Genomic DNA, 140,534 nt, shown 5'->3' with positions numbered 1-140,534 from the left:
CCCCCCCCCCCCCCCGTTGATTTCCTCTTGAATCAACCTAAATTATACTGTTTTTGCTTGGTACTCAGTCTTCCCACTAGCTCCCACCTTTACCTAACATGGAACTCAAAGCACAACCTTCTTTTTTTTTTTTAATTAAATTTATATATAATTATGCAGAATTTTCATTTTTCAAACAAGATTATTGGCATTTTGAGAGCAGAAGCCTTGTCTTTTTTTCTCTCTGTAATGCTGGGAAGCGTTTTTTTTGTTGTTGTTGTTTTTTTAAGATTTTTTATCTATCAGTGAGAGAATGAGGGAGGGAGGGAGAGAGAACGGGAGCACGAGCAGGGGGGGAAGAGGGAGAGGGAGAAGCAGACTCCCTGCTGAGAACCCTGGGATTATGACCTTTGCTGAAGGTAGATGCCTAACCAACTGAGCCACCCAGGTGCTCTTTTTTTTTTTTTTCTTTTTAGATTTTATCTATTATTTGAGAGAGAGGTGCTCTTTTTTTTTTTCTTTTTAGATTTTATCTATTTATTTGAGAGAGAAAAGCTTAGTAAGTACTTATGGAGAGTATTGATACATAATACCAGTGGGCCTATTCTTGCTGCCTCCTACCTAGCTCCCAGAGTCAGCTAAAGCTTTTGCCAGTTAAAAGTAAATAATTCAGATCTAAGTCTCTTTTTCTCTTACCCCAGAAGCCGCCTTAACCTTTCAGTGGTCTGAATCACAGATAGATAATGTGGTTTGCATGTGGCCACTTGCCCATCACTTTGTCCATGGCAAACTACTGTAATTACTGGTTGTTTTTAGACATGACCTCCTCAGTGTAGCACTTCAGGTAGCTATTATCTATTGAGCATAATTGGTAAATGATATGAAACCTTTCTGCTCTCCTTGTCCTAAACCAATAGTTCCTGAATTAAGCTGTGTATCAGAATCACCTGAGATACTTTTATTTAACAGATTCCCTAGGTTTCACCCTAGACTCTTGAGTCAGGGTTTTCAGGAATGGGTTATTAGAATTGGTTTTTATAAAGTTGGCAGTGGTTTGTAGACTGGCTTTGGGGACCAGACAGGTAATTTTTAATTTTGTTAAACAGCTCTAGCAGTGGGAGACTGTAGCTTCCCATCTTTTCAGTTGCAATACAGCATGACATTCCTCTGGTAATCAGTACATTCTGATATGTTCAGTTTACTTTTCAGGGATATGGTAGGATCTCTTGCTTTGAATTACACCAGGCAAAGCACATGAATCAAATGCCCAAGATAAAGATACAGGATCCAGAGAGGTGGCATCTTGGCTTTCTAAATATAACTCAGTTTAAATTTAAAGCCTCAAAACCCTCCAGCCCTCTGAAAGCTTATTCTCTCTGTTTAGTGAATACCTTTAAAAGTTTAAAATAGAAGAGTTCAACATTTTTGGAGTGAACAGTCTTTTGAATTTTTCGTATTTCATGTACATGCAATAGAAGTGACTTAAACATATAATATGATTTAATTTAATATATTTTTGTCAGATTTTCCATAAAAACAAATCTATAAATTGGGAAAAAGTTCTTTATTAGACCGCATAATATGATCTTGAGACCGGAAATTGTGGTTAAGTTATTGAGCAAAGTAGAGAGACTGAAGCTTCAGGATTATCCATGGGTTAATGACAGACCCAGAAATAGAATCCTGTGTTATTTGCTTGGGTTATGATTTGGTTTGAAGAGGGTGGCCTGTGATCTGTTTACATAAATTGCAGGAAGTAAGGTTTGGGGTTTGGAAGAAGCTATAGCTCTGTGATGTTTGGCCAAGAAGCTCCACTCCCCCCACATTTACCACCTGTTTGATTGACACTGGACCTAAACTATGGAGGGGAAAGAGGCAGTTAGTTCAGACTCTTTAGTCTTAAAACAGTCTTAACAAGCTAAAGCCGATTGTTGCTTGGCAGGCATTTTTCATATTCTGTTTTAGAGAATAACAAGACCTGGTCTTGGTTTTGTTTTAGGAGGAGAGAGGTATAACCTAAATAGTTGATTTGTAGGTACTAGTAGAATGTTTTTCTGTAGAATTTTGTATAAATTTTTTTTTTATGAACCATAAGTGTATCTTCATTAAACATGTTTAATTAATAGATGGTATGGTTTGGAAATAGTGGAACTCACCAGCAAACTTTCCTGAACCACTAATGGTTCAGGGGGTTATAGATTTGAGAATACTGCTGTAGTAGCGTTGCTTTCTGGTGAAGTCATTACTTTTACTCTCCCTTTCCTGTTCCAGTTTGGGGGTGGGGGTGGCTCCTGTGGCACTAGTGAGGGAAGAAGCAGGAACTTAACAAGAACATTTGTGTGATGGAGTTCTAAACTTACTCTTTTTTTTTTTTTTTAAAGATTTTATTTATTTATTCATGAGAGACAGAGAGAGAGAGAGGCAGAGGCAGAGAGAGAAGCAGGCTCCCCGCAGAGCAGGGAGCCTGATGCGGGACTCGATCCCAGGACCCTGGGATCATGACCTGAGCTGAAGGCAGACGCTTAACCGACTGAGCCACCCAGGCGCCCCTTTTTTTAAAGCTTTATTGAGATAGAATTCATATACTGTACAGTTCACCTATTTAAAGGGTGAAATTCAATGTTTTTTAATGTATTCACAGGGTTGTGTAACCATCAGTGCAGTCTAATTTTAGAACATTTTCCTCTGTGAAAGAAATCCCATACCCAGTCAGTCCCCTTTACTCCCCCACTTTTCAGACCCTAAGAAACTTATCTAATTTAATGTAACTGTTGACCCACAGTGTAACTACTAATAGAAATTTGCCTGTTTTGGACATTTGATGTAAATGGAATCATGTAGTCTTGTGACTGGCTTCTTTCACTTAGCATGTTTTCAAGGATCATGTTGTAGCATGTATCATTCCTTTTTTATTGCCAACTACTATTCCAGTGTACGGATATAGCACATCTTATTTATCCATTCATCAGCTAGTGGGCATTTGGATTGTTTTCACTTTTTTGCTATTATGATTTAATGCTGCTGTGAACATTTGTGTATAGATTATTCTGTGAATGAATGTTTTCATTTCTTTGGTATATACCCTAGGAGTGGAACGGCTGTGTCATATGGTAACTTTCTGTTTAACTTTTTAGTAAACTGCTCAACTGTTTTCTGAAGTGGCTGCACTGGTATCTCATTGTGGTTTTGATTTGCATTTCCCTGATGACTAATCTTTTCATGTGCTTATTGGACATTCGTAGATCTTAGTAACTTTTATCTTTGCCCATTTTTTTGCAGTCGAATGCTCTGCCTATGAGCTGTATCCCCACATCTTTTTTTTTTTTTTAAGATTTTGTTTATTTATTTGACAGCGAGAGACACACTGAGAGAGGGAACACAAGCAGGGGAGTGGGAGAGGGAGAAGCAGGCTTCCCGCGGAGCAGGGAGCCTGATGCGGGGCTTGATCCTGAGCTGAAGGCAGACGCTTAACGACTGAGCCACCCAGACGCCCTTAAATTGGGTTATCTTTTTATTATTGAGTTTTAAGAGTTCTTCATATATTCTGGACACTTAACTTTCTCTTCTAACTATGGATTGGTTCTAAATTATTTGCCTTGAGGTAGGGAGAAGTATTTGATGGAAGACTTTATTTAAAAGGTCTGGTGAGTTTTCAGTCAGATCTTGTTCTTATTTGAAGTGTACTCTCTTTTTCCAGCTCTTGAGGAACCTGGTTTATTCATATATTGAACAAACGTGACAGCTAACTGTATATACCAGGTTTTGGGGACGTAACAGAATGAAACAAACTTTTATGTGCATTCCAGTGGGGAAGAAACAGTAAAACAGAAGTTGTTATCAGTTGGTGACAAGATCTGTGAAGAAGAAAACAGGGTAATGGGGGATACAGTGTGATGAACGTTCTAACATATTCTTCACCTTCTATGATTTCTTAATCTGTTCCTCTCTGCTTGACCTTATTGCACTTCACATTTATCTTCATTTTACATAATTTGTAGCTAAACCTCTATTTCCCCTCCCCTAATTCTTAACCTTTTGCAGTCTGTTTTTGCTTTCACTAGGACACAAAACCCACCCTCTGTACTATTAATGATCTTTTAATGAAAGCCAATATTCTCTTTTCAGTGTGTCCATCTTAATCGACATGTTGCCTTTCTGTGCATTAAATCACTTGCAGCCATTTCCAGTACAATTTTCTCAACTTATTTTTATTTTAAACTAGTTCCTCTTCTCTTAATTATCTTTTAGTTCTCCAAAGTTAAGTTTGGCCTCTCGTCTTCCTTTAATTCTCCCGCGGTGAATTGATCATTCTGACATGATTTTAATTGCTTTCTGAGAGCATAGGACTCTGAGATCTCACTTTTTAGCTCAAGCTGTGCCACTGCCTTTAGGTGTAGCTAGTGGAGGTGAGATGAGCAGCTGATTGCTACTCACTCAGCAGGATTCTTTCCCCCTTACTCCTTCCTCTGGCAGATTTCTTCTGTTCAAGCTGACTAAGACAGGTTATTTCTTTGACTGCTTTAATAATTACCTGTTACTAATGTTATAACAAGTCACAATGCTCAGTTAAGTAACATGAGTCAAAAGGGGTTGTTTCTTCATGGATGCTAGTGAATTTTATACTTTCAAGTCTTTTGAAAGACAGGTCTAAGTTCAGAAGTTAAAACAAAAAAAAGAAGGAATAGTTTCTTACCTCTAGTGCTGTAGCATTTACTTTCAACAAACTTGTAGTTCTTTTTTCTAATATTATGTTGATGCTTTCATTCAAGCTATGGTCACTGTAATTGAGGCATGGATCTTCTCTTTTGTGGAGAGGAGGAAATTAAGCCTTAGAGAAGTTAACAGTATACCTAAGGTCATAATTGGGATTCCAGTCTAGGTCTTGACTCAAGGTCATGAATGTTGTAAGTTCTTTGTAAACTATAAAGCATTATATTCCTGTGTCGGTGGGAGAGAGGAGAATAAGAATTAAGATAAGAATTTCTTGGGAGCGGGGCGCCCAGGTGGCTCAGTTGGTTAAGCGACTGCCTTCGGCTCAGGTCATGATCCTGGAGTCCTGGGATCGAGTCCCGCATTGGGCTCCCTGCTCAGCAGGGAGTCTGCTTCTCCCTCTGACCCTCTTCCCTCTCATGCTCTCTATCTCTCATTCTCTCTCTCTCAAATAAATAAATAAAATCTTTAAAAAAAAAAAAATTTCTTGGGAGCTTTTTCAAAATTCTTCATCACCTCCAGCTCCCAAATAATGCGTTATTATACTACTGTTTTGTTAAACATCTGCTTTCTAAATGGAAATAAGTTTATAATTAAGTTTATTTTATTAAAAATTTTTTAAGTCATTTCTGTGCCCACTGTGGGGCTCGAACTCACAACCCTGAGATCAAGAGTCTCATGCTCTACTGACTGAGCCAGCCAGGTACCCCTGTAACTCAATATAATATACACTTGAAGACTGCTTATATTATTAAAAGGAATTCCATACTCTTGTGTTGGTGATGGTATGTAGTACAGTTGCTTTTACTGGAGCATACTCATCAGTGAATGGCTGTTTTTTACTACCCATATTCTGGTTGTGCCACTTTACACAAACTTTCTTATATGTTGATTTTTTAAAGGATTTGGAGAAAATTCTACAAGGTGCTTTTGGCACCAACTCAAACTGTAAATTATGGATATAATTGAACGAGTTAATATAATTATTCAACTATAATTGGCTTCAGAAATGTGAGTTTGTAATTCAGAGGACACTGAGACTTTCCTGACTGAACTGTGAACTTTAGCTTTCTTTTGTGAGATTTTCATGTTGCTGGTCATTTGCTGGGTAGGGAGAAGATTGGCAGATGTTTGTTCTTTCAGTTAACCAGCCTGGGCTTCACCATTTAGGAGCAGTAATCTAGATTAAAAATGGAGAAAACTGAAACTAAGGCATTGAGGCTAAAGCAGATTAGAAAGATATCTGGGAGCTAGAGTTGGTAGTAAATGGTAACTAATTGGGGATCCTAAGGGTTTTGATGTTTTGGGGGACTCAAAATATAAGATCCTTTTCCCTTGCGGAAGTTCTGAACTGAGGAATTTAACAAGAAGCAACAGATGAAAAAATATTACTGCTTTTAAAATTAGTTTTTTTTTTTTTTTTTAAATTTATTGATTTGACAGAAGGGAGACACAGTGAGAGAGGGAACACAAGCAGGGGGAGTGGGAGACGGAGAACCAGGCTTCCTGCTGAGCAGGGAGCCTGATGCGGGGCTTGATCCCAGGACCCTGGGATCATGACCTGAGCTGAAGGCAGATGCTTAACAACTGAGCCACCCAGGTGCCTCTAAAATTAATCTGAGATACAAATTCACATACTGTAAAGTTTACCATTTTAAGGCATAGAATTTGTTTTTATGCTGAAGGTTTTGTTTTTTTGTTTTTTAAGATTTTTATTAGGGACTTTTGGTCACTACTAATCTACTTTCCAAATATGTGGTCTTTTGTGTCTGACTTCTTTCACTTAGCATAAGGCTCTCAAGGTTCATCCATGTTGTAGCATGTAACAGGACTTCATTCCTTTTTACGGCTGAATAATAATATTGTATATTATGGATATTGTGTAGATATGCCACATTTTGTTTATCCATTCATAAGTTGAACATTTGGTTTATTTCCACTTTTTGGCCATTATAAATAATACTGCTATATGAACATTTATGTGCAACATATGTTTTAAATTCTCTTGGGCATGCACACACATGTACCTGTGTGTATCTATCCATCCCCAAGAGGATTTTATACACACACACACACACACACACACACGTGTGTAGCATTGAGTTGCTGGGTCATATGGTAACTTTTGGAGGAGTTACCTTTGTTTTTGCTAAAATGGATATTGTAGAATGTTATAGAATGTGATTTAGTTTTAAAAGTCAAATGGGCTAGCTCACTCTCCGCATTCTCTTAATCCCACCTATCCAATCTAGACCATGGGACGGCCCACCTGATATGTAGATTGTTATTGTCAACAGAGCAGGTGCATCCAGATCACTGCCTGTAGAGTCCTGATGTAGTCCTGAGTTAGCTCTACCCAGTAACCAAGTTATTTACCTTTTTGGTGAGGAGTGGCATAAGAGCCTAGGAGTGTTTAGGGAAGTCATTCTTCATAGAAATCAAGAATTGGAAAGAAGTGTTCTGTTTTAAAAAAGGCAAAGAAAGGAGTTAGGCTAGAAGGCCATTCTTAGATAAAAGGACTGTGTCATTTTATGATAGGAAATATGTTAGAGATGATGAATTTTGTTTTGGAATGACAGATTTGGGTTTTCCAGGATGGAATGTGATATTTATGGTTGTAGATTAGGAGATTGATCCCTGTTAGAGATACAGATATGAGATTCATACAGGTAATTGAAACAGGAGTAGTTAAATCATCCATGAAGTAAAACAGTAAAGTGTCTAGTAATTACCGTATCTGGAAATCTTTGAGGTTTTGATTCTGCAAACTGATGTTTCAGCTATATCTTTCTCTGAGTGGCTTGTTTCCTTCTGGGTTTTGTGATACCCCCCCTTCTGGGTTTTGTGATTTTTTTTAAATTGTGAATTAATTAGTTAATTTTTAAAAGATTTTATTTGAGAGAGAGAGAGTGCTCTCGAGAGAGCACAAGCAGGGAGCCCATTGTGGGGCTCAGTCCCAGGACCCAGGGATCTTGACCTGAGCTGAAGGCAGACAATTAACTGACTGAACCACCCAGGCGCCCCATGAATTTATTTATTTTGGTACCTTATCTGTGAGAGTTCTAGGCCTAGATCAAAGGCACATTCCCCAGAGAGGGTTTATATTTGATTTTCTCAAGGATGGGTGGGGAATATTACCATTCTAGGACTACCCTAAACAAAATTCTAAGTATGAAGCTTTTTATTTTTATTTTTTTTAAGATTTTATTTATTTATTTGACAGAGAGGGACACAGTGAGAGAGGAAACATAAGCAGGGAGAGTGGGAGAGGGAGAAGCAGACTTCCCGCGGAGCAGGGAGCCCGATGCAGGGCTCGATCCCAGAACCCTGGGATCATGACCTGAGCCGAAGGCAGACGCTTAACGACTGAGCCACCCAGGCGCCCCTGAAGCTTTTTAAACTATAATCTAGGTGAGAGTCAGCTTATGGTTATAAATATCAGGGGAGATACTGTTTTACTGCAATCATAGTCCCCCATCCCCTCGTTGGCATTCAGTGCCAAGGTTAAGAAACAGTTTTCCTTGCTATCTCTTGGGTAACACTTGGACTTTGCTTCTTGAACCTTGGGCCGCATTTGCCTTCTGAGTGCAAGCTGAAATTCATAGGGTTTAGCAAAATGCTTTGAAGGTGAATGAAAGCTTTTTTTCAGTACCCTGCATACTTCTTTGGTTTCTCTATTTAGTTTTTGGCCTTGATTGGATGTTATTTTCCTTCGGGATTATTGATTAATTTATAAAGATTTTAAAAGGTTTTATCCGATGTTCGTAATTTTCAGTGACATGTTGATTAAACTATCTATTCTGTCATTCTAGCAGAAATAGAAATGCCTTGTCTCGGGGTGCCCGGGTAGCTCAGTCGGTTAAGCGTCTGCCCTCGGCTCAGGTCATGATCCCAGGGGTCCGCTTGCTTCTCCCTCTCCCTCTGCCGCTCCCCCTGCCTGTGCTGTCCTCTTTGTCAAATAAATAAATAAAACTATATAAAAAAAAAAAAGAATAAGTGCCTTGTCTCTCTCCAGTGCATGCAGGAACAATTAGATGTTGGGAATTTGTTCAGCCTCTAGATTTTTTTTTTTAGATTTTATTTTTATTTTTCGGTAGAGAGAACGCCAGCAGGGGGAGTGGGAGAAGCAGGCTTCCCGCCGAGCAGGGAGCCTGATGTGGGACTCGATCCCAGGACCCTGGGGTCATGACCTGAGCCGAAGGCAGACACTTAACGACTGAGCCACCCAATTCAGCCTCTAGATTAAAGGTTATAGACAGAACCTAATGTTTTGTTTGGTCCACATAGTATTTAGAAAAGAAAAATCAGGAGATTTCAAATAAAATTTTGGATATCTTGCTTCTCTTGAAAAATCAGTTCTTAGAATATTGGACTTGCAATCCTGCTTAGCAGCAATTGGCTGAAACTGGGACTAGCAGCCGATCCATCCCCTTCACTGTGAACATGTTTTCTTTAGTTGCACATAATCTTCACCATTTGTGCAGTGTATGCATATATATATGCTTATGCTGTTCCAACTTGTCTCATTCATGTTACTTGTAGACATTGTTACCTAAATGCTACTTGTAGAGTACTACCTTGTGCCAGGTAGTAGCGCTAATAGACCATTTTGCATTTGTTCATTGAGTTATTTAATTCTAATAACAAACCTGCAATTTGTCCCTGATGAGTAAATAAAATTACATAGGCAGTATTTATCCCTAAGTTATAGATGAAGAATTTGAAGTTCAGTGAGTTTACATAAATTCTTCAAGGTCTCATAGTGTCATAGTTGAATTTGAACCTAGAGCTTCTTATTCAAAACTCCTTCCATTTGAATGCTATTTTTAACTTTCTTTCTTTAAAGCAATGGAACTGTTCTTCACATGAAGTCTTAGTGAATTTTGGTATATAAAACCAATAAAGATAACACTGCTTTGATTGAAGAGTAGATGGGATGGGGGACAATTATGTGGGGATGGGAACCTGCATACTCAGCTCTTCGGTTTCCTTTAGGCACTTCTCTGGAATCAGTAGGATTCCACTAAATAGCTCGGATACACTCTCTATAACAAGCATAACAATTTGTTAAATTTTATGAGTTTTCACCTCCTTTGGATATTAACAGTTATAATGTGTCTATTTCTTTTATGCTTCCTGGTATGTCTGTCTTCTTCAGTATAATTCCTCTTATTGTTTAATAGTATTTTTGACTCCTACAGGTATTTGTTCAGATAGTGGTGAATCTTTTAGCCTTCTATTTGTTTTCAGATTGTTTTAATTAGAAATGAATCTTATTTATAGTTTAATTTACTTTGGAGCTTCTGCTAACTAACTCTTTTTTACTTTTCAGATTCTCTTTGTGGCCAGATGGGTTTGTATGGACAGGCTTGTCCATCTGTAACTTCATTAAGGTGAGTGCTCTTTTTTTCCTTACTGAACATGTAACGTTTAAAAGTTACGCCATGAATTTCAAGGTGAGGTTCGTAATAAAATATTGTTTGTTTTGTCAGACAGTGCTGTTTGATGGGTTGGGAGATACTTTTGCCTACAAAGATATTTGTGGTAATGGTATTTGGATTTTAATTTTCACTTAGTGAATTTACATATGTTCTTGTATATGGAATAACAAAATTTTTATACTTCATTTCTTTTTAAAAATATTCTGCTTTCTACATGTTTTAATTAGAAAATACACAGTAAATTTGATTGCTTTTGTAGCAGATTAAATAAGACTTGGTGCTAGTTTTTATCTCTTTCTAAATGATGATATGAACATGATACCTAGATTATCCTCATTTACAGTAAGGTTTAAAAAGTAGGAACTAAATTGTATACAACCCAGTAGTCTTAGATTTTTTTGAAGTTGCTAAATCTTTTCTGCAAATTAAATCTTACGTGAAATCCTGTGAATAAAACAGATACACACAGGACTTTTCTGCTTGCTTATTAGGCTTTAATATTCTACCCTCACAATTGCCCCTGAGGGATTGTTGCAGTTCCCAGAGCACAGTTTGAAAAAATAACCTAAATCTAATCTGTTAATTGAAATCTTTCAGATTAGAACATGAAGTGTTGATGGCAGTATCTACTGGTCACATGTAACTGCTGCAGCTAGGTGTTTTATTTATTCATTCAGCATATTGAGCATCTAATATGTTGTCAGGCACTATTCTAAATGCTAGGATTGTAGCAGTGAACATAACAGATAAAAATCCTATAATCATGGAGCTACATTCTGGTGAAGGGACAGTTAATAAACAAGAAATATCTGTTAGTATATATGGTGCTAAAGTGAGCACAAGAAGTATGTTAGTGACAGTGATGAGGGCTAAGGTGAAAAATAAAATAGAGAAGGGGAATGGGAAATATAGGGGTGTGTGTTGTTTTAGCCAAGGAAAGCTTTACTGACATGGTGACATTTGAAAATCTGAGAGAGTGATGGACTTTTCGATTTTGGGTATGTGGAGTATGAGCATTCCTGGCAGAGGGAATCCAGGAACTGATAAGGCAGGAGACTTACCTTATGTGTTAGAGGAACAATATTCTGAACCAAATTTTTTGTGCCTGTAGCTATACATTTAGTATTTAATTAGTATTCTGGTGTCTGAGTTGGGTTATTTAGTATCCTTATATACATCTTTCATTTCTGTAATATTCTGTATGGTCCATCTATAAAGCAGAAAGTTGCTATTCTTAAATGTGTGGATAGAAAACCATTGTTTGTCATTGATTTTTTTTTTTTTTTTTTAAGATTTTTTATTGATTTATTTGACAGAGACACAGCGAGAGAGGGAACATAAGCAGGGGGAGTGGGAGAGGGAGAAGCAGGCTCTCCGCTGAGCAGGGAGCCCGATGCGGGGCTCGATCCCGAGACCCCGGGATCATGACCTGAGGTGAAGGCAGTCGCTTAACCGACTGAGCCACCCAGGTGCCCCTCTGGCTTATCTTGTAAAGCCTTACTGTCTGATATAGTAGCCACTAGCCTCATGTGGCTATTTAAATTAATTAAAAATAAAAATAAGGGGCGCCACACGTGGCTAATGGCTAGCATACTGGATAGCACACATATATTTCCTTTGTTGCAGAAAGTTCTGTTGGACAGTGCTGGCTTAGAGCATCCTAAATGTAATTTAATCTTTTTCTAAGATGACCGAATGCCCTAGGGCTTCCATTTCTGAGTATTAGATATTGAAGAGTATCGTTGACTAGTCATTGACTTAAGAACATATTATTAAAAGTTACTTTTGTGACTAAATACTGACTTTGATATATCTAGGCTTTTATGGTGTTCTCACTACTAGACCAGGCATTATTTAAGCATTTTAAAGTATATTAATTAAATCCCTCTAACAGCTCTATAAGTTTGGTACCTCATTTCATAAATGAGGAAATAGAGATACAAAAGTTAAGCTCAGCTGAAGGACATGCAGTGAATAAAGGGACAGAGCTGAAATTCATATGTAGGCCTTGCTCCAGTGCCCATGCTCTTAATCACGAAGTTCTGCCTCTTGGCTGTCAGTATTCATCATCATTTGAGGTGTTTTTTTAAAATGAGGGATGTCAAAAATATTCCACTTAATTGAGGATACCATAAAAATAATTAGAAAAGGAAAATATCAATGCAGGAAACAGGAAAAAAAGTGATAGAAAACTAGTGATAAAATTGAAAAAAAATCTTATGAAAGTTTTTTTTTTTTATGGGGAAATGGTGGAGAAATTTGAGTTGTCATGGATTCATATATGTGGGGGAAATAATATCAGAGGTAATAGGGAATAAAAAGCATCACTGGGTATATTGGTAAAGTAAAAGAGGAGTTAAATATAAAATCTGTACCTGTCAACAGTGTTTAAGGTATAAAATAATACTGAAAAATAAAGTGTTATGATTTGACTTATTAGTAAACTTATTTTAGTCAAGCTTTGCTTGGCTGCAAGTAAAGGAAACCAGCACTGGATATATCAAACAAAACAAAGGGATTTTATTTGTGGAGAATACTGGGGTATTTCACAGAACTGAGGGATAGCTGGATCTCTTGAGGGGATAGAACCCAGGTTCTTAGGAACCTAGGCAGTATACTTTCTTCTTTGTTGCTTTTCTCTGATTGTAATTTATTTCTTCATTTCTACAAACCAGCTTTCTTTACCTTTCTGGCATATGGGCATCCTGTACCTCTCAAGTTCATAGTTTCTTTATTCAGGAGACCAAACCAAACCATTTCAGTCCTAATTCTGAATTCCTAAGGAAGAAAATTCACGTGAACAACTTAGGTCAAGTGTCAGCCCTGGTTCTCATCCTTTAATTTGTTGTAGTACTCGTATAGCTATGGTATAGGTAAGACTTTCAGGGCCCTGGGGATGGAGACAACTCAGTGATAGGGCACAGTGAGCTAGGCAAAATACTACAGGAAGTGTCTGATACAAAGCAGCATGTATCCAGTGTTGGGTGAAAAGAGTTAGGATTTCAAGAGAGGATGTTTTTTAGGATTCAGACCCTTTCCTTATAGTCATATGGGTAGTGAATGGGAGATTTGATTCTCACCTTCCTTTTGGAGTTGTAGATTTGGAATTGGACTAAGAGTTCCAGTTTTGTTTAGTTTGACAGATACGTATTGAATACGTACTCATTATGTGCTTACTAGCATTCAAGATTCTCCTAGAAACAACAAAAGAAAAGGACAACAGAAAAATTATTTTGCCCCATAATGATGCTTACTTGAGAGCCTGAAGGATAGGTGCTTACGGACAGGTCCCTGTTGAAGGTTATGGTGCTGAATGGAGATTTTTTTTTTTTTTTTAAAGATTTTATTTATTCATTTGAGACACAGATAGAGAGAGAGCGTGAGCGGTGGGAGAGGCGGAGGGAGAGGAAGAAGCTGAGTCAGGAGCCCGATGTGGGGCTCGATCCCAGGACCCTGGGATCATGACCTGAGCCGAAGGCAGACGCTTAACCATCTGAACCACCCAGGCGCCCCCGAATGGAGATTTTAAGCATAGGAACCGCTTTCTTCAAAGTTAACACTCTTTCTACAGTCCCCCTATGTATATTTGGAACTTGGAAAGTGATGTATTAGCTATGTAAAAAAGCACAATTGGAAGTTACAGAAAGATGAGACTATTTGAATAGGTAGAGTCTGAGAAAAAGATAGTGCTTCTTTATTACAGGTAGGCCTATAGATAATTAAAAAAATAAAACCCCAAGAAGCCCATGCAATGTAATCAGAGGATCACTGGATTGGAAGCCGTATAAAATGGGGATAATCATCCATGCTTTACCTTACAGCACAAATGTAGTTATTTTTGTTATTGATATCAAGATAAAACCTATGGAGTTTAAATTCATAAAGGAAGATACTACTGGTTTTCAAATTGATTTAAACATTTTAATGGGTATATAGTGGTATCTCATTGTGATTTTAATTTGTCTTTTCCTGTTGACTAATGGTGTACATCTTTTCATGTGCTTATTGACTACTTGTATGTCTTTATTCAAATCTTGCACATTTTAAAACTGGGTAGTGTCATCTTATTGCATTGTTAGAGTTCTTTAAATATTCTGGATGCAAGTTTTTTGTTAGAGCAAAAAAGTTTTAAATTTTTTCCTTCCAATTTCTTTTTTCTTTTTGTGTCTTAGCTGAGAAATCCTAACTACTCCAGATTGCACACACAGACACACACACATATTTATTTATTTATTTATTTTTTTTTTTAAATGAAATATTTTTCTTTTTTTTTTTAAGATTTTATTTATTTATTTGAGAGAGAGAGAGAATGAGAGACAGAGAGCATGAGAATGAGAGGGAGGAGGGTCAGAGGGAGAAGCAGGCTCCTCGCCGAGCAGGGAGCCCGACGCGGGGCTCGATCCAGGGACTCCAGGATCACGACCTGAGCCGAAGGCAGTCGCTTAACCAACTGAGCCACCCAGGTGCCCCCCACACACACATATTTAAAACAGTTTTAAAAAACACCTTTATTGAGATGTAATTGATATAGTATGATTTGATAAGCCCCCCCCCATAAAATTACAATCACAATATATCCGTCATTCTCAAAAGTTTCCTGGTGTTGCTGTGTGCCCTCTTGTCACTTTCTGCAAGATAGCAGCTGATCTGCTTTTCTGTCCCTAAATGTATGTTTGCATTTTCTCAAGTTGTATAGAACTGGAACTGTATAGTATTATCCTTTTATTTGTCTGGCTTCTTTCATTTAGCATAATTACCTTGAGATTCACCGGTGTCACTACATGCATCAATAGTTCATACCTTTTTGGTTCATTGGTTATATGTGCAACAACATTTACCTGTTGGTGCATATTTGGATTGTTCTCCAGTTTTAGCTATTACAAGTAAAAATGCTATTTTAAATATAGCATAGGAAATATAGTCAGTAATATTGTATTAATGTTATTACCGGTGACTGTACTTACTGTGGTGAACATTTATATGTATGTCTTTGTGTGGACATACGATATATTTTGGGTGAATACTTGGGAGTGAAATAATTGGATCATATGGTAGGTTAAGGTTTAACTTCTTAAACTGTCAAACTGTTTTTGAAAGTGATGTACCATTTTACATTCCCATTAGCAGTGTGTGAGAGTTCTAGTTGCTCCATATTTTTGGCAACACTGGGTACAGTTCTAATAGGTATGTAGTGATACCCCAGTATTATTTTAATTTGTGATTTTTTAATGACTAATGATCTTGAGCATCTTTTCATGTGCTTCTTTACCATTATATATCTTCTTGTTGAGGTATCTGTTCAGATCTTTTGCCCATTTAAAAAAATTGGGTGTTTTTTATTATTAAGTTTTGAGAATACAAAGGACTTGAGATACAAATCCTTCTTAAGATACATGCTTTGCATTTTCTTCTGGTCTGTGGCTTGTCTTTTCATTTTTCTAGTGGTGTCTTTTGAAGAACAGAAGCTTTTAATTTTGATAAAGTCCAACTTAACCAATTGTTTTCTTCTATGAATTGTGATTTTTTTTTCATGTCCTATCTGGGAAATATTTGCTTAATTAAATGTTAAAAAGATTTTCTCTCATGATTTTTTCTAGATGTCTTGTGGTTTTAACTTTTACTTTCTGTAACTCACTTTGCAGGTTTTTGTGTATGATGTGACATAAGGGACATTGTTTATGTTTTTCTCATACAGATAACCAGTTGTTTCAGCATTATTTTTTGAAAAGTCTTTCGTAACTTGTCTTGGCACCTTTATCAAAAATCAGTTGACCAGTAAAATAAGTGAAAGGGATTAAGAGGTATAGAATTCCAGTTATAAAATAAATTAAGTCATGGAGATGAAAAGTATAGCATAGGAAATATAGTCAGTAATATTGTAGTAACGTTATTACTGGTGACTGTACTTACTGTATTGAGCACTGAGTAACATAGAATTGTGGAATCAATATGTTGTACACCTGAAACTAATATAACATTGTATGTCAACTATACTTCAATAATAATAATAATAATAGATCAATTGGCCATATATGGGTGGGTCCATTTTTGGACCCTGTTCTGTTGATTTATATGTCTGTCCTTTTACTAAAACCACTTGTCTTGGTTATTGTAGTTTTACCGTAAGTCTTGAAATCTGGTAGTCATAAGTACTCTGTTCTCTTCAAGTTGAGAAAAGAACCTGATAATCAAGTATCTGCTTAGTGGTGGGTTGAAAGTTGAGGTAAAGAAGAATTCGTATTTACAAATTGCCAAGTAAATTTTTAGACGATGGTAAAGAACTTGAGCACATGGGAGGAAATAGGTTGTTCCATTAAGAAAAGATTGTGAAGATTTATGGAAGGAGTTGCTATGCTTGATGAGAAGAAAAAGGATAAAGTCTGTGTTAAAGACAACAAAGCTGAGAAACTTTGAAGTGATGATGACAAGAAACAAACAAACAAAAAAACACAAAAATGTGGGGTCTTTAGGAACCGATAGAACAAGCAGGATAAGTCTCTAGGCAGAGAGACTCCCTTAGGGTCTACTAAGTTTAAGCTGCACAGCTTTTTATAGATGACTAGTAAACATTCTACCCTAAATAGCACTGGGATTTCTATGGAAGTTAGTCCTTTTCAGACCCTTTCACATCATGGAATGATAATCAGTATTGATGTATTATGTAAGCTGATAATGATTGATGTGCTCTTAGAACAGAAGGTCTGTTCATTTAGATTTTTTTTTTTTTAAGATTTTATTCATTTATTTGACAGAGAGACACAGCGAGAGAGGGAACACAAGCAGGGGGAGTGCGAGAGGGAGAAGCACGCTCCACTCTGAGCAAGGACCCTGATGCAGGACTCGATCCCAGGACCCTGAGATCATGACCTGAGCTGAAGGCAGATACTTAACCAACTGAGCCACCCAGGCGTCCCAACTTCTGCAGATTTTTTTAAAACATTTAATAGAGACAGCTGGATTCTCATCTCTGCCTCTGCATTCTGTCTGATGTGATAACACCCATCACATAGCATGTGAAAAGTTCCACTGTACATTTATCAGAGGATGAGAGTGGAAAAGGCAGATAACATCTTATTGTGAAAATTGTTTTGACCCTTCACATTCCCTGAAAGGGTGTCTGGACCACACTTTGAGGACAACTGAATCCTAGACATCACATGTAGAAGTTTAAGCTGTTTAGCATTTTCTGTGCATCATAGTTAACCCTAAAAGGTAAGACAGGATTACCTTCCGCGATGTTAGCCTCTGCCAGCACTGATGCCATACTACTGGTATAATGTATAGTGAACTAAAGCAGTATGGTTGTAGAGAGGTTAGGATAAACACTTTAATGAGATAGGATGAACCAGTGGATATGTGTTACTCAGAGGACTTTTATTATATGGACATTATATATATACATATTTTAAACTAAGTATAAGGAGTGTTAATAGCAGGTTCTGTCTGGGTTTTTAACTTTTTTTTTTTTTAAGGATTTTATTTATTTATTTGAGAGAGAGCAAGCCAGAGAGAAAGCACAATCAGGGGAGAGGCAAGGGGAGAGGGAGAAGCAGATTCCCCGCAGAGCAGGGAGCCTGACATGGCGCTTGATCCCAGAACCCTGGGATCATGACCTGAGCCGAAGGTAGACAGTTAACCCACCAAGCTACATGGGCGCCCCAGGGTTTTTAACTTTTTTTTTTTCTTTTTTTTCAAGAGAGAGCGAGTGCACGCACAGGGCACACCTGAGCAGGGGAGGGGCAGAGGGAGAATCCTAAGCAGGCTCAGTAGCACAGAGCCCAATACGGGGATCGATCCTAGGACTCTGAGCCAGAATCAAGAGTCAAATGCTTAACTGTCTGAGCCACCCAGCTGCCCCTGTGTGGTTTTTTTTAAATAACAGCTACAAAGATGGCTTTGAGTGTTCTTGTGTTAAAGGGACTAGTGTTCATCAGCCTTTCCAACTACTCAGATTCCAGTAAGTGAGATTTAAATGCAAAATACAGTATTTACTTGATGACAGAATATAGTTGAGTGGTTAATGTCCAAAAATGTTTATATTTCCTTCCTACATTGTGGAGCAAAAGACACCTAAGATGAGAATCACACATATAGTGTGAAAATATCTTTTGGCTACATGATCCCTAAGTTTGTACCCTGAATGGAGTTCTAACTATGAGTATGACTTGTCTGAATTTAGAATACAGTTTTATGAATTTAAGATTATATGTGGAATAATTTGGAGAGAATCTAGAGAAGAGCAGTAAATATATTAGGGTTCCAAATTCAGATCCTGTTGGAGAAGTTCTGGACTTTAAAACTTAGAGAAAAGGGAACACAAAAAGTTGTGTTAATATTGTAAAATAGGTGGGCGCCTGGGTGGCTCAGTTGGTTAAGCGACTGCCTTCGGCTCAGGTCATGATCCTGGAGTCCCGGGATCGAGTCCCACATCGGGCTCCCTGCTCAGCAGGGAGTCTGCTTCTCCCTCTGACCCTCCTCCCTCTCGTGCTCTCTCTCATTCTCTCTCTCGCAAAAAAAAAAAAAAAAATTGTAAAATATGTGAAGAATCATTATGAATAGAACTCTGACCAGTTCTCATTTTCCAAGAGCGAATTTAAAGAAATTTTCTTCTCCGTAGCAAGGGAGATACAGATTAGCCAGTTAAAACTTTTAATTTTTTAAAAAAATGATTTATTTTTAAAGTAATCTCTATGCCCAGCATGGGGCTCAAACTCATGACCCCAAGATCAAGAGTTGCGTGCTCTACCAACTGAGCCAGCTAGGCGCCCCTAGCCAGTTAAACCTTTAAAAAAACCAACCAAACAAACAAAACGCATACCTTAGAGTAACATACCTTAGAACAGATTAAGTTGTGAACTTTTCTTCCCTTGGAGATCTTTTTTTTTTTTTTAAAGATTTTATTTATTTATTTATAGGACAGAGAGAGACACAGTGAGAGAGGGAACACAAGCAAGGGGAAGTGGGAGAGGGAGAAGCAGGCTTCCCGCCGAACAGGGAGCCCGATGTGGGGCTCGATCCCGGGACTCTGGGATCATGACCTGAGCCGAAGGCAGATGCTTAACGACTGAGCCACCCAGGCGCCCCTCCCTTGGAGATCTTAAAGAATATTGTTAGTCTCGGGGCGCCTGGGTGGCTCAGTTGGTTAAGTGGCTGCCTTCAGCTCAGGTCATGATCCTGGAGTCCCAGGATTGAGTCCCACGTCAGGCTCCCTGCTCAGCAGGGAGTCTGCTTCTCCCTCTGACCCTCCCCCCTCTCATGTGCTCTCTCTCTCTCTCTCTCATTCTCTCTCTTTCAAATAAATAAATAAAATCTTAAAAAAAAAAAAAAAAGAATATTGTTAGTCTCCAAAATAGGTAATACCAGGACTTTAAGAAATGACCGAATGAGGGCGCCTGGGTGGCTCAGATGGTTAAGCGTCTGCCTTCGGCTCAGGTCATGATCCCAGGGTCCTGGGATCGAGTCCCACATCGGGCTCCCGGCTCAGCGGGGAGCCTGCTTCTCCCTCTGACCCTCTCCCCTCTCATGCTGTTTCCCTCTCGCTCGCTCTCTAAAAAATAAAATCTTTAAAAAAAAAAAAAAAAAGAAATGACCGAATGAGGTTCTTTTTCATCTCTGATTTTATGATAAATAGCTCTGAAATCACAACAGTTTTACAAATGACAGTTGTCTCACTAAATCACCCGGATTTTTTTTTTTTTTTAAGATTTTATTTATTTATTTGAGAGAGAGAATGAGATAGAGACAGAGCATGAGAGGGGGGAGGGTCAGAGGGAGAAGCAGACTCCCTGCTGAGCAGGGAGCCCGATGCGGGAGATGCGGGACTCAATCCTGGGACTCCAGGATCATGACCTGAGCTGAAGGCAGTCACTTAACCAACTGAGCCACTCAGGCGCCCAAATCTCCTGGATTTTTGCATTAGCTGTGTTGTGAATATTCTTGGAATTTTAAGGGGGAAGAGAAGTTGTGGAAGTTAAGAGGTTTGAAGAGTGACCTACTAAAATTATGATTCTTCCACCTGTATTTTCACTTCAAACCAGTGAGGATTTTTCCGCTTATTTTTTAAAAAGGTCATTGCTTATAGGAAGTATCTTCGTGGAGATTAGTTTGATGCTGTCCATTTTTCTCCTAAATGGAGCAGAGATCAACTGTTTTGAAAAGCTGGGAGTTTTTACTGGAAGAGAAGAGCAAGTAATTTTGGAGTTTATAATACCAACATTGGGGGCCAATATTAGAGGCTTAGGGCATGGTGAGATGGGAGAACCAAAGTATAGAAAGTAGTTAGAAGTATGCCAGATATAAACCATATTGAAATTTTGTCAGGATTAAGCTGGTCTTGCACCAGGAAAATGGAAAAGCTGATTTCTTTTTTTTCCTTGTTACTCCTTTGTCTCTCTGCTGCAAGATATCTGACTGGGGCTTTTATACTCAAGAACTGTTGACTTGGAATTCCTTTATGGAATAATAGGATTTTGTGGGCTGCTTCAGGAATCATCATATCATCTTATTTCTATGGGAAAAGTATGTTCTCAATTCTCATATATAGTCTACAAACAAAATTTTAAAACCTAATACTTTCTGGGTCACTTTAGAGTAAATATGAGGGGCTCATTTCCATTGAGGCTGCTAAATGATTATTGTATCATTTAGGACATGTAAGTCTAAAACCACTGAGTAAGAGTCACAACCATTTAAAATTTGGAAAATTCTGGGGTGCCTGGCTGGCTCATTTGGTAGAGTGTGCAACTCTTGATCTTGGTTGAGTTTGAGCCACACATTGGGTGTAGAGATTACTTAAAATCTTTTTAAAAAATGAAATAAAATTTAGAAAGTTCTGAAGAGTATGCATTTGGTAATAAAATTATTGACTGTGTGTTAGAAACTATTCTTAGTGCTTTGTATGCATTAACTCATTTAATCCTCACAGCAATCCTTTGGGTTGGGTACTATCTTTATCTTCATCTTACAAATGAGGGAACTGAGACATAAAAGGTTAATTTACTTGTGTAAGGTCACATAGCTTAAAGTGGAAGAGTTTAGATTCTAATCCAGGCAGACTTGCTCAGCAGCCTGGTGTTCTTAATTACTAAGTCATACCTTTTCCAATGTAGGACGCTGTTAATTTTGCTGAAATTGAACTAAGAGTAGAAACTTTGATTTTGCTGGTATATGAAAACTAAAGTAACACCAGCTGCTTTTGCTTGGAAATAGCTTAAATTATTACCTCATTTATAAGTTAAAATTTTATGTCCTATGCTTATAAAATATAGAGTCAATCTATATTTTATATTAATAGAGTAGATTATTTTCTTTTTTAGGTTTCCACCACGATTTGCCCCTATGGGTACACAAATATTCACATGTGCTCTTTCTTCTATGTATTGACCTTACTTGCTCTTTTCTCAAGAGAGACAACCCAGAGTTTCATCCAGTTACTATAATTAGCTGAAAATCTAAGCTCTTCAGGTACAGTCTCTTTCATCAGATCCTGGTGTGGCTTCTTGTGGATCAAAGATCTATAAACCAGATGAGTTATTTACATTCTACCTAATATGTAGTGGTGGAGAATGATTAGGATAACAGCAATAAAAGGTATTATTCAGAAAAGGGGATAATGGGAAACAGTAGTCATTAGTGCATCATAAAATCTTACTGGGTAGAAGTGACAGTGACTCCTTGACAGTGTAGTAAGTTCCTTGATTTTGCTCTTTGGTAGGGCCTCCATTGTCTCCTATGCCTTCTGAAAGATCCTACCTTGTCCGTTATCTTCCATGACCACATCTGAGATGGATATTAGTGAAGATTCCCTTTCTGGGAAATGTACAGCTTTTATAGCTCACTTCTTGTTGATGAGCTTGGGTATTATTTTGGAAACTTAAGAGGCTTTTGCAGTCTGGTCTTTTTGTCTCCCCCGACCTCCCATACAATTAGCTTAAAATACTTAGTTTCTAGACTTTTTGCTGCTTTGATCCATAACGCCTGCCCAGACAGAATTTTTCAATGTGAAGACTGTGCCCTTTGTGCTCCGTTTACCGCAGGAATTTCCAGTCTTGTTTTGGTGCCATGGAACCCCTTCAACAGTCTAGTGAAACCTGTGGATCCATCTCAGAATGTCTCAAAATTCACAAAATAAAGTACTTGGGGTTACAGAGGAAACCGATTATATTGAAATATGGTTAGCAAAATGCTAACTTTGAAACATAGTAATGTGTGCTTTTAACATATTAAATGAGAGATCTAGTGGCAAGTCTAATATACTAGCATAATTTTTAAGTAGTTTATTTTTTTTTAATTTTTATTTTTTTTAAAGATTTTATTTATTTGACAGAGAGAGACACAGCGAGAGAGGGAACACAAGCAGGGGCAGAGGCAGAGGGAGAGGGAGAACAGGCTTCCCTCTAAGCAGGGAGCCCGATGCGGGGCTCGATCCCAGGACCCTGGGATCATGACCTGAGCTGAAGGCAGACGCTTAATGACTGAGCCACCCAGGCGCCCCTAAGTAGTTAAGTTTAAATTAAAAGTTGAGATTCTGCAACATTTGCACGTGAGAATGCATTTGTGATTTTTATTGGTGGCAAGGTCACAAGTACTGTTAATGCTACTATGATTTGTTGTCTAATTTCATAATTAAAGGAAATGCTAAATTTCAGTTACAAGTTAGTGGAAATGAAGAGTCTTTCTTTCCCCATCCAAGTTCATTGACGTCTTCTGGCTTCTGAGGGAAAGATGGTTCTGATGAGGCCATTTGAAACAGTGGTGGAAATCATGGGTGGAAAGACAACACCCTTATGACATTGCTTTTGTGTGGCAAGATATCAGTCTTCTCTACTGCCAAGGCTGCAGTTTTGCAGCTACCATTCAATTATTTCAGTTTGCTGCTTCAGAAGCAGTTGGTGTTTTTTCAGCTATGCAAGGCTTTAAATTATAGGACTGTTAGCTTAAATTGCAGGCCATAGGCAGGGAGTTAACCTCCCTTAGCAAATCTGCATTTTTTTTCCCTCTCTGCTTGCAACTCTAATCGAAGTTTATTTGTCTCTCAGGATTTTGTTTTAAGTGACAAGAAGAAGCCAACGCATGCCAACATTCTAAATTTTTTCTATATTTCTCTCCTTGCCGTAGCCTTAGTTGGCATATGGTTTGTTCTCTAACTTCTGTAGATGGCCAAATTTGACCAAATCCTTTGTTACTCTTTAAGAAGGTCACCAGTTTTCCAACCTGCAATATCAGAGTTAATGTTTGCCTCATCAACTCCTCCTTTAAGAGTGTCTTATTTTAGGTTCTCTTACTTGTATCCCCCACTTCCTTATCCCAAATTTCATGTTTGTTAAGAATTGCATTCATTCACTGGTGGTATCTTTTTACGGTAAACATAAGTCTGGAAGGTAGGCAGTTCAGGGCTCAGATGGCAGCTTCACAGTTTGACAAAGAACTCAGGGACCCAGATTCCTTCTCTTTGCTCCTATATCCTCAGTGTATGGCACTTTCAAAGATCACCTTATGATCAAAGATGACACTGGAGCAGTAGCTATTGTGTCTTTAGAGAGCAGGAATGGCAGGAGGCACAGTGCCATCCAGAATGAAATTGAGATTGTATTCCTCAGGAAGAAGATAAAAACAGATGTTAGGTGACACTGAATGGTTTCTGCCATAGACCTTACTTCTGGTTGCCTTGGGTGGTAAGATTCTGTAACAGGAGTTATATATTTAAAAAAGTATATATATAGGGGCGCTTGGGTGGCTCAGTTGGTTAAGCGTCCAGCTCTTTGTTTTGGCTCAGGTCATGTGAGATGGAGCCCCGCATTGGTCTCGCACTGGGCAGTCTCGCACTGGGCATGGAGCCTGCCTAAGATTCTTCTCTCTCCCTGCTCTTCCCCCCTCCCTCTCAAAAAACAAGTGTGTGTGTGTGTGTGTGTGTATTCCTTGAGATGCATATGATCAGAATTACTGCTGTGGTAATTATAAGGATTTCTTTTTGAGTTTTTAGTTGCTCAGTTTTTCTTATGAGTCTTATGATGACTCTTTCTTGTGATTTTTCTTAAGTCTTTTAAGATGAAATGCCAAGTGCCAGGAATAGAGTGAGAGGATTCAGGAATATCTAGGTCACGACATCATTATCCTCATTATTCTTATTTTCCTTGATGTCTTCTTCTTACCTTTATTTAGGAAGCCAGCAGTATCTCTACCCATTTCCCCCCTTTTTGATAACACTGTTGAAAACTTGAAGACTTTCTGAGTAATCCTTAGTTACTTGTTGGGAATTAGGGAGGTTGCAGAGGGAGGCCAAGCAATATGTTAAAGTACCTAGAAAGCTTATTTGGGATCCTATTAGTGGCATAAAGTGGGATTAGAACCCCCACCCCTCTCCCCATCTCATGGCTTAATGTTGAGTTTTTATATCTTGACACTGTTTACATTTTCATGTTATATAGAGAAGATTCGTCATGAAACTTTTTTTTAGCAATAAATATCATCGTAGATTTAAGACATGAGTTTTCCATGCCCTGCTTTCTCCCATAAGTAACATTATCTTTTTATCTTTGCTTCTATCTTCCCATTTTTCTCTGCTATTCCGGAACTGTCTCTGTTCCTGTTTAGTGCTCCTTGTCAGTCTGAGTCATACTTTTTTCCAATTCATAAATGACTTCAATCCTGTGATTATCCTTATCTCATGCTATTGAGTCCTTTTTTCTTTTGCCTCTTCCTTTTAGCTTGTCAGTGTGTATGGTTTCACTTGTTTGGGAAGGATCACACCCACACCTTCATTGGCTAGTAACTGTTTCAATCATTTAACCATTATTTCTTGACCCTTCACTTATTATATTCTTAGGGATTGGAGAGAGAGAAAAGAATAAGAAAGTTTCTTCTTCCAAAGAGCTCATGGTCTCTGGGGAGATAGATATAGTTATAATCTTGTATAAGTCCTGGGATAGAGAGGTGTTGACATATTACTATGGGAGTAGGATCTAGTTCACTTTAGGAGATGGAAGATTAAGAGTGGATTGACAAGGCTTTCTGGAGGGGGAAGTGTTTGGTTTGAGTCTTGAAAAAAAGTAGAAGCCAGCTAGGCAGTGTTAGATGGGAAAGACATTTCAGAAAGGAATGTTTTTAATCCAAATACTATGTTATTTTTCAGATAACATGTACCTGGTGTGGTGTTAGGTAGCATCTGAAGTATTAGTTGTATGGTCACTGTTCTCACTGGGGAGGTGGGGGAAGAGGGTAGTAAGCTTAGGCATATGATGCAATTATACATATGAAACAGCATGGTAAATGCCAAATTGAGGTTATAATTGCTCCAGGAATTTAGAGAAGGATTAATAAAAGATTAATAAAAACTACAGTAGTTGAAAATGAGTTTAGATTTAGTATAATAGGAAAAAGGGAACCATTGAAAGTTTTCGGGCACAATGACATGAAAACAGTGCTGATAGATTTCTCTTGGGAGTGTATGCATGGACTCTGGAGGTGATTAGCAGAGAGGAGTGGTAAGAAATCAGACTCTAGGAGGCCAGCTAGGAAGCTTTTGGAATGAGGTGAGGTAATGAGGGCCTGACATTTCTTAACCAGATTTCCATAACTAGATTCCTCAGAGCCTCCCATGCTGTTCTTAAATTTACCACCATCTGTTCTCTTATACAAGCGGACTTCTGTCATCACCATTCCATTAAGAGGTTTCTTTCTAAAGTTACTGATGATCTGGTCATACCTAATGGTCATTTTTTGTGTTCTTCGTGCTTAATGGAGAACTGCTGTGGCAACCAGGTGACACACCAACAGTGGAAGCACTTTTTACCTTACTACCAAGAATATATAAAGTTTAATAAATTGCAGACAGAAGCCCCACTTTTTCAGAGTTTAAATTTAAGATAGATATTTTATAGTTCAAATTTGATCTAGCAGAACTGATGAAGATAAGCACAGCAGTGGAGTGATTCTTACTCCTGGTGTCTTTGATAACTAGGGACCATTTTCTTTCTAGCCTGTTGAGATCTTTACTTTCTTCAAATCTTAGCTGAAGTTCTTCCTTCTCTGCCTCTGAGGGCTGTAGTCCATGTTGTCCTCTCTGTTTTTGTACTGTTAGCAGCACCCAGAGCTCAGCCTTCCTTTCTTCAGTTCTTCTTTATGTTTGACCTTCTTAATTGGACTACGGTTTTCTGGAGGACAGGAATTTTATCATACTTCGTGTGTGTGTGTGTACAAACTTTTACTCAATAGCCCTGTACATGTGTAATTATAAATTCTTAACTGTTATAACATGTATTAAGTACTTACTATATGTTTACATTATATTTCTGAGGCTCTTATAGTCTCAATTAGTGGCACTGGTGGAAGGAAACAAGTTAAAGATGGTTCTCAGTAGGGGGCATCTGCAGTATCAATTATATTCCAGTTTGGAACGTGCATTTATATTAACTTTGAAAATATATGCGACTGACTCCTTTGGGAATTTGAACAAAATAAAGCTACCTAGTGGAGCCTTAATTGAGGCAAATAGAATGACAGTATGGTATAATAATTGCCAATGTTTATAGAATGAAATATGAATAATAATAGCAGCAACTACTATTAGCATAACTACCACCAGTAGCTAACATTTTTTGAATGCTTACTATTTGCCAGTCACTGTTCTCAGTACTTTTTATCAGTGAGGTAGGTACTATTATGCTCATTTTACAGATGAGGTATGGTAGAAAAACTACTGGATTGAGCATTGGGAGACCTGGGCTCTGGTTTTACTTCTACTGTTAACTACCTTTGTGAATTTGGGCAAGTCTTTAACTTCAGTAGACCTTAGTTTTTCATCTTTAAATTGAAGTGATTGGTTTCTGATCTCTAGCGTACTTTGCCCACTCATTTGACAACCTGTGATGTCTAAATTACATTGTTTTCTTTAATTTTTTAAAAAAAATATTTATTTGAGAGAGAGAAAACATGAGTGGGGGGAAGGGCAGAGGTGGGGCGGGGGAGAGGGAGAGAAGCAGGTTCCCTGCCGAGCATGGAGCCCACGCAGGCTCAATCCCAGGACCTTGGGATCATAACCTGAGTCGAAGGCAGCTGCTTAACCGATTGAGCCACCCAGGCGCCCCTACATTGTTTTCTTTATTCCATAAGTTCCTGTAACTTATTTCATGCTAGCAACGAGCATTTCATACAGTGCTGAGATTATAGAGCATAATGGTAAGGGTTTTATTGTTTTGTTTTTTGTCTTTGGTTTTTTGATCTCTGAAGGTACTGTATAGAGAACTTAAAGTTCAGATTTCAGAGGAATATATGCAGTAGAGATGGAGGGAATTTGAGAAAGTGAAAAAGGTAAAGCTGTGGATGAAAATATCTAAGAGCAAGATAATAGGACTCTACTGGCAGTGCAGATAAAATCCTCATGGCTGTCTCTTGATTTATAATTGCTGTTGCTTAATCTGGTTTACTTTATACTGCATTAGTACCCTCGCCAGATAATCCTATAGTAATATTATTAACTAATACTTAACGGATGTTTTTTCTATGTATATGCTACCACATTTAATTCTCAAAGTAATATTTTAATTTTTAAAAAATTTATCTGAGAGCGTGCCAGAGCGAGCATGCTGGGGCTGGCGGGGGTGGGGGGAGGGCGGTGGCGCGGAGGGAGAAGCAGATTCCCTGCTGAGCAGAGAGCCTGATGCAGGGAGGGCTTCATCCCAAGACCCTGACTGAGATCATGACCTGAGCTGAAGTCAGATGCTTAGCTGACTGAGCCACCCAAGTGCCCAATCAAAGTAATATTTTAACTGTAGGAACTATTAGTTTCATTTTACAGATGAGAAAGCTGGAGCTTGTTTGTTTGTTTAAAAGATTTTATTTATTTGTCAGAGAGCGCACGTGCGCGAGTGAGCAAAAGCAGTGGGGAGCAGCAGGCAGAGGGAGAGGGAGAAGCAGGCTCCCTGTTGAGCAAGGAGCCTGATGCAGGGCTTAATCCCAGGACCCTGAGCCGAACTCAGATCCTTAACAGACTGAGCCACCCAGGCATCCCTAGAGAAAGCTGGAGTTTAGATATATTTATTAACATTTTAATTTCCTGCAGCTGTAACTAGTAGAATTAGTACTTGAACTCTGATCTGCCTGACTTGAGAGCCTATGTTCTTTATCAGTTCTGTATTGCCTCCCAGAAGTTCCTCTCCTAAGCACGTATTCCAGGCTGCTCTTTGCTTGCAGCCATTTGGAATGAGGGCCTATATTGGATTTTATTTGCCACAAATTTTTTCTTTCACTGAGGTACTTCAGGTTTCTTGTTTTCTTTTTTCTCGTTATTTTGATATCACTTAGAAGTCTTTCATTCTTCTATACCCTATTATTCCTGTTTCTTTGATCCTGTGGTAGAAAGGTTTGTATCCTCAGCTGAAAGTTAGCAATTCCAGTGTGAAGTGTCAGGCTTTGTTTCTATATTTTTATCTGCAGTTCTTCAAGCAGCTTTTCCCTTCTCCAGAAAATGTGTTAATCTGGCAGATTTTATTTATTTTTTCTTTCTCTGGGTTGTATTGGTCTGAATTTTTGAGCCTTGGAGAGAAATATGTTACGGAATCCAGATCACTAGATGTTTGCATTAGCCTGCCCTGAGTTTTTAATGCTTCTTGCTGTCCATTTATATGATTTAATTTCATCTGTCTTACACTCCCAGATCTTTAGTTTTCTTAAGCTTGTTCCTTGACTTTTGTGGATTTTTTATTTTTATTTATTTATTTTTTTAAAGATTTTATTTATTTGACAGAGAGAGACACAGCGAGAGAGGGAACACAAACAGGGGGAGTGGGAGAGGGAGAAGCAGGCTTCCCGCGGAGCAGGGAGCCTAATGGTGGGGCTCGATCCCAGGACCCTGGGATCATGACCTGAGCCGAAGGCAGACGCTTAATGACTGACCCACCCAGGCGCCCCTATTTTTTATTTTTTAACTGCCTGGGTGCTGCCTATCCTCCTCTTGTTCATCAATGTCCTTGAGTTTGCATTCCTCTTTTCGGTCAGCTCCCCCAGCTAGCTTGTCTACTTACTATTCTTGTCTACCCTGCTTGCTTTTCCTACCTCCCACCTGCTCAGCTCTACCTTCTTTCCTCCTTGCAAATTCCTGTGCCTGTTTCTCAGTCACTTCTCCGACTTCTTTACTTTAGGTATTCTTTTGTTTGTATGACTCCCCTAAAATTTGTGTAAAAGAAATGCCAATCTTAAGGTTTTAAAGGGCCTGTGGTGTTGGTGAGTAAAGAGCTGGACTGCGGACTTATTTTTCATACTATGATCCTGTTGCCCTATTTAAAGTGACAGTCTTTTTTAGAAACATTGGCATTGGGATCACTTTGTGTGTATGTATTGTTCTGTATCTAAACATTTTAAAACCAAATTTGTTGTGTTTTGGAGAGGAAAAAATTTAAAAAGATTGGAAATGTTGAGCCCTTAAATATTTGTTTTGGTCATTAACATACTCAATCTTTTTCCTCCAGATTTAACTCAGGCTTTCCCTCACTTTGGAACTCCTAGATTTGTGAATATTGGATATTTTGAGAAGCAGGGGTTCTTTCCTTGATACTGACTAAGGAGTCTATTTACCTTCAGGATGACATCTGAACTGGAGAGCAGCCTAACATCTATGGACTGGTTACCACAGCTCACCATGAGAGCAGCCATCCAAAAATCTGATGCTACACAAAATGCACATGGAACAGGAATTTCCAAGAAGAATGCGCTCCTTGACCCAAATACAACACTGGACCAGGAAGAAGTCCAACAGCACAAAGATGGGAAACCTCCATACAGTTATGCCAGCCTCATTACATTTGCAATTAATAGCTCACCCAAAAAGAAAATGACTCTAAGTGAGATTTACCAGTGGATTTGTGATAACTTCCCATATTATAGAGAGGCTGGCAGTGGTTGGAAGGTAAGGATTTTATTTAAATTATTATTTTTATGCTATAAACAATAATAACACTAGCTTCTATTACAGATAAAGCTTTGTGGGGGCTTCTATGATTAAAAAGTGAAATTCTGTTAGTCATTTTTAAGATGTCAGAAAAGGTAATTAAATGTTTTTTATTAAGTGATTATTTTTGGTAGAATACCAATTTATTAAAGCTTTATTATGTTACATGACTGATAGAGCATAAAGTAAGAACAGAGATAATGTAGCATTCACTGGAAAATAATACCTACAGTTCAGGTAAGTTGATAGTCTTTGGTTAAAAAAAAAGTATTACAATTAGTATTGTTTTCATCATCTAAGATTTTTTTTTTAACTTTTATTTTGAAAGAATTTTAGATTTATAGAAGGGTTAAATGAATAGTCCAAAGGGTTCCCATATGTTCTTCATTCACTTCCTCTATGTTAGCATCGTATATAAGCATAGCACAGTGATAAAAACTGAGAAATTAATGTTAGTACAGTACTTTTGAGTAAGTAGTACTGTTAACTACTAAGTAAATTACAGACTTCATTCAGATTAGTTTCTCTCCTAGTGTCAGGATCTAGTCCAGGATCCCGCATTACATTTAGTTGTCGTGTCTCCTTGGTCTCCTCTCATCTGTAGTACCTCAGTCTTTTCTTGTCTTTTATGACCTTGACACTTTTGAAGAGTACTTGTCAGGTATTTTGTAGAATATTTTGTAGAATGGTATTGTATAGTATGTTTTATAGTTTGGGTATGTCTGATTTTTTTCATGGTTAGACTGAGGTAATGCATTTTGGGGAAGGATAATGCAGAGATAATGTGCCTCTCTCTGTATGTCGTATCAAGAAGTACTTGATGTTAGTATGTCTTATAACTGGTAATGTTAACCTGGTTCTTTGGTTAAGGTGATGTCTTCCAGGTTTCTCCATTATAAAATTAATATTTATTGCTTTGTAAATTATAAAGTGTTTTGGGAGCTACTTTGAGGGTATGCAAGTACCCTGTTCTTAAACTTTTGCTCATTAATTTAGAATTTGTATAGCAGGTTTTTATTGTTTTCTAGTGGTGATTTTTTCTTTTCTCCATTACTTCTCTATTAATTGGGATTCTTCTGTGTGGAAGACTTGGTCTTTTCCTTTTATTTACTTACTCAGTCATTTATTTGTGTTGTATGCATTCATGGATATTTATTCTTTGTGTTGTCATTATTTGTTAATCAGATTGTTGCAGCTTTGGCCATTGTGCCCTTTTGACATGGCCCTGTTATTTTGTTTCTTTAGTACTTTTTAACTTTCTGGCACAACAAGATGTTCCAGGTTCATCTTGTATCATTCCTGTCCAGCCCTAGATCTTTAAGAAGTCCTAGTTCCTCATCTAAGCTTTTTGATGAACCGTCAGATTGCTTTCCTACCTAATTTATGTTCTACAACAAATAATTCAACTTAACTTTCTTTTGTGTCTGCACATGTTATGTTTATATTCCTATTAGGAATTACCCAGTTGTATGCTATGTAGGGTGTGTGTTTGTGCATGTGGAAGAAGGGAGTTTAGAGAACTTTAGATGGTAGTTACTCTTGTTTCTCTTAAGCCTTCCTATCTCAACAGCTTTGTCTTTTTTATTTGTCTAGATTTACTAAAAGATATTTACTTTTTTTTTTTTTAAGATTTTATTTATTTATTTGACAGAGACACAGCGAGAGAGGGAACACAGGGGGAGAGGGAGAGGGAGAAGCAGACTTCCCGCGGAGCAGGGAGCCCAACGCGGGGCTCGATCCCAGGACCCTGGGATCACGACCTGAGCTGGAGGCAGACGCTTAATGACTGAGCCACCCAGGCACCCCTATTTACTGACTTACTATGCATTGGTGATGTGCTACACACCATGCCAGATAGTCAAGTGTCAAGGGAAGGGATTTTTTTTTTTTAAGATTTTATTTATTTGTCAGAGAGAGAGAGAGTGAGCACAAGCAGGGGGAGAGGCAGGCAGAGGGAGAAGCATGCTCCCTACTGAGCAAGGAGCCCGATGTGGGACTCAGTCCCAGGACCCTGGGATCATGACCTGAGCCGAAGGCGGATGGTTAACCGACTGAGCCACCCACGCGTCCCAAGGGATTTTTTTTTTTTTTTAAGATTTTATTTATTTGAGAGAGAAAGAGAGTGAGCGAGCATGCGCGCGCAGAGAGAGAGAATGCACGAGCCAGGGGAGGGGCAGAGAAGCAGGCTCCCCGCTGAATAGGGAGCCTGATGTGGGACTTGATCCCAGGACTCTGGGATCATGACCTGAGCTGAAGGCAGACGTTTAACTGACTGAACCACCCAGGCGCCTGGGAAGGATTTTTTATATATCCACCTCTTTTCCATGTCCTAGCACAGTGCTTCCATTTAGTAAGCCTAGTAAATGTGGATTGAATGAAACCCTGAATCCTGGTCGCAGCCTTCTTTCCTAGCGTTTTTTTCTCATGGTACCCCCCCCCCCCCCCTCCAGCCTATTAGCTGTCCCTGGATATAAAAATGTGATTCTTTTTTTCCCTTGCTTTTGTTTGTCTCTTACTTGTCCTTGGACTTTCTCTCTTCTGACCTTTTTTCTAGTTGGCCTTACCCTATTTTTCTTTCAGCTCGTATGTTCCCTCTCTCCTCCCTGTAGAACTAATCTCTTTTGGGTTTCCATATGCTTGATTAATAACAGTATCATAGACTTCTAGATTTTTGTTCAGATACCTTGTTTCATTAGTTTTTTATTTCTATACTCAAATACTTAAATGATAGTTGCTTTTATTGTTTTCTGTGTGTCAGGTGCTATATGCCAGATTGCCTTCTTATGTCTTTGTCTTTTTAAGTCACACAACATTCTTAGGAAATAAGTACTGTTACTGTCCAAATTTGAAAAGTAAGAAAACTGAGGCTTAGAGAAGTAACTTTGCAGTTTCTCAGAGAATGGAAGAGCTAAGATTTGGTATCAGACTTGGCAGATTTGGAGATTTCAAATCTTATGCCTTAACCATTACACAGGGCCTATAATTTTGCAAACACTGTATAAATATTTATTGAATTTAATTTGCCAAGATGAACTGGCCGACTCAGTATGAGAAGCAATTGTTAACAGTATAATCTGAATAAGAATCTACTGTAACAGTATTTCAGTGGAGGAGGTACGTAATAAAATTTGATGCATGAATCAAAAAAAGCATCATTCTTTTTTTTTTTTTTAAGATTTTATTTATTTATTTGACAGAGAGATAGTGAGAGCAGGAACACAAGCAGGGGGAGTCGGAGAGGGAGAAGCGGGCCTCCTGCCGAGCAGGGAGCCCGATGTGGGACTCGATCCCAGGACCCTGGGATCACGACCTGAGCCGAAGGCAGACGCTCAACGACTGAGCCACCCAGGCGCCCCAAGCATCATTCTAACCAAGTAGTAGTGATCCATCTAACTTGTGTGTTCTGGCTTTACCACTAGGTACTACTCTACTATTCAGTAGAGTACTTTTGTCAAGATTTAGGATGAGAGAAGGCTAGCAGATTTGATAAACCTGTTTAGCATTGGAAAAACACGGTGGCTAGGGACTAGAAATGCCCCAAATTTGAATAAGTGGCTTAGAAAGCCCATCAGGGGTTATGGGTCTGTATCACTGATTGTAAATTTACATATTTGCATGGACCAGACAGGTGACATAAATGAGTAAAGCAAAAAAGATGACTGATTGAAGATCGCATCTAGTGTAGAACTGCTGTGCTCTTAGGCAGGCACTTGCAGCATTTTAGGGCATATCTTACAATTCCCCCCCCCCCCCCCGAAAATTCAGAAATCTGGATTTTGTGTGCCGTTTCCCAATTTTTAAATGTTAATTCCAGTTTTCTTAAATACAGTGCAGGCCAAACAGAAGTCTCTTGGCTGAGTTCATTCTATGGACTACAAATTTCCAATCTCTGGTTGAGATTATATCCTCTTGTTTTCAGCTAATTTTAATTTGAAAAGGATTTATTTACGGTATATTCTTGTGAGCAGTATGTTTGGCTTTGGCAGTACTAAGAAACTTAGCACAGGGCCCCTAAGGAAGCTTATAATCTTTATTGGATAAGGGGGGATCTATATAAACAAGCAATTATGATGTTATGTAAACAGCTCTGTAATAGAGAACTACAGAGTGCTGTGTTATGATGGATTGGCTAATTGGGCACACCTAGTGTGTGTAAGCCATAATAATATCTAGTATATATGTGACTTAGTAAAGAGTGTTAAATGAAGGGTGAAGTTAATAAGTGCTGTGAGAATTTAGAAAAGCTTATAGGAGGTGTGATGAGGTTCTAAAGTGAGTGGCAAAAAGACTGAGTGCTGGGAAAGTACAGGAAGGGTGAATCAATAGAAAACTATTGAGGAAGTGTAATTGAGCTCTATTTTGAAGACGAGTAAGATTTAGGGGGGTGTTTTTTTTTTTAAATAACAAACACTCTTAGGAAATAGTTGCTTATACGGGTTCTTGGTGTAGAGAGCAGTAGAAGTTGGGATGGAGCCAGAATGCAGAGATTCCATGAATATATGAATACCAAGCTCAAGAAGAGCTTGGTCCAAATTTGGTAGTGAATAGTACGGAACGTCAATTATATACCTCATTTACTATCCAATCTCAGCTCAGATGTAAGTCCACCTGAGAGTGCCAAATCCATTCTGCTGAATTTCGTGCTGCTGGCCAGCCCAGCTCATGGCCTGAAACTGGTTTGGAAGTAACTGATAACAGTTTCAACTGGAAGACATAATGGTTTAGATATAATGAGGAAAGAAGGGGAAAGGGGAGAAATGGGACTAGGTGGAGGATTATATTGCACTTCGAACCCAGGAGATTGTCTGGTCCAGTCTCTTGCTTTAGGCAGATCCTTAATATTTCCAGGGACGGCTATCTCATGTTTATTCTTTTAAAAAAGTCTCTTCCACCCAATTTTAGGTGCTTAGAACTTGTCAGGATTGTTTATAATTTTATTTTTGTAAACAGAGAAATAGTTTAAACATTGCAAATGGAGACAAATGGAAACTGGTTTATCTCCTCCTTTGCTCAGGTGCTAACTCTTTTTTCATGTTTTACAATCTGCTGTTCTTAGATTTGTCTTGCACACTCCTACAATCTGCTGCTCACTATTTCTTCTGTCATCCAGAGGAGAAAATGTTGCCATGGTCATTTGAAAGGATTCAAATAGAACTTTTATTTTTAGGTAAAACTCCCTTTCATTTTGTGCTAGGGCATTGAGGGGAGATTACATACTAAAAATAACTCTTTGAATATTCCAGAAGAGTTTAAAAAACACTCTTTAAATTTCTATGATGGGATGATTTTGTAATCTGAACTAGAGGAAAAGGAATTTAAATTTTTGTGCTATTTACTTTACTAAGAAAATTAACCTTTACTAGAGTTTAGGGTAGTATAAAGAAAAATACAAAAGAATGCTATGTGTATGTGGGGTTGTATTATGCTACTTTTTTTATGTGGGCAGAAAAAGAAAAATATATATTTATTGTTGTAAAAAGAAACTAGGAATAATAAACTAGAAATGTAGTGAACATAGTTACCTATAGGGGATGGATAGAACCGAGGTGGAAGGGGTGTAGAAGAGAATAAGATTTCGAGTATACTTTTTATTTAGTTTTAAACCATGTAAATGTTCTACACATTCAAAAAAATATACACAAAATAAAAAAGGATGGAAAAAGGAAACCTTAGAACTGAATATAAGAAGAAACAAATAAGCTGTACGTCGTATCAAATGGATAACATAATCACACAGAAAAAAAATTCCAAGGAACTTTTGAAAAGCGCATTCTCTTGTTTTCATGGGATACATACTAACATTGAAAAGAATTGCAAAGAAATTATGACCTTTACTTAATAGATTTGTCTAGTGGTTTTTCACTAGAGGCAGCCTCTACCTCCAGTAACCCGGAGAAGAGAAGTTGGGATGTTGGGAGTATTCTGAAACTGTTGGTAGGATAGAACACATGAGTACATATATTGATGTGGGGGAACCAGGGCTCTCACAATGGGGAAAAAAGAGAGGCAGGTAGGAATGTGTTGGTTAATTTGAATTGGAGGTGCCAGTTTAAACTCAGGTTTAAAATAAAAATCACTTAGGGCGCCTGGGTGGCTCACTCAGTTGGTTAAGCAACTGCCTTCAGCTCAGGTCATGATCCCAGGGTCCTGGGATCGAGTCCCGCATCGGGCTCCCTGCTCTGCGGGGAGCCTGCTTCTCCCTCTCCCACTCCCCCTGCTTGTGTTCCCTCTCTCGCTGTGTCTCTCTCTGTCAAATAAATAAATAAAATCTTTAAAAAAAAAAAATAAATAAATAAAATAAAAAAAAAATCACTTAGAATGTTTTTAAAATTTAGATTCCTAGGTCACAACTCCAGAGATTTTGAATTAGTCATCTTGAATGGAGCCTAGAAATTGGCATTAAAATTCATTTTAATTGGTTCTAGTCGAGGTAGATTGTACTTTTGAGAAACCAGTTTTGGGGCTGGGGTTTTTAAGACCAAGCAATATGCCTTGATCAGTTATTTAACCTGGGCCATTTTTCTCCAGGTTAACCTAGACCATTTAAATTATGTCTACCTCTCTATTCTCCTAACTTCTTTTCTTGGAGTTATTAGAAGTAGGGTCTGGCCAAAATGTGAGGTGTGAAGTAATCTCTTTTCTTAATTTTGTGTGTGTGTATTCATGTTTTGACCTACGTATCTCTCTAGGTATTTAAAAGACTTTTTTTTTTTTTTTTTTAAGATTTATTTATTTGAGAGAGAGATCTCGCACACATGCACTCATGCAGGGGGAGGGGGAGAGGGAGACTTTTAAGCAAACTCTACACAGAGCCCAATACAGGGCTCCACTTGAGATGATGACCTGAGCTGAAACCAAGAGTCGGATGCTTAACCTACTGTGCCACTCAGGTTCCCCTTTCTCTGGGTATTTTAATTTTCTAAATATGCTTTTGGTATTTTTTTCAACAGATTTTTGATTACCATAGAAAAGCATTATATTCTACGTTCTGAGTTGATAGACAAGGTCCCCACCTCATGGAGCCTACATACATTTTGGTATTAGGATGCAGTATATGAGAAGAACACCATTAAACAAATAATTACAAGTGTGATGAGAAATCCAGGGTGATAAAGAAGTTTATTACAATGAGACCTAACCTATCGAGAAAAGTCAGAAAGGACTTCCCTAAAGGACTGATGTTTAAGCCAAGAATAAATTGAAAGTTGAGTAGACTCAGTTAGGTGAAAGGGATGGAGTAACGTGGGGGGTGGGGGGGCAGTCACCTTTGCAGAGGGAGCAACACATGCAAAGCCTAGAGGTGAGAAAGAACATTGGGGGGATGAGTATAGACAGCAAGGTAGGGAGGTAGGGTCAGATCATGAAGGGTCTTTGGAGGCTCTGTTAAGGATTTAGATTTTATCCTAAATGCAATAGGACGTAATTGGAAAGTTTTAAGTGAAGGGGTAATACTGAATTTTTACCTTGTGAGGAGATCACTGCCTGCAGGGTAGAGCATGGTGGAGTAGGGACAAAGAGAGGAAGGTGGAGGGCGACACCAGTTATGAAGCTATTGTACTATTTTTGGTGAGAATGATGTCCTGGACTGAGATAGTGACAGAAGAGATGGAATAAAGTAGGTAGGTCAAAGGTAGACTTAAGATCTGCTAACAGATTTATTTTAGATGGTGAAGAAGAGAGAAGAATTAAGGATGTCTTAAAGCTTTCTGATTGGAGCTGTTACATGAATAATTGTCTTTAACCTGAGAAGAGAAAACTGGAAGATCACACTGGGGATAAAGATTGAGTTTAATTTTAAACATAATTGAGTTTAAGGTGTTTCTGGAGATGTCTAGTAGATTGTTGAAAATATATATTTAGGAACTCCAGTGTAGTTTGGAGGTCTAGATAGATTGTCACAGATGGTCGTTGAAGCCATGGCTGTAGATGAGATTACATAGGCAGCAAATGTGGAAATGAAAAAAGGACTTAGGGCAGAGCCTTGATGATTTCCAACATTTAAGCTTTTTGTAGAGGAGGAAGCCCCAAGGAGAGATGTGTCCTTCCCCTGAGGCCATTTAGAAAAAACATGTGACCATCTTGATTTTTTTTCTCCCCATCTTGAACTTTTAAGGTGGGTAGATGAACTCCGGTTTGTTTTATTAGTTCTTTTTTTCCTTGTCTTTTTTTAGATTTGAGCTATTTTTTATGATTCCATTTTCTCTCTGCTATTATTTTATTAGTTATACCTCTTCCTAAATTTTACTGACTGCTGTAGGGTTTACCACATGTATGTTTATCACAGTCTGCCTTCAAATATACCATTTTATGTATAGTGTAAGAACTTTATAAACTTTATATTTCTGATTCTTTTGACCCATCCTTTGTGCTATTGTTACACATTTTCCTTCATATGTTATAAACCACATAATTATTATATTTTCTTTAGATAATTATATTTTAAAGGTGTCATAAATAAGAAAAAGTGTTTTTAAAATTTACCTTCATTTTTATAATTTCTTGAACTCTATTTCTTTTTGTAGATCCAAGTTTCTATTTGTTATACTTCTGCCTGAAGAGCTTCTGTATAACATTATCAGCCAACTGGCACTAGAAAAAATAAATTCTTTTAGCTTTTGCTTTTCTGGAGGTCTTTATTTTGCCTTCATTTTTGAGAGATGTTTTCACTGCATATAGAATACTTTTTTTTCTTTTAGTATTTTGGAGATGTCATTCTGTTGTCTTCTAACTTGCGGTTTTTGAGACATCTGCTATAATTTTTATCTTTATTCCTCTGTACATAATTTTTTTCCTTTTGGTGCCTTCACAATATTCTCTTCATTTTGATTTTCCACCATTTTGACCTATAATGAATATAGGTGTGTGAATTTTTAATTTCTTCTGTTTGATGTTCTCTGAAGTTCTTGCATCTGTGATTTAATGTCTTGCATTATTTTCAGAAGATTCTTGGCTGTTCCTTCTTCACATTTTTCTTCTCCATACTTTTTCTCTTCTCCTTCTGGGACTCACATATATTGTTCCATGGTTCTTGAATGATCATGTGTGTGTGTGTGTGTGTGTGTATTTTTAAAGTACTTGTGCACACATGTGTGTCAATTTGGATAATTTCTGTTAATCTGTCCTCAAAATATCTGAGCCTTTTTCTGGTTGTGTCCAGGCTACTGATGAACCCATCTAGGGAGTTCTTTATCTTTGATCATGTTTTTAAATTCTATCATTTACATTTGGCTCTTAGAGTTTCCACATTTCTGTTGAAGTTCACCATCTCTCTGTGCAAGTTACTGCTATTTCTACTTGGTCCTTGAACATATTAGTCATAGTTACTTTAAAGTTCTGGTCTCATAGTTCTAACACCTTTCATTTGGGTGTTTATGATTTTTATCTCTTGACAGTGGGTTTTTTGGGTTTTTTTTTGCATTTCTAATGTGTCTTGCAATTTTTGACTGAGTGCCAGATATATGTGTAGAAGAACGGTAGAGATGAGATAAATGGTATCAAGCAAGTGAGCATGGTTGGGGGTGGGGGTGAGGCAGAGGGAAAAGGGAGAGAGAGGATCTTAGGCAGGTTCCACGACCAGTGTGGATCTCAGGACACTGAGATCATGACCTGAGTCAAAATCAAGAGTCAGTGCTTAACCAGCCGAGCCACCCAGGCACTCGAAGATAAATAGTATTTATACCTGTAGATGGACAAACATCTTTTTTTCCCAGGCCATTTGTTTAGGGAGTTGAATCAGTTTGTCGATAATTGAGTTGAATTTGGGTTTTGTTGTTGGTATCTTTACCTTCAGTATACCACAGACTTTATATTCCTCCAGTGGTAGGCTCTTATTACCTGTGCTTGGAAATGAGGGGCTTGGGTACTGTAGAATTTTCTGTTTTCCTGTTTTCTCTTTAGATTTTAGTTGTCTCTGCCTACCTTATTACAGATGGGGATCTCTCCATGTTCCTGCCCCTCCTCTATCAATAGGCTGTTAATGCTTGTTACTCACTGCTAGGTTTGGGGTAGGGGCTGTTGGTTCTCTCTGTTTTCTTTCTTTCTTCATTTTATTTTTATTTTTATCTTTTTCTTTTTTTATTTTATTTTTCATTTTATCTATGCACAACGTGGGGCTCGAACTATACTACTCTAAGATAAAGAGTCACATGCTCTACCCACTGAGCCAGCCAGGTGTCCCTCTGTTTTCTTGATTCAGCCTCATTCTTACTCCGGCCCTTGTACTTGGGGTCGGGCCTTTTCAGTGTTTCTTTCCTTCAGCCATACTAGCCTGTACCTGTAGTTGCTTTTGATGTAGGGTCCTGGGTCCAAGGTAGTTTCTAACAGTTGTCCCAGAGGTAAAAGAGGTACTCTTTCTCTACCAGCCAGCAGTGGATCTTTGCTTATGTCTTGAGAAGGGTTTTCGTTTCCATTCTTCCCTCAGAATCTATCTTTGCCAGAGTCCTGTGGGTGAGAAGTTTTGCTGCTCCTACCTGACAGTTAAAGTTGGCTTTGTGAGATCTATTGAAGGTGGTACGGCTTTGTTTCCCACTACAGCTGTCTATTACCTCCTTTCTGCTCATGCTACAAAGGAGACTTTGTTTTCCTTTCCCATCCCCATTCTTTTTTGTGAGTATATAGTAAAGGCCCATGGAGAAGAGCTTGGGGAGTGAGTGGGAACTTCCCTTATGTTTGGGGCCCTTGCTATTCTAAACTGACACACCAGCCTATGCTTGACCTTACAAATTTTAGCTAGTTTTTTGGATGCTTGGATGGTGGCCACTTCATTCTCCCATACTCTGCCAAAAAGGTGAGATAGTTTGTCTGCTTTCTCCTTGTATGGGCTTGTCCTTCTTAAGAATTTAATTTGTTGGGCTGCCTTGCAGCTTCAACTCTCTGATGTGGCTCAGAAATAGGTTTGTTTTGTTTTGGTTTACCCATTGTTTTCTCATTGTTTGGGAGGGATCATTACTCATTGTAGCTGTTTATATCCCAAGCAGAGGTGGAACTCCCATTCTTAAATTTGAAATTGATGTTTGATAATAAAATAGGCTTGAATTTATATTCTGTGGTCATTTTTATTTTTTAAAGATTTTATTTATTTGACAGAGAGAGACACAGAGAGGGAACACAAGCAGGGGAGTGGGAGAGGGAGAAGCAGGCTTCCTGCGGAGCAGGGAGCATGACCTGAGCCGAAGGCAGATGCTTAATGACTGAGCCCCCCAGACACCCCTATATTCTGTGATCATTTTTAAAAACTTTGAAATCCCAGTATTCCTCTATGAGAGGGAAGTTTTCATATAGGCATTGTTGTTAGAGTTCTGAATTTTATGTTAAAAATAAGATATGCCCAAAATGCTCTCCTAAAATTCTAAGTGGTGGCTAAATGCTGTTGGAGCCCATTTCCCCCAAATACCTGGCCATTTTGGCATAAAAATTACGGGATGGATTTTGGAGCATTTCATTAAAACGAAATGGCTTTTGGGTATTTTCTGTAAAAATTATGGCACAGTCCTACTTATTCTTGAAAAGATTGCCTGTTTCACAGATTCTTCAGGTCTCCAGGTGCATTTTCTTGCCATTCAAGATGGTTGTTCTTTCTTGCTGTATTGATGAACCTAGATGTTCTTCCTAGTCCTCTGTAGCCAGTGTCTTCTTACAGATTGAAGTAAGAACCTAATTGGCTTCTTTATATTCTTGTAATGGAGCAGTGAAATTTTTTTTGCTTAAACATTTTTTTATCTCATTAGAAAATGATAATACATGTGCCTTGTAGATCATTTAAACATTGCAGGAAAGAGAAAAAAAGAAAAGTTATCATCACCTATAATTCAGTAGAATAACTTAGCATTTTGCATTCTGGCTTATTCTAAGAATGAATGATTGAGAGGCAGGCACCTGGTTGGCTCGGTTGGTAGAGCATCAACTCTTGATCTCAGGGTCATGGTTCAAGCCCCACCTTGGGCGTGGAGCCTACTTAAAAAAAAAGAATGAATAAATAAATACCACAAAGTCATAATGTGTATACCATTTTATATTTGGTATTTAATATTTAACATTAATCATAGACATCTTCCTATGATTAGATCTTCCTAAAAGGTCTTAATAAACATTTAAAATAGGATATATATTTCATTATTTGGAGTTTTGTAAAGTCTACTAGAAGTCAACTATCAATATTTTGTAAAGTTTAGCTACTTTTCTTTGCAGCATTCATAATTTGAAAATCAGAAAGGTTTAAATTTGAAGTTCATTTAATAAAGCTTATTCCACTTGGAATTGTATTCTAGTGCATAGATATTTAGGCTTCTGATTCTGTTTTTAAAGGTGAGTTTTGTTTTTTGTATTCCAATGACCCTGTGGCTTTTCTTCTTTAATTTCAGAATTCCATACGACATAATCTGTCACTGAACAAGTGTTTCCTTAAAGTGCCTCGATCAAAGGATGACCCGGGAAAGGTAGGATTCATTATCTTAAGATAAAATAATTGGATTCTTCATTATATGTGTTGTTTGTATCTGAGTAATATCTGTTATATAGAGAGAAAGAGAATTGGGATGAGAGCACTCCAGAACTTGTCTAGTTCATTGGTCATGAACCTTCCTGATCCTCCTTCACCTCACTCCACCTTATCCCCATTTTAGTTGGTAATCTTCAAGGACCAACCAGGCAGAGAGAGCTTTCTTTTTAAGCATTGGGAAGTTAGCTAGTGTAGAGCTGGTCCTCTGTAATAGTTTGCTGCTTCTAATCTAGTTTTTGTTTGGTTATTTTCTTAAGTACTGTGTATTAAGTTAAATTTGGTTTTTGAACTGCTTGTCAGGAACCACAGTTTATTATTTATTGCATATAAGAGGTAGATTTGGTAGATCTTGACACAAGTGCAAATAATTCTTCTTCTGAAATAAAATTCTCTATTATTTACCTATTTTCTTAGTTACTGTTTTTTCCTTTTCATTCCATTTATCTCCTGCCACCTTACACTTTTAGTATTTTATCTACAGAGACTTCCCTTCTTTTTGGTTTTAATAGCCATATCAACTGCAGTGTGGCCTGTACTTGGTACTAGTTACTTGGTTTCTAAGGCTCAGAGTACTTTCTTGGACCATAATTTGGTTGTCATGATGAATTATTACATTAGGACTTGGAGATAGTGTATCTGTTGGCAAACGTTTTGCTCTTTGGCTGGTTAGATTTTTAAACCAGCCAAAACAGTCTTTTTAAGCTCACCATCCCTGGAAGAATCTTTCTAAAATGTAAACCTGGTTATGTTAACACCCTGCTTAAAAGTACTCCCCAATGTCTTGGAGATGTTGCCTTGTGTTATCAAATACCCTCTATGCTTTTCCTTGATCTACCTTTCTAGCTATGATTCACATTCAAGACTCACTGTGAGGATCTACTTGAAGTTTCCCAAATATGCCTTTCATACGATTTTCTCTTCTGCACAAACTCCCTTTCTCTACTTGTCTGGCCTACTCTTTGGGTCTATTAAGGTTGAGCTACAGCATTACTTCTCTGAAGTTTTTGTTTCCACATACTTCAGCTGAGTTTGTTGTTCCCTCTTGATTTCCTGTTACTTTGTCATCATTGCGATAGTTCCTAATCAGTCTGTCCTTGGGTTGCTACCTCCAAATTATAATAAATTTCATATAGTAGCCAGTGCTGTCTTTCAAAAATGTTAACCTAATTACGCATTCTCCTTGTTTAAAATCTTTATTGATTATCTACTGTCCTTAGGTTAAGGTCTAAACTTATGAGGGTAGGGATCATATATATATCTGTATCTATATATCATATATATATATAGAGAGAGAGAGTTCACTTTTTATCTCTAGTTGCTTGCACAGTGGCTGGTGTCACTGAGGAGACTGTCTTGTTGAATGAATGAATGTATTGTGTCCTCTGCTAGATGGATAACTTCTTGAGGTTAGAGATGAAGAGTTATTCATTTCCATTGTAAAGAAGGCACTCTTAAGTAATGGTTATTTTATAACACCTTCTATGATCTGCCCCATCAAGTTGGTTCTCAGTAAGACTGAATAGATTATTATTATAGTCTTCTTATTTGACCCAGTTTATTGTTTGTGTTCATAATTCTCCAAGGTTGTGTTTCTTTTCTTTAAAGCAGGTTTGTTATAAAAAAAGAAATTATATAACTTTTTATATTTGCTTCATTACAATTTCTGATGGGCATTGAGTATGTATATATATATATATACTGAAAATGTTCTTCAAAGAATTCAGAGATTATCTCTGTGAGTTCTTTGAGAGCATTAATTGAATACTATAAACAGTTGGTTCAGATTTAATTTATACGGGGTGCCTGGGTGGCTCAGTTGTTGAGCATCTGCCTTTGGCTCAGGTCATGATCCCAGGGTCCTGGGATCGAGCCCTGCGTCAGGCTTCCTGCTCGGCGGGAAGCCTGCTCTCCCTGTCCCACTCCCCCTGCTTGTGTTCCCTCTCTCGCTGTGTATTTCTCTGTCAAATAAATAAATAAAATCTTTAAAAAAAAAAATTTTAATTTTTACATGAGGTTTAAATCATTAAAAAAATAAACCAACATACCTGAATGTTTTACTATGTTATGTACTAAGTCTTAACCAATTGGAGATCTATTTAAAAAAAAAACTTGCGCTGTCAGGTTTTCTTTTGTGCAGAACCCAAAACTTTTCTCCACCTTTAATTAAATAGTATCATGGAATAAGGCATATGTAGAAAACATATGTTACTCTTGCAACTATTCTTTTTGAATCAGGATTGTCTTAAATAATGTGCAACCAAAACAAAATACAGAAATAAATAGAATCCTGAGAGGTTAATAACAGATTTCAACTTTTACCATTAGTCTCCAATTTTAAAGTTTTGTTTTAATCAAAGCACATCATTGTTATCATTAATTTTGGTCATAATAGTAAATACCATACATTTAATCTTATAAAGTGCATTATACTAAGAGAGACATTTTTATTTTCAGTCTTCAGGTGAGATTTAAATATCCACTGTTCTTATTTATCTTGGTCAGAAGTAAATGTAAACTGGATCTTAATAAAATACATTTATGTGAATAAAGCCATTTTAATTTTTGATATCAAAATACGATTTTTATTTAAAAATCCCATTACCTAAAAAACACTTGGGAAAACCTCAGATCCATTTGATAGAAAAGGAGACTAAGGCTAATAAATGAGGAATGACTTGTCCAGATTCAGGGTGGAATTAGAACCCAAGTGTATTGGCCAGACTTAGTTGCAGTCACAGAAACCCATTACAGACCAACTTAAGGGAGAAAATATCTACAGAAAGAACTGGAGCCTGGTTCTTAAATTGTGTCACCAGGAATGTCTCTTTAGTCTACTAAAGTCCCTTAGTTCTACTAGCTTCTCTGATGGCTTTTTTTTTCAGCCCAGTTAATGGCAGAGATGACCATCAGCAGCTTCTGGCTTAGGTTCTACTTGTTTACTCACCCTTAGTAGAAAGGGAGTGTTTGATGTCCTCCCCTACCAAGTCACCTGGAATATAGCAAACATCTTAGAATGAATGCTGTACAAGCAGAATACACTTGGTTTCTTGGTTCCTTGGTTCCTAGACTAATGCTTTTTCCGCTATACCAATCTTCCTTGAGAGGGAGGCCAAAATGTTAGTTGAGTTTTGGTACTTATGAATTGTTTTTTCTTTTTGTATTACAGTGTTTCCTGGCATTTGAGGAGCTTTTCCAAAACCACCCTCACCACAGTGGGAGAAAACCATTGAGCCAAGGTGGGGTGGGAGTAGTTTTTGGTCTTGGGTATGGGGTGGACTTTAACCCCTTAGGATTTTACTAGCTGCTGCCATGACTGACATGGGTCCAAGAGATAGAAGTAGAAGTAGCACATCCAGTATCTTCTTCCCTGTATTTTTATTTGAATAGCTTCCTGTTCAGTGTATCACCAGAGAGGTATGAAGGCCAGCCTAAACTTGGAAGAGTGTTGAATTACTGATGTTTTTTGTTTTTTTTTTTTTTTTAAAGATTTTATTTATTTATTTGACAGAGAGAGAGAGAGACAGTGAGAGCAGGAACACAAGCAGGGGGAGTGGGAGAGGGAGAAGCAGGCTTCCCGCCGAGTAGGGAGCCCTGGGGCTCAATCCCAGGACCCTGAGATCATGACCTGAGCTGAAGGCAGATGCTTAACCGACTGAGCCACCCAGGCACCCCAAATTACCGATGTTTTTGTATGGCTATTTATTCCTGACTCAATCCTTCATTTTCTAGAAGTCTTTGTCATAAAATCCCTTAATATTTGAATCTCTCCCATGTACATTAATGGGCTGAAATCAGTCTTATGTTCCCCGAAACTAATTTCAAATAGCCATATTATTGCTTTCCTTAAAAAGAAACACAAAATGAAATTACATTTTGCATCCATAACTCTACTGCCTGTTTTGGGATAGATTTCTATTTTCTTTTCCTTGATTACAACTCTGTTTTTGCATCTTGTAGTCTCTCCATTTTTTTTTATTACTGTCTTTTATCTTTTCTCTTTTTATTAGCTTTATTTTCTGTATTTCTGTTGTTTTGTAATCTAATTGTTGTTGTTAAAGTTTTCTTTTCTTGCCTTTTATTCACGCATGCCTCTTAATTATCTTAAAGAAAGGTATATTTTCACATTATGGGAAAACAAATCCTATCAGCTAAATTCACTTAGAAAAAAAAAAAGAGTTCTCGTTCTTTGCTTTCTCCCTTCATCTTTTCTCAACCCTTTTTCCTCTTCTTAAGCTCAGAAAAATGAATCTGGTTTTAAAGGAAATAAAAGATTATAGGAAGTGGTTTCAACAGTTGTATAATTAGTTAGCAGCATTGGGTTCTAACAGAACTGAGGTGGTAGCTAAGAAGACCCCAGGAGGGCCACCTGCCTGTTCTGGGAGAAAGAACTTCAGTGAATTCATAGTAACAAGAGTTTTTTGGGGCAGAGGGCAGGGGATGCTTTTTCTTGCCTGGGGATGGGAAGGTCGTAAAGGCTTGGTGGCTATGAAAATCGGGGTGTTTTGTGAGGAAACAACAAATTGCACTGCTGGATAATTAACTTTCAGAATTTCTGAGACTGTAATTTTTTTCTATTCTTGTCCTCTGTCCTAGTATGGGGACCATAGCATAATTGACTGATCTCGTTTTTCAGAGTTTTCTTTTTTGGCCATGTTAGTATTGGGTTGTATTTATTTATAAGTTGTTTTTTATTCATTGGTATCCTGTTTTGGTTACTTTATTTGTTCAGAGATGTAGAAAAACTGGAGAGGTTTGAAAGTACGTAAGATCTAACATTAAGTTTAGATTAACAGTGTTGCAGGAATCACAGGTATGTACTCTGAAGAAGGAAGAGTGTAATTTTAATACTAGTCTTAAAGTAGATGCATGATTTTTGTGAAGAATTTGACCTCTTTGTCTTTGTATAAAACCAAATTGGAAATGGGATTTAAAGATAAGAGCAAGAATTTGGTTAGACAAAGTTAAGGACATCTTATTTATTTGATTGAAGAAGCACTGGTAGGGTTCCAAGGGATGTTTTAGAGTTTGCCACTTCTTCTTCTTCTTCTTTTTTTTTTTTTTTTTAAAGATTTTATTTATTTATTTGACAGAGACACAGCAAGAAAGGGAACACAAACAGGGGGAGTGGGAGAGGGAGAAGCAGGCTTCCCGCAGAGCAGGGAGCCTGATGCGGGGCTCGATCCCAGGACCCTGGGATCATGACCTGAGCCGAAGGCAGACGCCTAACGACTAAGCCACCCAGGTGCCCCTAGAGTTTGCCACTTCTGAAGCACTTTAGGAGAAACACAATTAATAACCTTTGTGGTTTTAACTCATGGTAGGTAAGACCCCACTTCAAGGCTGAGAAGAGGACATGATCAAGTTGAGCTGGGGGACCAGTGAGAACAAAGTTGGGATAGAATCAGGAATTAAGGGAATTAATGTAAATACAGTAGTCCTCCCCCTTATCTGCAGGGGATACATTCCAGGACCCCCAGTGGACACCTGAAACTGTGGATGGTACCAAACCCTATGTATGTCTTTTTCCTATACATATGTACCTATGATAAAATTTAATTTATGAGCTAAGCATAGTAAGAGATACTAGTAATAACTAATGGTAAAATAGAACAATTTTAATAACATACTGTAGGAAAAATTATGTGGCTGTCATCCCCCCCCACAACTACCTTATTATACTCTATTCCCCCTCTTGTGATGATATGAGATGATAAAATGCTTTCGTGATGAGATGAAGTGAGGTGAATGATGGAGGATTGTGATGGAGCATTAGGCTACTGTTGACCTTCTGACAACTACGTTGGAGGATCATCATCTGGACCACAGTTGTGACAAACTGCAGAATGTGAAACTGGGGATAAGAGGGGGGACTGCCGTACTCATATGAGATCCAAGAGTGAAGAAAAGGATTGGTACCAGGGAGTACATACTAAGGCAAAGGTGGATTAAGAATGTGAGATGGTTCAGTAGACAGAGCAAGGTTAGAAAGCCCAGAGTAAGCACAGGCATTTGACAAAGAGATTTGAAAGATTGGAGTTAAACAAGAGATGAGGATCATATTCAGAGAGAGAATATTGCAGAAACAGAAAGAAGCGCTGTCATAGAGTTTTTTTGTTTTTTTAAGATTTTATTTATTTGACAGAGCACAAGCAGAGGGAGAGAGAGGGAGAAGCAGACTCCCTGCTGAGCAAGGAGCCCGATGTGGGACTCGATCCCAGGACCCTAGGATCATGACCCGGGCTGAAGGCAGCCGTTTAACTGACCGAGCCACCCAGTTGTCCCTGTCATAGATTCTTAACAATAAACTTAAGCCAAGGCAGTTGAGTTAGAATGGCCTTTTATTTCCACGTGCCATATTCTCTCTTCTTTTTTTAAGGGTGGGAAGTAACATTTTGTTGTTGCTGGCCTATTTTTTCCATCTCTAAACTACTTTAAAAAATAGTATTTTGTCAACAAATTAATTAAAAAAATTATATATGGTAAAACTCACTGGTGTCTAATTTTAGTTGTTTTGACAAATGCAAACAGTTTAACCAACGCTGTGATCAAGATATGGAACATTATTGTCCGTTGGTCGTCAGCCTCTTCTTCCACCCCCAGGCCACTACTGATCTGTTTTCTTTCCCTATAATTTTGCCTTTTTCAGAAGTTCAGATAAGTGGGACTCATGCAATAGGTGGCCTTTTGGGTCTGGCTTCTTTCACTTAGCATAATGCATTTGAGATCCTTCCATGTTGTTATATTAGCAGTTCATTGCTTTGTTTTATATATTCTGTTGTATGGATTTACCCCGTTTAATCACCATTTGAAGAATATGTGGGTTGTTGCCAGTCATAATTTCATTTGACCATCAAATTCTTTTCTTTAGGCTTAGATTCAGTAATTAATACTGAGAAATACTGAAGTTCAAGACAATGTTGAATTAACCTAACCTAATATATAATAGTCATACTCAACTGCTTTGTGGATTATGTTAAATACAGGTGAGCATTCTGTCTCTTGGAAATCAACCGTGATACAGTAAAACCTTATTTTTCTCCGACTTAAAACAAAATTTCCAAAAGGACTAAGCTAAGGCATTGATGATTTAAAAACAGGATATGACCAACTATTAATCACTTAAGAGAATGTACTGTTTTTAAGTATCCTTAACATTTAAGGAACTGTTTACTACAATAAAAATGCTAATTAATGTATTATTTTTAATCCAGTGATTAAGAGTAGATTCCTTAATAGTCTTTCCTGAGTAATACTTAGCTTAATTTGATAATCAATATATTTAAATATAAGTAATAAAAGCCTGCATTTGTTCAGGAAGAATGTTCCAAGGACCTGAGTTGGCATTGGGATAGTTTTTGTCCAAACATTCATTCAGCTAACTAGCCAGCCAAGCTGCCTGCCTTTGAGTATATTTGACTGTTTACTATCTATTTTTGTGGTTTGAGTAACTATTTAACTTTCCTAATTATGCTTAGGCAATAGGTATAAACCAAGACCAAAACTTGAGAAGTATGTTCACTCTATATGCTCTATCATGGAGCTATGGGCAGTTACCAGGCAGTTTACCAGCATCCTGAGATGTTGGAGGGTAAAAAAAAAACCCTTTGAAACTAGATTGACAAATCTAAACTGGAGAGAAATAAAACATTTGAGACATGGTATGAAGCCAAAGAAGTCAGGGACAGAAGGGATTCAGTATTGTTTCTGAGGCTCCTGATGATGTGCATTGAGAGTTAAGGATGAGCAGAGAATGGTCTATGATGATTCACTTTACCAATGAACATGTATATTGGCAATAGGGTTAGTTAAAACCAAAAACATAAAATTCACAGTTTTAGCCATTTGGAGTGGTTGGTTAGTAATTTATGATAGGGACTGCTTTCCCCAGGAATATGAGATAATAACTTGTTGTGTTTATGTTTAATCAGATAATGGCTTTTTTTTTTTTTTTTTTAAGATTTTATTTATCCATTTGAAATAGAGAGCATGAGCGGGGGCGGGGGAGTAGAGGGGGAGGGAGAAGCAGGCTCCCCACTGAGCAGGGAGCCCCATGTGGGGCTTGATCCAGGACCCCAGGATCACTACCTGGGCCACAGGCAGATTCTCAACCAACTGAGCCACCCAGGCACCCCATTGGCTTTTTTTTTTTTTTTTAAGATTTTTTTTTAAGTAGTCTGTATACCCAGCGTGGGGCTCGAACTCACAGCCCCGAGATTGAAAATCTCATGCTCCCCAACTGAGCCAGTAAGGTGCCCCAGATAATGGCATTATTATTAGGCTGTTTTTTTAATTCGAAGGCTGTTAAAGTTCAAATTAGTGTGTGATAGAGCAGGGTACTTACTTGACATAAAATTTCAGTCAGAAATTAATTAGGACAATTGTACTTTATTTTGAGTGATAAATGTTTTGTAATGAAAATAAAGGTATTTAAGTCCATTGCTGGTCTTTGGCACATTTTTATTTCTGATGCATTTTCTATATTTCGATTACCTTAATTTTCCTTAAGTTGATGAATTATCAGTATTATTGTTTGATCACTTCAATTTAAGAATGCTACCTAGTTTTCAGTTGGGTGTCACCCCTTTTTTTTCCACTCTAGAATTAATCTTTGTTTTAGGGTGGTTATATGTACATTTTAAGTTTATTATTTTTTAGTAATCTCTACACCCGACATGGGGCTCGAACTCATGACCCCGAGATCAAAAGAGTTGCATGCTTTTCCAACAGAGCCAGCAAGGGGCCCCATGTTTTAGAATATCTTGAAGTTGGCAGTTGATTTCTTTTTGGAAGATGTGTTCAAAGCTGTACAAGTCTAATTTGTGATGTTTGGGACTGTGCATCCTAGGACAGTGCAGTCTTCTCCCTTGGGAGGACATTAACGTGCTGTACCAGAATTGTTGATATGAATTAATAATGTCTACATTTGTATACTGCTTTACAGATTAGGGAGTTGTTTTACAGGTATTATCTCAATCTTTACAACAAGCTCCAGTTTTAGATTGTGATCTTTAAGTCTGTAGTAGAGTTTTCCATAGTAGATTAGTTTGCATAAAACTCACATAATGGAACTTCACATAAATGGAATCATCCAGTATACAGTTGACCCTTGAAAACAAGGTTTCAACTGCACAGGTCCATTTATACATGGAATTTTTTGATAAATGTAGTACTTTAAGTGTATTTTTTCTTTCTTAAAAAAATTTTTTTTTTAACATTTTTTTCCCCTCTGGCTTACTCTATTGTAATACAGTGTATAATGCATATAACACAAAGTATGTGTTAATGGACTGTTTATGTTATCAGAAAGGCTTCTGGTCAACAGTAGACTATTAGTAGTTAAGGTCTGGGGGAATCAAAGTTTACATGTAGATTTTTGACCGGGGCGGGGGGTGTCAGTGCCCCCAAGCATGTTCTTGGGTCAACTGTACTCTCTCTTTATATCTGACTTCTTTCAGCGTGATGCATCGATGCTATTGCATATATCAGTTGTTTCTTATTATTGCTAAGTAGTATTCCATTTATTCATTGATCTGTTGATGGACATTTGGGTTGTTTTAATTTGGGGACTATTAGGAGCAGGCTACTAAGAAATTCTTGTACAAGTTTTCTATGGACATATGCCTTCATTTTTCTAGAATAACACAGTATTCGCTCTGTCAAAGGGTAAGTGGAAGATTAACTTTATAAGAAACTGCCAAATTTTTTTGCAAAGTAGTTGTGTATTTTAAATTTCCGATAGCAATGCCTGAGAATTCGAGTTGCTCCATATCTTGGCCAACAGATGGTATCACCTATCTTTGATTAAGTCATTTTAGTGGGTATGGAGTGGTATCTCATTATGTTTTTATCTAGAATTTTCCATGTTGAGCATCTTTCCATGTACTTATTGGTCATTTGTCTATCCTGTCTTCTGGAGGTTCTTGTAAAGTCTTTTGCCCTTTTTTTCTTTTTAAAATTTGGTTGTCAAAATTATTACTGAGTTGTAAATTTTTTTTTTTTTTTAATGAACCCAACAGGCTTTTCTTTCTTTCCTTTTTTTTTTTTGATTGAGAGCGCATGAGTGGAGTTGGGGGAGAGGGAGAGAATCTTAAGCAGGCTCCACATTCAGCGTGGAACCTGATGCAGGGCTCAATTTCAATGATGCTGAGATCATGACCTGAGCCAAAAGCAAAAGTTGGATGCTTAATTGACTGAGCCACCCAGATGCCCTGTAGGTTTTTAAAAAATATATTCTGGATATGTTTTTTCTTAGATTTATAGTATATAAATACTTTTTCAGACTGTGGTTTGCCTTTTTTTTTAAATAATAGTATCTTTTTTTCACATTTTTATATCTTCTTTATTGCTGAATGTAATAATTTCTATTAATAGGTACTCAACACATTTTAGTTTCAGAGGTAGAGTTTAGTGATTCATCAGTTGCATATAACACCCAGTGCTCCTTATATCATGTGCCCTCTTTAATGCCCCTCTCCCAATTATCCCTTCACCCCCACCTACCTCCCCTCCAGCAGCCCACTGTTTGTTTTCTAGAGTTCAGCATCTCTTATGGTTTGCCTCTCTGTTTTTATCTTATTTTTCCTTCCCTTCCCCTATGTTCATCTGTTTTGTTTCTTAAATTCCACATATGAGTGAAATCATATGGTATGTGTCTTTCTCTGATTGACTTACTTTGCTTAGCATAATACCCTCTAGTTCTATCTACGTTGTTGTAAATGGCAAGATTTCATTCTTTTTGATGGCTGAGTAATATTCCACTGTGTGTGTGTGTGTGTGCGCGCACACACACACATGTGCACACACACCACATCTTCTTTATCCATTCATCTGTTGATGGGCATCTGGGCTCTTTCCATATTTGGCTGTTGTAGACATTGCTGCTTAAACACTGGGGTGCACGTGCCCCTTCAAAGATATTTACTGACTTATTTTTTAAAAGATTTTATTTATTTATTTGACAGAGACACAGCAAGAGAGGGAACACAAGCAGGGGGAGTGGGAGAGGGAGAAGCAAGCTTCCCGTGGAGCAGGGAGCCCAATGCCAGACTTGATCCCAGGACCCTAGGATCCTGACCTGAACCGAAGGCAGACACTTAACGACTGAGCCACCCAGGCACCCCTAATGATTAGTAACTTTTGTTTCCCGTCCAGGAAATCAGCCAAGGTCATAAAGATTTTCTCCTCTGTTTTCTTCTGTAGATCTTATAGTTTTATATATTTTTATTTTTTATTTAAAAATTTTTAAAGTAATCTCTATGCCCATCATGGGACTTGAACTCAGGACCCCAAGATCAAGAGTTGCACAGTCTACCGACTGAGCCAGCAAGGTGCAACAGATTTTATAGTTTCAGATTTCACATTTAGGTCTGTGTGACCTAAATGTAAAATGTAAAGTAATTTCAAATTAATATTTTTGCACACACAGCCTTCCTTTTGCATTGTTCTTTTATCTTTATGAAATGTTGTTCTTAAAATATTCTTTGTTTTGAAGCTTACTTTTTCTTCTTCTAATATAGCCACTATAGCTTTAAGTAGCTTCATGATATAGATCTAGTATTTTGCTTTTAGTCTTATACATGCTTTTATATTTAAAGTATGTCTCTTATAAACAGCATATAGCCATTGGCTCTTGCTTTTTAAATTCAATCTAACAATCTCTGCCTTCTAATTGGGGTGCTTAGTCCATATTTAATATGATTATTCATATGGTTACAACTTGTTTTTCTTTTGTTCCTTTGTTCATTTCTGCAACCTTTGGGGTTAATCAAATAGTTTAAAGTACTTTTATTTCCTCTATTGACTTCTTAGCTGTGATCCTTTTATTTTTAAGTAGTCATGCTAGAGCTTAATATGTAATATTAACTTATCAAAGTTTCTTTAGAGGTAATATACCACCTTTCACACTTCTACCACTTACTGCTTACCTTTTCCCACCGATTTCACAAATGTAATAATCTTACAACAGTATAATTCTTTTTATCTACCCATCCCTTTCTTTGTGCTGTTGTCATGTATATACTTCTGTTTATATCACAGATCTCACCTTAGGATTGTTTTCCTTTAGATAGTTGTGTTTTAAGGAAATTATGTTGAAGAATATGTTTTCCTAATGATTTACCTTTTCCAATGTTCTTTTCTATAAATCTAAGTTTCAAACTGATAACTTTCCCCTTTAGCCCCTAAAGAATGTTTCCTTTGGCATTTCTTATAGTGCAGGTCTGTAGAAAACAAATTTTGTTGGCTCTTATTTATCTGAAAAGGTTTTTATTTCATCTTTTGAATACTTTTTCTGGATGTGGAATCTTGAGTTTGCAGGGTTTTCCCCCACCTTTCAGAACTTTGAAGATGTTCTTTTGTCCTTGGCCTCCATTATTTCTGGTGAAAAGTCAGGTGTCCTTTATGTTTATTCCCCTGTACTTAGAGTAGAACGGTCTTATCTATGGATTTGCTTTCAACGGTTTCAGTTACCTGTGGTCAACTGTGGTCTCAAAGCAGATGATCTTCTTCTGACATAGTGTCAGAAGGTCAGTAGCCTTACGCTGTGTCACAATGCTTACATCATTCATCTCACTGCATTTCATCACATAGGCATTTTATGATCTCACAAGCATTTTATCTCTCACATCATCACAGGAAGAAGGGTGAGTACAATAAGATATTTTGAGAGAGAGAGAGACCACATTCACATAACTTTTTTTATAGTATGTTATTGTTCTATTTTATGAGTTTGTTGTTAATCTCTTATTATGCCTAATATTTAAATTAAGCTTTATCATAGGTATGTGTATATAGGAAAAAACATACTATGCATAGGGTTTGGTACTATCCACAGTTTCAGGCATCCACTGTGGGGTCTTAGAATGTATGTCCTGTGGATAAGGAGGACTGTTATAATGTGCCGCCTTGCTCCCTCTCTCCCTCTTTTGTGGTTTCCAAGATTTTTCTCTTTATTTTTAGATTGAAGGAGTTTGTGCCTCAGTGTAGTTTTCTTTATTCATTCTGCTTGGGATTTGCTAGTCTTCTAGGATCTACAAGGAGAGGTTTTCATCCAAATTTGGGATATTTTAGTCAATAGTTCTTTTAAAAAAATTAGGGTTCCATTTTCTCTCTTCCTAGCGTCCATTTAAAATACGGACTGACATTGTTTGACAGGTCATTGAGGTTTTAATTTTACTTTTTTTTTCTCTTTATTCCTCATATTAGGTAATTTTTACTGATCTGTCTCCAAGATTTCTCTTTCACTCTATCCTATCTGTTGTTAAGCATGTTTGGTGAACTTTTTATTCCAGTTATTGGATTTTTTTTTTTTTTAAGATTTTATTTCTTTATTTGAGAGAGAGACACAGCGAGAGAGGGAACACAAGCAAGGGGAGTGGGAGAGGGAGAAGCAGGCTTCCTGCTGAGCAGGGAGCCCAATGCGCGGCTCGATCCCAGCACCCTGGGACCATGACCTGAGCCGAAGGCAGACGCTTAACCGACTGAGCCACCCAGGCGCCCCTGGTTATTGGATTTTTTATTTGTAGAATTTCCATTGGTCTTTTTTTGGTGTGTTAAGAGATAATTGGTGAAATGAGTTCAACCAAGTGCTCTGATGCTGGAACATTAGGGACGTTTTTGTTGGTCCCAGCCAGTTCCTGGACATGAGATATGCCCAGGAGCCTCTGCTTCACTGTGGGTTTGTTTTTTTTTTTTTTATAATGAGAAGGTATATAGTACTGTCCTGATCTGTATAGGGTTTAGGAAGCCCAGGAACCTAATTCTCTCTCTCTCTTTTTTTAATATTTTATTTATTTGAAAGAGAATATGAGCACGAGAGAAAAGAGAGCATGAGCGGGGGTGGGGAGGGGCAGAGGGAGAGGGAGAAGCAGGCTCCCCGCTGAGTAGGGACCCCCCCACACACACACACACAATGTGGGACTTGATCCCATGACCCCAGGATCATGACCTGAGCTGCAGGCAAATGCTTAACTGACTGAGCCACCCAGGCACCCCGAACCCAATTCATTCTTTCATCTGATTCCTTATATCATCATTAATGTTTTGAGATCCTGGGTTTTTGTATTTACAAGTTATTAGAAGAAATGAGATTTTTAAGAAATAAATTTATTCATTTTAATTAAGACAAGTTGGATTACTATGTCATCTCTAACTGGTCTCCTTCCTCTAATCTGTTTCCCTTTGCTCTATCTTCTACAGTGCTGCCTTTAGGTATGATACACAAAACCACAAACCTGTCTCTCTTGACACATTTTCATTTCTAGTCCCTAACTTCATGCCCTAAACTATATATTCAAGCTATACTACATTATTTTTCTTGCATTTATGATGCAGTTTTATATCTTTTTATTTTTGTTTTTTTTTTAAGATTTTATTTATTTATCAGAGAGCGAGAGACAGAGGCAGGCAGAGGGAGAAGCAGGCTTCCTGCTCAGCAAGGAGCCCGATGCGGGACTCGATCCCAGGACCCTGGGATCACGACCTGAGCCGAAGGCAGACGCTTAACCGACTGAGCCACCCATGCATCCCAATATCTTCTTATTTTTGAAGATCTTCATTGTATTTACAATAGTTTTATATCTTACTCATCCTTTGGTGGCCAGCTCAAATGTCAGTATTACTCTGAAAGTTGTTAACAGTCCTTTTTCTCCCTCCTTCACCTTTTCTTTTTCCCTATTTTTACCTCTCTTCTTTTTATTACCATAGCTCTTTGAGCGTACCACTGTTACAGTTCTTGAATGATGTAGCCATCTGTGCTTTGATCTGTTCTAATCTCTTGTGAGTTTTTGTTGACCAAGATTGGGTCTTTGAGGGGCACCTGGCTGGCTCAGTTGGAGGAACATGTGACTCTTGATTTTGGGGTCATGAGTTCAAGTCCCACATTGGGTGTGAAGATTGCTTAAGTAAATAAAACTTAAAAAAAAAAAAAAAAAGGGCGTCTGGGTGGCTCATATGGTTAAGTGTCTGCCTTTGGCTCAGGTCATGATCCCAGGGTCCTGGGATCGAGTCCCGCATCGGGCTCCCTGCTAGGCGGGGAGCCTGCTTCTCCCTCTGCCTGTGCCTCTCTCTCTCTCTCTCTCTCTCTGTCTGATTCTCATGAATAAATAAATAAAATAAAACATTAAAAAAAAAAAGACTGGGTCTTTGACATCTTCATACCCCCATAGCACCTAGCATAGTATCTGTACATAGTAGATACCTAAATGTTTATCATAAGAATGATGTTTGTCCTTTCCTAGTTAAGTAGCTGTTTTTTTTTTTTTTTTTAAAGATTTACCTATTTTGAGAGAGAGATTGAGAGTGCCTGCGAGGAGCAGGAGGAGGGGTAGAAGGAAAGAATCTCAAGCAGGTTCCCTGCTGAGCGTGGAGCCTGGAAGCAGGACTCAATCTCCCCACCCTGAGATAATATGTTTTTTATCTGTTCATCAGTTGATGGGCATTTGGGTTGTTTCCATTTTGGCTATTATGAAAACTCTGTTGTGATCATTTTTTAAAATTTTTTTGTTTGTTTGTTTTATTTATTTATTCATGAGAGTCAGAGAGAGAGATAGAGAGAGGCAGCGGCAGAGGGAGAAGCAGGCTCCCCGCCTAGCAGGGAGCCCGATGCGGGACTCGATCCCAGGACCCTGGGATCGTGACCTGAGCCGAAGGCAGACGCTTAACCATCTGAGCCACCCAGGTGCCCCTGTTGTGATCATTTTTGTACAAGCTTTTGTATGAACATAATATTTTCATTTTTGTAGGAGTGGAATTGCTGAGTCATATGTTTAATCTTTTGAGGAACTGCCTACTTTTCCATAGGAGTACCCTATTTTACATTCTTACAGTTATGAGGCTTCCAGTTTTTCTTCACACCCTTGCCAGCCCCTTTTATTGTGTCTTTTTGATTATAGCCATCCCAGTGGGTGTGCAGTAGTGTCTCATTCTGTTACGAGTTTGATTTACATTGCTCTAATGGGAAACGATGATCATTTTTTCATGTATTGGCTATTTGTATATCTCTTTTGGAGAAATGTCTATTCAGATCCTTTGGCCATTTTTTAATCAGGTTGTCTTTTTAATAGTGAGCTTTATATGTTCTTTATATATTTTAGATACAAGTTCTGTATCATGTTTTGTGGATTTCCTTCCCTTCTGCAGGCTGTTTTCTCACTTTCTTGATTGTATCTATTTATAAAACACAGGTTTTAGATTTTGATAGATTTATCAATTTTTCTTTAGTTGCTTGTGCTTTTGGTGTCATATCTAAGAAGTCATTGACTAATTCAAGGTCATGAAGATTTACACTTTTTAAAAGAGTTTTATAGTTTTAGCCTTTACATGTAGGTCTCTGATCCACTTTGGATTATTTTTTATGTATGGTGTTAAGAGGCCCAATTTCATATTTTCGCATGTGCATATCCAGTTTTGCTAGGACCATTTGTTGAAAAGACTATTCAGTGTTTTAGCTCAGTCTGTGAAAAACTATTTGACCATAAAATAGACTTATTGGGGCACCTGGGTGGCTCAGTTGTTAAGCGTCTGCCTACGGCTCAGGTCATGATCCCAGGGTCCTGGGATCGAGCCCAGCATCGGGCTCCCTGCTCCGTGGGAAGCCTGCTTCTCCCTCTCCCACTCCCCCTGCTTGTGTTCCCTCTTTCGCTTTCCCTCTTTCTGTCAAATAAATTAATAAAATCTTTAAAAAATATATATATATACTTACTTTATTTCTAGACTCTTAATTCAAATTACCGTAATTTCATAGTAAATTTTAAAATTAGGAGATGTCAATCTTCAACTTTGTTCTTCTTTTTCAAGATTGTTTGACTATTCTAGGTCAAATACATATTTATTTTAGGATCAGGTTGTCAGTTTTACAAATAAACTGACTGCAATTTTGATAGGGATTGCATTGAATTAGAGATTACTTTGGGGCATATTGCCATCTTAACAATATTAAGTCTTCCAGTCCGTGAGCACAGGATGTCTTTACATCCTTTATTCCTTTTAACCTAAGGAGTAAAATGCTGGGTATGTATAAAAGCAAGTGGAGCTGTAGTATCTTAAGTCCCATGTAGCTCTGGATGTTCTGAATTTTTTATTATTTTAATAATTTAAGTCTGTCTTCAAATAAGACATTTATTGGAGTTAAGTTTGGCAGTCATTTGTTATTTATATAAAAAATATATATATTAAATATATATTATAACTTCATGCTAGTTATAAAGTTTGGCTCTGGAGATATAAGGATGAGTACAAGATCACTACCATTAAAATTTCTGGTCTAGGGAGGAAATCACTTATAAAGAGAATTTCATAAAATATATTAGGTTCAGAGATAAAGATTTTTTTGAAAGTTGTTGACCCCAGTCTTCACTGTGTAAAAGATTTCACTACATAAAAAAGTGATTATAAATTGTGTATTAGCACTTTTTTCAGTGTTGCCTAGTTGTGATAGCTTATGGAGAAGTTAAAAAAATAAAGGCTCTTAAGACTTTGAGTTCTGGATGGGTTAGTATCAATAATATATTTTTAATGAATTTTCAGCATTTATGAATTAATTACAAGAAAACTTAGAATCAGCATGCCACATAAATATTGAAGGAAATAAATAGCATTCAAGTGAAACAAAAGAAAAATTAAAAAAAAAATTCTCTTCAGCTATCTGGACTCATCTCTTACCAAGTCTTTTTTTTTTTTTTAACCTAGTCAAATGAACAGATTCTTTAATTTCTTATTCATTCTCATAGATCTGTGACTTTAGCACCAGAATTCTCTGTGTGGTTTATGCCATGGCTTCATTTGGGAGTTCTTTGGAAGCCTGGAAACTCCCTCTCAGAATATTTTTAAATACTTAAGCTAGAATATACAGGATTAAAAAGATAAGCAGTTATATTAAAATAGTTATAAAATATAACAAATTTATGATACAATAATCTACATGCTTCCTTAGTAACATTAAGTAACAAAATTGAATGTGGTAGCATATTATTATTTTTGAATGTGTAGCATGTTAAATAACAAAAGTAAAAGTGAGTAATGAGTAGTAATGACTGACATTTTGAGACAGAACTATTAATGTGACAGGAATTAATCTGATTTTTAGATATTCCTAATATCGTCGTTTGTTCCTTACATTCATAATGGAAGGAAATGCTCAATTTCATGAAGTCCCTGAATCCTGCATAGACCCTCTAGGAATTCATGAATGCCAGGTTAAAAATGCTAATTGAGCTATTTCCTCTGCCTAAAATTTTCCCCCCCCCCCCTTTTCCTTCTACCACATCTGAGCTTGATTATCCTGAGTTTCAGCTCAGTTGTCTCACTTAGCACTTGCTGATTATTTACTTGCCTTTTATGTGCTATAGTCATTATTCTAGGTATTTGGAATACATAAGGAAACAAAACAGACAAAAATTCATGCCCATAAGGAACATAGAGCCTTATGGGAGAATAACAGTAAACAAATACATAAATCATATGGAATTATATAGAATGTTAGATAATTAAAAATGCTGTAGAAAAATATGGAGTAGTATAAAGTGGATTCAGTGTGGATTGCCATTTTCAAAAGAGTAATAAGGTAAGCCCATTGGGAAAGTGACTTTTGAGCAAGGACATGAAAGTGGTGAGAGTTAACTATACAGGTATCTTTTCTGTCCCCCTTCACATCAGTTGAGGACTGAGACTTCCGTTTTATTTGTATTCCTAGTGTTAGCATTGTGAGTAACATGATCAACCCTTCATTAACTGTCTTTAAGAGAAAGGTTGTTTACCTTTCTGGTATCTGCCCATAGTTTGAGAAATTTAGCCAGTTTGTGTGATTTCAACATGTGTCATTTTCCTAGTGGTGGGTTAGATGAATATTCAGGTTATGTCCAGGTAATAGCTTGTTCTTATATTTACTTTCTGAGATTAAGCTTCACTAAATATATTTTGGCTGTTATTATTAATCTTTTGTCTTTTCTTGTGCAAAGTAGGAATAAAACAAATGTTAAGTGAAAAGATAAGGGGCACCTGGGTGGCTCAGTCTGTTAAGCATTGACTCTTGATTTCAGCTCAGGTCCTGATGAGATCGAGCCCCGTGTCAGGCTCCACACTCAGTGGGAATCTCCTTTCCCTCTCCCTCCCCCTGCTTGTGTGCTCATGCTCTCTCTCTAAAAAAAAGTAAAAAAAAAAAAAAAAGGTTTTTTTTTGAGTTTAACTTTTGTAGACACAACTCTCTTTGGCAATCAAATAAAAGTTGTAATAGAAAAGCCCTTAAAGGGCGCCTGGGTGGCTCAGTTGGTTAAGCGACTTCCTTTGGCTCAGGTCATGATCCTGGAGTCCCGGGATCGAGTCCCGCATTGGGCTCCCTGTTCAGTGGGGAGTCTGCTTCTCCCTCTAACCCTTCCCCCTCTCATGCTCTCTCTCTCTCTCCCCCAAATAAATAAATAAAAAATCTTTAAAAAAAAAAAAAGAAAAGCCCTTTAGATTCAAGATTTGCCAAATATTATTGTGCTTCTCTCTTAAATAGAAATTGTAGGAGCTGAAGAGTATTAGAAAATTAATACAAAACAATATGTGATCAAATACTGGAGGAGGAAATACTTCATATATATTTTATTTAATCCTTGGTATATCATCAGAGTCCATTGGATCCAGTTCCGTTTTCGAGTATCCATTTTGAGCAGTCTAATTTGTAAAGATGATTATTTTATTACTTTTATTCTTTCTTCGAAATCTTCTAAAGAACAAATAAGAAAGTTATATATTTTTTAAAAAGAATAAAACTTATTCTATCTTGCAATTACCATGTGATTCTTTTATAAATCTAACATGCATTATGGGATTTTATTGATCTTGTTTTTCTTAAATCTTGCAATGATTATGTCACCTCATCAGTTTTTCTCCATCATGCCCAAATATTAAAATCACAAGACTACAAAAGAATGATTGAATGATCTAGAAGGATGATGTAGTAATGAAATCATCATGGTTATACTTCAATTTTCTTATTACTATGTTGCCCGCTTTCAAGAATGTATAATAAAAGTCTATAGAAGCCATTTAAAAATTTTTTTTTCTTGGGGCGCCTGGGTGGCTCAGTCGTTAAGCATCTGCCTTCGGCTGAGGTCATGATCCCAGGGTTCTGGGATCTAGCCCCGTATCGGGTGCCCTGCTCGGTGGAAAGCCTGCTTCTCCCTCTCCCACTCCCCCTGCTTGTGTTCCCTGTCTTGCTCTGTCTCTCTCTGTCAAATAAATAAAAAAAATCTTTAAAAAAAAAAAAATTTTTTTTTTCTTTTAACTTTCACTGAATAAAGTTGAGAGTTTAGGGTTTTTTCCTGTCCATAAGGACAAAGATGAAAATTGACAAAGGAAAATGGTTTACTTTTATCTGTAGAATCCCAGAAAATGAATACAAAGACAGCAACACTTTAGACTCAAATTGTCATGTTGATAATCATCATCTAATGATATCTTAGATTAATCTTCCCAAATTCAAGAAATACTGAGTTATTGATATATTTCTAAGGACAAAAAGATAATGAAATATTCTCATCCCTTTAGTCATTCAAGAAGAAGGTCTTCATCATATAGTATTTTGTGACTAGAATCAAAATCATCCTGTTTTTTCTGGAAAGTCTTCTGACAGTATTTTTCATCTTTTATATTTCTGCACCAAAATTCACTTGATATCATAAGAGGACAAATCCTGAAACCTGATGTGTATACAAAAGTGCTTGCGAGGAAATAGCTGATCCAGAAATGAAAAAGTTAATCAGGGGCGCCTGGGTGGCTCAGTTGGTTAAGCGACTGCCTTCGGCTCAGGTCACGATCCTGGAGTCCCAGGATCGAGTCCCGCATCGGGCTCCCTGCTCAGCGGGGAGTCTGCCTCTCCCTCTGACCCTCCCCCTTCTCATGTGCTCTCTCTCTCTCTCTCTCTCAAATAAATAAATAAAATCTTTAAAAAAAAAAAAGTTAATCAGAGTCCTCATTCTGTTTGGGGTTTATAAACCAAATATGAGAATGTGTTTTACAATTTTGGAGCAGAGATGGGCATCCTTCACCAAAATTCTGAGCCATCAAAAATTTCAAAAGTACTGGATTTTGAAAACATAAGTGCAAGAAGAACCAAAAGTAATAATATGCTAAATCTACTAAATATATATTTGAAATCTGGAGTCAGTATTGCGTTTTGGTAGTAAAATATAAGTTAAAGAACCAGAAGTAATAAAAAGTAGAACATTTTAGAGATTGGAAATTTGGAATCAGTATTTCTAAGATAGATGTTTGTTTTAGTTCTATGCATGACAGTTGAACAGTTAGTTGTATTCAGGACATGTTGACCATTTTGGTGTATATAGTTTCAAAACCAGGAAAACTTGAATATAATAAAAATAGTATGTATTGCATATGTTTTAACTTAAATTCCTATTAAAATAGCTCATAAATTTGTGTCCACTGTCCTTTTTATTATTTATCCTGTAAGTTATTTGTAAAATGACTTAACATCTCTGTCCCATGGACACTTCTTGTTTATAGTTAAATAGTAGTAACTAGATTTCCTAGTATATACTTAGTGCTAATTGTCATGATAAGTCTGTGATGTAGATATGAGGAAAGTAGATCAAAGGTTTGCTAACTTTTTCAAGATTGTTGAACCAGATCTGGGGTTTGAATCCAGGTATGTTGATCGATTGATGTTCTCTTTAGGATACCACATGTCCTTCTAAATATTGTTGTACTTATGTTGGAATTCAGCATGGTTCATTACTCAGGGAAAAATTCATGGAGAACTTGCCTAAAAGGGTAGGAAATGAGAGACTGGTGTCAGTATGGCTCAGGAAAGAGTTAGAGTTATCTCAGCTCTTGAATCAGGTGAACAAGTGGCCCAGAGAATGGATTTAGTAGACACAAATTTCAAAACAGCCACTATATAAGTATATTGAAAGAATCAAAATAATGTATATTCAAATAATGAATGAACAGACAGGGAATTTCAGTACAGAGATGGGAACAATGAAAAGAACCAAATGAAAATGTAGAGCTGAAAAGAACTATAACTAAATGGATAATTCACTGAGTGGCCTTAACAGCATATCCTATAGATAGCAGAAGAGAAGACCTATGCCTCAGGAGTATCTAAAAATTATAAATGTGTGTGCCCCCCAAAACAGAGCTGCTTGGGGCGCCTGGCTGCTTCAGTCAGTAGAGCATGGGACTCTTGATCTCGACGTTGTGAGTTCAAGCTGTGCACTGGGTGGAGATTACTTAAAGATAAAATCTTAAAACAAAAAAAAATCCAAACCAACCCCCCGAAAAACTAGAACTTCCAAAAAAAAAAAAAAAAAAATCAAACAAAAACTGTCCGAACTAAAGAAATAGATCCACAATTATAGGAAGAGATTTTAACACATTTCTCTCAGCAAATAATAGAACAGTTAGACAAATAAGTATTTAAGGATCTGAATACTACATTCATCAAAAGCAGAATATACATTCTTTTCAAAGGCACAGTAAATATTCACCAGGATAGACCACATGCGGGGCCAGAAAACAAGTTTTAGTAGATTACTAGAGGGTGAGATTTTATAGAGTATGTTTTCTGACTAGTGGAATTAAATTAGAAATCAGTAACAAAAATGTATTTTAAAAAACCCAAATGTCTAGAAATGAAATGATACATTTCTAAAGTACCTCTGGGTTCAAAGACAAAATCATAAGGATATTAGAAAGTATTTTGAACTGATTGGTAATGAGAGCAGAATATATAAAAATCTGTGACATGCAGCAGATGTAGTGTTTAGGAAGAAGCTTACAGCTTTAAATTAGAAAAATCAGAAGGGTCTGAAATCAGTTACGTAAGCATTTAGGAAAATAAGAGCAAATTCAATCCAAAGTAAGTGGAAGGAAACAATAAAGGTAAGATTAGAAATCAATAAAATAGAAAATGAACAAACAAAAGCAATGAAACCAGAAGCTTTAATATTTAAGGAAAAAGCAATGCCAATCTTCCAGAAAGTTAAAAAAAAAAAAAATAGTGGATGAAGGAGCAGTTTACAGCTCATTTCATGAATTCAGCATCACTGTGATACCAAAGTCAGGCAAAGAAATAATAAGAAAACTTATCCAGTATCCTTTGTGAACATAGACCCAAAGATCTTTAACAAAATATTAGCAAATTAAATTCATTGATATATGAAAAGGAGAATATGTTGTGATCAAGTGGGATTTGTCCCAGGAACGCAGTGCAGGTTAAAATTAGAAAACCAATTGATATGTATAACTCACTAAGTAGTAGAATAAAACAGAAAAATCGTATCTTAAGTGTAGAAAAAAAAATTGAAACTCATCTAGCAAGCTAGGAATAAAAAGGAATTTGCTTAATTTGATTAACAAGGCATCTGTCAAAAACAGTTTACATCATATTTAATGATGAGAAACTGAATGCTTCTGAGATTGAGAAAAAACAAGGATTTTTGCATTCACCATTAGGCAACATTCTAGTAGAGGTCCAAGCCAGTGGAGTAACGCAAGAAGAAGAAAAGACATCCAGGTTGAAAAATACTAAGTGAAACTGTCTTTGTTTGCAAACAACATTATTGCATATGTAGAAAATCCTAAAGAAGCTGTGGAAAAGCTCCTAGAACTAATAAGTGAGTTTAGCAAAGTCACAAGATACAAGGTCAATACAATTTTTTTAAACTACCAAGGAACCAGTGCAGGTTAACAAAAGCAATTCCATTTGCAGTAGCATGCAAAACAATGAAATACTTTAGGGATACATTTTAACAAAGTAAATGCAGACCTCTTCACTGAAAACTAAAACATTACTAAGAGGAATAAAAGAAGACCTAAGTAAATGGAGAGCTATAGCATGTTTATTGGTTTGTGGAATAGAGAACTCGTTGTCGGATGTCAGTCTTCTGCAAATCAATTTATAGGGTTAATGCAATCCCAATAAAAATCCTAGCAAACTTTTTTTTAAGAAACTGACAAGCAGGTTCTCATGTTATGTGGAAATGCAAAGGACCTAGAATTGGCAAAACAATTTTGAAGAAAACTGAAGCTGTAGGACTTGTAGTGCCTGATTTCAAGGCTTTTTATACAGCTAGAATAATCAAGACACAGTGGTATTGGTATAAGGATAGACATGTAGATCAATGGAACAGAATAGAGTTCAGAAATAGACCCATGTATATTTTCAGCTGATTTTTGATAGAGGTGCCAATGTAATTCAGTGGGAAAAGGATATAGTCTTTCCAAGGAGTGGTGCTATATATGTGGGTGGTGGGAAATTTATATTGATCCTTACCTTATACAGACAGTTAACCCTAAGTGAGTCAGAGACCTTAACAAAAAGGTTAAGACTATTTTATGAAACATCTAGAAGAAAACGTGGGTGAAAATAGGGGCGCCTGGGTGGCTTAGTCGGTTGGACATCTGCTTTTGGCTCAGGTAATGATCCCAGAGTCCTGGAATGGAGCCCCACAGAGCCCCACAATGGGCTCCCTGCTCAGTGGGGAGCCTGCTTCTGCCCGTCCCACCTTCTTAATGTGCCCTTACACTCACTCTGTCTCTCTGTCTTAAATAAATAAATAAAATCTTAAGAATTTAAATACATGCTCCAATGAAGTTGATTTTAAAAATAAAACCACACAACAAAAAACTGTCATTTCCTACTTGTTGCACATGAGCCTAGAGTAGTAGGTCTTACTCTGGGAAGAAATTGGATGGAATGTATGTTTGTTGATAGGCTGTATTTGGGCAGTTCAGTTTCTGTGAGAAATATTATTTAATAAGGAAGAGCAAAAGTAACTGCTTTTTAAAGGTAGCTGAAAGGGACCCTTTGTGGTAAGATACAGGACATAAAATTTACCATTTTAACCATTTTTTAAGTGTATAGTACAGTGGCATTAAAGACATTAACATTGTTGTACAACCACCACCGCCATCCATCTCCAAAACTTTTTCATCTTCCCAAACTGAAACTGTATACCCATTAAGTAGTAATTCCTTATCTTCTCATACCCCAGCCCATGGCAGCCACCATTCTACTTTCTGTGTCTATGGTTTTGACTACTCTAGGTACCTTATGTAAGTAGAATTACATAATATTTGTCTTTTCGAGATTGACTTATTTCATTTAGCATGATGTCTTCATGGTTCACTCATGTTATAGCATACATATGTCAGAATTTCTTTCCTTATATTTTTATTTATTTTTTAAAAAGATTATTTTAGAGAGACAGTGAGCAAGCACGTGTATGCATGTGAGCTGGAGGAGGGGCAGACACAACCGACTGAGAGACACCCAGGCACCCCAGAATTTACTTCCTGAATAATATTCCATTGAATATATGTCCCACATTTTATTTATCCATCTCTTGATGGACATTTGGATTGCTTTACGTTTTAGCTATTGTGAATAATATTACTATGAACATAAGTATACAAATATCCATTCAAGTCCTTGCTTTTGATTCTTTTGGGTATATATGTAGAAGTGGAACTGATGGATCATATGGCAAATTCTGTGTTAATTTTTGGATGAACTGCCACTTACTTTCCATCGTGGCTGCACCGTTTTACATTCCAGTAGTGATGTACAGGGGCTCCAGTTTGTCCACATCCTTGCCAACACTTTCTGGTAATAGACCTCCTAATGGGTGTGAAATGGTATCTTGTGGTTTTGATTTGTGAAGGGAAATTTTGAGGTTATTTAATTCAAACCTGTGATTTCACAGATGAAATTCAGACAGGTTAGCAAGTGCTACTTAAGGTGGAAGATTTTACAATTTCTTTTGTGAATCATTTCAGCTGTTTGTATTTGCATTTGGGCATTTAGGGTTTTGTGAGTACATCCTGAATAGTTAGGCTTATGAACAATAATTTTCTTTGTTGTTGATAGATTTGTGACAAGCCACAGCCAATCATATTTTGTGTGGAAGAACATACTTTTTTATAGTTTTATTAAAATGTTTAATAAGTCAGTCTGATGTATGGACAGTGAGCAGTTTCCCCAGATTAATATACAAATATACACCCATGAAAACAACACTAAACACTGGAATTTGTCATTTCTGTGAACAGTGGATTTTAAACTATTGTCTGATGAGTGTTGGTTTTTTCTTCCTGCTTTATTTTTCAACTTGTGCAACAAGTGAGTATAAAACTTTTTTCCTCCTTTGTTTATTTTGAAACTTGCTAGCTGAACCTACTCATAAAATCACTGTTTTTATGTTTAGTGCTTAATTTCTGTACCATGTACATTTTACATGGTTCTTGGCAAGTTTACATCAGGTCTGGTAGACTAATTAGCTGAAACTACAGTGACTACTTTGAAAAGATATCATGGGAGAATCCTCCAGTAATGACTGGGTGATGAAATGAGTGCTAAGTTCAGGTACTTGCATAGACCAGGATCTGGGAAGGCCTGGTATCATACCCTGTACTCTTTAACATTGTTGGCACAGTTTGTTCAAATGCTTCTCTTCCCATTTTAACAAGTGTTTATTGAGTACTTGCTATGTGTCTGACATTGTGCCTGGCACAGTGGATATAGAAATGAGTTTCTGCTGTTAAGGAACTCAGCCCAGAAAGGATATAGACCTACAAATAAGTTTATAAATGTTAAGTGCAGTCAACAGTCTAAATGTATAAAATGTATGGAGATCTTAATGGAGGGATAGAATGATGAATTCTTAAGGACAGTGGGAGGATCAGAGGTAGGATACCTTTAGATAAGATCTGAGCTAAATTTTGAAGGTGGAATGTGAGGTTGTTAGTGGTAGGGTGGATATTATAGGCAGTGAGATCAGCATGTAGGGCAGGCAAAGCTGTGTGAGAAAGGACGTGTATGCTTAAAGAACTCTAAGCAGATAATTCATGTTGGACACAAGTTTGAGGATTGATGGATGAGTGCTGTATTTCCCCTCATTGTCAAATACTGCCTGAAAAGGAGCCTGGGAAGCTGAGATACATATCTCCCTTCCTTCTTTTCTTTTCTTATTCTCTCCTTCATTCCTTGCCCAGAGAGAGAGAGAGAGAGAGAGAGAGAGAGAGAGAGAGAGAATGTGTGTGTGTGTGTGTGTGTAAACAAATTGAGGGAGAAGGGAAGCAAGACCTTGATTCTGGTCCTGGTTCTTATACCCTTGGTTGAACAAACCACTTCTCTTTTTGAGCTTTGGTTTCTTCATCTGTATAACAATGTGTAAACGGTATGATCTGTACTTTCCAAATATTTTTTAAAGGAGTCACAGTTTTTGAGTGCCTGGAACACAGTAGGTACTAAATATGTATTTTCAAATGAGTGGTCTGAGAACTTGTGTCTAAGAGAGGATAAATAGTTAAAAAGTTGTGACAGAATAAGCAATAAAAGATTTATATACAGACCATTGCTTCCCAGGATGCATTTATTATATAAAATGTGTTCAAGCAGTTTGTCTTTATAAATTGTTTCACTTACCATTTAGATTTGTGAGGTCCCAGAGTATAGAAACTATAGTATCTTTATACATAAAACTCTATTAGCCTTGAATGTCCTGTGCTGTTGTAGTTATCATATATGTCCAATTAAAAATCAGTATATATTTTAAAAGTGTGTTCAGTTGGTCACTGCACTTTACTTTGGCTGTGGCAGAAGTTCTTGGACCTCACTACTTCAGATTGTGATTTTTTTTCTTTTTTAATCTAGTTGTAAATGGATTTTTTTTTCTCATATAAACTACTTTTCTCAGTGCAAAGCTTAGTGTATTTTCTCATGCTACTTTTCCACTGTTGTGTCTGCAGAACATGTGCTACTGGAGCAGAGGATTATAAAAATCCATTCTTAATGGTGTAGAGTTGCTGTAATATACTGTTAATATAATTTCTTTTTTTTATCTTTAGGGATCCTACTGGGCAATAGACACCAATCCGAAGGAAGATGCGCTGCCTACTCGGCCAAAGAAGAGAGCACGATCTGTAGAACGGGTAAAAAGCTCTTTATCGCAAATTTCGTATGATATAATTTATGTCAGCAATATAGATTTTTAAAGTTCATTTCTAATATAAGTACAACCTTAATGAAGGTAGTATTTTATTTGTATAGCATTTCTGTTTCTTCAGAGCACTTTCAGACTCATTTTATTTGATCTTAATAACCCCTTGAGTGAGGTAAGTAGTTTAGGAATTAATTAAAAAGTTTGTTTTATAATTAGGGCACAGCTCCTGTCTAACTGAGACTTGAATCCAGATCTCTTAAATTTTAATTTGGTATTCTTTCCTGTGTATCTACAACATTGAGGACAGGTTTTATGTAACAAAGCTATCCCTTTCACTGCAGATAATCAGTCTAATTACATTGAATTTTCCTGATTGTCTTCACAATACTTTTTCCTGCTTCCAACCATGTAGTAATTTTTATACCAAGTCCTATGTGTAAGTGTTGTTTGTAAGATCATTCTTGTGAATTTATGGTTAAAATTAATTTATAAGAATGAAAGAGAAAAGGAGCTCTAGTTGATACCCTAAGTTATTTTTTGGAATAGACTTGGTCAACACTTTGGCGGTCATCAGACATTAATTTTACCTTTCAGCTTTCCCCATTCTGTATTTTCATTATCTCAACTAAAACACATATACACACCATTCTACCCTGCTCTTCTTTAAGACTCATTTCAAACCTTAACTACATTGTGAAACTTTTCCTCACTTCTTTATTTTTGTTCTTGTAGAACTTTTACAAGTTCTTTTATAGAATTTCTCACACTTTGTAGAAATTATTTGTCTCTATATTTGTCTCCTTCGCTGGACTGTGATCCCTTAAGAGCTGAGAAAATATATTTGTATCTCCAGTGTTAGTATTTTTCACAGCTTATAGTAAGTATCAGTAAATGTTTGCAGAATAAATCAGGGCAAGGGGAATAAGATAAAAGAAACTGGGTAATCATTTGGTCAAGTAAATTTGTTTTATGCCTGTTCTTGGTAGTGAGATAAAACTTCCCAATCTCAAAGATAAGGACCTTAAGCTGGGTTTAAGTTGGGGTCAGGTAAGCTCATGAAGTATAGCAACAGTGGGATTTAGTGAGGCAGATTTATGGAGCCAGCAGAAGGAATTCAATATTCCAGTTATCAAGCTATATAGAATTAGAGGTGAACTTTTAGGCCAGAACACCTTTTGGTTTTATACATACAATGTTTAAGAAATTAAAGTTTAGGGGCGCCTGGGTGGCTCACTCGGTTAAGCATCTGCCTTCAGCTCAGGTCATGATCCCAGGGTCCTAGGATCGAGCCCCATGTCAGGCTCCCTGCTCATTGGGGAGCCTGCTTCTCCCTCTCCCTCTGCTGCTCCCCTGCTTGTGTGTTCTCTCTCTGTCAAATAAATAAACAAAATCTTAAAAAAGAAATTAAAGTTTAGTATTGGTGGGATGGTTTTCTGGTAAGTTTTAAGACTGAGATATTGATGAGCTATGTGTGTAATGTATGTATGTAAACCATATGTAATGGTTTGAGAGGGAATGAACCTCAGTTCCTGCCCTCCAACTTCTGCCTTTTAAAGGAGACATAGCACTTGGGCTTTAATTGTGTGAAGATAACGGAGTACAAAACATTTAGCTTCTGTTGCCAGAATTTGAAGGAAGGGGAGAGCTATCCACATTGTTAACCCAGAGCATCAGCAAGGATGTATATCTTGGAAGGCTGAGGAATTGTGGCCTTCTCTCCCATTTGTTCTCTTCTTCTGAAGTTCCTGGAACTTGAATTATTTTTGGAAATTTGAATTGGTAGTTGGGTCGACAACTGTGCATTCCTTTTGGATATCAGCCCTGAATTTTATTGTTACCTTGTTTCATAGTTCTTAGAGTGATCACTCTATTTTTGAGAGTCCTTTTTTTCCTGAAGACCATATTGTCCGTTTTACAGTGGAAGTTTATAGAAATAAAGGATTCAGGGCGCCTGGGTGGCTCAGTTGGTTAAGCAACTGCCTTCGGCTCAGGTCATGATCCTGGAGTCCCTGGATCGAGTCCCACATCGGGCTCCCTGCTCGGCAGGGAGTCTGCTTCTCCCTCTGACCCTCCCCCCTCTCATGTGCTCTCTCTCATTCTCTCTCTCTCAAATAAATAAATAAAATCTAAAAAAAAAAAAAGAAGAAATAAAGGATTCAAATTACAGAAGTATGTTTTACATACAAAGCATGTGTTCTTCAGTGTATATTTTGGACACATTTTCTATATTTTCTACTGTTTATCTTTTTAACTTCATTTTAAGTTAAAAAGCATGTAAAAGCTTCAACAACTTACCTTTGTAGTATAGGTCCATAAAAGAGCCAGTCTTTTGTTTAATACTCTTGATAATTATTTTCACCTGAGCTGTGTATTGGTTGCTCTAAAAGATAGTCTTCATACAAAACATAATTTCTTGCTCTGACAAACTAATTATGTCTATTTTTTCATTTAGCGGTGTTTTTGGGAGTTGAGGGGAGGTAGTATTTTTATTAGAACAGTTTGTATTTTAAATGACCATTGGGTTTTATCTAAGGAAAGGCATAAGATAGTCAAATAGTGATGGTTCTGAATATGATATTTATATGTTAAAGTTTTCTCAAAAACTAAACATGGCCCTTAAATTGAAACTTTTAAAAAGATTTTATTATTTATTTATTTATTTATTTGAGAGCGTGAGAGAGAGCGCGAGTGAACAAGGGGGAGGGACAGAGGGAGAGGCAGAGACAGAATCTTTAGCAGATTCCCTGCCCAGCGCGAGCCTCACAGGGCTCGATCTCACGACTCTGAGATCATGACCTGAATCACCCAGGCACCCCTATTTTTATTTTTTAAACTAATTTTTACACACCCAGCGTGGTGCTCAAACTCACAACCCTGAGATCGAGTCACATGCTCTACTGACTGAGCCAGCCAGGCGCCCCTAAACTTTTAAAAGTTTTTAAAATGTAGATGGTAAATATGTTGACATTCTTGAAAGTTTATTAAATTTCTGAAATTTGTAATTTTTTCCCCATGTGTAAACATGAGAATTCTATGTGAAAAATCAAAATATTTTACACATTTTTGAAGAGAGATGAGCTTTGAGAGGAACGGAATTGGCTTTCTAAACTGCTAAAGAGAATGGATTTTTAAAAATGAGAGTAACCATATCTTTATGTCCTAAATGAAAAATAAAGCGTGATAGTTAATGAAAAATAAAGTGAGATAGTTATCTCCAACCTAATATTTGTAATTTCTCTGGATCACCTCCTTGGCCCTTCCATTTACATGACCATAAGCCCATGTTGTGTCTTGATCATTACAGCATTCCTTTCTTTTCTTAATTCTTGCATATATAAACGTCTCTCATTTCCCTTTTTCTTATTTCTTTCATCTTCTTACCACTTTTTCTTTATCATAAAATGGACCTGCAGACTTTAAAAATATTATTGAATCAAGTTTAGCATGGTGAAAAGAATACGCTCCTTTATTAGGAGTCCTTTGTTTCTCTTCTGGCTTTACAGGTTACTTGTTCTTGTGACTTTGGCAAATTGTTTTTTGTTTTGAGTTTCAGTATCCTTAATTTTAAAGTGAGCGGATAGAAGTCTTAACAGCTGCTTTGAACTGAATGTTTGTGTCCCCCCCCAAAATCCATATGTTTGAAACCCTAATTTCAGTGTGACAGTATTTGGAGGTGGGCCCTTTGGGAGGTAATTAGGTCAAAAGAATGTAGCCCTCATGAATGGGATTAGTGCCCTTAGAAGAATAGGCCACAGAGCTAGCTAACTCTCTTTGCACCATGTGAGAAACCAGTGAGGATACCTTTAACAGGCTTCTCACCAGAACCTGACCATGTTGGCACCATGATCTTGGAGTTCCTGCCTCTAGAACTGTGAGAAATACATTTCAGTTGTTGATAAGCCACCTAGCTTATGGTAATTTTTTATAGTAATCTGTGCTAAGACAAAATTGTAATAATAATAGATAATTATATTGAGTTTATGTGCCAGATGCTTTTTATTTTTATTTTTTTTAAAGATTTTATTTCTTTATTTGAGAGCGAGCACACACATGAGCAGGTAGAGGGAGAGGGACAAGCATACTCCCTGCTGAGCACAGAGCCCAACATGGGGCTTGATCCCAGGTCTTGATCCTAGGACCCTGAGATCATGACCTGAGCCAGAGTGAGACACTTAACTGACTGAGCGACCCAAGCACCCTCAGATGGTTTTTAAAGAATTTATGTATATTAACTCATGTAATTTTTATAGTAATTTCAAATAATGAAACTGATAGGTATGGATGTTAAGTAAGTTGTCAAAGGGTAGTAAGGACAGTAAGTACCAGGTATCATTATGAACCTAGGTAGTCTGCCTTTAGAGTTTATATGGTTTACAACTGTCCTTTCCTACCATTAGTATTTGCTATGTTGAAAATCACAACACTGCATCAGATTTCTTTGTATATATACATATCTTGTCAGCTAATGGTCCATGATTTTAGAAGAGAACCCCCACATTGAACATATGTATATATAAAGTTGATATATGTACACACACAGAGAGACACATACATGATTATAAGTATGATTATAAATGACAGAACAAGTACTAACTGATCAATCTATTAGACCAGGCAAGGATAACTAAAGTGACTCAAAATAGATAATGCTGCCCTCAGAAAGCCTCTGGGAAGAGGAATGAAACTTGGCATGTAAATTTTTTGGATAGAAATGGTAAAGGATGTTGTTCCACTTGGAGAAAACGGTGTGCAGGGTTGACGGGGCAAGAAGTACGGGTGGGCATAATTGAGAACCTTTTTAACTATAGTGAAGAGTTTAGGCTAGGGTGTGGACATTTAGATAAGGAATGGAAAGCCTAAAGCCTTGGGATCAAGGAAGTTAACTTTGATTTGATAGCCTGTAGTGTTGAGAAAGGAATCAAAACAGTTAAGAAAGATACTTCTCTTTATAAAATACTCCTTGCAAGAGGAAGATGCTGTAGGGGAGAAAAATAACTTTCCCTCTACTCTTCTAGGTTGTTGGCTGAGACTCCCCCTCCCCCATAATAAAAAGGCAGATTAATAGGAGAAAACCAAATTTAATTACATATGTACATATGGGAGTCCCAGAAAGATATGAGACTCAGTGACAGCCAGGCATTTGAGGCTTATATACCATCATGAGCTAAGGCAAGGGATGTGGGTCTGGGGCTTTAGAGAAGAAGGCAATTTACAGGAAGGTGGGAGAAGAGCAAATGTTTGGTAAATAAATGTCCTGCCATGCAGATAAGTCAGATATAAAAAGTTATCTCTGGTAATAACTTTCTTCCTGGTACAGGCCCCTTTCTAAATTCTTTTGGGCAGTTGAGGAGGAGGAGGTAAAAAGTTTTTCCTCAGTCTACTGGGTCTTACTTGCCTTCAGCTCAGAATAATCCGCATGCCAAAGTGGCATGTTCTGGGATGGCTTGTTCTGAACCCCCTCAATGCTGAGTAGATGGAGCTGCCATTGTGAAATGACAATGGCCTGGGCTAGGGATATATGCATGAATAAGTAAGTTCTCTAGAAAATTAGCATTAGCATGGTATCTGGTCTCAATATGTACTCATAATTGTGTGAAATGCTGCCATTTTACCAGTTTCATTTGACACATCTTTGTTTTCTAGATACTGTGTGTCAGGCATTGTGCTAAAATTTTATGCAGTATACCAAGAACAATGAGACACGATAAAACAACAGAATTCTAGCACAAGGTCAAAGTATGTATAGAAAGTATTATAAAAAAGATATGACAGATTACTGTATGCAGAGGAAGGAGACATTGTTTTACTGGGACTATCTGGGATGGTTTCATATGGGTTCTGTGCCTTGGCTTTCAGGTAGAGATAGGCAAGGCAAGATAAGGCAGCATTCACTGAGCTTTAGGCACTGCTTTAGGTGCTGGGGAAACATCATTTAACAAAACATTCTCTGCTCTCCTGAAGTTTATTTTCTGATTGGAGGGGTTTCGGATAGGGAGGCATGAGATAAGAGGTCATGATCAAGGATACGATATGGGGTGGAATAGTATCAGAATTTGGGAGAGAACAGAGCGGTTCATTTTATCTGGATGAGTTTTTCCTCTTTTAAATTAATTTGCATTATTCATGCTATTCATTGAGAGAGCGAGCACATACCTTTTACATTTTAAGCATAGAGCGAAGTGTTGGGGGAATAGAGGTAGGCAAGACAGACTCTTTCCTTGTGAAGCTCTTAGTTAAGCAGGAAATCTAAACTGATAATTCATAATATTGCTTGCTGTCTCAGCATAATTAATAGTTCCCTATTCATTCTCAAAATAGCATTTGGATGATAAATTATGTGGTCACTCTAAAGATGAGGGTCTTGAGAACTTTGGGCCCATATGGCAGAGAACTGATGTTTCAGTGAAGCCTGTTAAATGAAATAAGGCAGATGAGGATGATTGGCAATGTGAAAGAGTGAGGGGGAATTACATGTACAAGCCTAGTCATTAAAAAAAAAAGTGCCCAAAGGGGCACCTCGGTGGCTCAGGTGGTTGAGCATCCGACTCTTTTTTTTTTTTTTTTTTAAGATTTTATTTATTTTTTTGAGAGAGAGAGAATGAGAGACAGAGAGCACGAGAGGGAAGAGGGCAGAGGGAGAAGCAGACCCCCTGCTGAGCAGGGAGCCCGATGTGGGACTCGATCCCGGGACTCCAGGATCATGACCTGAGCCGAAGGCAGTCCCTTAACCAACTGAGCCACCCAGGCGCCCTGAGCATCCGACTCTTAATTTCAGCTCAGGTCATGATCTCAGGATCATGAGATTGAGTCCTACCTTGGGCTCAGCATGGAGTCATCTTGTCCCTCTCCCTCTGCACCCCCCGCACCCCCCACTCGCATGCGTGTATGCCCCCCCATTTCATTTTTTCTGTCCTATTTGTTTTTGTACCGATTAATTTCTCTTTAACCTTTTGCATTTATTTTGCTTTTTAATTTGGTTTTGCTTGTTCAGTTCAACCAAAGAATATATTGAAAAGTGCCCTGTCTACTGGAAGCTGCTGAGGGTAGAAAAAAGCAAAATTAGCTGGATATTACCTACAGAGATTTTTTTTTTTTTTTTTTTTTAAGATTTTATTTATTTATTTGAGAGAGAGAGAGAATGAGAGAGAGCACATGAGAGGGGGGAGGGTCAGAGGGAGAAGCAGACTCCCCACTGAGCAGGGAGCCCGATGCGGGACTCGATCCCGGGACTCCAGGATCATGACCTGAGCCGAAGGCAGTCGCTTAACCAACTGAGCCACCCAGGCGCCCTACAGAGATTTTTTTGAAGACTGGAAAACTGAAACTATTCCAAGTGATGGGGTTTTGGACTATACGTGAGGTTCAGTGGGGTGGAGTCCGGAGCCGACGACTAAGAAAGAATTCTTGAGAGGTCTTTGGTGCAAAATGGTTTATTAAAACATGGGGACAGGACCCTGGGCAGAAAGAGCTGCTGCACTGGGGTTGAGGGATGGCTGATTATAAACTGTGGGATTGGGGGAGGTAAGGAAAAGGGATGTTTCTAAAGAACTTTCATATGCTAAAGACTCACAGAATGGGGGGGGGGGCTTGCCATTGTCTAGTTAAGGTTGTTTACCCTTCTAGTAAGGTATTAACATTAAGATAGTTGGGAACTTCCTGGAGGAACATTACACTCTGCCCATTTCAAGTATCTGTAGATGGGCTGCAGGTTACAAAGACATTTAATTGTATTTACATTCCCTTCTGGAAGCTATTGCTAAGGCTTTTATAAGTAAACTGAGGGAGACTCCTGTCTTGTAGGACTGTGATCTCTGTAACTATAAGTTAACTATTTGTTTTTCCTTTAGGGCAGCCAGGGGTGCCTGAGGAATGTCACATATATCCCATGGTGGGGGGAGGTTGTGGGGTGTCAGCTTCTGCTTTGTCCTCAGCTTGCCTTCTGTTCCCTCATCACAGGGGAACTGAATGGAAAGGAATAGAAAAGGGAACTCAGGTTTTAAGCAGTTCTTTGTTAAAAAAAAAAAAAAAAAAAAGTGCTTGAAAGAATGAGTGCTTCACATTAGTACAGTTTATCTCTTTTATCATGTTGATAATCACAGAAACATATTCTTCTCTGTTCATTCTTTGATTGTCCCCCCCCCCCATTAAATCATCTTTGCTTATAGGAATCTGTTATGCTAAAGCAGTGTGAGGCCCATTCAGGGGGTCCATGGGGTGAAAATTGTGTTCATAATACTAAGATGTTCTTTACCTTTTTTACTCGTAATTTTTCAGAGCTTACATGAGCTGTGATTTTGCCATAGATTGAATGCGGAGGTCTTCTATTAAGCAAAGCATTAAAGCAATTTGTTTAAAAATGTAAAATAATGCCATTCTTCTCATTGTTTTTTTTTTTTTTGAGACTATATTTTTCATACAAAACAGTATTTATGTTAACATGCAGTGTGTCACTGTTTTAAATGAATTAATAAATTTTGTCTCAGTTTAAAATTCTAATAGGTAAATAAAAATAGATATGTCACATAAATAAAAGCTCTTTGGGAACCTCAGTAACTTTTAATAGTGCAAAGGAGTTCTGAGATCAAAAAATTTGAGGACTGTTGTGCCGAAGGAAGATTTCCTGTCTCTTCCAGGAGACATTCTTTTTGAGAAAAGAAGATCCCTGTCATGATTTGAGTTCTGTAAGTAGACAAGGAATTGAGTAGAGGTAGTTTGAGGGGTGATACTAGGAAAGTGGGGCAATTATCAAGTCGCTTATCTGTGTGGACTGGCTCAGTCAAATTGGGAAATGCTGGGAGGTGGTTTAGAACTCTGGGCAGCAAGCTATCTATCTATCTGTCAGCTCTTCCCCCTCATTGAATGATGCTGCTGCTGGGGGCATTACCTTTTCTGCACTTCTGGCCTATCCTGCACAAAGCCAAATCATGGTCCTCAACTGAAAACAAAACAAAACAAAACAAAACTCAGGTGGAGAGGTAGACGTGTTTGTAGTAAACAGGGTAGAGAGGAACGCAGAGGGGAATGTGGTTGCTACATGTCTTCTTTTCTGTTGGTGGAGTGTATGTGTGTGTTTTCAGATCTGTGTGCACCCTTTGTTTTTTGTAGCCTCTTGCATTTTCATAGCCTTTGACTTATTTCTTAAATTGGATCCAATCCAGGAAATCCTTTAAAAAATCTTTTGTCTCTTCAAGGTGTGTATGGGCGCACAAGTGTTAAATTAGTAGACCGAAGGTGCATCTTTTTGAGTATATTGTTTCTTGTAATTGAAAGAGACCCTTCCTGGTCACTGGTTAGGGTTTGCCTAAGTGCCTCATTCAGGGTTTTAAAATAAGTGGACAAATTTAGTATTGTTGTAGAAAAAGTTGAAATGGTTGTATGTAACTGTTGCTTATGGATAGTGAGGGCACATGTTTACTGTGTTTCTCTTGTATGCTTGGCAAGGTAAGGTGCTTTGAAAGGATTCTAAGTAGGAAATAATGTTCCTGGGATGCCGCCAGTGGTAGGAAATAGAAACTCTAAAAACAAAACCAAAAAACCCCCTGTAGATTGTGTTATATTTTAGCAGCATTTAATCATCCAGAGTTCTTCTGTTTAAGAACATAGTAAAATTATGAGCAAAATCAAGTCATGTTACAAAGTCATGAGGTGTCACTTTTATTAATTACAAGTTTAGGGGAAATAGAACTTAGGAAGTTAGGAGACCTAGTTTTACAGTTACTGTGTTATAATTTAGATGTTTAATTTTTCTGGCCATAGTTTCTTTATATATAAATGTAAGTGGATTGTTACCTCTGTAGGCCCTGGAAATCCCATAAGTGCGAAGGCTCCAAGGTAGAAACATACCTGGGATCTTGAGAAACAGCAAGGAGGTCACTGTGGCTGTTCTAGTGTGTGGAGGAGGGAATAGTGGTTTGGAATATAGGTGAGGTTCGGTGGGCTGACGACCAAGAAAAAATTCTTGAGACGTCTTTGGTGCAAAATGGTGGTTTATTAAAGCACGGGGACAGGACCCGTGGGCAGAAAGAGCTGCTGCCCGGGGGTTGTGAGAGGAGTGACTGATAATATACTTGGGAGTTAAGGGAGGTAAGGAAAAGGGATATTTCAAAAGGATTTTCCTATGTTAAAGAAAACTCACTGGATCCTAGAGGCCTTGCCATTGTCAAGTTAAGGTGGTTTTTCCTCCTGGCAAGGCATTAACATGATAGTTGGGAACTTCCTGGAGTAACATTACACTCTGCCCACTTCAAGTATCTGTCAATGGGCTGCAGGTTATAAGGACATTTAATGGTATCTACATTTCCTTCTGGAAGCTAGGTTATTGATAGAAATGCTTTGTTCCTGTAAATTGCTAAGACATTTGTAAACTGAGGGAGACTCATGTCTTGCAGGGTTGTGATCTCTAAGTTAACTATTTCTTTTTCCTTTCCTTTGTTTTAGGGCAGCCAGGAGTGCCTGAGGAATGTCACGTATATCCCATGGAGGGGGGATGTGGGGTATCACTTTCTGCTTTGTCCTCAGCTTGCCTTCTGTTCCCTCATCAGTAGGACTGTAGAAGTAAATGGTGGGAGCAGGAAGTAGATTGTGTAGGGCCTTGTATGCCTTTTGTAATAAAGACTTGGGTTTTACCTTGACGTAGGGGTAGAAGGCCATTGGAGGGCAAAGTAGTGACACAGGAACAGTGTAGCTGCTATAGGAGAATGGTAGAAGCAGAGAGATAGGAAATTGCTGTGGATGGTTTTGCTAAAATCTTCTAATGCATTGTTTGGAAGTTATCTGCAGGAGTAAAAGCCAGATAAAATATATAAACTCACTCTCTTAAACATGTTGGCCTCTGCAAAAAAACAAAACAAAACAACCCATATACTCTGCAGTTATCCAGCTTTTATTGGGACAAAAATGGGGGCATATACATTACTTTTTCTTGAAGTTATATGTGACAGTTCAAAGATGATTACAAGTTTAATTAATCAGGAAGATAACTGGAGGATGGATAAATAGAAAAGAGGACATTCTTCTAGGCAGAATATTCTACATTTTCTGCATATCTGGGATTGTTGTCATTTTGTGATTTAGTTTCTGTTATTGTTACACAGCGTGGTTTTGTTGGTTAAATGTTCCCCCATTGTGTGCCTTTTTTCATCTCTAAGCCTGAGTCTGAGTAAGGAGGGATTTAGTTAAAGGTATAAGTGAGCAGAGGAAGGAAAGCAGTCTACATTCCTACTCTTAGAACTCCTAGAACTGAAAAAAACATTTATTTCAATTGGGTGAACACGTACTGGGTGTACATTATGTGGGAGGAACTACATGTTGCCTCCAGGAGGTAGGTGTGAATAGAATTTCCTGGGGGTTATAAAGTCAGAGAAATCCTATCCAGTAAGAGATTGTAAACCAGGAAGTGTTTTCATGAGGGTTCATTCCAGTGAATGGGTAGGATTTAGTTTAGTTTTGTTTTTTGACAATACTATTGAGAGATTGTTTATGTACAATTCATCAAATAAAGTTCACAATTTGAGAAGTCTTCACATGTGAAATTACACCAGTATCAAATGAACATTTTAGTCACCACCAAAAGTTTCCTCTTTCCCCTTTGTCGTTCATGCCTTCTTCCATTCTCATCTCCAGGTACCCCTGATCTGAGGGGTGAAGGTTGGGGCAGGAATTGACATCTTAACAATATTGATTATTCCAAGCCATGAAAATGTTGTATCTCTTCATTCATTAGGTCTCTTAATTTCTATCAGGAATGTTATTTTTGTGTTTTTTTGGTTTTTTAAAGATTTTTCATTTATTTGACAGAGAGACACAGCGAGAGAGGGAACACAAGCAGGGGGAGTGGGAGAGGGAGAAGCAGGCTCCCCGCGGAGCAGGGAGATGCGGGGCTCAATCCCAGGACCCTGGGACCATGACCTGAGCCGAAGGCAGATGCTTAACAACTGAGCCACCCAGGCGCCCCAGGAATGTTTTTTAGTTTTCAGTGTAGGGGACTTGGATATTTCCAGTTAAATTTAATCCTGAATATTTTGTTTTTAAAAGCTATATATTTTTAAATCAGTTTTCCAATTGCTTGTTGCTGGTATATAAAAATTTAATTAATTTTTATATGCTAACCTTGTATCCTATAATCGTGTTAGGTTTAGTAGTCATTTTATAGTGCCTTGGGATTTTCCATAATAAACAGTTATGTGATCTGCAAATAGACAGTTTTCCTCTCCCTCTTACTCTTCTGTCTCTTCCCACCTTATTAAAGTGAACTAGAATCTCCAGTATAGTGTTAAATAGAAGTGATGAAAGTGGTCATCCTTCCCTTATTTCCATTTTGAGGGGGAAAGTGTTCAGGATTTCACCCCTAAGTGTGACATATCTGTAGGGCTCTTGTAGATACCCTTTATTAGATTGAGGAAGTTCTCTAGTCCTAGTTTGCTGAGAGTTTTTAATCATGAATAGATAGGTGTAGGATTTCATCAAATGCTTTTTCTATACCTATTGAAATGATCATATAGCTTTTCTTTATTCCATTAGCATGTTGAATTACACTGGTTGCATTTAGAATGTTAAACCTGCATTCCTTGGATAAACCCTACTGAGTCATGATATATTATCCCTTTCGTATATTGTTGGATTCAGTTTGCTCTGTTTTGTTAAAAGATTTCTGCATCTGTGTTCATGAAGGATGGATTTATAATTTTCTTCTTTTGTAATGTCTGTCACGTTTTGGTATTAGGATTATATTGGCCTCATATTGGTAGTATTCTTTCCTCTATTTTCTGAAAAAGTTTTTGTAGATTGGTATATCTCTCTTGAATGTTTGAGAAAATTCATTAGTGAAACCATCTGGCCCTACAGGTTTTTTTGTGGGTAGGTTTTTGATGTTTAATTTATTTGATATGGGACTTTTCAAATTTTCTCTTTTTTATGCCACTTCTGATAAATTATATTCTTGAAGGAATTTGTCCCTTTCATCTGAGTTGTTGAATTTGTTGGTATAAAGTGGTTCATAATATTCTCTTTTAATATTTATAGAATCTGTAGTAATAACTCTTCTTTCATTCTTGAAATCGAGGATATGTATTTTCTTTTTTTTTTCCAGTATAGCTGTTTCTCAATTTTGTTAGTCTTTTCAAAGAACCAGGTTTTGTCTTTGTTAATTTTTTTTTGTCTCTTTTCTATTTGTTTATTTCTATATTTATCTTTATCATTTACTTCCTTCTACTTATTAATTTGTTCACTTAATGATATTTCTAGCTTTTTCTTTCCAGCGTAGGTAATTAATTGGTTTGAGACCTTTCCTCTTGTAATATAAGAATTTAAAGCCACACGTTTACCTATAAGGCTGTTTTAACTGCATCTCACAGATTTTGGTATGATGCATCTTTTTTATCATTTAGTTCAGAATACTTTAAAAATTCCCTTGTGAGTCCTATCTGACCCATGAATTATTTATATAAATGTGTTAATTTCCAAGTGTTCCAAATGTTGGATTTTCCTAGGTATCTTACTGTTTTATAATACAATTTTTTTCCATTTCACTCTTTACATATTTATTGAGACTTATTTTGTGACTCAACATGTGCCATATCTTAGTGAATATCTGTGTGCACTTGAATAGGTATTCTACAGCTTGGCATAGTGTTCTCTAATATCAGATCAAGGCATTTTCTAACGTATCCCAGTGTTCTTTTTCTTACTGATTTTTAATTGTCAGTTTTTTTTGCTTCAAGTATTTTTAAGCTCTGTTATTAGTCACATTTACATTTATAATTGTTATGTCTTCATTAGTTCTTTATCAAATGTTTTTAAAATGTCTGATATAATCTGTCTTAGCATCTGTTTTATCTGATATTAATGACCTGAGTCATTTTATCCTTATGCTTCCTGTTTGCAGTGTATACATTTTTCCATGTATTACTTTCAACTCATCTGTGTCTATATGTTTGAAGTTGTGACTGTTGTGGGCGGCAGTTTGCTGAGTCTTTTTTAGTATCTCTCACGATCTTTTTATTGGAGGGTTTAGATTATTAACATTAATGTAATTAATGATCTTGTTAGATTTAGGTCTACATTTTGTTTTCTGTTTGACCTCTATGTTTTTAGTTCCTTTCTTTCCCCCTTTCCTGCCTTCTTTTAGATTACTTAGACATACTTTAGGATTCTGTTTTATCTATTGGCTTTTTAGCTATAGATTGGGACTTATATATTGGGATTTCAGTATACATTCCTAACTTCTTGCAGTCTACTCAGAGTTAATACTTTACCATTTCATACAAAATACAGAAGTCTTCCGACACATGGGTCCCTTTTGCCTCTTTCCTCATCATTCCTTCTAGTTGTAATATGTATGATATCTGCATATACTGGAAGTCTTGCAAGACAGTGTTACAATTTTGCCTTAAATAATTATATGTGGTTCTTGAAGCCTAAGAGGAAAGCAGCAGTCTTATATTTACCCAAATATATGCAGGTCTCCTGGCACCAGATTCTCTTAGTTTTTCTTTCTCTGAAAATGTCTTCCTTTGCCTTCATTCCTAAAGAATATTTTCATATGATATACAGTCTAGATTGAAAGGTTTTTTTTCTTTCAGTACTTTGAAGATGTTTACTGTTTAATGACCTCTATTTTTTTTTAAAGATTTATTTGAGAGAGAGAGAACGAGCAAGGGGAGGGGCAGTGGGCGAGAGAGACAGAATCCACAAGCTGACTCCCCATTGAGTGCTGAGCCCAGCTTGGGGCCTGATCCCAAGACTCTGAGATCATGACCTGAGCCGAAATGAAGAGTCAGCTGCTTAACTGACTAAGCCACCTGAGCGCCCCGGCCTCCATAATTTTTATGAGAAACCTGATCATTTCCAGTTAGTGTTCTTCTGTACGTGAAATGCCATTTTTCTTTGGCTGCTTTCTGTCTTTATTTTTCAACAGTTCAATTATGATGTATCCAAGTGGGATTTCTTTTTAACTGATCCTGATGGAGGTTCACTGTGGGATTCTCAAATCTGTACATTTGTCTTTAAATAAATTTCCGACGTTTTCAGTCATCAGTCCTTCCATATTTTTTCTTTTTCTCTTTCCTCTCCTTCTGGAACTCTAAACATGTTAGACCGTTTGAGATTATCCCATAGCTTTCTGATGCTCTGATCTTTCTTTTTTAAAATCAATCTTTCGGGGTGCCTGGGTGGCTCAATCGTTAAGCGTCTGCCTTTGGCTCAGATCATGATCCCAACCCTGGGATTGAGCCCTGCATCGGGCTCCCTGCTCAGCGGGAAGCCTACTTCTCCCTCTCCCACTCCCCCTGCTTGTGTTCCCTCTCTCTCTGTGTCTCTCTCTGTCAAATAAATAAAATCTTAAAAAAAATAAATAAAATCAGTCTTTCTTATTTTTGTTCCTTAGATTGGGTAATTTTTGTTGATCTGCCTTTGAGTTCACTGATTCTTTACTGTTTTATCTCCATTCTAATATTAAGCCTATCCATTGACTTTTCAAATACAGATAATTATGTATATTTCATTTGTAAATTCTGATTTTGTTCCTTTTTATATTTTTAATTTCTCCACTGTGATTTCCTTTATTACACTTTCATTCAGGTGTGCTATGTTTTTGTTTTTTTACTCAATGAGTAAAAAACTCATTGAGCATGATTGTAATGGCTACTTTAAAAATTTGTCTCATAATTCCAGTATCTCAGTCTTCTTATGGTGGTTTCCATAGATGGTCTTTTCTCTTGACAGTGGATTGCATTTTCCTGTTTCTTGTATGTGTCGTAATTTTGGATTGTATCCTAGTGGACATTGTGTTATGTTATATAGACTCTGGGTTCTGTTATATTCTTCCATAGAATATTGATATTTTTGTTTTAGCTGGTAGTTTACCATGTTAGACTCAAACTGTAAGTTCTCTCTTCTGTGGACAGTGATTCCAATTTCAATTTGATTCTTTAATTCTGTGCTTTAGTTTGCGTTTGCATGTCAGGGGTCAGTCTTTTGTGGTGACTTGTGTGGTGTTTCATAAATAGTATTAGGGTATCCCTTTTGACTTTCTACACTGTCAGATTCTGTTCTCTCTTTGATATCTGGCAGTGTTTACCTGAGCTCTTTTCCCTGGAAGTTCCTCCTGACAGAAGGACAACGCCAGCCACTCACGCTCCACATCTGCTACCCAGCCTTGGGGCAGAGCTGCAAGAAAACAGGAAACTGAGGCTAATGTCTCCAAGTTTTGACTTCTCTCCACATCTGCCTAATCTTCAGAATCCTCAGCTCTTTGTCCTCCTGTGGTCCTTGCTTCCCTCCCCCACCCCCCAATTTGTAGTTGTTATCAGCAGAAGGTTGGTCTGTGGGGATTTCACACCACCATACTGGAAGTAGAACTTGGGTGGGTAGGATTTTGGCAGGGAGTAAGAGGAAACCCCAGAAAGGACCTTTCATAAGCTGACTGGTTCCTCCCAGATTGGACTCACTGATACTTTCTTTGCCCAGAATTTTCCTCTTGGCTGTAATAATAACAGTTATCGAGATATGTTTTGGGATACCTAGATCCTCTGGCTTTTTTTTTTTTTTTAAAGATTTTATTTATTTACTTGAGATAGAGAGAATGAGAGAGAGCAAGCACATGAGAGGGGGGAGGGTCAGAGGGAGAAGCAGACTCCCTGCCGAGCAGGGAGCCTGATGCGGGACTCGATCCAGGGACTCCAGGATCATGACCTGAGCCGAAGGCAGTCGCTTAACCAACTGAGCCACCCAGGCGCCCCGATCCTCTGGCTTTTCTAATCAGACTACTTATTGTCTTAATAACATAGAATCAGTGTGCCTATAACTAAAAATATATACTATACTATTGAGTACATCAAAGCATGTAAAGAGAATGTTGTTTATTCTCTTGATTGAACCAGACTGAAGTATCCATAAAGAATATCTAATTAAAAGATTTTTTTTTTCTAATTAAAAGATTTTAAAAATTTACTGTCTAATTTATAATAGCTGAAGCTCTGAATCTGGCTTTGTAGGAAAATAGTGTCTCATATCAAATCTGTGCCTTTTCTCATTAATCACTATTAAATATCCCTTTGTATCAGAGATCCTCAGCATCAGTAGCAGGTATGTTTTACTAGTCATCATAGCAGCTAGCCCTTACTGTGCATTTCAGGTACTATGCTGAGAGCCTTGCATAAATTATTTCATTAATGCTCTTAATAGACCTCTAAAGGAAGTGACATATCCTCATTTTTATAGATGGGTAAAAGAGCATAAAGGTTGAGTAATTTGCATGCCATCACACAACACCGGCTTTCCTCTTCCTACCAGTGGGGAGGAGTGAGAAATAGTGAACCAGTAGTTGGGTCAGAGAAGATTCAGTTGAGTTAGAGGAACATATTTGCAGTGTTCTAAAGTAATCTTATATGTTAATTTAGGCTTAGCTAAGTTGGGCTGGCATCAAAATTGAGGCATAGACAAAGTTGTCTTTGTAGTTCTTCCACTTGTATTTCATATGAAGCTCTTTGCCACTTTGACCCCACTGTCAATGTATACGCAGCACGTAAGTGCTAGATTCTATCTTCTGGGTGAGGGTGAGGGGTGACCCTTGTCTTTTTCTTTTTTTCATTGCAGTCAAACTGTTCTCCACCGTCATAGGTTATCTGATGAAAGAAATTCATGATGGAGTATTAAGTGATAAATAGATGAATCTTAGAAACGTGGTCTCAGTGAAATTGTTCTCTTTTACATGCAGTGTGATCTTTTAAAAACGCATCTCCACTTGGGACCATGTGTGGCACAAATTTTTTTGGGGGGGGTGGGGCACAAGAGGAATATATACGGAACTAGCATCATAGCCACAGATTGTTTATATCTGTCCTTCATTAGCTTTCAGCATTGAAGTTGAACACTCTTGAGTCTTCATCAAAGCCATAAACATCATCTCTTACAAAAGAAAGAGGAGTTATCACAGTTTATATCCCGGATTCTAAATACAAAATTTTGACCCCCCATATTAGCTTTATAAACAGTGTGATGGGGCGCCTGGGTGGCTCAGTTGGTTAAGCGACTGCCTTCGGCTCAGGTCATGATCCTGGAGTCCCGGGATTGAGTCCCACATCGGGCTCCCTGCTCAGCAGGGAGTCTGCTTCTCCCTCTGCCCTCTTCCCTCTCGTGCTCTCTGTCTCTCATTCTCTCTCTCTCAAATAAATAAATAAAATCTTTAAAAAAGAAAACAAAAACAGTGTGATGAGTTGTGTTATTTAGTACTGTTCAGTTGCGGTAATAGACGAAAGAAGAAAAAACAACTGAGAACCTTAAATCAGAGAGTTTTATTTCTCTTTCAAGTAGAGGTTCATGCTGATAGATTAGACGGATAGCCATCTGTGTCCCACCAGTTCATTCACATGTTGATGTTCCTTCTAATCTTGTCTTTTCAGTGTTCCCTAGAGTATTACCCTTGGCATTTTGATTAAGCAAGATGACCACCACCGTGTCTGTGTCTCAGCCTGCAATAAGAGGGAAAGACAGAGTAGAGGAAAGCAGGTTCTTTTCAAAGACATGATCCAGAAGTTGCACATATCACTCTTGCTCATATCTCCTTTACACAAGTTAGTTACATGGCCACATACACCTTAGTCACACGGCCACAACTACTTGCAAATGAAGCTGTAAAGGTAGTATTTAGCTGGGCTGTCATAAGTCAATAACTATGGGTTTTATTACTAAAAGGGAGAACAGGGGAAATGGATATTAGAGGACCGTTAGCAGTCTCTACTACAGAAGTTTAGAATTTTTGCTCAGCTATCCCACAGTCAATTAAAAGAGCTGGTAAGAAGTAGCCAGACCAATGGACTTTGTGATACCAGGTCAGTAACATATTAACATATAGTAGAAGAGATTTCAGTAGGGATTTAAATTCACGTTTTCAGAAACAAAGCACAAAACTGGATGTTGGAGAATTTCATGAAATACCTTCAAATTGTGTTAAAGTTGCTGGATATATGAGCTAATAATTATTTATTTTGTTCTTGTATTTTAGGCCTCAACTCCATATAGCATAGATTCAGATTCTTTGGGAATGGAGTGTATTATTTCGGGAAGTGCCTCTCCAACTCTGGCAATCAACACTGTGACTAACAAAGTAATTGTTTTTTTTAAAACACTTTTGAAATGTCATTGAATAATACATTTAATTTGCCTTTATAATAACAATAGAGTTCTATATGATTGAGTTTAAAGATGACATAATTTGGCTAGCTTATACATGGCAGCTTGAAAGCTTGAATCCACAATGTTTTGAGGTTATACACAAATCAGAAGAAAATATTTCTCTAAAGAAGTTGGAGGATGCTTATTGGGAATCTCTATTTAATTTAAATTCTTGACAGTGCCAGTTCCCAACTGATAGAATTTTTGAGTCAGTATTTTATTAAATCAGTTCGTTTCAAAAACCGTTGATTACCCCTCTAAATATGTTCTTGAAAAAAAAATTGTCAAGATTCCCAAGGGGTCAACAGAATCCAGTAAAATGAATAATTTGGACAAACTCACAGAGTTCTTTGGTGGTCAGCCTATTTCATGATATTCAAGTGTAGGTGCATATCCAGAAATAGCATGTAGTAGTTTGCTGTCTTTTCCTTTCTTTTCCTTCCCTTCCTTCCTTCCCCTTCCTTTTCTCCCCTTCCCCCTACATCCCTTTCCCTTCTCTTTTCTTTTTGAAGCAAGGGCCAAAACTTCAAAATTTCATGCCAAGTCATTAGATACCTAGTGGAATACAAGTGTTTCTTCTTTACAAGGTAATTTCTTAAGCTCATATCTCAAAACCCTAAAAAGGCTCTGGGAGATTCATGAAGTAACTAAGTTCTGTGCATGTATTTCTTCCCTTACTCGACCACGAGCATCTGAAGCCATATATGTCTCATGCTCCTACTCTCTTTTTTTTTTTTTAAGATTTTATTTATTTATTTGACAGAGAGATAGCGAGAGAGGGAACACAAGCAGGGGGAGTAGGAGAGGGAGAAGCAGGCTTCCTGCTGAGCAGGAAGCCCGTTGCGGGGCTCGATCCCAGGACCCTGGGATCATGACCTGAGCCGAAGGCAGACACTTAACGACTGAGCCACCCAGGCGCCCCAACTCCTACTCTCTTTCAATCTCACTTTCAAATCTTGCTTTTACCCTCTCCTCCTCCCTCCCTTGCTTTCACTTGTTTTTGCTTTATTTCTTCCATTTTATCATGCACACACATAAACACACACACATATATATACATAATTGTACTGATATATACATAGGATCTTTTTATTTGTAGAAAGATAATAAACCAATAGAAGCATACTATCATCTTAGTGACTGATCAGATTTACAATTTAGAAAGGAAACTGACAGCTGAGGTATAGAGTATTGATTTTTCCCAAATACCAATCCATGGAATGATTCCATCAGAATCACTTGGAGGAATATGTGGGTGCATGCGTGCGTGTGTTTAGCGGTGCTGGTGGTAATTCCAAGGTATTATTGCAGGCCTGCCAAATCATTTATTTTATACTTATAGATAGGGTTCAGAAATCTGTACTTTAAGAAATCATCCCTGGGCACCTGGGTGGCTCAGTTGGTTAAGTGTCTGCCTTCTGATTGGGTCATGATCCCAGGGTCCTGGGATCGAGCCCCACGTCAGGCTTCCTGCTCAGTGGGGAGCCTGCTTTTCCCTCTCCCTCTGCCATAACCCCCAGTCGTGCTCTCTGGCTCTCTCTCTCTCTGTCAAATAAATAAATAAATAAAATCTTAAAAAAACAAAAGAAACTATCCCTAATGGTGCCCAACTAAACTTGAGAATTTCTAGTGGAGCATATGGGCTAGAATCATAAATATCCGATACTGTTCCTTATAGTAGTCCAAGTAGGAGATAACTGAAGCCTAAACATAGTAGTAACTTTTAGGAAACAATGACGAAATAGTAATGCTAGGACTTCATGATGAAATAATACAGGGGTCAAAGGAGCTGGAGTGTTTGGACTTCTGCTTCTAGATATGATGGAATAGCTAGTATTAGATTAATCCTTCTTTCTATCTATATAAAATACCACCATCCCCCACTATTAATAAAAAAGAGGGGAGAGGCACTGGAGAACAAAAAGCCATGACTTCAGGGCTAAAGATCCCAGGGAAAAGGGAAATACATTGAGATAAGCCATGCATATTTCCCTTGGGACATTTCTCAATTCTCAATGCATGGCATAGAGGCTAAATAGAAAGCAGAAGCTTAGAGCAGTCATGGGGCTAGGAAGACAAAAACTGGAGTTTGAGGCTACCGAACAGCCAGGGCTTGAGGACTAAGATCCTCTTGAATCTCAGAAGTGAGTTCAACTTCTTGCAAGTAATATCCACTTAAGGCACTTGTTAATTCCTAACTCATATGTATTTGGGCTCAGGCATAGATAAATGAAGTGGATTTTTCACTACTCTCACAGAGAAGAAGGGAACAAAAATTATTGTTCCTGATCTTCAAGGAGGAGGGGAGCCATGGTAAACACTCCAGCCTTTCAAGTCGATAGCTCAGAATGGTTATGTTCTGTGAGTAAGAGCAAACCAAAATTGACCAGCTTCAAATTGTTACTTAGGGTGGTTGCTAATATTTTTTCTGCTTGCCAAAAGAAAACTAAATCCTTTCTGGAAGAAATTAACATCATCCTGAGCTTTTACAAGTTTTCATAAGTAAGATCTCACTTTCAGTAAAAAAATTTTAGACATTACAGGAAACAGGACCAATTAAATAACCATGGGATAGGTAAGGAAAAACAGCATAAACATATTTACAAGTGATCTAGATAATGATTTTAAAATAACTGTCACTAATATGTTTAAGAAAATAGTTGAGTTAGAGAAAATTTATCAGAGAATCGGAATCTGTGTGGAAGAATCAAGAGGATACTCTAGAACTGCAAAATATAGTAACTGAAATTAAGAATTTGGTAGATGGGTTTAACAGCAGATTAGGCACACCAGCGGAGAGAGAATAGTGAACTGGAAGAAATGTCAATAGAAAATACGGAGATTGAAGCACAAAGAAAAACAATGGAAAATTCAGAAAAGCTTAAGAGATAAATGGGATATGGGGGAAGAGGTCTAACTTGTTATTAGGGTTTCAGAGGAGAGGAAAAAGGAGTAAAGAAGAAACAATATATTAAAAATTTTAAACTGATGAAAGATAACACAGTATAGATTCAAGAATTTCTTGAGAGCCTCAAGAAGAATTAAACAAAAACCTTACCAAGCAAAAAAAAAAAAATATCGAGCTGCTAAAAACAAAGATAAAACAAATCTTAAAATCAGAGGCAAAAACAGGCAACTTCAGAGGAACAACAGTAAGCCGGGCACTGACCCCTGAATAGAAATGATAAAAACCAGACACGAGAATGAAATCTGTATACTGCTGAAAGGTAATACCTGCTAATCCAGATTTCTACAATTAAAATTTCTGTGAAAAATGAAGGTTAAATGAATAGGTTTCTACAGAAACAGAATCAAAGAGAATATGTTACTAGTATACCAGTATTAAACAGTTAAAGGGAATTAATTTTTCAGATAGAAGGAAATTATCCTGTGCGCTAAAGAATGAAAAACACCAAAAGAGTATGTCTCTTGATAAATCTAAATGTGTATTGAGTGTTTACAACAATAGCAGTTCTGTTACATAACAATGCCTTTGGGTCTAAAATACTGTAGAAGTAAAAAGACATGACAGTACAAGGGTAAGGCAGAAAGAAATATGGTTGACCCTTGAACAATGTGTTTAGGGGTGCCGACCCCGCCACCTCCTGCACAGTTGCAAATCTGCATGTCTACTTTTGACTTCCCCAAAACGTAATGAATAGTCTGCTGTTGACCAGAAGCCTTACTGATAACATAAATAGTTGATTAATATATGTTATGTTACATGCATTATATACTGTTGTTCTTAAAATAAAGCTAGAGAAAAGAAAATGTTAAGAAAATCTTAAGAGAAAAATATTCTTACAGTCTGTACTGTATTTTTATTATTTATTTATTTGTTTTTAAAGATTTTTATTCATTTGATAGAGAGCACATGCCAGTATGAGTGGGGGGAGGGGCAGAGGGAGAGGGACAAGCAGACTCCCAACCTGATGGTGGGGCTCAATCCCAGGATCCCAACCATGATCCACGCTGAAGTCAGACGCTCAACTGACTGAACCACCCAGGCACACCTATTTATCTATATTTTTAAATCAAACTCTTCGCCCAACATGGGGCTTGAACTCACAACCCTGAGATCAAGAGTTGCGGACTCTATCTACCTACTAAGCCAGCCAGGCACCCCAGTAACTGTTCTGTATTTATCTTTTTTCTTTTTTTTTAAGATTTTTTTTTTTTTTTTTTTAAACTGGGACGAGAGGCAGGGGGAGAGGGAGAGAGAATCTTAAGCAGGCTCCGTGGCCAACCCTGAGATCATGACCTGAACTGAAATTAAGAGCCAGATGTTTAACTGACTGAGCCATCCAGGTGCCCCTATGCTGTGTTTATTGAAAAAATTCTGTATATAAGTGGACCCATGTGGTTTAAATCCATGTTGTTAAGGATCACCTGTAGGTACAGTTAAAGTCTTTGCATTGCATTGGAAGTGGTAAAAGTACTAAGTCAAGGGCGCCTGGGTGGCTCAGTTGGTTAAGCGACTGCCTTCGGCTCAGGTCATGATCCTGGAGTCCCGGGATCAAGTCCCGCATCCGGCTCCCTGCTCAGCAGGGGGTCTGCTTCTCCCTCTGACCCTCCCCCGTCTCATGCTATCTCTCTCTCATTCTCTCTCTCAAATAAATAAATAAAATCTTAAAAAAAAAAAAAAAGTACTAAGTCAAGAGCATGTTGTAATATTTAGGGCAGTGGTTCTTTTAATACATCAACATGTCACAATAACTAAGAGGGCTTGTTAAAACCGAAATTGCTGGGCCTCACCTGAGAATTTCTGGTTTAGTACATTTAATTGGGGTCTGAAATTTTGAATTTCTTTGTTTTTTTTTAATTTTAATTTTTTATTTATTTTTATTTTATTTAAAGTAATCTCCATACCCAGTGTAGGGCTTGAACTCAGCCCTGAGATCAAGAGTCACATGCTCCACTGACTGAGCCAGCCAGGTGCCCCAAAGATTTTACTTTTTTAAGTAATCTCTACACCTAACATGAGCTTGAATTCACAACCCTGAGATGAAGAGTCAACACACACTCTACCAACTGAGCCAGCCAGACACCCCTGAAAATTTGAATTTCTGACAATACTCAGATACTGGTTGTTTTATTGTTTACTACAAGAATAGTAAAAGAATATAAAGTAAGTAAGAGAAAATAATATATCCAAAAGTAGACAAGGAGAAAAATGAACAAAGAAGAGATAGGAAAAACAGTAAAACAAATATGTATTTAAATTGAGTTATGTTGGGCGCCTGGGTGGCTCAATTAGTTAAGCATCTGCCTTCAGCTCAGGTCATGATCCCAGGGTCCTGGGGTTGAGCTCCACGTTGGGCTCCCTGCTCAGCGGGGAGTCTGCTTCTTCCTCTCCCTCTCCGTGTCTATCAAATAAATAAAATATTTTTTAAAAAAGATTGAGTTCTGTTAGGAAATAAATGTAAATGTACGAAGTATTCCATTTAAAAAGTCAAAGATTGTCAGACTGGATGAAAAAATAAAATTCAGCTGTGTGCTGCTTACAAGAGATGTATCTTTTTTTTTTTTTTTAAAGATTTTATTTATTTGACAGAGAGAGACACAGTGAGAGAGGGAACACAAGCAGGGGGAGTGGGAGAGGGAGAAGCAGGCTTCCCGTGCAGCAGGGAGCCCAATGCAGGGCTTGATCCCAGGACCCCGGGATCATGACCTGAGCCAAAGGCAGATGCTCAACGACTGAGCTACCCAGGTGCCCCACAAGAGATGTATCTTAAAGAATTATACGCACACACACATTTAAGGATTTTATTTATTTATTTTAGAGAGAAAGAGATTGTGAGTGGGGGGAGGGAGAAGGAGAGGGAGCTGGAAAGAATCTCAAGCAGACTCTGCGCTGAGCATGGAGCCCGACGTGAGGCTCGATCTCACAACCCCTGAGATCATGACCTGAGCCAAGAGTCAGACACTTACCCAAGTGAGCCACCCAGGCACCCCACAAGAGATATATCTTAAAGGACAAGAAACATTACTGAAAACAAAAATATTTTATTATGCAAAAGGGATCATTTCAATAAGAAACAATACTAAATTTATATATGCCTCAAAAGCTGACAAAACTAAAAGGAGAAATGGACAAGTCCTTGACCAAAGAGGAAGATTTTAATGTATGTCTCTTTATAACTCATAGAAGAAGCAGATCAAAATCCAAAACCCAACTAATCAAACAAATCCTGTTAAAGATGTAGAAGATTTGAACCAGGAAATTAGGATATTTGATCCACTTGATATATATATATAGAATATTACACTTAACAATTGCAGCATATACTTTTAAAAAAAAAGATTTATTTATTTTAGAGAGTGAGAGAGTATGGGGGAGAGAGGCAGAGGAGAGTCTCAAGCAGACTCTGTTGAGTGTGGGGCCTGACTCGGCTCGATCTCATGACCTTGAGATCACGACCTGAGCTGAAACCAAGAGTTGGACACTCAACTGACTGCACCACCCAGGCACCCCTAGAATATACATTTTTTATGTGCACATGGAATATTTACCAAAATTGATCATGTAATACTGATTTATGGTAGACCATAAAGGAAGTCTCAGCGAATTTCAGAAGACCAACACCATACAGTGTGTATTTTCCAGCACGGTGGAATTAAGGTAGAAATTATAATAGCAAATAGATGATCAGATAGTCACCCAAAGTTTGCAGATTAAGCAGTATAGTTATAAATAACCCGGTGATCAAGAATGAATCCTTAGAAAATGACGACAAACAGAAATACAAAATATGAAAGCCTGTAGATGGAGTGCAGTTAAAGTATTAGCTTTAAATGTGTGTACTAGAATAGAAGAAATACTGAATATTAATGATTTAAGCATCTAGATAAAGACCAAAAGATATCTGAAGAAGACAAAGGTAATAAAAAATATGTCAACAAACAAGAAGTTGGTTCTTTGTAAAGATTTGTCGGTTCTGGCCAAGGTGGAATAACAGGGCCTAAATATACTCCGCTACCTGAAACAACTGACAAAATAGACAGAATATATGAAACAGTGGTTTTCAAGAGATTGGACCATAGGACAGTGATCCCTGAGAAATTGTTAACAAACAAGGTCAACCCTGTGATTGTCTTAGCTTACTGTCTGGAGAAAGTTTCTAAGGCCCAGAGGTCTTGAGTGGAGCCAGGTGGAGCTGGGAGATCATGAAATCCCTGAGGTGGCTAGAGTTCACAGGGCAGCATATCAGAGAAGAGAAAGCTACACCAAGAAAGAATTCCAGTGATATACTGAGGGTGCCCCCTGAGTCTTCAGTTGGGTACTTACCAGTGCCTGAGTAAGGAAGACTAGGGAAGGAACCACCTGCAGGGGGGTGCCTGGGTGGCTCAGTTGGTTAAGCGGCTGCCTTCGGCCCAGGTCATGATCCCAGAGTTCTGGGTTTGAGCCCCACGTCGGGGGGGGGGGGTGTCCCTGCTCAGCAGGGAGTCTGCTTCTTCCTCTCCCTCTGACTGCTGCTCTGCCTACTGGTGCTCTCTCTCTGTCTCTCTGTCAAATAAATAACATCTTTAAAAAAAAAAAAAAACCACGTACAAGAATTAGTGTGGAAAATTACTGATACTCCTATAGGGCCAGGCATAGTTACTGTTCACACAAAAGTGAAAGTCTTCATAATTCATAGGTCATTAGGTAAAATAGGATTTTGTTTCAGTAGTGGAATAAAATTAGCCCTGGGGCACCTGGGTGGCTCAGTTGTTAATCGTATGCCTTCGGCTCAGGTCATGGTCCCGGGGTCCTGGGATCGAGCCCCGCATCGGGCTCCCTGCTTGGCGGGAAGCCTACTTCTCTCTCCCCCACTCCCCCTGCTTGTGTTCCCTCTCTCCCTGTGTCTCTCTCTGTCAAATAAATAAATAAAATCTTTAAAAAAAAAGCCCTAGACTAAAATTCTGCTCTGGTCCTGTCTACATACCTTCAAAGCAAAACTCAAAAGGATTGATCTGTTTTCAGGTAATTTTACTTTTAAAATTTGATTTAAAGTTTTTTAGATGTAATTCAGAGACCATTATAAAATTTCTCCTTTTAAAGTTTATAATTAGTGGTTTTGGTATATTCACAAGGGTGTGCAACCATTAACCGCCATGTAATTCCAGAACATTCTCATCACCCCAGAAAGAAAAGCCTGTACCCATTACCATTGATTCCGTATTCTATCCATTTCCTGTAACTATTAATTTACTTTCTAACTCCATGAATTTTCCTATTCTGGACATTTCGTATAAATGGGATCATATAATACATAACTTGTTATGTCTGACTTCTTTCACTAAATACATTTTCAAGGCTCAGTTACAGCATGTATCAATACTTCATTCCTGTTGTCAAACAATTTAAGTGTGTTGCAGAATAAAGCTCAAGAATGTTTATAGGAATACAAAAATATCTAGCACTTATCCGTGTAAAATTCACAGTGGTCTGGCATCCAATAAAAAATTACCAGGCTGACAAAGAAGTAATAAAACAAACAAACCAGGGCGCCTCGGTGGCTCAGTCGGTTAAGCGGCTGCCTTCAGCTCAGGTCATGATCCCAGGGTCCTGGGATCGAGCCCTGCATCAGGCTCCATGCTCAGCGGGAAGCCTGCTTCTCCCTCTCCCACTCCCCCTACTCTTTCTCTCTCTCGCTGTCTCTCCCTCTGTCAAATAAAAAATAAATAAATAAATAAAAACAAAACAAAAAACCAACCATGAGTAGAAAAATATCAAAACTGACCCAGAAATAACACAGATGATAGAATTAGTATAAAACAACATAAATAATTATCATAAGCCAAGATACAGAAATAACCTATCAGTGGATGAATGGGTAATGAAGCTGGGGGCGGGGGTTGTACACGCACATACACACACATACAGAATGGAATATTATTTAGCCATGAGAAGAAAATCCTGCCATTTGAGACAACATGAATGGATCTTGAGGGTATTATGCCAAGTGAAATGTCAGGCAGAGAAAAACAGATACTGTATGATATCACTTATATGTGGAATCTTAAAAGGCCTAATTCATAGAAAGTAGAATGGTGGTTACCCGGGGGCTATGGGGCAATAAAAATTGAGAAATGTTAGTCAAAAGGTATAAACTTTTCAGTTACAAGATGATTACGTTTGGGGAATCTTTTATATAGCATGGTGATTATTGTTAACAATACTGTATTCATGTATACATGAAAGTTGCTAGGTGAGTAGATCTTAAATGTTCTCATCATAAAAAGGAAATTGTAATTATGTGACGTGATGGAGGTGTGAATGCTCTGGTGGTATTTATTTTGCAGAATATAAGTGTATCAAATGAACACATTGTACACCTTAAACTTAAATGTTAATTATATCTCAGTAAAGTTGGAAAAAGCCCAGTTTTTATACCTGTATTCCATGGAGAAGTAAAAGGATAGGTTGAACATGTACATGTAGACACATGGAAGGTATTTTTTTTTTAATCCAAATCAAACTTCTTGGAGATAAAAATTATGTCTGATTTGAAAAATAACGCTGGATGGAATTAACAATAGATTAGACATTGTAGAAGGAAAGATTATTGAAGATATAGCAATAAAAGTTAGACAAATGAAACACATGAAAAGACTAAAAAAGTATATACAATATTAGTGCTCTGTGGTAACAACTAGAAATCTGGACCTACAGAAGGAAATTAAGGACCAGAAATGGTAACTATGTAGGTTCAATGAAGCATTTTTTAAAAATTTAAATCTCATTAAAAGACAATAAACTGTTTAAAGCAAAAATAACAAAAATATATTGTGGGTGTATAATATGTAGAAGTAAAATATAGGACAACAATAGTATTCAGGCAGGTAGAGGAGAAATGGAAGTGTTACAAAACAAATGTTAAACATAAACTTTGAGAAAGAAACAAAGCTGTCTTCACAGATGACATGATTGTTTATACGGAAAATTCAAAAGAATCTACAGACAAACTCTTAGAATTAATAAATGAACTTTAACGTTCTTGATACAAGATCAGTGTTTGACTTTAGAAATCAGGGCACCTGGGTGGCTCAGTTGGTTAATCGGCTGCCTTCGGCTCAGGTCATGATCCTGGGGTCCTGGGATCGAGTCCCGCATCAGGCTCCCTGCTCTGCGGGTAGCCTGCTTCTCCCTCTCCCTCTGCCTGCCTCTCTGCCTACTTGTGCTCTCTATCTCTCTGTCAAATAAATAATAAAATCTTAAAAAAAATAAAAAAAGAAATCAGTTGCATTTCTGTGTATAAGTCAGACAATTAGAAAATAAGATTAAAGAGATAAAACTTACGTTAGCATTCAGAAACATTAAATACCTAGGATTAAGTGGAAGATGAACTCTACACAGAAAACTATAAAAAATTACTGAGAAAACGAAGATGTAAATAAGTATATAATTTCCATAGGGAAGATTATTGTAAAGAAGTCAGTTTTTCCTAAATTGATCTACAGATTTAATATCCCAATCAAAGGTCCACAGTGCTTTTTGGGGGAAGGAATGGGAGTAGAAAATGACCAGCTGATCTTAAAATATAAATGGGAATCCAAATGGCAAGTGGTAGTTGAAGATAATGTTGAAAGAAAAGGTATGGTAGAGGATTTATACTTCCAGATACCAAGAGTAAACCTACAATAATTTATAAAGAGTGGTATTCGCAGAAGACAAATAGACTTACGGAACACAACTCAGTGATGTCTTTCAACAAATAGTGCTGAATCAATGGGAAAATCAGATTATCCGTTCACAAAAATAAATTCCAGATGGAGCTGAGCTATAAATGATAAAACTATAAAGGTCTCAATTGGGTGAAAAAAAAGAATTTTAAGGAATGTAAGAAAGGAAGTAATAAAGATGTAAGAGCAGATATTAGTGTAATAGAAAACAAAGCTTTGTGTAATCCTTTAGCTGATTTTACTGTAAAAGGAGAGAAAAGGATATACATTCCATGAGTCCATTTATACTTTGTTCAAAAAAAAACCCAGATAAACCAACTAATAGTGGCAGAAGTTGGTATAGTGGGTGTCTTTGTCAGCGATGGGGATGGATGGTGTATGATTGGGAGAGCAAATGAATGGGCCTTCAGGAGTCCGTGTTATGTTCTATATCAGAGGTTCTGTGGTCTGTGAACACCTAGGTAACTAAGACCCTTTTTAGGGATTCCATGAGGTCAGACTGTTTTTATGATAACACTAAAATATTATTTGCCTTTTCCTTTATTTTTGTATTTTCATTGATGCAGCAAAAGCAGTAGTATGTAAATGTTAGCACAAATCAAAGCAGTAATACCAAAGTGTACTAGCAGTTATTATATACTTCACTGCCCACAGCCCTCAGGTTGAAAAAAAGAATACTAGATTAACTTAATGATATCCTTGGTGAAACAGGAAAAATAGTTTTATTAAGTTGTGACCTTTGAGTACATGTCTTTTTGCTCTTCTCTGTGATGAAATGGGAAGTATGCATAAAACACTTAGACTACATGCTGAAGTACATTGGTTGCTTCAATGAAGAGCAACCTTCCTTGTGTGGTTGTTTGAGTTGGATATGGAGCTGCTGCTTTGTTCATGGATCTTTGTTTTTACCTGAAAGAACAATTGACACTGATTATTCAGATTTGGCAGATTTTTTCTTGATAAGAAACAAAGTGAGTTTGTCACCTCAAGGAAAACAATTGATAGTATCCTTTGCCAATGATAAAATTTGAGATTTTATTTTATTTATTTATTTTTTATTTATTTATTTTTTTAAGATTTTATTTATTTATTTGAGACAGAGAGAATGAGAGAGAGAGAACACATGAGAGGGGATAGGGTCAGAGGACAAAGCAGACTCCCTGCCGAGCAGGGAGCCTGATGCGGGACTCGATCCAGGGACTCCAGGATCATGACCTGAGCCGAAGGCAGTCGCTTAACCAACTGAGCCACCCAGGCGCCCAAAATTTGAGATTTTAAAGCAAAAAACGGAAGTTTGGAAAACTTTTATCCACCACAGTGAGTCAGATAGCAGACTTTAAAGACTTCTTTAAAAAAAATCATTGGTTATGTTAGCACATATGAGTTTTAATGTTGTATAATGAAATGTGTCAGTATTTGGAAGATCTGTATAACTTAGTGAACCAGTATTTTCCAAATGGCTAATGCATAATGTTATAAAATCATGCTTGGATGAATGATCCATTCAAAGTACAAGGTAGAACAGAGGATTTTAGTGTACCAGTATGAAAAATTTATTGGTATGTTTTTAGATCCACATTGCAACTAATCTTGAAAAAATTATCACTTGTCACGTTTTGGTGTAGTATCAAAAAAGACCATCCACTATAATCTGAAAGTCTGTTAAAATATTCTTCCCTTTTCCAAATAGATATATATGTGTTGCTGGGCTTTCTTTGTATTGTTCCACCTAAAAAACTTATTGCAGCAGATGGAATACAGAAGTGGATAAGAGAATCCAGCTGTTTCCTGTTAAGCCAGGCATTGAGATTTACAAAAATGTAAAACAAGGGAACTCTTTCTAATTCTGTTTATTGGGAGAAAATATTTCTTATGTTAACATTTAATTGGGTTTATAATTGTTATTTTTAAATTAATATGTTTTAATATATAATATGCCAATTATTATTTTGGGGGGGGCGTAATATGCCAACTATTAATAAATGTATCAGCACAAACAAGCTCCTTGACTCTTCAATTTTTTAAGACTGCAGAAGTGTTCTAGGATCAAAGTTTGAGGCTGTTCTATACTTGTTCTACATTACTTATTACTACATTACTTATGATTATATAAGTATGCCCATTTTGTAATAAATTAGTAATCTGTATACTTTGTGTATATCTTACATTTTAATAAAAATGTTTATCCTCTTTCCAGATAAAAAATAAGCTATTAAGATTTTGTCCAAGATTTCTGACTTGAGTGGTAGGTAACTGAGCATGGACAGAGAGAGTGTGAATGGGGGACAGTTCAGTTTTGCCCTCAGTAGAGAGAGATACATGCCTAGTTTTCTACATATTTGGCCTCTTTTGGCAGATGTTTGTAGCATTTAGCGTGATCCCATTCTTAGCACAAACAGAAGGATGGTGATAGCTCAATTGGTTTATTTAGTCAGCAAATATTTCTTAATTGTATACTGAGTAGAAAGCACTTATGTTGGTTATGATTCCTTACAGGGGACTCAAGGAGCTACAATCTAGTAGTGGGTAAAAATTAGTTTTACCTTAAAGCTAAATGTATTGTGTCCATGAAAGTAGGAGCATAGAAAGGAAAGTTGGTTGTACCTTATGAATAGAACCTTGAGGGATAATTAGGCTAGTTATCTGTTTTAAAAGTATTTTTTTGTTTCTAATTAAAAATTATGATGCTAATATCAGTGATAAAAGTCTTCAGGAATACCTAGCCCCTTGTTAACAGTTTGATTTATAGTCCTTAGCATCTAATGTGTATGTTAGCATCTTATTGTTATTTTTTTAAGATTTATTTATTTATTTTGGGGGGGGAGGGGCAGAGGGAGAGAGAATCTCAAGCAGACTCTGCGCTGAGCGTGGAGCCTGATGTGGGGCTTGATCCCACAACCCTGAGATCATGACCTGAGCTGAAACCAAGGGTCGGATGTTTAACTGACTGAGCCACCTAGGTGCCCAGTAATTGTTGCTATTTTTAAAAATTAGATCATATACCTATGATTTTGCAAGTACATTGGACAGTTGAGTGTCCAGTTTTCAGTAATATAACCAGTATGATGCGTGTGATTTTTAAAAATTCCTTTTTTGTGTTCTTTTCAATGCCTAATATTTTGATAGAAGAGAATAACAGTTTTGCTTAAAGCTTGAGTAAAAAGTTTATACACTGTAGAAATACTTAACAGGGGTGCCTGGGTGGCTCAGTTGGTTAAGCGACTGCCTTCGGCTCAGGTCATGATCCTGGAATCCTGGGATTGAGTCCCGCATCGGGCTCCCTGCTCAGCGAGGAGTCTGCTTCTCCCTCTGACCCTCCCCACTCTCATGCTCTCTCTATCTCATTCTCTCTCTCAAATAAATAAATAAAATCTTAAAAAAAAGAAATACTTAACAGTGAAAACCCGTAATCCCCTTATTAAATGTTGATGAACTAATTATACTTGATAGTATATTGAATTTATGTACTTTCGGATAGGATATTTTTCAGTTTGAGAGTAATTTGTTTCATGGTAAACATAGAGTTAGTAGTGAAGGGCATGGAGTTGGGATAGGAAAGACCACTAACATTTTGTCTTTAAGCCATATACCAACCTAATTGTTTTTTTGTAGAGTTGCTTAGAAAGTACTCTTTACAGTGAAAAGTACTTATGCTAATGTTTTTCTTTTCTAGGTAACGTTGTACAACACCGATCAGGATGGTAGTGATAGCCCACGCAGTAGCCTTAACAACAGTCTCTCAGACCAGAGTTTGGCATCTGTTAATTTGAACAGTGTTGGAAGTGTGCATAGTTATACACCGGTAAGTCTTGGTGAAGTTAACTTCTTTGTTGAGACTCCTTGAGTGCTTAAAACTAAGCTAAATGTCATTGAAGTGCGAATAAAAAGTGAAGATGTGTATTTTTCACTAATTCATTTAGCTTAGATATGTAGAGCAGATTCCTACCTTGATAGTGTTTTAATGGGTACTTATATTTTACCAGGTTCGATATACGTATGTGGTTATACTGTGTTTTATTATTTTGGTCTACTTATCTGTCCTCTGTCCAAGTGAAAAGTAATTGGAATAGGAAAAAAAGTTGTACTTTAGTCTAGGAAAGCTGTATTTGATGATACTTTACAGTCCTTTGTAAAAGAGTTTAGAGAATGTGTATACTGCCTTGTTTTCCAGCTATAGACCTGAGAAGGGAATTCTACAAGCCTCAGAGGTTAGGATGACTTGGTACCCAATTGTTAACCAGTCTTATGTGTTTAATTTTGGTCTGGAAAACAAAGCTATACTATAAAGGGACCTGTGTGTGCTGATTTTGTTACCTATTATAAGAACATGACCCTTGTGTTATCTGATACCTCTTTTCAAATCATCTGGCAACTGTCCTCCCTAGAAGACAGAACAGAGCCCAGGAGCCATACACTGCACTGTACATTGGTTTAAATTTGATCTCACCAGATCACTGCCTGTTCCAGGATGAGTAAATAGGTAAAATCTTACACAGGACAAAGATATATAGCGGAGGGGAACCTTAAATAAGAAAATAACACAAAGGAAACCAAAACTGAGGGAGCAGAATTAAAATTCACATTGAATGTAGGAAAACAAAAGGTGGCTCCGTAAAACTGTTATCAGTGCTCTGGGGGAAAAAACCTAAAATATTCTTCCAGAATGCAGAAGTAACAGTTAAAGGAATAACAATTATGTCAGAGAAGATAATAGATCTGGAGAATTGAGAGTTACAGGTGTCCCTGAAGAAGAAGCTAGAATAGTTGGTACAGAAGCAGTTTTCAAAGAAATAGAGATTATAAAAGTGTTACTGAGCAACAGCAAAAGTTAATGGGGGAAAACCTGTGTCTAGACCCATCACAATAAATTTAAAAATTTTAAAAGTTATCATCCATGTAAGTACTCTGGTAGAAGAAGAAATTAGATGCATTTAGAGAAATCGTAATTCTCTTCTATAATGTTAAATACAAGAGGATAATGGAATAATACTGCACGTAGAGTTTTGAGGGAATAGGTTGGATTTATAAATAGTATGTCCACCCAAATTTACATTCATATGTGAAGTCAAGAGAAAGACACTTTTTGATACACAGAGCTTAAAAAGCTTTCCTACCTTTGTTTTCATGTGCCCTTCTGAAAAACATTACTTTGACAATCAAGAGGTGAACTAAATTAAAGCGCTCAGTAATTATGAAATCATAATATAAAAGGACTAGTTGGAACATTGAAGCAAACTAAGCAAAGATTTAATTATTTTAAGTTGTTTTTAAAGTAATGTGAGTGTAGAAAATCTTGACACCAAGAGTCCAGTATCACAAAATATAATGAAAGGAAAAAGTTAAATTTGTAGAACTAGGTGACAGAAGAAAGAACAAACGTGTCTATTATGCCAGTACACGCAGGAGGGTTAAACTTTACTTTGGAAAGCTAGACATCGTCTACTGTGCTTTTTCCTTTAACAAGACATCAAGTGGCCATCAAACATTCTGTAAGCAACAGGACAGCACCAGCTGCTGGTCGGGCTTGCCACATGTATATAGATTGATCCTATAAGGACACAGTGAGTCCAAATGCACAGAGATACTGTTATTACTTATGTATAAGCCAGATGGGTATGGTTCCCCACATCCCCCAGGATGACACTGAACTGGAGGAGCCATATGACAGACTTCACAAGTAGTGAGTCACTGTAGTGGAGGAACAAATTCCATATTACAGCTAAGCAGTTGTATGACTCGCAGCCCTACCCTAAGAGAGTAAAGTAGAAAGTCCCCTGCCTCTCTGGAAATAGGGAGGCAGTTGAGAAAGGTCTCTTGGCAGCTTCCTGCAAGATAGACAGGTGGACAAGAAGCTGCCCCATGGCTGCCTCCTGCAAAATAGGAAGGCAGAGGAGAATTTGCTGCTCATAAGACCACTCACATTCCATGTTCCAGAATAATCACCAAGGCTTAGGTCATCCTGCCATTGAGCCTTGCCTCCAGTGGCCTGTGTGGAGATGTGTAAGGTCACCAGAGTGCTAGTGGTGGAGCCATTCCCCTACACAAAATTCTTATTTTTCTGTTATTGCAGACTTCTTGTGAGCATCAGTTTGAATGGCTGCATAAATTTACAGTGAGTGTTCATATTTTAATTTTTCAAAGCACTAAAAAAATGGCAGTTTACCACCCCTTGATAAAATCTTTAAGAGATACAGCTGATCTTTTTTTATTTCTAGTTGTGCTGCCTTCAGTGATAATTCTTATTTTCTAGGAGTTTATGGTGCTTTTTCTCTGCATAGCTCAAAGCCATGCTCTATTCTCTTTTTCTCAGAATCTTCTTTATCTGTTACCCTCATTTCTCATTTCTCCTTAGTTTCATTAAAAAAAATTTTTTTCTCTAGAAATGAAGAGTTAGGTGTATTGAGGCTCCTTGCTGCTTTGGGCAGCACCATGCAACCTCACCGTACTCACAGTATTTGAGTTTAAATACTTAAAGATTAATTGAATAAATGAACAAGACATGTTAGTAATATCATAGTAGAGTGGAGTTTGAGATGAAATTGCTTCAGGAGAAATCAAGGTGAAGATTCTCCAGAAACTGGAAGGGTTCCATGCCTAGCCCACCATTCATTTGTATGATCTTGGGAAGGTTATTTAAATTCTTTGAACTCTTTCCCCTCTTATGTGAAATGTGGAGATTGGATTAGAATCCTGTGGTTCTTCAAAATCCAAGTTAACGATTTTGTGCTCTTGTCCTTCATGTGTACGCAACTTAACAGAGGATGGGAAAGCCAAGGACAGGGACATTATTTCCTTTGGATTCTAGAAACTGTTTTAATATTTTCAGTTATATATTTTATGTAACAGACCAATTCTGATATATAGAGCTACTAAATTAGTAGTATTTTCTTTTAATGTTAGGTGACAAACCATCCAGAACCAGTCTCTCAGTCATTAACTCCTCAACAGCAGCCACAGTACAACCTTCCAGAACGAGACAAACAACTCCTTTTCTCAGAATATAATTTTGAAGATCTCAGTGCCTCATTTCGGAGCCTTTATAAGTCAGTTTTTGAGCAGTCACTTAGTCAACAAGGTGAGTGTTTACTTGGGGTGGGCGGTTTTTGTTTAATTGAAGTATAATTGACATGCATATCCTATTAATTTCAAGTGGAGTTTTTAAAATACCGTTTTATAAAGTAAATTTTTATTGAAAAATGTTCTTAAGAATTATTTTCACATAGCAGCTGTCGTATTTCTTGAATCATTGAACAGTATCATTGTGGTCAGGATTGAATAGTCTTTGTGCCTTTACTATACCCTGTATATATTTACATAATAGCACAAGAATGCAAATAAATTTCATCTTGCATACCTAATTCACTTACTAGTGGTGTCCTGGAGGCATAGTATTGAAGAATTTTGGCACTGCATCTGTGCCATGTAGGAGAAATCCTGCCGTGGTTAGTGATGTCTAGCACGTGTTTGAGTGGTAAATGTTGCACTACAGGAATAGATGTGCCGTTCCTGTCTGTACTGACTGTTATTAGCAAAGAGATAGTTAATGGAATATGGTAGCACCAAATTTGCAATTTCATTTATGGCGATTATAAATGAACATACTGGTTAGTGGGAAGCTCTGGGTCACTGGTTTTTGTTTTTTTTTTAAAGATTTGATTTATTTATTTGACAGAAAAAGGGAACACAAGCAGGGGGAGTGGCAGAGGGAGAAGCAGGCTTCCCGTGGAGCAGGGAGCCCGATGTGGGACATGATCCCAGAACCCCGGGATCATGACCTGAGCCAAAGGCAGACGCTTAACGACTGAGCCACCCAGGCGCCCCTGGGTCACTGTTTTATACAACATACTTAAATCAGATTTTAACACTAAAAGTGATTTTGGTTAAGATGCCCTGTTACATCTCAGCCAAATGCTAGATTATTGCTATTATGTGTTACTGTCCTTTAGCTGCTGGTTTTATTTTAGTCAGAGTCATGTGATAGGATTAAGATGTTGCATTGTCCTTCCCCCATAAATACTAATCAGAAATTGTTGGGAACTCTACTATTGCAGCACTTCCTAATTGCTTTGTTTGGCATACTATTTCCACCCCAACTCAGAGAGTGTACCTGTTCACAGTAGTGAACAAAATAGACAAAAATCCCTGTTTATAGAACTTACGTTTTAATACTTAACCATTGTCAGATACTTCAAAAGTTAATGTTATATACAAGTGTTATATATTGATGAATATCAGTAACTTGTACAGGAAGCTGGTTTTTCTGGTTAAAGTAAGATTCATGTATTTTTCTCATTTTGAATTTTCTATCTATGAAAGTACAAAAAGAACTAATAAAAGACTTTGCTAAGGAGATCCAGATGTGGTGATCAAAATCGAAAAATACTGGCTTTGAAATAGAAATGACAATTTCTGAAGCTCTTAATGATATTTCATTACACTAATTAAATATTTTAAAGTATATTTATTTATTTGGGGGGGGTTGGGCAGAGGGAGAGAGAGAATCCTAGCACACTCCCTGCCAAGCGTGGAACCTGATGCAGGGCTCAATCCCATGACCCCGAGATCATGACCTGCGCCAAAACCAAGAGTCAGATGTCCAACCAACTGATTCACCGAGGCACCCCTTAAATTTTATTTTAAAAACAGTTTGGGGGGGTGCCTGGGCAGCTCAGTCAGTTGATTAGTCCAACTCTTGATTTCAACTCAGGTCTTAATCTCAGGGTTGTGAGTTTGGGCCCTGTTTTGGGCTCCATGCTGGACATGGAGCCTACTTTAAAAAAAAAAGTGGAATTGAAAAGGTTGGTTTAGATCATACCTGGGTTCCCTTTTAAAATGCTAGGACTTTATTGGAAATAGACAATGAAATAACTGCTTTTTCTCATCTTACTGTAAGAACCCTATAGATTCCCTCCAAATGACAGTTTTCCAGGGCCAAGTCAAGTACTTTTATATTAACTCTTCTGCCTATAAAACTACCTTAACTTACTAGGTTCTAAGATTATCTTACAATGTACTCTAATACAATTTTGTTATTAATGGGCAGTGTGAGAATATTTTCATTTAAAAGGTTTGATTCTTTTATTAACTGATACTGTGCTGCAGGATTTTATTTTTCATTTAATAAATTCGTTGTGTTTTGGTTCAGTAAAACATTGTACATGCCATCCTTTGGGATATGAAAATAGCCTAGTTGTGTCGAACCAAATATCATAATAAGATGTATGAAAATGAGCATCTACCTGCATGCAAACCAAGAGTACATTATTTTTAACATTAGACACTTCTGGCCTAATCATAATTATCATCATAGCAGCTAACATTTACTGAGCTCATCTGCACCCTGCACTTCCACCATGGCATTTAATCCTCACAACAATTCTGTGACAGATATATCCATACCCATCTATAATTGAGGTAATTGTGACTTGCAGAGATTAATAACTTCCCAAAGTTACCAGGTGTGCAGATGGCAGTACAGAGACTTTAATCCTTACTTTCTAGTGCTATAAATTATGCACTAAAGTGTATGTGTCTCAAGAACATTCCATAAACCAAATGAAAAAGCAGTGAAGATGGCTGTTTTGTTTTGCTTAGTCTTCAATTAGCAATAATCGCGCCTTGGATAAACCTCATTGGCTACAATACTGCCCCTGTGCAAAGCTTGTTTTGCTTAGTCTTTTTAAAACATTTTTATTTATTTGAGGAAGAGGGAGAGAGCACAGAGAGAGAAGCAGACTCTTGCTGAGCAGAGAGCCCGATGCGGGGCTTGATCCTAGGACCCTGAGATCACGTCCTGATCCGAAGGCAGACACTTAACCAACTGAGCCACCCAGGCGCCCCTGTGTTCCTTAGTCTTAAGAATTCAAGCCACCTTTGACTTAAAAGTTTTTGGAGCCATCAAAGAAAGAGTTCAGAAATAACTGGGCCTTATTTCTCTCCTCCACCTCTGTCAAATCCTTGGTCTTCAGGCCTGTAGAGAATCATCCGGAATGTGACCCAATATTCACACACTTTTCCCCTAACGTTTACTCAGTCTTTCAAGACTTCTTCTTTTTCTTTTCTGAGAGGGAGAAGAGGAGAGAGGGGCAGATGGAAAGGGAGAGAGAATCTTAAGCAGGCTTCATGCTTTGCACAGAGCCCAACGTGGGGCTCAATCTCACAACCCTGAGATCATGACTTGAGCCGAAATCAAGAGTCAGATGCTTAACTGATTGAGCCTCTTAGGCACCTCAGGTACTGCCTTCTCAAGGACGGCTTTTCCAAATCTTCAGCTCCTTCCTAGCTGAACAGGCAAGAAGCAGTGTTCCTGAATGCCCTCGGTATACTTCTGCATTAGTACCTACATTATTGGACATAATCTCCTTAAGTGTCTGTCCCTTCTACTAGATCATGAGCTACTCGAGGCTAGAGGGTGGTGTTTCTTACTCTTCTTAGTAATCCCAGAGACTGGTGTATGGTGGATGTTCCATCAACACTTTTTCAACTGAGCCAGTATTGCTTCCTGACAATGTATACCTCTGCTCTATTAATAATTTTGTACATGTCTGCCATAAAGTATAACTGAAATCTGACTGTGAATGCTCTTGCTTTCTGTGTCTAGGTTTGATGACCATCCCTTCCGACTCTTCCCAGCAGTCCCACACCTCGTGTTCGTATCAGCACTCTCCTAGCAGCACAGTGAGCGCTCACCCACATAGCAACCAAAGCAGCCTGTCCAACAATCATGGCGGTGGCCTCAGCACCACAGGCAGTAATTCGGTTGCACAAGTCTCACTGCCCCACTCCCAGATGCACACACAGCCGTCTCCACATCCGTCCCATCGACAGCATGGTTTACCACAGCATCCGCAGCGTCCCCAGCACCCAGCATCACACCCGCAGCAACACAGCCAGCTCCAGCCCCCTCACCCCCAGCACCCCTCTCCACATCAACACATACAGCATCATCCGAATCATCAGCATCAGACGTTAACACATCAGGCACCCCCACCCCCACAACAGGTATCCTGTAATTCTGGTAAGTTTGTGTCTCCTGACTTGCATTTGGCAGTGAATTAGGATCTGTTCTTTGTTATCTGAGGCTCATGTATATTTACTACCGAAACCCTTCTCATCTGTCTCCTTTTATGTTTCCTTGTTATAATCCTATACTTGTAACTCATTCAGTCCATACGTTGATCTGGAGATTTTTTTTTTTTTTTTTAAAGATTTTCTTAGCACAAGATGGGGGAGGGTCAGGGGGAGAAGCAGACTCCCCACTGAGCAGGGAGCCCGATGCGGGATTCGATCCTGGGACTTCAGGATCATGACCTGAGCCGAAGGCAGTCACTTAACCAACTAAGCCACCAAGGCGCCCTGGAGATTTTCTTGATTAAAATTGATTGTGACAACATAGGCAAACTCAGCAACCCTTACAGGTTTTGGTGTTAACTCTCATTTTGTCCTTCTGGAAAACCAGTGTTTTTGTGAGCATTTGAAAGAAGAATGGGATACACAATCTGTTTGCAATCTATTATGATTCGGAGTCGTATAGATGAAAGAGTATAGGTTATGTCAGAAAAACCTGTTTTTGAATCCTCATTATGACTCGTATGACCTTGCATTACTTCTTTTAGTCTTACTGTTTTCTCATCTATAAAAATGGAACTAAAATACCCTGATATACAGTGTTGTTATGGGGATCGCATCGAGAATGCAATAGGAAGTGCCTCGTCTGGTACCTTGCCTTATAAATATTCAGAAAATGTTCCCACTCTTCCTTTCTTTGCTTATTCCTGCCCAGGATCTCATTTTAGAAAGATAGATTGCAAAGGAAGAAAATATTCTTCATATCCTGGTTTTTAAAAAATCTGTTGCTCTTAAGTTAGGTCTTGATGGTTTCTGGTGAGATGCTTAACTGACATGGCTCACAGACCAGGCATCTGCACTGCAGAACTCCCAGGGGTGCCCCCAAACATAGACTACAAGGTGAATGGGGCCCTTTGGAGTTGAACATATACAGATCCTTCCCTTAGCTTACTTGGCTGTCCACTTACCAACCAAATCACTGATGAGATTTTTATCCTGGAGGGACAATTTCTAAATGCTAGGTGGTGCTAGTTCTTGCCAATTAAAATTGATCATTATTTCAGGCAATTAAACTACTGTCGGAAATGATCTTTAGATACTGCATACTGTCTCTTATATTCTGACTTTGCTATAAAGTTTAAGTTTTTCTGAAACTTGCCTTTTTTACAAAGTGGAAAAATAATACAATATTTTGGGGAGAATTACATAAGGTACAAAAATGCATATCAGGGTATTTGAAATTTATTAAGTTCTTTTCACAATTTTGTTTTCGCAGTTAATAATTCTAAGTAGGTCCTAGAATAAAGTTGAAAATTGGGTATAGTTCTTGATGGAAAGTCTCTTCAAACATCTTGAAATTATTTTTAGGTCTAACCTAGAGAAAAAGGTACAAGTATAGCCCCCCCTTTTTTTACTTTGTTAGTCACTATTGTCTACCTTAAAAAAATTTTTTTTTTGGGCGCCTGGGTGGCTCAGTCGTTAAGTGTCTGCCTTCGGCTCAGGTCATGATCCCAGGGTCCTGGGATCGAGCCCCGCGTCGGGCTCCCTGCTCTGCGGGAAGCCTGCTTCTCCCTCTCCCGCTTCTCCCTCTCCCGCTTCTCCCTCTCCCACTCCCCCTGCTTGTGTTCCCTCTCTCGCTGTGTCTCTGTCAAATAAATAAATAAAATCTTTAAAAAAAAAAAAAAATTTTTTTTATTTAAGTGTAGTTGATGCGTAATGTTACATTAGTTTCAGATGTACAACACAGTGATTCAGCAACTCTGTACTTTATGCTGTGTTCACAAGTGTAGCTGTCTGTCACCATACAATACTATTAAAATGACACTGACTGTATTTCTTATGCTATACCTTCTATACCAGTGACTTACTCATTCCATCACTAGAAGCCTGTATCTTCCACTCCTCTTTACCCATTTTGCCCACCTCCTCCCCCAACCCATTTGTTCTGTGTATTTAAAAATGGGACTGTTTCTTTTTTGTTTTGTTTTCGGATTCCACATATAAGTGAGATCATATGATATTTGGCTTTCTCTGTCTTAGATCACTTACACTCCTGCCTACCTTTTAATGTCAGTACACCCTTCAGAAAGTTAAGCTTGTTCTTAATATGATTTTAAGGATTGACTAATGATTGTAGAGATTTGGCGTCAGTAGAAGTCTGATGCTCTGGTCATACCTTTCTATTAAGTCTAATGATTGCCAGGTGAAAACAGCTGAAAACCATCCATCATGTGCTCTTAGTGGCCTGTTGTTATACCAATGGTAGCTTACCAGAGAAGGAAAATAGCTTTTCACCTGGGGGAGTTGGGAATAATCATTGTGGCTGTGATAATCTCTTTGAGTTATAAATTTCTCATTTATAAGATGAGACTAAGCAGGTTGTCTTTAATAGGGAAGGAATGGAAGAAACAGTTTTTGAGTTCCCATTATGTGATAGGCAATTTAGATACATTATCTCCTGTTACTCTCCCAAATCAACTATAAATTGCCACATTTAATAGATAGGAAAAGTGTAACTCAAAGAAGTTAAGCAGTTTGCTCAAGATCAGAACTAATAAGTGGTAGAATTGGAGTTTATATCCTGGCCTGTCAGGACTTCAAAGCCCCTAACACCAGTAATTCCAAAAGGACTAAAATGAGTAAACATTTACTGAGTGGGTCTTGCAGAGATTGCTTTGTATTGCCAAGTCAACATTTATTATAGGTAATGGACTTGAAAGTTTCATAGACTTGAATGTGGCTCACTGGAGCATTACTTACTTTTCCCCAACAAATTTCTCCCTAAATTATGAGTTGCCTAGGGGCAGAGTCATGTTGTCTCTGGTTCGTTGTTTATTTGAAAAAAATCCATAATTGGCAGATTTTTGTAAATCAAGTAACCAATAGTTGATACAGAGTTATCTGTAATGTAGCAAAAAATCCTTTTTATTAGTTCTTACCTTCATCCATTCAGGGGTGATTCTGATAACAGAATAATTTGTGCAGCAGTCACTGAATGGAGGATTTTCTTCCTCTACTCAGCACTATCTCTGAGTGCAGCTCAAACCCCATGCCCCTGAGTGGTGACCACTTTGCTGACATACAGACTGTGGAGTCTTAACCCTCCTGATGATACCACACCAGAGGATACTATTCCTGACTAGAAATGCCCTGGTTTGGATTCATCAGCATTTCTTAGAGATGTCTCAGCCCTTTCTTTTGCTACTTTGCCAGGAGGACTGTGCTAAGGCATTTCTCTCTCTTAAGGTTGCCTTGTAAGAAATTTGTCCTCTTGCTGTACAATGTAATTTACCTCCCTTAAGTCAGTGCTTTAAATTATACTGTGTGTTACTTCTAAATGTGAACCTGCCTCTGAATTATAAAGAACGTATCTCTTAATGTCATAACAAGACAGGAAAATGAACTTCATGTAGTGGGGAGGGAGGATGTATTGATTTGCCTGACTTGCCCTGCCTCAGGTCAATCATTTGTACTATACAAATGTAAAAAGCGGTAATCAAGTTTGACATTATAAGGTGATAGGGCAATTTGTAAGCTGTCAGACTGGAGCATAGAAGCACTGGGTTCAAGGTTTAGATTCATCATAGTGACCTTGCTAAGTTATGCCACCTCTCTGGGTTCAGTTTCTTTTTATTTATAAAATGAAGAGAAATAAGACCCCTTGCCTGTTTCACAGAGACGATTGCCCCAGCACATGATATGATGGGTGTGAATCCATTTGTAAAACTGGATGGGGATCTATCAATGTAGGAATAAGCCCAGCTCATTGTCTTCCCCGTACCATATACTTCAAACTTTGACTATCCAAGATTTATGTACTGTCGATATTATTTCTATAGGTGTTTCAAATGATTGGTATGCAACACTTGATATGCTAAAAGAAAGTTGTCGGATTGCCAGCAGTGTTAATTGGTCAGATGTAGACCTTTCACAGTTCCAAGGTGAGTATGGAATCTTTCCGACCTACAACCAAAAATACATGATCCCTTTTTCTCTCATAGATAAAATTTTCTTTGTAGTAGAAATAAATATCTCCTTATATAGTGTTTTTTTTTGTAGTTAGTAGTACACTTAAAAACAACATTGCAAAATTCATGATTAAGTCTTTCAGTCAATTGATGCAGCAGAGGATCAGAGGTAAGAGTTCTGAAAGAAGTTTGGCCACATTTAGAAGTAATTAGGTTTGGGGCGCCTGGGTGGCTCAGTCGTTAAGCGTCTGCCTTCAGCTCAGGTCATGATCCCAGGGTCGTGGGATCGAGCCCCGCATCGGGCTCCCTGCTCAGCGGGAAGCCTGCTTCTCCCTCTCCCACTCCCCCTGCTTGTGTTCCCTCTCCTGCTGTGTTTCTCTCTTCAAATAAATAAATAAAATCTTTAAAAAAAAAAAAAAAAAAAGAAGTAATTAGGCTTTGAATAATTTTTAAATATCATTCTTCATTGCATGGTAAATCACTACCAGTGGAAATTTTGAGGGCTGAAAAAAAATTGTGTATTTTCCTTGCAGTGTTGTAGAACAAATGATGCTAACTGTATTTCTAATGCTTTCCTCATAGGTTTGATGGAGAGTATGAGACAGGCAGATCTCAAGAACTGGTCTTTGGATCAGGTTCAATTTGCTGATCTCTGTTCTTCTCTTAATCAGTTCTTTACACAAACTGGCCTTATCCACTCACAGAGTAATGTTCAGCAAAATGTCTGTCATGGTGCCATGCATCCAACAAAACCTTCCCAACACATTGGAACAGGTATGGGTTTAATTATCTTCTTGATTTTCTCATTTGTGTAAAATTTAGTAAGTGAGGCAATTTGGTATGTTGTTAATGGTGACTAATCCATTTACATCTTTTTATTTCTAAGAAATTAAGTAAAATAACATATATATAAAAGGTATATTTTAGAAAAATTGAGGTAAAGAGACTTTTTCTGTCATGATTTCTGATTATTTTATTACGATTGACTTTCCTTTGTGATCTTGAACCTTTTAAGTTCTCAAACAAGAATTAAATGTTTTAAAGATACTTACATTTTTATAAGAACATAGTTATGAAATTATATCAATTTAAATTTGTTTAGACTTCCAATGAAAATCAACATGTCTTATTTTATATATCTTCTAAGAATGTTAAGATTAAAGTTCAAAGTTTACTTGAAGAGTACAGTAATGGTAAATAGTCTTGTTGGTGTTCTACTCTGGACTCGAAATTCGTGCTCTGTATTTTTCATCTCATTTTCTTCCTTTTCTCTTTACCCTTGTAGCCATCTCTTTTACTCTGATTGCAGCGCCTTTTCATTCTATAGGTATTTAATATCCAAGTGCTTTTTCATTTAATTTCTTGCAAAACTTTTGGGGCGCCTGGGTGGCTCAGTCGTTAAGCGTCTGCCTACGGCTCAGGTCATGATCCCAGGGTCCTGGGATCGAGAGCCCCGCATCGGGCTCCCTGCTCAGTGGGGAGTCTGCTTCTCCCTCTCCCACTCTCTCCGCTTGTGTTCTCTCTCTCGCTGTCTCTCTCTCTGTCAAATAAATAAATAAAATCTTAAAAAAAAAAGTTCTTGCAAACTTTTATCTCCAAGTTGACTTACTTTCTGTTCATTATTTTGGTTTTACATATGATGCATTTTTAAAAGTCTTTTTCTTTCCTGAGTGGCTTTCTTCAACCATTATCCTAGCTTATTTCACATATTTGGTCTTTCCACATTCTCAAGACCCCCAGCCAGGCTGTATCTTTCTTTTTGAGAAATCTTTATTTCTGTGTCTTTTTTTTTTTTTTTTTAAGATCTATTTATTTATTTTAGAGTGAGAGAGAGTGTGCAAGTCAGGGGTGGGGGGACAGGGGAGAGGGAGAATCTCAAGCAGATGCCCTGCTGAGTGTGGAGCCTGACTCAGGGCTCAATCCCACAACCCTGAGAACATGACCAAAATCAAGAGTTGGGCACTTAACCGACTAAGCCACCTGTGTCTTTTGATAGGAATCTTCCATCATCTTTGCCGCTTCCATTTGAATAGTTTACCTAACTTGAAACCCTCAGTGGCTGTTTGATTTTGGTGACTTAATTCATTCCATAAATTATATCCATGCAAGAGCCTCATTCATTGCTTGGCATATTGGAGGTACTTTATTTTTTGATGACTCTTAAGCTCCTTTCTCCTTCTCCCTCTTCCTCCCTCCCTCTCTCTCTCACTCACTCACTTCCTTTTTGGTATCTTTCGGATATATACCCTTTGAAAAAAAAAATTTTTATTATAAAATGTAACATAGAATTCACCATCCCAGTCATCCATAAGTATCTAGTTCAGTGGTATTAAATATATTCATAATGTGCAACTGTCATCACCATCCATCTCCATGGATGGTGATCTTGTAAAGATCTTTTTTCATCTTGTAAAGTGGATATTCTGTACTCATTAAACAATACCCCCCCACACCCATTCTAACCCCTGTCCCCCTGACCCTCCGCCAAGCCCCTGGCAACCACCATTCTACTTTCTGTTTCTGATTTTTTACTACTCCTATGTATCTCATGTAAGTGAAATCCTACAGTATTTGTCTTTTTGTGACTGGCTTACTTCACTTAGCATGTCTTCATCCATGTTGTGGCATATGTTAGAATTTCCTTCCTTTCTATGGCTCTGTACTAGCCCATTGTATGTATATACATTTGCTTATATACTCATCTGTTGATGAACACTTGGGATACTTTCATGTTTTAGCTATTGTGAATATCATGTTCACACCAATATTTTTTCAAGGCCCTGCTTTCAGTTCTTTTGGATATATACCCAGAAGTGGAATTGCTGGATCATATGGTAATTCTGTGTTTCATTTTTTGAGGAACCACCATACTGTTTTTTATGGTGGCTCTACCATTTTATATCCCCACTAATAGTGCATAAGGGACATCCTTGCCAACATTATTTTTTTTTTTCTCTTTTCTTTTAAAAAAAAATAGTAGCTATTTTACTGGGTGTGAGGTGGTATTTCATTGTAGTTTTGATTTGCATTCCTTGATGATTAGTGATGTTGAATATCTTTTCATCTACTTATTGGCCATTTTTGTATCATTTTTGGAGAAATGTCTGTTCAGGTCCTTTGCCCATTTTTTAATCTGGTTTGGTTTATTATTGCTGAGTTTTAGGAGTTCTCTATTTTTTTGGATATTAACCCTTTATCACATGCATGATTTGTGAATATTTTCTTTCATTCTTTTGTTTTTTATTATGTTGATAGTGTCTTTTGATGCACAATTTTAAAATTTTTCACTAAGTCCAACTCATCTATTTTTTCTTTCGTTGCCTATGAGTTTGGTATCCTATCCAAGAAATCATTGCCAGATCCAGTGTCATGAAGCTCCTGCCCTGTGTTTTCATCTAAGAATTTTATAGTTTAGGTCTTACATTTAAGTCTTTAACCCATTTTGAGTTACTTTTTGTATGTGGTTTAGATACGGGTCTAGTTTCATGCTTTTGCATATGGATACCCAGTTTTCCCAGCACCATTTGCTGAAAATACTTTCCTTTCCCCCATAGAATGGTCTTGACACCCTTGTGAAAAATCATTTGACCGTATATGCAAGAGTTCATTCCTGGGTTCTCTATTTGATTGCAGTGTATACTATTTGTTTTTATGCCATTACCACACTGTTTCAACTACTATATTTTTGTAGTAAGCTTTAAAATCAAGATGTGTGAGTCTCCCTGCTTTGTTGTTCTTGTTCAAGATAATTTTGGCTGTTCAGGGTCTCTTGAGATTCCCTATACATTTTAGGATGGGATTTTCTGGTTTTGCAAAAAAAAAAAAAAAAAAGACTGGAATTTTTGATATGGATTACATTGAATCTGTAGATCACTTTGGAGAGTATTGACATCTCAACAATATTGTCTTCTAGTCATGAACATGAGATGTGTTTCCATTTATTTATTTCATCTTAAATTTCTTTCAGCAATGTTTTTGTAGTTTTAATTGTACAAGTCTTTCACCTCTGTAATTAATTCCTAAGTATTTTTTATTGCCATTGTAAATGGAATTGTTCCTGTAATTTCAGATTGTTCATTGTGTAAAAATGGAACTGATTTTCGCATGCTGACTTTGTATCCTCCTACTTTGCTGAATTTACTTATTTTAACAATTTGTTTATTTTTGGGGTGGAATCTTTGGAGGTTTCTACATATAAGATCATATCTGTGAACAGAGATAAATATACTTAATCCTTTCTGATTTGGATGCCTTTTATTTCCTTTTCTTGCCTAATCGCTCTGGCTAGAACTTCCAGTATGTTGAATAGAAGTGGACATCCTTGCTTCGTTCATGGTCTTAGAAGAAAAGCTTTCAAGTTTTTCACCATTGAGCATGATGTTTGCCGTGGGATAGTCATAGATGGCTTTTATTATGTTTAGGTAGTTTTCTTTTATTCATAATTTGTTGAGTGTTTTTAATTATGAAAGGGTGTTGACTTTTGTCAGTTACTTTCTCTGCATCAATTGAGATGAGCATGTAGGTTTTTTCCCTTTCATTCTGTTAATGCGGTGTATTAAAGTGATCACTTTTCATATGTTGAACCATCTTTTTATATTCCAGGAATAAATCTCACTTGATCATGGTGTTTAATCCTTTTAATACAGTATTGAATTAATTTTGCTAGTATTTTGTTTGGGATTTTTGGATCGGTGTTCATAAGGGATATTGGTCTGTAGTTTCCTTGTAGGTGTCTTTGTCTTGCTTTGGTATCAGGCTGATTTTGGCCTCATAGGATGAGTTAGGAAGTACTTTCTGTCTTTCAGTTTTTTGGAAAAGTTTGAGAAGGATTGATGTTAGTTCGTTAAATATTTAGTAGAATTCACCAGTGAAGCTATCAGGTCCTGGGCTTTTCTTTGTTGGGAGATTTTTGGTTACTAATTCAATCTTACTAGTTTTAGGTGTATTCAGATTATCTGTTTCTTTGTGATTTAGTCTTGGTGGCTTTTGTGTTTTAGGAATTTGTTCATTTCCTTTAGGTTATCTAATATGTTGGTGTGCAGTTGCTCTGTCATAGTACTCATATGATCCTATTTCCTTCCCTTTTTGGTGGTGGGGGGAAATCCTGCTTTTTGTAGAATCAGTTGAAGCATCCCCACTTTCATTTCTGATTTTAGTTATTCTCTATTTCATTCATCTCAGCTCTGATCTTTATGATTTCCTTTTTTCTGCTAGCTTTGGATTTATTCTGTTCTTTCTGTAGGTCTTTAAGTTGTAAAGTTAGGTTGACTGAGATCTTTCTTGTTTTTTAATGTGTTTATAGCTATAAATTTCCCCCTTGACACTACTTTTGCTGTTTTCCCTAAGTTTTTTTTTTTTTTTTAAGATTTTATTTATTTATTTGAGAGAGAGAGAATGAGAGAGAGCAAGCACATGAGAGGGGGGAGGGTCAGAGGGAGAAGCAGACTCCCTGCCGAGCAGGGAGCCCGATGTGGGACTCGATCCAGGGACTCCAGGATCATGACCTGAGCCGAAGGCAGTCGCTTAACCAACTGAGCCACCCAGGCGCCCTTCCCTAAGTTTTCATAAGTTACATTTTGATTACATTTGTCTCTAAGCATTTCCTAATTTTCCTTGTGATTTTCTTCTTTGATCCATTGTTTGTGTTTAATTTCCACAAATTTGAGAACTTTCCAGTATTACTTCTGTTACTGATTTCTGACTTCATCCTCTTGTGGTCAGAGAAGATACTTTGTGTTTGTGTATCTGTTGTTTAAAATCTGTTGAGACTTAATTTGGAGCCTAACATATGGTCTATCCTGGGAAATGTCCTATGTGCACTTGCGAAGAGTGTGTACATTGTTGGGTAGAATGTTCTGTACTTGTCTATTAGATCTAGTTAGTTTATTGTGTTAAATCCTCAGTTTCCTTACTTCTATATGGTTGTTCTATCCATTATTGAGTGTGGGGTATTTACATCACCAACTATCATTGTAGAGTTGTTCATTTCTTCTTTCAATTCTGTCAGTTTTTGTTTCATGTTTTGCTGCGGTCTGTTATTAGGTGCATAAGTGTTTATAATTGTGACATCTTTTTTCTGTCTTGAACCTTTTATTGATATGTAATGTCCTTCTTTGTCTTTGTAACCTGTTTGATTTAAAGTCTATTTTGTCTGATACTAGTATAGCAGTCCTTACTCCCTTTTGGTTACTTTTTCCATCCTTTCACTTTTCATTCTATTTGTGTCTTTGGATCTAAAGTGAGGCTCTTACAGATATGTGTTGTTACTCAGTCTGCCAGTCTCTCTTTTGATTGGAGAATTTAATCCATTTACATTTTTTAAAAAGATATTTATTTGAGAGAGAGAGAGAGCACGAGCCGGAGGGTGGAGACAGAGGTAGAGGGAGAAGCAGGCTCCACACTGAACAGGGAGCCCGACATGAGGCTCAGTCCCAGGACCCTGAGATCATGACCTGAGCTGAAGGCAGACACTTAACCACTGAGCCACCCAAGCGCCCATAATCCCTTTACATTTAAAGAAGTTACTGATAAGGAGTGATTTCTGTCATTTTGCTGTTTCTTTTCTATATGTCTTATAGTTCTTTATAGTTTTTGTCCCTTATTTTTTGCATTACTCTTGTCTTTTGTGTTTCATTGACTTTTTGTAGTGAAATGTTTGAATTCCTTTTGTGTATATTGCATAGCTCTTTGTAGTTACCATGGGGATTGGGTTTACCATCCTAAAGTTATAACATTCTAATTTGAATTTATATCAGTGTAACTTTTATAACATAAAGAAATTCAGCTCCTTTACAGCTTCATCTCTACTCCTTTTGGTTGTTGATGTCACAAAAATCACATCTTTATGCATAGTGTGCCCCAAAACATACAAATAATTCCTTTAAATATATTAGTCTCTTAAATTATGTAAAAAACAACACATGGAGTTACAAATGAAAGTTATAATAATACTAGCTTCTAGACTAATCACTTTTAGAAAATATATTAGTCTTTTCAGACTCCTTTAGCTTTTGTTTATCTGGAACCATCTTAATTTCTCCCTCGCTCTTGAAAAGGACAGTTTTGTTGGGTATAGCAGTTCTCGGTTGATACTTTTTCTTTTAGCACTTTGAATAGATTGGCCTACTGCCTTCTAACTACTAAGGTTTCTCATGAGAAATCCGCTGATAATCTTATTGAGGCTCCCTTGTGTGTGACAAGTCACTTCTCTCTTGCTCCTTTCAAGATTGTCTCTTTATCTTTGGCTTTTGAAAATTTGATTATCATATGTCCCTTGCTGTGATTCTCTTGTGGGTCTCATCTTACTTAAGAGTTTGTTGAACTTCTTGGATGTTCTCGTTCTTCTTTCATCAAATTTGGGAAGTTTTCAGCCATTATTTTTTCAGATATTCTTTCTGTCCCATTCCTCCTTCTTCTGGGACTCCCACAATGCATAGTTGGTTTGTTTGTTAGTGTCCCCCAGGTCCCTTAGTCTCTGTTTAATTTTTTTCAATTTTTTTCCTTTCTGTTACTTAGCCTTGATAATTTTCATTGTCCTGTCTTCAAGTTCACTGATTCTTTCTCCTGCCTGCTCAGATTTTTCTTTGAATCCTGTAGTGGATTTTTCATTTCAATTATTGTAATTTTCAGTGCTAGAATTTCTTTATTTCTTTTTAGGTTTCCTATCTTTTTATTGATATTTCCAGTTTATTCATACATTGTAATTATGATTTTTTCCACATCTTCCTTTAGTCTTTGAGCATCTTTAGGGCACTTGTTTTAAAGTCTTTGTAGTGGATCTGCCATCAGATCTTTTTCAAGGACAATTTTTGTTGATTTGTTTTGCTTTGAATAGGGCATACTTTTCTGTTTATTTGTATGCTTTGTGATTTTGTTGTTGAAAACTAGACATTTGAATCTAATAGTGTGGTACCTGTGGAAACTAGATTCTGTCCCTTCCCCAGGGTTTGCTGTTTTTAATTATTCTGTCTCCTGTTTTTGTTTTCTTCGTGGCTGCAAGGTATCCTTCTGCTGAGGTTCACCCTAGGGTCTTCTCAGGTCTTCTCTGAATCTGTGCTTTTCTCTTGGTATAGGTAGTCACTTTCTAATTTTCCCAGTATATGCAGGGAATTCCTAGCTTTTTCAATGTCCTAGCTTTGAATGTCTGCCTCCTGAAAGGGTAAAAAGAGAAAAATGAAAGAGCAGGGACAGGAGGGTTGTAGCCCCCTTATAACTCCTGGAAATCAGTTTATTTGGAGGGGAGGTGCTTGCAGCATTGGTGGAAGGTTCAACAGTGACCACCTTCCTTTACATCTGCATCTCTGTGATCAGAGCACAGATCCATAGTATTTGGAGAACAGAGGCCTTTTTGCCTACATTGGCTCCTGCAAGCTGTGTAAGTTGTTCCAGGAACACATGCACAGCTGCCTGCCATGGGGGTAGGGATGAGGGATAGGTAGCTGCTGTTGCGCTAAGAGCTGGAATTGACCAAAAATAACTGCAATTTATTATCTAAGCCTTCCTCTACGAGTTGCAAACTGTCAGTAGATTTACAGAGTTCCAAAGTTCCAAAGATTCCAGTGTTTTCTGTTGTACCAGACTCTACCAGTGCATTTTTGTCTAGGTTGGGAGACAGATTCCTGGTGCTTCCTACTCCACCATCTTCTCAGAATCCTCCCTATATTCCTTTTTAAGGATCAAGATCTGTATAACTTAGCATGTATTTTCACTTATTTTCTTCCATTTCATCTTTTCATCTCTTCTTGTACATGGACAGCTTATCTTCTTTGATCCTCTGATAGGTTTCAAACCCATAGTTTGTCCCCTTCAGGATACATCACTTTTACTTTTCCAACTTGCATTAAATCCCTGAGGCTTACCATCCCTCTGTCCTTTGTTCCTTGGTTTTCCTTTCTTCTTTTCTTTCCCTGTTCATCCAAAATAAATTATGAAGTTAGCTCTTCTAAGTGCTGCCATGTTCTCTGCCAAATCATCTCAAATCATTTCAGCCAGCCTTAAAATGTTAAGGGTGGAGGTGGGTACCTATGTTGCTTATAGATTATTGCCTGCAGCAAATCGGAAAGTTCTAGGAAGATAAGAAGATGTGGCTCAGTCTTAAAGAGAGGACTGTTTCAAGGGCCATTGTACATGTTAGCCAGTAGCTCCCCCTTTCTGGGATTTCAAAGCTTTTGTGGTGAAACAAGACTTTCTTTGATTTTGTGGCCTAAATTTCTAAGTAATGTCCAAGTGTACCTTCTGGTTTGGGAACTTGGCACTCTTGGTCATGGAAAAAGCACTAACTGTCTGTTGGTGTCTCATGTGAGAGTGGCCAAGCACCTCTTCTGGATTCTTTCTAGACTGAGATCATGGATTATTTCTTAAAGCCCTTTGTTACTAGATCACCGTGGTCATCTCTTCTTGACCTTTGACCTGGATTTCTTTGGATCTGGTACTCTGTGATCCTTTTAAATTTTTCTGCCATCTTTCCTTTTTATTGCCAGTACCTTCCTTCTCTAGGGTCCCCACAACTCATTCTTGATTCTTAGTGCTACTCCACTCACAGCAAAAAAAGGCAGAAGACCTGTCATTTTTTGTGTTTATTCCTCTCCCAACTCCCCTTCTCCTTTCATCTTTTCCTTCTGAGTCAAAAGAACTTTACCAGCCTTGGCCCGCCAAGCCATGTTGGCTTTTGTCACCACTTTCTCTGATTAGCACTGGTGCTGCAGGTATTCGTCACTCCATGCCCACTGATGTCTTCTCATAGACTCCCAGGTTTTATACATGCCCAGCCTGCTTGCTTCTGTTTTAAGTCTAAGCCTCTTTCTATCATTCTTTTACTCTCCTTCTCACATCCCTCTGTATCAGATCTATTCAGATATCCCACTTCCCGTCTCTCTATCCCCCAGCACATCTTTGGCACAAATTCAAAATGAAGTGTAAGAAGGGACTTCAGAGAGCTGTTAATTTTATCCTTTTATCTAACAGATAAGGAAACTGTGACCAGTCTTTTTGTGGCCTATATAGCTTCACACAAACTGTGACTAGAAAGAATCCAGAAGAGAAAGCAACTTGCCTAAAATTACAAAGTTCATTTGGGTATAGATCTTGACTCCCAGATTGTAGTGTCTCCGTGCCCTTCAAACTTTTGTCACTTCTGTCTTCAAGATTCTCCTTTTGGTAGATACCTCTTTGGGCTCCTTAGAGGTGTTGTAATGTGTTAGGGTGGAAGAGGGGAGGGAAGGGAAGGAGAAAATGATGTTATAGTACACGGTGTCTCTCCTTTCTAAATCGTTTTACCTGTGTTTACAATTTGTCTTGTTCCAGTAATGTTTAAGTCCTCTAGCTGTGCTGTTCTTAATGAGGGCTCAGCTTAAAGGTCATTAAATAAGAGTAGGTGTACATTCATTCAGCAAATATGTACTTAAACTTTTTCTGTGCCTGACTATGTATTGGGCAGTAGGGATGAAGAAATAAGTCCAGATAGCCCCTAATCTCAAGGAGCTCGTAGCCTGGTGTGATGAAGACTGTGCTTCTGCCATAGAGCAGTGGGAGTAAGAGAACAGGGCTTATAACTGTCTTGGGAAGATAGAAAAACTTTGTTGAGGAAGACAGCTTGAAGCTGGACTTTGCAGGATAAATGGGATTTTCACAAGACACAGAAATCTGATCATTTCTGTGCTCAAAACCCTTCATTGGTGCTCAGTTTTCTCAGTAAAAACCAAAGTCTTTTTGTGGCCTGTATAGCCTCACACAATCTGGTTCCCCTTTACTGTCTGACCTTATATCCTTTTCCCCTCTCCTCAGCCCCCTGCTCCCACACCAGTGGCCTCCTTGCTATTCTTTGAACATACCAGGCACACTCCACCTGCCTCAGGGCCTTTTTTATACCTGTTCTTTCCTCTGTCTAGAGTGGTCTTCTCCCAGATAGACACATGGCTCACTCTTGTCCTTAATCTTGTTTTTTTCCTCCAAAAGCACCTACTCAAGTGATGCCTTCCCTAACCATTCTATTTAAATAGCACTTACTGTCCAGCACTGTTTGCCCCTTCTCCCTGCTTTATTTTTTTCTGTAGCGTGCATAACATACTAAATTATTTTGTTTGCTGCCCTCAGCCTGAGAATATGCTTCAAAAAGAGGGAGTTTGTTGGGGCACCTGACTGGCTTCATTGGTAGAGCATGAGACTCTTGATCTTGGGGTCGTAAGTTCAAACCCCAGGTTGGGTGTGGAGCTTACTTAAAAAAAAAAAAGGGAGTTTGTTTTTTCTTTTTTGTTTATCCAGTGCCTAGAGCAAGGCCTGGAACAAAAATAACTTCTTGAATGAATTAATGAATGGTCATTCAATAAGAGTCCACTTCCAATAAATACATTGTGTGATTAGATTTTTAAATTTTCATAACTGTTCGAAATGTTGTAGGATATCAGAAGTCCTTGAAAAGTATATTGGAAGTTAATTTCTTGTTTAGAAATTCCAGGTTGACTCTCATTGTTTAGAATAGAATGAGAACATGAGAAAAAAAGAGGAGTAATGAGAATTTCTATATGAAAGTTAAAGTGTCAGGAATGTGACAGAATTTCAAAAAGTTAGGCTATTTGTTTAATGTGGGTGACTATTTATTACTGTGATCCTTGTTTATTCCCATAATTCTTCTCTGTTACCTCACTCCCCCTTTAAGGTAAGAATTACTAAGCCAAAAAAAAGAGAAATGAAAAATAAAAACAGAATTTCCATAAAAATCAATTGTCTTTTGATTGTGATTTGAGCTCTTATGGATGAGTAGAGAGCTAAGATTTTATAACACAGGCTGAGAAGTCATTGATGAATGAGTGAGCGTATTACTCAGAGTGGCATGGCCCCTCCAGCCTGCTGCAATTTTTAAGGTGTGCTGGCCACTCATGTGAAGGCTGATCAGCACTTCGGGGTGCTGATCATAGTTTTTTCCTCTAAGAATATACCAGAGCTACAGCTTGGTATAATTCTTCTCTCTTTTCTTCCTAAATCTTCAGTATGGCAAATTGGTCAAAGAGCTTAGTTCTGACTGTAAACTTCACTATAAAAAGGCATGTCATCTTGGGAGGTAGTGGCTGGAAGTCAGAAGTGCTGGGTTCTGTTCCCTGGTTCTGTCTCATTTTCTCGCCAGTCTTATGTACTCATCTGCATGAACAGAGGTAGGCCTGAATTAGGCTGTCTCAGAGGCTATTTTAAGCTTGACAGTCTGACATTCCAGTGACAGGTAAAAACTTGTGAGTAGCCAAATAGAGTGTTCCTACTTTTGAGCATCTTTTAGTTGCCTCTGGGAAATGGTCGCTGTTTTCTAGTTTGATTACAGCACTGCTAGATGCAATTGTAATTAGTGTGACACAGTAGAATACCTAAGGGAGAAATAGCCTTTCCAGAATTCCAGATGTTTCATACAATGTGAGTCAGTGTTATGGTTCTTCTTCCCCAGGAGTAATTGGGGGTGGGCATGGGATGTTTGCTCCCTTCCCTTTCTACTTCACATTAGGATGCAGTGTAATTGACATTTTAGAGCTGTTACACTTAATGGCTCCTGTCGACGAAAAGATATTAATTTAAGAACCTTCAGAAATGCCATTCAAATAAGATCTGTTTCCCATCTTCACACTTCTAAATAATACATTTTTCATCACCTTTACTTGGTATAGCTCTTTTAAATTTGTGCAAATTTTTCTGTCACTTTGTGCCTCCATTCATTTTGGTAATCAGTCTACTTTGAAAGTGAGAAAATCAGGGAGAAAGGGACAGTGGTTAGTAGAAAGAGCCTTTGGTCTAGGAGAACTGGTTGCTAGTCAAACTGATGTGCCTTTGGGCATGTGAGCTTAGTCTTTCTGAGCCTCAGTTGCCTCATCCATAAAATGGGGATGATCCCTGTCTTGCCCTCATTTTGGACTTAGTGGGAGGCTCAGATGATAAAACATATGAAAATGCTTTTGAACTGTTGTGAGGTCTGTAACAGCAACAGTAAAGACAACTTGACTGCAGGCTTCCAGACAGAAAGAGGCAATGCCAGAATTAGCATCAGTGTACTCCCACTCAGCCTGGCACCACCTTCGCTATTAGCATCTGAAAGGAGTAATTTTTCTTTCCCTTTTCTCGTCTTACCTGCTTAATTTAGTTTTAGGTAATAATTTTATTAAGGTTTTAATGCTTGACTTGTTGTATTTATTAAGTATGTTTTCCTTCATTCTGCTTTTCAATCTGGTTAGGAAATTTGTACATAGACTCCAGGCAAAATCTCCCTCCTTCAGTGATGCCGCCCCCTGGTTACCCTCACATCCCACAGGCACTGAGCACTCCAGGAACGACAATTGCAGGTAATTTGGGGTGTGTTGTATTGCAGTTCTTACTCAGAGTGTAATGTTAAAAAGCTTTAGCTGTCCCGGCATGAGCAAGGCTGTTCAGGAGGGAGTGAGCTCCCTGGTAAGGGAGGATGGAATGACAGTCTGCACAGTTACTTGGCTTCAGTGCTGGGCAAAGAGATTCAAGTGTCACTTGTTGTTTGGACCATATGACCTGAGTCTCTTTGATGCTGTGATTCTAATTATTGTCTTGCCTCTCTAAAGAGGTCCAGGGCCATAGAGCTTGTTCTGGGGTCTTAGGTATCTTTGAAGCTTTTTGACTCTGACGGGACTTGAGCAGGCTTCAAGAACCCGTTTTGATTACCTCCTGTATATTCTCCATTCATTCTGCTGACATCCCCCCAGCTCTAGTTTCTGAGGAAGTCTCTTACAGAGGAGGTAAGTTGCAGGAGTCACGAGTTCATAAACTGTGCCCCCTGGGTTCCTGAATGCAGGATAAGTTACATTTATCAGGGCAGCAAAGGCGGGCACATGGTTAGAGGTGGAAGGTAGCTTAAGGATGATCTAGATGAGGAAGTGCCAGCTCAGGAGTGGAGATAACTTGCCCAGAGCCACCCGTTTTGCTAAGTGACCAAACCAAGACTCAGGTCTTGATATCTGGATTCAGAGTTCGTTGTTGTTCTCATGTACCATACTGCCCTCCACTTAGGCTGCTTGAGGAACAGAAAGGTCATGTGCAGATGTGAATTTAAAACCCCCAAAGAAGTTTGTGCCAGATAGTAGTGAAGGAGGAGTTGGGACCAAGTGACCTGTTTTTGGATGAACGGGGAGGAGTAAGTGTTATCTGTCCTCAGCACTCACCAGGAACTTGTAGGTGGCAAAATATGGTAGTTCAGACTCTGGAACCAGATTCCCAGGGTTTGCATTCTGGTGCTTTGCCACTTGATAGCTGCCTTAACTTCCTAGTCAAGGAAGTCTTGTCTGTTGTCTGTTAAAGGGAGCTCATAACACTGCCTAACTTCTAGGGTTGTTAATTCAGTGAGGATTAGATGTAAATCACTTAAATTAGTGCCTGGTGCATAGTAAGAAATTTCTAAGTTAAAAAATAAATAAGCAGGCATTTCTCCTATACTGTGATATATTGAAAACTGTAGTATTTTATAAAATGGTGCATTAAAAATTACAGGGCTTATCAGAAAAATGAGATTAGCCTCAGGCTGCTTGAAACTTTATAATCAGATCAAGCAAATCAAACAAAACTGCAATAATCCAATAAAAATTCCACCACATTAAAAGGATATGTTTAATTCCTAATAAAAGAATGAATTCTGCAAATAAATAGAAATTATTACTTAAGAAAAAAGTCTGGTTTGGAAGGGTGTTTGTCAGAGCTTTGGAGACAAGGGCAGAATGCACCAAAATTGGGGAGCACAAGCTGCACACGGCCACAGTAATCTAAGAAGAGGAGTGTGGAGAGGGTGGGCATCCTGTTCTCCACCCTGGTCTACCATGGCCTCCCTGCACTCAGCTGTATTGGTGTTCTGTGTTCACCCACTGTTAACTTGGTGGCCCAAAAGTTAACTTGCTGGTGAGAATTCAGGATGACCCAGTGTGACTTCACTGGTACGCTGACATCATTCTCCCATCACCATTCTTATGGGAGCCAGTTCATGTTACCGAAATATGTATTGATGCAGGACAGACCAAGAGAAAGGGTTGCATCAGCACTCGGGCACTCCAGCGTTCTTTTTATGCTGTCCTTGCTGCCTCCTGGTGTAATCAAAACAGGCATGGGTTTTGGAGTCAAGTGAACTGAGTTCAAATCTCTTCCCCTTACTAGCTGTATGACCTTGGGTAACTTGCTCCATTCTCTTAAATCCAAGCCTTGCTATCTATAAAATGAGGATCATAAGAGCCACCTCTGTGAAGGCTTCTGAATGGATTAGGAGATCATGTGCGCCAAATGCCTGGCACAAAGGAAGTGCTCAGTAGGCGTTCATTTATTCCTTTCCTCTCTACCCAAGTCACTACTGACACTGCCTGCTTCCTTCCAGGCCATCACGGAGCCATGAACCAGCAGCACATGATGCCTTCCCCAGCCTTCCAGATGCGGCGCTCTCTGCCTCCAGATGACATCCAGGATGACTTTGATTGGGATTCAATTGTGTAGAGCTTGTTTCTGCAAGGCACCAGACTCCAGCGTCACCCTTCTGTGCAGTGAAGGGAAAGGTTGAAGAGAATCCAGTTGAGAAAACAAAGTTGCTAATCACTTTACCAATGTTGTCAAAATTTCTTTTGAAGACAATCAAAAAGATTTTAGCTGGATAACTTACTGCTTTTATCTGACCCAGACAAGTACTACATGTTTGTCTCCCTGCCAGCTGCCCTGTGTAGCTCCTAACTGTTGTGTGATTTGAACGGCTTTTGCATATTTGTGTCCGTTTGATGTTGACCACAAGTGCCAGACTGATTTTTCAGGCAGAGCCTATTTTGCTGCAAGCAGTTTATAGATACATATGTGTAAATATATGTACAAAAATTACTGAAAGGCTTCAGTTTTTCTAATTGGATTATTACGTCTTGAAAAGAAAGTTACTGTGAGTTTTTATTCCTTGTTAGGCTATTTTCTGCAGGATGCTTTTAACTGATACAGGCAACTGAAAGGAAATAGATTTTTTCAAAGCCCAGTTCCCCTTATTTAATCTTTTTCAGAAATGTGGGTATTGAGTTCTACTCAGTAAGTCAAAGAACCCAGAGTTTGATACTCTCCAAACAATCCAGAGGGGCATGTTTTTCCTGAGCAGCATAAAGAACTGACCAAATTTGTTTTGATGGTTGGGGGATTGCGGAGTTTATGTTGTACTTAGTCAATGTCTGTTTTCCGAAATCTGCATTATAATAGTTCTAAAATGTATTTGATCAGTTAGCAGCTGGGCATTGCTTGGCTCTTTAACAAAATCATTGCCTCCATATTCACTCATGTATTTATTATTTTCAAAAGTATTATTTTAATATTTATTGCTGCCTTCTGTGAATGCTCAGCTCCTGTTGGGTTCATTAAGGAGAAGTGCGGTGTCTGAAAGCACAGAATTGTTTTTCTTAAGAGTTTACAGACAAGACAATCAGAGAGATTGTGTCGTTCTCTTTATCGTCGCTCCTTTTACCATGTGAGTATATTTCTCTATCTTAGCATTCCTGCTGATATGTATTAGCTAAATAGGATTTTTCTGGAATTCGAATCAGAGTTCATTTGGGCAATAGAACAACAGGGCACTGTTTATAATGCAAGTTTCCTCACTCATTCTCTTTCCATTTAGGAAGCACTGAAAGGAGGATAGAGCCACACACAGATTTTATTTGCCTTAGTCTTCAGTGCAGATATCCTTAAGTGGTCTGCTGTTTCTGTTGTCCTGTGTGTCTGTGTATGCATGACATTGAGTTACTTTCTTTGAAACTCAGCGTGCCTCGTTGGGGTTTTTATTAGTTGTTTTTTTTTTTGTTTCATCTTGTATCATAGTTACTTTGCATGGATTGATTGTCTTAGTTTTATAATAAAAGTAACAGAAATGAGATTTTTTTTTTTAAATGAATAGATTTTGAATTGGTTCTTTAGACCATAAAAAAGGCAGAATTTCTTTCAGTTATAATGGGGGAATGATATGTTCCATCAAATCAAGGATTAATAACTGCTCACTGGTTGCTTTTTAGCATCTCTAGTCTCTATCTTTATGCTTTAAATCACTTTAGTTAGCCTTAGTGATAATGTGGTTGAGTGTTCTCTACTTGAACTAAACAGACATCTTTGTTTCTGTATGTGTGTATGTGAGAGTGTTTGTCAACGTGTGTGGGTACTTTTTTTTTTTTTTAATGGAGTGTTGCCTTTAATGAATCACTGGGAAGCCAGCCATAGTAAAGGCTGGTGAGGTTGGGGAGAAAGGAAGGGCTTTATGTTCCTGTTGTTTGGACCCTGCTTGGCATGAAAAAAGAAGCTCAGTTCCAGCCCCTTGGATCAGTGAAAATCCCAAGATTCTGGCAAGGCAGCCAACAGGCCCCTCTTACACAGATCAGAGGCAAGATGAGATAGCAGCCTGCAGAGCAAAAACTTGAAAAAATGGGGGGGAGGGAGGACTTTCAATAGTCTGCTCAAGTCACTGTTTTCTAGATACCAAAATAGCTGTTTTGAAACTTTAAATTGCTTGGGTAGCAATGTGCACTTTAAACAATTTGGGTATTGGAATGCAGTCTTACCTTGAATGATTTGAGTAGAAACCACTGATGAAGATTTTTACAAATTTTGTGAAGCTAATTTCCCATTTGGCAATCATTTACTGATTTGCAGTGATCAATATTTTTATGAGAATTTAAACTTACCACAAATGGCCCTGGAGGCAGAGCCTCCACTAAGACCCATCACACTCTTGTGATGCAGGTGGCCCGGGAGCCCAAGACAGGCCTTCTCAGTGGGCTTTAGCCAGCCAGAGCTACCTGGTGAGGTGCAGAGCATCCCCTCTAGTGGCTGTTTCAGTTGGTAGTTGTTAATGCAGAGCAAGTTCTGTTTTGGGCTTAAATTGAAGACTTTTGGGGAAAAGAAGAATAAATGCATATAATCAAACGGGGGTACTCTGTCCAGGAAAATAATCCGACTGGCATTTGTGGCAGTTTTTTGAAATGTAAATGTATTCATGTGTGTTCTTGTAAATATGTCTCTCAGATGTCCTTTGAAGTGGGAGGGAATCAATCCGGGGATTATTTCAAATGGAATAGAGTATTTTGATATTGTTCATTCAGAGGGTGATGTGTACATATCTATATTGTATATATGTGATGAAAATGCATTGGCTTTTTGTGCAAACACAATCTGCTCTCTGTACTGCTGTCGGACAGTCAGTGTTTTAATGTTTCTACAATTTTGCTATTGCACGATTTCATATTTTGCCTCTATGATGAACGGCACCCATTCTTTGTAACTGTTTAGTGCTGTAAAGAAATACCCAAGTGTCATTAGGATTGTTGCTGCCAGAACTGATATGCATGAATGGCACTTAAAATAAATATATTATGTTAACTCTATTTATAACACCAGTTGGCCTGTGTCATTTGCTACAATTGAGGGAACAAGATTGGAGCCAGTCCCGACGCAGAAACTTGGAGACAGTCCTTGTGGTCTTGGAGATTGTGTCCCAGGTGTTGCTGCCTTTAGGGGATATCTCACTAGCTCTATAAACTTGGGGAACCTACTTAGTTTCTCTGAGCCTCATTTTCCTCATTTGCAGTGTCTTCAAAATGAGGATAATACCTATCTCCGAAGAGTTGTAGTGGGATTAAATTGATGCATTTAAACATTTAGAACAATAAAAGTGCTCAGCATGTGCCAGGTGCTGTGCTAAGTAGATACTGTTATCTTCATTTTACAATGTGGTTACAACTCGGAGGTATAGTGGCTTACCCAGATCCTTTATTGGAAGTAACAGAGGATGGTGTAAAAGAACATGATAATGGAATCAAATAACCTGGATTCAAACTCAGCTCTGTCACTTCCAATAAATTCCCCTACCCTACCCGCATCCTTGACCCTATTCTTGCCCCCACATGTGCCTGCCCAGAGAGCTACCTCCTAAAGGTGAAAGTGGAGCTTCTTAACGTTTGTTGAACACACGCTCTGTCAGCCTTCCCAGGAGAAAGCCACAACTCCTGCCTTTAGTGAGTGCAGACTTAGCCAGGACAGGCAACAGACACCAGCTCAGGGGCACAGCCCAGGGGAGCTGCTCTGAAGGTGCACCCTGGCAGGGCAAGATTCTGGTGGTGAGGAGTTAGGTTATGCTGAGGGCTGAGGCAGTGGTCTAGGAAGGCCTCAGCCTGACATGGGCTACTTAAGTTTGAGTCTTCAGAGGGTCCTGGACAGATAGGAGGTTTTTCCATTTATACCACTGCTATGAGCCAGGCATGAAAGCTAGACTAGCATAGGGGTGGGGATTGAAGCGGAAGTGATGGTTTGCTGGTAAAGAACCAAGCACAGCAATCCTATAAGTGGTGGGGTCCCAACTTCATTGATACGGAAACAGGTCAGAGGCTAAGCACTAGGCAGACCAACAATACAGGTGGAAGTGGACTTGAAGCTGCAGTCTGCCTAACTCGAGGGGGAGGGCTTTCTGCCAATCCCATAATCCTGCCCAGGGCCTCTTGCTACTTCTAACTGAACCCGTCCATCACTGCCAGGAAAAGCTATGTATTGCAATTTTACCGCTGGGGAAACTGAGGCTCAAAAAGTTTAACTTGTTTAAGTTCTCACAGCTAATAGAGGACCTGGGATAAATCAGTCTGGGTCTGACTTCATGCAAAGCTCATTTCTTTTTACCTCACTGCCTTCCAAAAGGGAGTTTTCCCAAAGCCAGAGGTAATGCCTGTCCACCAGTGTATGTGTGTCTCTCGGAGGGAGGAGCTCTGGTTTTCTGCCATTACAGGTAAATTTTGGTCATTAGCAGTGCCTCTGAAGGGCTGTAGTAGGGGCATGGTTAAACCCGGTCACTTTGTGCTGATTCAGGCACAGCTGAAGTGCAACTTTGGGCTAATCAAATGAAAAAAGTAGACAAGATCATTAAGATGCATGTTTAATTCTCAAGGCTTTGACATGTTCCAGTGTGCGAAGGGCTGCTATTTATAGATGTGCCCTTACCAGCTGGATAAAGCAGTCCTGTGAAAGCCACATAAGCATCAGTTAGCTAAGGCTTGACTGCATCTTCACTCCCTAGAATCATAACTATCTTGAAGGCTTCAAGCTAAAAGCAGCCTTTGAAATCATCTAAGACAGCTCCTGCATTTTGCTCTTGAGAACACAGACCCAGAGAGGGAAGTGACTTGCTCAAAGTCAGTATCTAGAGGAAGACTTGGGGAAGAGGGGGGAGTGGGGAGTGTCATCTACTTGGCAGGAACCTGATGCTGTGGTCCTGTTACCGCCCCATTTTACGGGAGAGAGGCGGGCACGGTGCAGCTACATCCTGCGTGCGCGCAGTCAGGGCTCTCCAAGGCAGTGATACATGCTCGGCCAAAAAGAGAGGATGGAAATACTGACTGTCCCCCTGTGATGAGCGTGTGCCCCCCTGTGAGTGTGAGGTGGCAGGTCCGAACCTGAGACTGTAACTGGTAGCTGCTGCCCTGTACCGTCCGCGTGAGCACCTGCGTCAGCGCCGAGACTGACTCCGGTGGCTAAAGATGCACATGTTCTGCGCAACAGGGCCTGTGGATACAAGTCAGCTACCTCAGAGGCAGACTAGAACCAAGAAAAACTGGCCATGTTTGCCTTAGTGAGACTTGGCGTCTTTATCCCCAACATGGTACCTTCCGAAAGGATTTTCGAGTGATTTTGAACTTACCTCCCTATGTGTCTCCTTCCATGTATGATGTGTAACTAGTCAGCATGTGCAGAGCGCAGACCTGGGGTGACTGCAGCAGTGCCCTTAAGTAACGGTGACCCAGCAGTATAGACTAGGACAGCTACCGTTTATTACTTGTTACTTAATATTACTTCTCCCAGCGCTGTGGAGATGGTATTTACTCTTTAAAACGGCTATGTGGTAGATAGTATTCTCAACCTCATGTTGTAAGTGAATCTGAGCCAGAAAGCGGTAAGTCACTTGCCCAGGGTCATCCAGCTCGTAAGTAGTAGAAATGATGGTGGTTATAATAATAGCAGAAGCAGGGACAGCAGAGCTGGGATTTCATGCCTAGGCCACCCAGCCACCCTCTTCACCACAATGTGCTGTCAGTCCCCGCTGCTGTGGGGCAGAGCACGGGGGCCTTAGAACAAAGCACTGAGGCTGCAGTGAGCACCGGAGGCCACCAGAGGGCACAGGGCTGCCAGCTGTGTGCCTTTCCCATTTCCGAAGGTCGCTTTGCCCACTGGGGGTTGTGCTCCCTTTCTCCACAGCCCCCAGGGCTGGGGGCTCCCAAAGACAGGCAGGGAGCCCAGTGGCCAGCCCCCAGAATCTTCTCCCACGTCAGAGGTTGCTAGAGGGAGCCAAGGAGTCCCTATAGTTCTCATCAATGAACATACTGGTGGGGCCCACTGTGGTGCTGCCCCTGAGCCTGCTGCTCGCCCCTGTAGGCTCCCAGGGCAGAGCGGGAAAGGTCACCCCACCTCCAGCCCCTAACTCTTTGAGTGTCCTGAGGCTCTGCCTTTCTGGGAGCCGCCGATGCTGGGGGCTGGCATCGTTTCGGCAGGTGTGGAGAGGGCTGTGGCCTGGCCAGCGGCGTACCTTGCCCTCCCAGCCCTGCCTCAGCCTAAGCAGGCTTTGGTGTCCCCACACACTCACACTCTCCTGCAGCCATCACAAGCATTGTGATCACCGCGGCCACTTGCCAGGCCCCCTAGCCAGTACCAGAGCCATTATCTGAATTAACACCCCCAGCTGCTCTGGGGGCTGAGTCGTCTCCCTTTTACCGCCGGATGGTGCTGTTGACAGGCGTGAAGCCATCTGCCCAAGGTCACAGCCAGTGAGAGAGGCCGGTGACAGATCAGGAAGCCAGCTGTGCCTCCCTACAGCCTGTTCTTCCCACCGAGGTACGCTGTCCCTTCCACAAAACTCCCCTGTGCCCTTGACCTCCCTCAAGGCTAGTCACCACACCCATCCCGCCCCACCCCACAGGATCCCACCCCAGCGCAGGATCCGAGCTGACGTCACAGAGGGTGAAGATGCCCCTCCCTCAATGCAGGCCCCAAAAGGTCAGGAGGCAACTTCCTGTCCTGGACAATGGCAATAAAGACGTCTGAGGACACTTCCCACCCTTCCCCTGCCTGCTGACGTTCACAGGCCGAGGCCGCCCTGGGAACAGCCTTCTGGGTCCGTGTGAGTGTAAGCACACAAAACTGTGACTCCGGGGCACCTGTAACCCGTACCTGGGTGACTAAGGGTGACCACGGATGGCCATGTGACTGATGGTGCCCACGGGGCCTTATGTATGTGTGTGAGACTATCCGGGAGCGAGCCCTTGGTGTGTGTGCTTGTGTGCTGCGTATCTGTGTGCTTATCCGCGGCAGCTAGAGAAAGCATGCTGGGGGGGCGGGCGGGGGAGATAACTCCTTGCTCCAATTCTGCCTCCCTCCTCCCTTCTGAGCCTTTTTAGTCACTTGAGTCTCCCCAGGGGCCCACGTCCTGGGGGGGGACACTTGCCTGGGAGAGAGCTGGGTTCCCAGGCCCTGTCAGCGTTGGGGACTGTGGGTGCGATACACATGAATCTTCCCCTTTTCTCATCTCGACCGCGGCCTTGCCCCCGTGGCGGCAGCTCCCTACTGATCAGAGCTGGATCCCAGATCTAGCTCTACCTGCTCCTGCCCCCAGGCAGCCCCCACCCTGCCCCACCCAGAGCCGCCAGGCCAGGCCAGAAGCCGGTCCCTCCCGAGCTGCTGGCCTGTGGCCGAGCATATTCCCTGTAGGCCCCAGAGGGCAGAAAAACGCAGCAGTCAATGGAAAGAACACAGACTCTGCTGTCAGAAGAAACTGGAATTCCATCTGGGCAAGACGCTGTCCTCTCTGAGCCTGGGTTTCCTTATCTGTAAAATGGAGATGGAGTGCCTTATGTCGAAGTGTTGAGATCGTCCCCGAGGAGTCAGATGGAAGGCAGCCAGCGCGGGCCCCGGCACATCACGGTCCCCAAGCCTGCCCTGCCCGTTCTGCCTGCCCCCCCCCCTCCACAGGCAGGCTCCCTCTGCCCTCACACTGTCCTCGCCCCCCGGAGCCCTGGCGGGGGTGACCGCACCCCTGTGCGGCCGGACAGCTGCTGCAGCCACACCCAGGCAGCCCGCTCCTGCCCCTCGTGCCACGGCAGTCTTCGGGGAGCGACGCGCTTCTCCGGGTCTTACCTGCCCTGGCAGGCTTCCCACTGTCCCGAGGTCAAGGGCAGCGTGCCTTAGCCTGGGATTTAAATTCTCCTTCCCTGGCTGTCGCCCACAGCACCTCTTGACACATTCTCAGCAGCAGCAAGCCCCCCCACTCCCCGTCTGTGCTTCCCGCTGCCATGCCTTCGCCCCACAGCCCCCGTCTCTGTGGGTCCAAATCTGCCCGTTGGTCAAGGCCCAGTTCTAACACCACGTCGTCTGGCAAGCATTCTCAGACCTGGCCCCACGGGACCTCTCTGGTGGCTCTCAGTCGGCTCCCTCGAGCCTATGGCCTCCAGGCCATGGGGCCAGGGCTCCAGCCGTGTCTCTTCCCTTCCTGACAGTCTCCGGGGAGGTAGGGGGTCTCCGTGGCCGACGCCCAGAGCAGACCGAGGGCTGGGGAACAGGAGGCAGCTGCTGGTGGACGGAGCGCCACCACGGCCTCATCTTGGCCAGGCCACAGGGATGTGACAGGAAAAGCCAACTGCCCCCTGGAGCCTGGAGGAAGGAGCCTGCCTCCCAGGGCCTAGGGGAGGGGAGGGCACCCTCCAGCCCAGCCTGGACTTGGGTCAAGCCAATAGGCTTCAAATTCCAACTCAGCCATCATTTTCTGTGTAACATGGGGCACTCTCTTCTGAGAGCCTCTGTTTCCTCCTCTGAAAATGGGCATCATGGACCCGCTTCACAGAGTCTGACGCAGCAGCTGCTCCTTTCTTCTTCCTCTTCCTTAAAGATGGGAGTCTCGGGCCCGGAAGATACTGCAGGACGTATGCACCGAAGTAGCTATTTAAGGCTTTCCTTGGAATTTGTGAGAACTGGCCTCTGTTCTGGAATTTTCAGCTTTGAGACTGCAGCTGCTGCCAAGTGCACCTGGCTGTGAATGCGAAAAGTTGTGCCTTCCCCTAGGCCTAGGTAGCCACGCGGCTTGCATCCACACCGATCCTCTCTCTTGGCTGGGTGCCCTGGGCAGTGCGCTACCAATACAACTGTACCTGGCTCCTGTGTATTATGCGCCCTTGGGAAAGTCATGGTCTCTTAAGCTCTCTGGGCTTCTGAGCTTCAGTTTAGCCATCGATAAAATGGGGTTCTACAGTTATTTCTTACATATTCACACACACTGCAAGTCTTCTCAGGTAGTTCTGGGCTCTTAGAGGAACCAGAGCTTGTTACACCCTCCAGGACACGTTTACGAGCAGGATGGGGAGGCTGTGAGATGTGAGCCACACCCTCCCTCCTCAAGGTCACACAGGGCAGCATGGAAGTCTCTAGACTCCCACCTGGGCTCCATACCGGGGCCTTTCCTGCTGGGGTCAGCTGGGGCCTCGGGCCCGCTGGGAAGCAGAGCCCGGCCTGGCGGGGACGGGGCTGCGGTGGACACAACTTTAACGTGCATGCTGGAACCAAGCCGAGGTCACGCAAACCCAAGAGTTAACTTCTGGGCCGAAAGGAATAGCATCAGGCATCTTCAGAGAGACCTGAGCCCCCTCCCGCCACGACAGCTGCCGGTGCTGGGGAGGGGTGGCCGGTTTCCACACTGTAAAGCACTCGATCCATAGTGAGTGTTAGGCTTATTGCAAATAGCACGACCTTCCTGATGCCCTAAGGGCTCAGCGGCACCCACTAAGTGCCGTGCCTGTATGAGTACTGGGGTCGCGACGGAGAATGCCACAGGCTCTCCTTTCAGGAACTCAGAGGAAAGCGGGCAAGACAGACAGTTTGGCAAGGTTTCCAGTGGGAACTTGTCGGTGGAGCCCAGAGGAGGTGGAGAGGGTCTTAAGCCAGGCTTGCTGGAGCTGGGCGTCAGGGAGGAAACTTTTCTAGACAATCTGAAATGCACAATGTAGTTCTTGTCTCCCTTTTTCAGATGTAGAAACAGAGTCTGGGAAAGGCCACACAGCTGTTCCCTGAAGGAGCCGGGACTCTGACCCAGGGCTGCCCCGTTTCAAAGCTGGGGCTCTGTCACCTACAGCAGATCCGGGC

At 38.6% G+C, this 140,534-nt stretch overlaps 1 protein-coding gene and 1 pseudogene across 1 annotated transcript; one reads left to right on the top strand and one right to left on the bottom strand.

Annotated features, from left to right (window-relative positions):
- The first annotated feature begins 29,706 nt into the window (after positions 1–29,706).
- Positions 29,707–130,957, top strand: FOXJ3 (forkhead box J3). The gene is made up of 11 exons (XM_021684242.1): positions 29,707–30,030; positions 42,432–42,506; positions 70,418–70,501; positions 89,513–89,614; positions 104,024–104,152; positions 107,251–107,425; positions 110,951–111,367; positions 115,257–115,358; positions 115,968–116,159; positions 128,591–128,698; positions 130,738–130,957. Exons 1-11 carry the CDS (start codon positions 29,707–29,709, stop codon positions 130,851–130,853), a joined length of 1,824 nt encoding a protein of 607 aa, XP_021539917.1. The 3' UTR covers positions 130,854–130,957.
- On the bottom strand, positions 109,882–110,012 carry LOC123324613 (annotated as a pseudogene).
- Positions 130,958–140,534: the final 9,577 nt, after the last annotated feature.

The sequence above is a fragment of the Neomonachus schauinslandi genome, chromosome 4 (genome assembly GCF_002201575.2).
Source record: "Neomonachus schauinslandi chromosome 4, ASM220157v2, whole genome shotgun sequence".
NCBI lineage: Eukaryota > Metazoa > Chordata > Mammalia > Carnivora > Phocidae > Neomonachus > Neomonachus schauinslandi.
The sequence above is the reverse complement of the archived record's forward strand: the minus strand, read 5'-3'. Positions and strand labels throughout refer to the sequence as shown.

Coding starts and splice junctions, on each gene's coding strand:
- FOXJ3 (XM_021684242.1), top strand. CDS start 29,707: ATGACATCTGAACTGGAGAGCAGCCTAACATCTATGGACTGGTTACCA. Junction 107,426..110,950: donor GCAGTCACTTAGTCAACAAG/GTGAGTGTTTAC, acceptor TTCTGTGTCTAG/GTTTGATGACCATCCCTTCC. Junction 115,359..115,967: donor AGACCTTTCACAGTTCCAAG/GTGAGTATGGAA, acceptor CTTTCCTCATAG/GTTTGATGGAGAGTATGAGA.